Below are 133,616 nucleotides of genomic sequence, written 5' to 3'. Positions count from 1 at the left end.
GTTTTTCGTGGCTTCAACATGTTGGACTCGTACTGAAAAACCCATTATGTGAAATTTGTGAGAAAGAGACAACTGTAACTTTGAGAGGAGCAAATATAGTCGTCTTCAGTTTTCTTAATTTTGGTTATAATAATTTGTTTGATCACTGTAAATATTAAATTCATATTTTAATTTAAAACATATGACTGTTATTGAGGACTATAGATACTTTTATATCGATTTATAAGCTAGTCTAGGATTTGAGATGCGAATATTAGTTATCAATGACTACATCCTTCAAATATAAAAAACCGGGTCCGCTTATCGTACCCTACCCCTACCTCCATGTTCATCTACCCAGAATCCGATTCTCTTCCATTCCCCTAGTTTTTTACATTAAGCAAATATTAGGTTCAATTCAGAATATTATTAATTTTTCAGTATGTTTTCTCACTAACATTTTTGATGATGACAGTTTACATTATCAGGAATATGGTAAATATTAAGATCAGCGACTACCGCTCCGATCGCCGTAAGGTTTTTCGTACTAACACAGAGTAGTCGCTGAGCTTAAGATTTACCAGGAATATTTTAGGACTAATTTAGGATAGTTTTAGTGTGTACCCCTAAACTTTATATTAAACAATAAAACTCCAAAAAAATATTGTTCTAAGGTTAGGCTAAAACTAGTAAATGAACCTTATTCCACAGGCTTCAGTTAAACATGACAAGAATAGCTGTCTTGTAAGCTATGGGCTTAATAAACAACACATTTCCATACATTCACTGTACAGTACTGACATCGTGTTTTTACAATGATCTTATAAAGTAGAGAATAAATCATAGCCTATATGTAAGATAATACAGCTTAAATTGAATATGTATCAAATGAAATACCTTAAATGTTGCAAAAGCCCACACATTACATTTATAATTATTGAGATTTATACTTACAAAGTTAAAGATGTCTGATCAAAGTCACTCTGCCTAATGAGGTATCAGGTTAAATCTATAGAAAGCCCGATTACGCTCTTCAGTAACTAAGATGATGTTGATGCTGTTACTAATAATTAATCAGCCTTTTACTGTGAAGTGTGAAGCACCAAATGAGTCAATACCGTCTTGAGTTTAGAATTTTGTTAGATTGTTATATTGCTACTTTGGCGGGAAGAAAGAGAACCTTTTTTACATTCAATATGATTCAAAGAGTTACAAAATAACATTTTGTTACACTAAGTATATAAAAAAAACCTATCATTTGTTCCAATTGTTTAGATATTGCACTAATATATTTTTATAGCAAATTCTTCAAACAAATCAAGATTTGAAAAATAAACTGAATAACATGACAAAATATTTTATCTGTATTTGATTACGAATAGTTGATTAAGGCAGTCATATTTAGGCAAATAAGGATGTGTAAAATTGGTGTAAATAACATATTATACTCGTACATGAACCACACTTTAACGAAGAATACTATCTTTTTTCCGTACAGAACGAGTAAACACATTACACAAAGTAAATCTACAAAATACGCTGTTGGAAGATCATACAACCAATAATTATACGACATCTGCAGTTTGACTTGCATAAACGGTTAAAATTCTGTAATGTTAACAATTTCATTTTCCTTTTAGTTTTCAGCCAAAACTCACAACTAACTAAAGTAGATAGCTTATCCTAAGCAAATGCATGAAAAAGGTAACAAATTTTGAAAGTGACCAAACTTTTTTCAACAGGTAAGTGACGAACACAGGATAAACCCCATCTCTGCACTCTTAATTATACGCATTACCTGATGATGTAATACACTTGGCCTCCAAACGAGACCATTCAGTAATAAAAAATAAATTTGTAATTCATCGTTGCGATCGTTGGTGTAAATTAAGAACATTGGCAGAAGCCCAAATATCCCAGCTCCATTTTAATGTTTTACCTCAGAATGCATTACAATTAGTATTTCAACAGAGACCATCCGGTAAAAACCATACAGTTGTGTAATTTCTAGAATCGTTCAAGCAAATCATAAATTCTAAAATAAGCTTAGAATTCATGAAGTTACAATTAATTATTAAATGAAAGGTCATGTCTGTATTCTAAAGACAGGCCGCTTCAGGATGGAATGTACTTGGCCTGAAAACGAAGGTCATCATCGAAGAAATTGTAAGTTTTAGATCATCCTTCAAAAGTTTGAAATATTTTAGTGTCGAACAAAACAACGAATATGAAGAAAACACTTGAATAAAACATATTAGTGTTTTGAACTTCAAAATGTTGTTCTTTCTGTGTAAATTATAACGAAAATTACGCTATATATATATATATATATATATATATATATATATATATATATATATATATATATATATATAAACATTGAATCACAGAAAGTACTTGCTCCGCCGGGAGTCGAACCCGGATCTCTCATTTGCCGGTGAATGTGCTACCATTACACCACAGAGCCCCTACTTTCTACGATTCGATTATTTTGTATTTGGCCGTATCTGTCACATATGCGCTTTAATAACAAAACTAACATATGATCGGAAGAGCAAATACCTGTCAAACAACTTTTATTTACATTAATTGAATTTGTATAAATGGCAATAGCCTAATTTAATTTTACAATAAACATTGAATCTCAATCCCAAAGCTCTTGGCTTTGGGAGCTTTCAGTTTCCTGGCAGATCCTTTCTGGCAGAGAGCTTTCTGCAGCTCTCTGACAGAATCTCCGGTATATGGCAGGTATCGGCTTCTGGCATTTCCTAACCTATGAGCACTCTCTCTATCACCTCATGGCATCTTGCAAATTCAGGCCTTCGGCAGCCACTGACCTTTGGCAGCTCACAGCCTATAGCAGTTCCCAGATTCAGAGATTTACCATCTTTTGGAGCCTCCGTCCAGTTGCAAGTTTCGGCTACTATATAGTAGTTGTGTGAAAAGGTTTTGGCTGGAAACACTATCTCTTTGTCTAACCAAGCCGATTATGCTATTTTTTATTCTTGTATAATATTTAGAATGTTTATGTCAATTTAGCTAAACTCTCTCTGACCACAAGGTATTCATAAATCCTTATAAATATATATCTTCTGCGCACGTGTGTCACTGAACTCCTCTTAAACGTCTGGACCAATTTAATAAAACTTTTTGTGTGTCTTCAAGTGGATTGGAGAATGGTTTAGATTTACAATTTTGGCCCAATTTACATTGTTTATTTGATTAATTTTTATTTATTTAATTATTGTTGTTAATTTTGGAATGTTTACATTGGATCCAGCATCTGCGCTACGACACGCAATACAAAGTTAACTGATACTTAACAGCTGCTATCACTCTCAGCTGTAGTTCATAAAATAGATGGAAATATTTGTAAACATTTAAATTTTAGGAAAATATTAAATTATTGTAAAGTGATTGATCAATAGTGTAATGCAGATTGCAAAGACGAAGTTATTATTAAATTTTACATTTAGATTGCACAAATGATCAATAAACCCTCTATTGCAATGTAAATACTATTTATACGCTGTTCTAAAAGTACCTTAATGTACTGTGAATTTAACCCTTTTACTGCCAGAGATAAAATCAAATCCATGTTGAAAAGTGCCGAGTTATTTTTTGTGTGACTATGCGAAAAGTGACAGAGGGTTTTGGACGAAACGCAAGGTTTAAGAAAAAAATGGGTACTTTGGGATTATACCGACCACACCAGTATGAAGAACACAAAAATATAAATTTATAGAAACAAACATGATAGAACGAAAAAACAACTCGTTTAATTACAAAATTACAAACTTACTAGAATTTCCAGGTATTGTGATCGGTATTGTTGTCGCTGTTATCTTATCTTTCTCAAGAATCCCGATTAAGGCAGGCCGCGCGGCATCACATGATTATTTAAGTTTTTTGCACGGTACATAATTGCCTTTCCATTACAATTCAATTTATATTTCTGATCAGCCCCTCTAGAATTTGATATTTTACTGATAGGTACTATCTCGAGGGATGTTTTTCTTTCGTTGACATCAGCGCTGATGGCCGGAGGCACTCGCATTTTGGGTGGCAGAGTGTGATCAAGAATAAAAACAAGTTTTGAGTGTGGTTTTTTCAATAAAGAGTTTAGTTTTTGTTTGGTAATGTTTGTTTTTGTTGAATTTTTGTGTTTGGAGAAATGTAGGGGTAAAACACGGAAGTACAACAAAGCGACGCACCAGCTGAACGGGCGGCGAGACTCTGCAATCACGATCACGTTATCTACTAGACCGCTCGACTTTGACCTCTGTCTGAGGATGGGGAGGGGTTTGCGATAAGACAATTCCTGTTTTATATTGACGAAATATTCTTCTACGCTAATCTAGTAATCAGTAGAAGCAAAATGTCAAATAACGATTCATGTTTGGGTGTGGTCGGTATAATCCCAAAGTACCAAAAAATGTGTATAAAATTTATTTTTGATCATAAAAAGCTCCTTTTCCTTGTAAAGGCAAATTAATTAAGTATCAGAAACTATTTAAATTTAAAAAAGCACTTCAGCAACATTTCCACGAAAACAAATTAAAAATCAAATTTGAGGTACAATAACTATTATAAAAAAAATTATTTGGAAATTTCAATACTTTCATGATACAAGATAATTTAAAACAACCCACAATCATGTATTATAACCTAATATTGTACCATAAACAAAATTGTTATAAATAGTTATTTGCTAGATATTGTTTTTACTAATACGCAAGGTTTCAAGATTGGAAATATCTTAGGCAGAAGTGAATTCAAACAGACGGAATTTGATTCTTTATAACCAATTTAGTTTATCAAAACTTGTCTTTATAATGAAAATAATTCTGCATCTTATCAAAGTCTAGCAAACACCATGAAAGATAGCGTTATGAAATTTGGTACTTACCTTCATATTGCGCCCTAGAGGCTCACCAACGAATAACTTTTCTCTAAGACATCAGGACTGGTGATAAAGATGTGAAAATTTCTATAAGAACTGCATTGCAGCAAAAGATTTTATTTATTAAAAGAACCTGTCAAAATGTAATCAACTGTTCTATTTTAAAGTTATAATATTACAGCACAACCATATTTTTAATTTTAAGCACCATTTTAAATGCATTGATATTTATAGTCTAGAAAGCATACGTTTACTTAAGCATAAAAAAATCACTTATTATTTCAATATATTATGTGATGACTTTTGGAGTACAGTGGTTATCCAGACAATGAAACTGATCAGCAGTGTAATAGATAATGTTACTGTCTACCTTTTTCTATAGATTTAAAGGCTTTTATGAAACCCAACTTAGCTGTTTTAGTAAGAAGTAAACTTTCGGACCTTTACAGGCTATGTGTGTATGCGTCAGATATATCTTAGGCTATATGTATATTACAATGGCCGAAGGTAGATGATATATATATATATATATATATATATATATATATATATATATATATATATATATATATATATATATATACTGTACATGCACCTTGTGTATACATACACAGGCCTAAGAAGACTACGCGTGTGTGTGTGCGCGCGCACGTTTTTATCGGAAACTCAAATATGGCACTAGAAGTACCATAGACCGGAATAAACTAGAATGGCTATAATTATACACTTTTTGATATATTTTATCGATCCCCTCAACCATTGTATAGAAAATATAATTCTTCCATATCAGAAATGCTCATCTAGACGCAGAGCCTAAAATAAGAGCCATTAGCAATTTTGATTTTCATTTGAAGATGTTAACCATGGATACTAACATAATATATGTATATATATATATATATATATATATATATATATATATATATATATATATATATATAAGTTTACTTTCATTCCTAAATTGCACAGAACCCAACCATGCATTATATCACATTAATTGCTATTGTTTTTGTTTTAAGGATTCCTCCTCGCTGGGCTAAAATAGTTCCATTGTTACTGAAATCATTGGAGCAATCCAATAAATTATCATGGAATTTGGAGGGGAATTTGAATGTTATAAAAACTTTCACTCCACTACTTCAGTTAGAGTTATTTTACATAGTTCCTGAAACTTAAATCTAAAATTGATCAGGAGATCGGAATAGCTTTGATTGATCTATTATTTCAGAAGTGTCAAGAATGTCATAGAAAAAGAAAACGTAAATATACTTTCCTTTGTTCCACCACAATTGTGTGCAAAGCGGTGGGTAACTGCTAGTATACACACAAAAACACACACACACACATATATTGTTTTTAGTATTTCACTATTAGGCTATATATTTTTTTACAAACAAATTATTTCCATACTAGTAAAGCTACATATACCAAACTTTGGACACAGGTTATGACAAATAAAAGGAAAAGTAAAAAATCTATTTGTGTGAATTGATCCAATATTAAACAAATGGCACCTGTTGAAAAGCTTCTGGCTTGTACAAGCGTACCTTTAAAGTGGTCTTTCTTGCTTATGCTTTGGCAGATTTCGTTGAAATTGTAATAAATATTTTTAAATAATTGGGATCTTATAATTTTTTATAGTAACAATACTGATTTTTTTTGTAAGATTGCAAGATGTAAAAGGTAAGATTCAATGTCATACAAGGTCGATAGGTAGGGATTAAAAGTGCTATGGTCACAGACAGGATTTAAATCTGTGCTATCTCTAACTCAGATCTAAATTCTAATGGTTTGTACTGCTTGATAACAGCATTTATCTGAAAGGGGATAGTGAAACCATCCTTGGCCAACACTTATTATATACAACCTTCATGCTAATTTTGCTTAAAATACGTTCAACCATAAAGCATCTATACTATTCGTGTATTTAACAGTTTTGGCCTGGATGATCAGCCTCCTTGGCTCTTAATTTGGTAAGGAGCTATCTTCATTATTTGTTGTTCTTAAGAACATTTATGTCAATTTTGGCTAAAATCCAACTAACTATAAGGCATAAGTACAGGTTATATCAATGGTACATCTGCCCACTTGTCTCAAAAGTACACTGAAACCTCATTCTAGGGTTTAAAATTCATCATAATTATATAATGTACATTCTAATTTTGTGCAAAATCAATTTACTTGGTGTTTTTAGTAATTATGTTGATAAAGATTTTTGTCTCTGGGGCTCTGCCCCATTCAGTCTAATTGACAATGAACTTGACCTTGCCATTCACTTGTAGAATGTAGCTACCAAGTTTCATAAAGATTGTTAAGAACCTTGTAATATTGTTAATGGTATATTTCATACAAAAATAATCTTTCAAATTTAAACCTATTGTTTAAGAAAGGTAATAAAAATGATGCTCCTACTTTACACACCATTATTAAAAATTTTCCTACTTTCTCAAAGATATTTGAAGGTGCCATATATGCTACATACAACTATCTAAGCGAGAGATATCAGGTTGTTTCAATTTTAGGTAATCACAGTTTAACCAAAGAGGTTGAATATTGTGTTATTCAAGGTAGTACATTAGGACCACTTTTGTTTCTAATCTAAATAAACATTATTGGTAAAATTGATCTAATAGGTGGCCAGATCTTTCTATATGCAGATGATAAAGCCTTGTTGTTTGAGGGATCCAGCTGAAGGGAAGCATATGGAGCGGCAGAGTGGGGGCTGCTCACTGTCAAGCGATGGTTTGACCAAAATCAGCTCACAGTCAATTTACATAAAACCAAGTGCATGGCAATATCACTGAGAACTGACGGAGATCCTGTGAACCTTACTCTATAACTCCATACTTGTGTAGGCCAGAATGAATGTGGCTGCGAGACTGTTGAAAGAGTGTCAGATTACAAGTACCTCGGTGTACTATTCAATAGTAGACTTAAGTGGACAGCTCATGTACAGTCGTTAAAGAACAGATTGAGAAAGTTTATTTATAAAAATATTTTATGTTCTTCATAAAATATTAACATCAGTTTTAATGAAAATCACGCATATGTAAAATCATTATTACAGTATGGTATTATTGCTTGGGGTAGAACATATAAAACTGTTCTACTACCATTACATATTTCACACAGAAAGCCATTATGAAAGCGGCATTACAAAAACCAACTAGTTACCATCTAAACAATTATTTAATGAGTTCATGATTTTTAATATAACTCCGTTATATGCAAGAACAATAATCTTATATATATTTTTAAAAGTCAAGAAAATATGTTCAAAAAACCAACCACCCATACGTTAAAAAAACACGATTAACACAGGTATTATAACAACAAGAATCATTAAATCTATAAATTTTACAGATACTTTTTATACAGCTAGTATTGTTTTCTCAAAGTTACCCCACCAAGTGAAAACTCCCAGTCCATGCAGTTACTATTCATACAAGAAAATAATTAATAATTGGCTAGTAGAATTAGATAGAACAAGGATTGATAATGTCTTAAGTCCACTTACTGACCAACCAGGGTACTTACATATCTCTGTAGTTAGTGCGTAGGTGTCTGTGCCTGTGTGTGTGTGTGTGTGTGGGCGAGTGTGTATGCATGTGCCTGTGTGTGGTCTATATATGTGGCATGTGTGGGATAGGAAGGAGGATGTACCGTAAATTAGGTGGTACTAGGTAAACCTTGTGATTGTGTCTGTTCTGAAATTAACATGCGTACAATGTTTACTATTTGGAAATGAGTTACACGGGGCAAAACTATTTATGCCCTTAATGGATTATAATTTTATTACATATTGTACCTTGCTATAGTTAGAGCCACAGCCTTTATAGCCAGATATATTGCTTCTGTTAATTCCATTTTAAAAACAAAGTATATGTAAATTTGTTGTTCATCATCATCATCATCATCGTCAGACGTTTCCGTTCTCACGGGTCGTCGTACACAGCCTCCTCCACTTTAGTCTATATCGTTCCAGGTCTCCTCTTCATCCACCTGTATTTTTCTGTAGTCCCCTTCTCTCTATGTCTTTCCACACTTGGTCCTCCCATCTTCCTCTCGGTCTTCCTCTTGGTCTTCTTCCTTCCTTCCTCCTTCTCCAGTGCTATTCTAGGCATTCTATTATCTCCCATCCTCTTCACATGCCCCATCCACTGTATTCTTCTTCCTTCCATTGTCTCTTGCAGTGAAACTACCTTCAATCTTTCTCTAGTTATTTCGTTCCTTATTCTATCTCTTCTTGTAGTCTTCTCTATCCCTCTTAAAAATCTCATTTCTGCAGCTTGCAATCTGCTTAAATCATTTTTAGTCCACGTCCACGTCTCTGCTCCATATAATAAAAATTGGTTGGAAATAAGATTTATACATCAATACTTTTGATTCTTTCCCAATGTTCCAACTCACCACACAATCTTCTTTACCATATTGAAAAAACTTTCCACTCTTCCATATTCTGTTTCCTATCTCTTCTCTATTGTGCCCCTATATGTTATGATACTTCCTAAATAAACAGAATTCCTTCACCTTTTCAAGTCTTTTTCCTTCAACTAACACGTCTTTGTTATTTCCATCCCTTCTCTCTACTTTCATTACTTTACATTTTTGTATGTTCATCTCTAAACCATATTTCTTCGCCACTTTTGCCCATTTGTTTAACTCTCGTTCTAACTCTTCTTCCCTATTTTCCCATATATCATTATGTCATCCGCATATGCTATTGTCTTAAGTTCTTCTGCTCCTCTGTTTCCTTGTACTTCTAGAATAATTTTCATTCCATTATAATATTGAAAAGGAAAGGTGACAATATGCTTCCCTGCCTTACTCCTCTCTCTGTTTTAAAAAGTATCTGTATATTTTTTTTCTTCAATTCTTACCCTGTTTTTACATATGCCGTACAGGTTCTTTATTCTTTCTACTATTCCCTCACGCAATCCTCTCTTTCTCATACTCTCCCATATCCTTTCTCTCAGTACCTTATCATATGCCTTCTGTAGGTCTATAAACGCTACCATTTGTATCTTTTTCCGTATTCCCACCTCTTTTCTAACACTTGTCTCATCACAAAAATAGCATCCACCGTTGACCTACCTTTCCTAAAACCACATTGCTCCTCTCTTCCTGTTTCTTCCAGTACTGGTCTAATTTTCTGCAACAGTATTTTTTCATAAATTTTTTGTGTATGGCACAACAAAGTTATTCCCCTGTAATTCTCTCGCATTTTTTGCTTATTGCCTTTCTTAAAAATCGGCACTATTATTCCCATTTTCCAGTCTTCTGGTATCTTCTTTTTCCTTCCAAATCACTCTCATCACTCTGTACAACCATTGAATTCCCAATGGGCCCGCCGCCTTTATCATCTCAGCCGTCAGCTCGTCTATTCCCGCAGATTTCCCCTCTTTCATCTCTTTAAACCGCTTTTTCCAATTCGCACATACTAAAATCCTCTTCATCTTCTGTCTCCTCTGTCATATCTCTTCTTTCCTCTTCATTTTCTGTTCCTTCCAGTAGTTCCTTAAAATACTCTTTCCACGTCTTCAAAACCTCTTTCTCCTCCCATTTGATTTCCCCTGAAACATCCACCACCTTAGTCAACATTTCTTTAGGTTTCGTCTTGTATCCTTAATCACCCCATAAAAAATCTTCTTATTTCCTTTGAAGTTTGATTTCAGTTTTTCTTCAAAATCCTTCCATGTCCTCTCCTTTGCCTCCTTCATCATCTTTGCTGATGCCCTTGCAAGTCTCTTCCATTTATCCCTCTTTTCATTTGACCTATCCTTAAACCATTCTCGCCAAGCTCTATTTTTGTTTTTAACTGCTTCAGCAATTCTTTCATTCCACCAAGGGGTCTCTTTATCCCTTCTTTTACCTGAAGTTCGTCCACCAATTTTTCTTCTGCAGCTTTGACTATAGCATTCTTGAAATTTGTCCATTCCTCCTCTCCTGTTTTGACCTCCCCCTTGGGTATCGTTCCTCTAATGTTATTTACAAAACTCCTCTCTAACTTTCGTATCTTTTAACTTCCATGTCTTGATTCTTGTTAGTCTTTTGCATGTATCCTTTCCAAACCTCATTCTTTGAAAATCAGCTACCACCAGCCTGTGATCTCCTCCCATACTTTCACTGGGTATAACTTTTACATCTGCCATGTATGGCTGCAGGCATTTCCTCACTAATATATAATCTATTAAACTTGGCTGTTCACCATTCCAATTGTATCTTGTGTATTTGTGGCTATCCCCTTTTCTTGTTCCAGGTGTTCCCTATCACTATATCATTCCTTAAACAAAAATCCAGTAAATTTTCTCCTTCTAAATTCCTTGTTCCTACTCCATAACATCCCATTACCTCTTCATATCCTTGTCTAAACCTTACCCACTTGTGCGTTAAAAATCCCCAATTATTATTGTTCTCTCTTCTTTTACTTGTCTTTCCAGATCCTCTTCAAACTCTCTCTTCTCATCGTCCGTGCATCCTGTTTGTGGTGCGTATACCTGTATTATGTCCATTATCTCCCCCTCCATTCTGACCGTAACCTTAATAATTCTTTCACTTACCACATCCACTTTCATCACTCTGCTTGTCATCTTTTTGTCCATGACTATAGCTACTCCATTTCTTCTTCCAATTTCTCCTCCAGACCACCAAATCCTGTATCCCTGTCCCACTTCTCTACTTCCACTACCTTTCCACTTTGTTGTTAATTATTTTAAATACATCAATTAGTTGACTGAACATGGACTGATCGAACTCGATTCTCGCGCACAGGTTGTGACCCATGCTAGGATCTTTTTCTGTATTTTGTTATCGTGGATATTTAATGTGTCTTTTATGGCTGGAAATAAATGTATTTTCTTTTATCAACATTTATCTAACAATCTCTTGACTCTGAATAACATGGATCTGTTGCAGTGGCGTAACTATGGAAGGAGGGAATGAGGAATAGAATCCCCCAAAAAGTCTTAAAAATTAAAAAACTATACATATAAGTGCAATCCAACTTATTTTAAAAAAACAGTATTACTTTAAGTATTTTACTTTGAATAGACATATAATTCATTAGACAAGATTTAACAAGCCTCCCCCCAAAGTCAAGACATATTGCATTTTTGGTTGGACATACACCTCAATGATATGAAATACTACCATACCATTTAAAAACATATTTAGTTTTGATTTTGTTTTTGATAGAATATTTTTTGTAATAGTTTGTAATAATTTTTCAAAGTCGTTTTAAAATGAAATTTATGATTATACCCAGTCTTTATTGTCTGCGCTGTCAAAATATTGCATCAATATCATTTCATCCCAAAGCTTTTCCCTAAGCTATTAATTTATTAGTTAGTATATCAATATCTCTATTTATAATTCATGAACATTTCTGTGGTACCTTGTTTATGCTTAAACATTAGCATTCGACAAATTAGTTTGATTTAGGAAATAAAATGATCTTATTATATTTTACTATACAAGTTCCTCGTTATATTTTCATAATAATCTCAAAAGACAATTTTATTTTCTAATAATAACAATAATAAATTCAAAACTTAATGTAATGTACAATAAAATCTCTAAACCTCATCATCACAGACTAAATTTACTGTATTTAGAAATCTTTTGTCCCAAGCAGACTCATATTATTCAATAAACTCTCTAAATAATATAAAATAATAAATCATTAAAAATTAAATTTAGACAGTTTTTGTTATTGATATATTGTTAGGCGACTCTGTGTAAAAATTTATGGAATGTAATTTAAATAAGTAAATAACTATGGCACAGTAAAATTTCAAAAACAACAAAATTTAAATTGGTGACTCCCAGGCTCTGAATGTTAGTCCATTTCCCTAATAGTCTGGACTTTTTAAAGGTTCTACACAGTTATCTTAATGTTAATAAATTAATAAATATTATATTTCAAACCCTAAGTAAATAAAAAAAAGGTTTGCTCTACAACACTGATTAATAGTCACTTAGTCACCTTAGTTATTAAGTCTATAGTGTACACAATTAATTAAAATGGTTATAAAAACCGCTATCTTTATGATACTTATGCATGATTTTGTGATTCACTAACAGCTCTATTCTTTTGAAACTGCTTTTTACATAATATATTCTGTTGATTTGAATTGAAAATATTGTTTCCTTGTGAGCTTATTATATCAACTTTGTTGTGGCATATTCTGTGTGTATTAATAAACTTTTGAATCACAATAATGCATGAAAGTTTATTTCAAACGTTGAAAAACGTAAGAAGTATTTCTGAAAATACATTTTTAAGAACATTAAACAAATTAAAATCTTATGTGTATGTGAACAAACACAAACATCTCTATTAGCAGGAAGAGTATTTTTAAACTTTAAACATTCATTCTGTATAATCTAGCCCTTCCCTATACAAACTTTTTTTATAATTTTGTATTAAAATCCTTATTTGTGAAAGGATCCATACAAAACATTAAGTGTGAAACTATTCACGATATTAATATAGTATTCAAGAATTTAAGTTTAAAATTGATCCAATCTATTATATATCATGTGTCATATGGTTACATATTGTGATATTAATCAAATAAATGTGTATAACAAATTAGATTTATAACTTTGATTCTATACACTATTAAGTTGAATAAATAATTTCTAAATAAATCTTCTACCTGTATTTTCTTAGGTTTTATGATGATCCAAACAGTTTTTTCTTCTCTCGCAAGTGATTTTCATCAACGAGATGGTTGCTAAAATAATGAGGATTGATCACACATTCACAAAGTGAGCAGACAATATATCCATCAATAGGGCTGTCTTTGATAAATGGTTTGTCCTGTTGAAAAATCTGAGGAAGAGACTGGAAAAGCTGTTCAACTGTGTTCTGTGGATTATTTCCTCCCAAAAGATCCAAAGCTGCTTTTGCTGATTGCCGCATTTTTGTTTGTTCATTCTCTTTGTGGGAGGCTTCTAAAAGATGCATTTTGATGTTATTTTCGGTTGGACGTATTGGGCAGTTGCAAACAATACACGTAATCCTACCGTTGCTGTGTTGAATTATTGTTTCAATGTTTCCAAATTCTTGCTGTAAAGTCTTAAGCAAGTGACCGATATTGGGTTTCTTAACTCTTGAATTTGCTGTGTTAGCGTTTGATTGTGTGTTGTGATCTTTATTGAAATTCCTCACAAAAGATCCTTTCTGATTTGCTCTTGAGTCTGATGATTTATCTGATTGATGGCTTTTTACTGACTGGTTTGAGTGACCTGTAAAACTAGGGCCATGATTACTCTGTTTTGATTGATTCACTTCTTGAATATGATCTATTAACTTGCTGATGTCAGCTTCTGTTTTAATTTTGCAAGCAACACAAGTTATTGCGCCATTTGCTACAATAAACTTGTGATTTCTTTGGCCATTTATATTTAAAGATTCAAATGATTTGAGAACACTTTCAGCCTTTTCGCTTTTCTTGTGTGTTGAGCTATTCAAGTGAGTGGTAAAGTTTTTTGCTAGGATGTTTTCCTTATCACTGTACATAATATTCTTATCACACAATTTACATTTGAACTGTGGCTCCATACAGGTTTCAATCAAGTGTTTGCTACTGTTTACTAATGGGTATTTTTCTGCAAGGGATTTCAACAGTGAAGAGGCATCATCATCTGGTGCATTGGGCTCATTTTTTGACCGTTTACTAGTGTGACTTTTGTCAGAATTATGTGATATTATATGGAAAATAGTTTCATATGGATTGAAAGAGTTCAGAAAAACTTTACATCTACACAAATTGCAACTCAGATTTGAGTTGTAGAATGAAATAAACTCCATTGAATTTTGAAGATGCATGGGGAGTTTTTCTTTCAAAAACAAAATGACATTATCTTCATGAGTCTTGGTTTTTAGATGTTCAGCAACATTTGTAGGATCAAATGTTGTTGAGCAAATATTGCAAAAAAAATTGTCTCCTCTCTCAACAACATAACCTCTTTGTGATCTAATATCAGGAGGTAATATAAGAGTGTTTCTTTCAACATTATGTCTTCTTTGATTATTTTTTCTTTGATTACTGTTGGTTTCAGCAGACTTTTCTGACATGTTGGAATTTTCAATCCAGTTTTTGATTCCACTGAAAGTGTATAACTGATCGTCTGACTGAGGTTTGACATCCACTTGATTATGTGTTTCAAGATGTTCTTGAATGCCACGTTTGAAATTACTTTTCAAAATTTTAACATTGTTTTTGCAAATTGGGCAGGAAAAAGTTTCATAATCTCTTTTGTCTATATTTTCATATATTTTTCTGCCTCTTAAAACAAGGGGAGAATCATGTCTTGGTTTATTTGGTGATGAATGCATTTTCTTGCGATGTAATTCCATTGATGACTGAACATCACCATTATAAACCTCAACTACCTTATTACAGTCACGGCATAAAATACTAAAACTGTCTACCCCTCCAGAAGCCATTTTCTTGTTCAATTACTAGTTGCAATTAATATTTTATTGCATTTTTCACATTGCAGCAGTGATATACTTGTCCTAGAAAGAAAAATGAACATGTCAGTAATAAAAGTGGTAAAATTAAGAGTAAATTTCACAGCATTTATGATTTAAACATTTACATCAGAATATGAACAAATTATTTTAAGATAGAAAATACACCATCCTATTAGATTCATTTGATTTACAGGTTGTAACATAGTTAGTCTGTTATCTAAAAGAATTAAAATCTTTCCTGATTACAATTTATTCCCAATTATTTTGTAGACAAAAAGGTCAACATCCTTCTTTATCAACAAAATGTGTCTAAGTGGTAGTGGGGGGTAATCCCTGTGGTGTTTGTGGTCATGTTGTGCTCTCTGATTTTTTAAGAAATGTCACTAGATAAAAAAAGGTTGTAAACGAAATTTACATCTTAGTGTTCAGTTTGACACCAGATACTGTCACAAATAAACATCTTTAATAAGAGCAAGGTAATATCTTACATTTTTATATTTTTCACAATAAGTTTCTGAAAATATTGGTAAATTATTGAAAACAAGATTGGATGGGATGGAGATAAGGAGGGCCCTCTTATAGATAAGGGTGCTCACCTTAGACCTGGCTGTGAGCTGCTACTGATAACTACATTCAGCAGATCAGATTATCAATGTGCTTATCTATTTGTTTAGTTTATACATTTTGCAAGAGTTTCTTACTGAGCACTCAGGAGGACTCATTGTAGAAGCACATCTAAATTTAGTTTCATCCAAATGTTACTTATTTATTCACAAATTAATCTGAATATGAAGTAAAACATTGAGAAATACCCATGTGGAGATTGTTTTAAAAATGTGAAATTAAAATTTAGGGCTATACTTTGTTCAGAGCGCTTGAACTGGCATCATCATACGTGTACAAATCTTTCTCTTTATGGTTTCTGCAATATTGAGAAATCAAAAATAAAATGGGTATGTTAAATGTTTGAACACAAAGACAATCCTCCACAGTGCCAATGAGGACTTAGATATGACAAATGATAAGCTCAATGAGGTTTTAAAAGAACAATTAAAAAAATGAATGAAGTAGTAAAAACGTTAATTAAAGATTTATTTCAAGCACAACAAGAAATAAAAACTTAAAATGTGAAAGAGTTCATTTGGAGCATGTGTTATTGAAAAATAATGAAGAAATTTAAAAAATGGAAAATGTAATGACATAAATGAAGAAAACTCTGGTAGAGGAATTTATTACAGTTGGGAGAGCTAAACACCATAAGAGCAGACTTAGCTTGCCATGTGGTTCTCTACCAGAAACTTTGTGTTTCACAGAAAACTACCTCCCTTAGTTCACAAAACAAAAAAGTAAACATAAACTAAAGTAATCTGTAACAAATGGCTTTGTTGCTGAAAATCCGTTTCATGTTCTCAAAATTGATGATACACACGATAATGTGGAAAATTGTGTAGTGGTACAGAGCAGCAGTCAAAGGAACAGAATGTTGGTTTGTGCAGATAGCCATGGCAGAGACCTAGTCTGGTATTTGAACGCACTTTTGAGGCAGTAGGGTTTGTTAAACCAAATGGATGTACCAAGCAATTTGTGATAGGAAAAATATTACAAATGAGGTTTCTAAACAAATGGAAGTACAAATGACATACTCCACAATGAATCAAAAGAGTTTTTAATGGGTATCTCTGAAACTCTATGTAATGAAACTAAGAAAACCTTTTTACAAACTAAGGCTTTAATCAACAAAATTCAACTAGATAACCTTAAATATTCAATGTATAAACTCAATCAGAATGTATAACAATTACTTAATATCTTCTTTAAATTAACATATGATCTAGTTATGTTTACATGGAGTAAATTATATAACATTCTCCCCCACTGAATTTAAGAGGTAGTCATTGAAACGTTCAGGGATCCTTCTTATTCTTGATCCTCTTCGAGGAGAAACTATTTTATTTTCTTGATTGAACTGTTCAGATTCAACTTCAGTGTCTTTTGAAAAATCTTTCTTATTTCCTTGTGATGCATCTTCATGTTCATCCTCCACCTCCTGTACTTCCGACCAATTGGATAAGTCTGTCACCATTAGACTTTTATCACCTCGGGGAGCTAAGTGTTTTAGTGAAACAGTAGATTCTCTTCCATTGGGGTAACGAATTAGAGCGTATTGTGGATTTGCTTCTACTAATTCAACTTCATCAACTAGTGGTTCGTATTTGCTGCTTCTTACATTTCGCCTAGTTAGTACTGGACCAGGTTGCAGTAACCATGCTGGTAGTGAAGTACCTTTAGTTGATCGGCGTGGATGTATGAACATTCTCTCGTGTGGAGTGCAGTTTGTTGCTGTGCATAGTAAAGAGCGTATCGAATGTAGAGACTCTGGAAGTACAGACTCCCAGTATCGTTGGTCCAGTCCTTTGGATTTTAGTGACAGTGTAACGGTCTTCCATATAATTCCATTATACCTCTCAATTTGTCCATTTCCTGCAGGATTGTATGGACTGGTTAAACTTGTAGCAATCCCCTTTTGATGAAGATATGCCCTTATTTCATCAGACAAAAATGATTTGCCTCTATCAGAATGGATGTAATTTGGTATCCCATAAACAGAGAACAAGTTTTCCAAACATTCTATCACAGTACTCGAAGTCATCTCTTTGCAGGGGTAAGAGAAGGGGAAGCGAGAGTACTCGTCAATAATATTTAACATATATCGATTTCTACTTGACGATGGTAGTGGTCCTTTAAAATCAATATTGAGCCTTTCAAAAGGTGAAGTGGCCTTTATCAATGTGTTGGTTTGTTTGTGGAATCTAGGTTTGTCCTCTGAACAAATAGGACAAGATAAAGTCATTGATTTGATCTCATTCAAAGAATATGGCAAATTCTTGCTGCGTACCCAGTGATAGAAACGCGTTATTCCTGGATGACAAAGAGCCTGGTGCATTTCAAAAAGTTTGTTGTCAGTCGTAGATGCATTACAGATCCGAGAGAGTGCGTCTGCAGAAACGTTTTCTTTACCAGGTCGATATTGAATGTCGTACGAGAAAGGAGAAAGCTCTAGTCGCCAGCGCATGATTTTGTCGTTTTTAATTCTGCTAGAATGTTTTTGGTCAAAAATAAATGACAAAGCTTTTTGATCAGTTAAGAGAATAAATTGTCTCCCTAACAAAAAATGTCTCCATTTCTTAATAGATTTTACGATGGCCTGTGCTTCTCTTTCTACTGTTGAGTGTTGTTTTTCACTTCCAGACAAAGTCCTAGAAAAGAAGGCAACAGGACGTCCATTTTGGCTTAGTGTAGCAGCTATTGCAACTCCTGAAGCATCAGTTTCGACTATCAATTGATTTTCCGGTTCAACAGTCACAAGAAATGATCTTTCTATATCCTTCTTAATGTTTTGAAAATCACTAGCGGCAATGGAGGTTGGTTCAATAGGAAAATTCTTACAGCTTACCAAACTTCTAATTTTGTCAGAAAACCTTGGTATCCATTTGGAGTAGTATGATAACAATCCAAGTGTTCGTTTAAGAGAAGCAGCATCATGAGGCAGAGGCATGTCCAAAAGTGGTTGTAATCTCTCTGGGTCGGGACGTATAGTTCTATTTTTGATTTGATAACCAAGGATAGATATAGTATCTTGAGCAAATTTACATTTCTTCAGGTTCAATGTTAGATTGTATTTCTTAGCCACAGCCATAAACTTTTCTAAATTTTTATCATGATCTTGTTTACCCATTCCTCCTATTGTAACATCATCAATATATGCGAAAGTACCTTCGAGTCCTTCTTCTGAAATAATCTTATTTATAGTCCTTTGGAAAGCGGACACGCCGTTGGTTACTCCAAAAGGAATGCGTTTGAACTGATACAATTGCCCATTAGCTTCAAAAGCGGTAAGTTGTTTTTTCATGCTCTGGAATTGGTATCTGATGATAAGCACTAGACAAATCCAATGAACTGAAAGTATCAAATTTAGCAATTTTTAACACAAGTGATTCGATATCGGGCAAAGGATAAGCATCCAATAATGTAAATTTATTTACTGTCTGAGAATAATCTATTACAAGTCGTTTCTTGTGGTTTTCATTTTTGGTAATGAGCACTTGAGCTCGCCATGGAGAAACACTTTCCTCGATAACACCATCTTTCAGAAGAGACTGTATTTCACATTGTATAAATTTTTCATCTTCCCCAAAAAACCGCCTTGTCTTAGTCACAACAGGTCGACAATCTTTAGTCATGTGCTGAAATAATGATGGTGGTTCCACATTAGCACAGGCAACGTTACAAACAGAGAAAGATGATCTTGGTCCCCCAAAGTCTACAGTAACATTTGTATGTAGTTTCATGATATCATGTCCTATCAGTACATCAGTACATAACCTTTCAATTACAAGCATTTTGATTTGTTTGTAAGCATTGTCTTGTACATACAGATCTACCCTAACATACCCTTTAATTGGTGAAACGAGTGACGTAGATGCCATCGACACCTGTTTGACTTCTGGAAATGTTTTAAGGTTGTTAGCCTTTACAAAACTACTATCAATAAAACTATCAGAACTTCCAGTATCAACTAAAAACTTAGCAGAAATTCCGTTTACATTTCCGGATACAATTGCTTTAGATAATACTTTGGGTGTTACTGCTGAAGTTATTATGGGACATGTTGTTAAAGAGGCTGAATTTATCTTACCATTTTTAAGATTGTTAGATAAACAAACTCTGAGAAAATGACCAGTTTTCGAGCAACCTTTACAAATAGCATCTTTTGCAGGGCAGTCATCTCTTGAAATATGTCTTGCTCTTCCACAAAAATAACATTTCTGTCGGAGTCTGTGTGCTGATACAGCAGCAGCAGTAGAATTGTCTTCCTGAGTTTTTAGTTTGTCTGAAGGAATCTTTAAATTACTACTCGTATCAACGTAGTGACAATATGATTGAGGTACACCTGAAGTCATGGAATAAGCGTCCGCATGTTTCTGAGCTGACTCTAAGGAACGAGCTATTTCTTCAACTTTTTCCAAGGTTTAAAACGTTATGTTCCAGAATACGTTGTCTGATTCGAGAAGAATTTAAACCACTAATAAAGGCATCTCTGATAGACTCATCACTATAGGTTTTAGCATCGACATTTACGAAATCACACTCCTTACTAAGAGATTTAAGCGTTTGCAAATAGTGATTTATTGATTCTCCTTCTTGTTGTTTATGATTAGCAAGCAAGTGTCTAGCAAAAAGTACATTTTTCTTAGGTATGAATAATGTTTCTAAAGTTTGTATAGCATTGTTGTAATCTTTACACTCACTGATAAATTCATAGTTTTCATAGGTTAGAAAGTTCACTAGTACTCCAAGTTTCTTATCTTCTTTAACTTCAGCATTTTCTATGAATGTATTGAACGTTTGAAACCAATGTTTCCATTGTTTAGAAGCATTTGTTGTTTCAGGGCTGCATGCAAATTTCTCAGGTTTCAGTAGTTTTTCCATTACAGAGTATTGAAGTTAGTATAGCAAAAATGTTGATTAAATTGTAATGAAACTAAGAAAACCTTTTTACAAACTAAGGCTTTAATCAACAAAATTCAACTAGATAACCTTAAATATTCAATGTATAAACTCAATCAGAATGTATAACAATTACTTAATATCTTCTTTAAATTAACATATGATCTAGTTATGTTTACATGGAGTAAATTATATAACACTCTAAATCAAGTTAAAGAAAAAATGGTTGTTTTAGTTTAATAATGTAAGACTGGTGGAAGCAAGCATTTCTCTACCACAACTCTACACTCACCATGGCATGCACTTTAACATCAAAGGTAAAAGATGGTTGGCACAGAAAATTATCAATGTGATAAATAGGAAAATAGTTAGTAATCCTGCTGAAGTGACCTCAGACAGTGAAATTACTTTAAACTTGAGGGACGAGGAGAAGAGCTAATAAAATAGCATTGTGTGATAATAACACAGATACTATTGAGCATACTGTTGTAAAGAATTCTGCAGTGATTAAGTTGTTATTTATAAATATACAAGGAATTAAGAGCAAAATGGAAGAATAAAAAGTGGTGATTTACAAGAATGTCTGAACAGTGGCCTACATTTCCGAGTGATGGTTGCGGTCAGAAGAAGTTGGTTACTAGTCCAGAGCATTTTTTACTGGAAAAACAGTTTTTGTTGCAGCCAGCATAACCATGGTGGTGTGAGCATTTTTGTGAGAGCGATTCTATTTTAAAAACAATAGATTTAAGCATGTTGTCAAGAACTCCATTTTGAAATTACTGGTATAAAACTCGATAATGGAAATTTAATAATAATTTAACTTAATAGATCACCAAAAAGAAGGAATGATATTTTTCTGCAAACCCTGGAAGTGCTTTTAAGATACTTAATAGGCCTAAAATGTAAAATTGTTATAGGTAAATAAACGCAGAATTTGACATTTTAACTAAAAAAAATTGTGTTAATAGTTTTATATATATACTCAGACAATATAAAATGTACTGCGCAAATAACAAACCCACATGAGGTGAATCTTGTTTAGACAATATAATTACAGATATAAATTTACAGAATTACAAGTGTGAGATTCTGAGACCAGATTTATCTGACCATGATGCTCTGTATTTTGAAATATATTTAGATAGTTTATGTATGTCCACTAATGGTTTGGTAAAAAAATTAAATGCAGGTTGTGTTTAGGCCAATTACAAAAATTAAAATAGTGAAGTTTAGAAAAATAATGGCTGATGAAGACTTTATGGTAACTTTGGGACAGAATGAGTCAGCCTGTATTTGTTTTAAAAACATCAACTTTGAATTGGTATACACAACTTCTTACTCTTATGAAGAACAATATTTTATTGTGTAAATACATGTACAGTAAACAAGGGAATGATCAGCTTCTAACTCTGTTGAAGAATTTAAGGGTGCCATTACAGACCTGCTTTGAAGGAAGCCAAGAGGGTGAAAATGAGGAAATAATTGAAAGTTCTTCAAACAAATTTAAAGCTGCATGGAAGACTTTATCAACCAGCACAAAACCATACATCAAACCACATGAGTTCAACAGTTTTTGTAAAACCTCAGTGGAATAAATAATGAATGCTATAAATAATATGAATGCTTCTCCCAGTTCAGCAGTGAGGTGTCTTACAATACAACTACAATGCAGTCCAATTTAAATTTTATTTTTTGTAAAGTGTCTTTAAATTATGTGTATAATATAATTATATCTCTTAAAAGTTTAGCAACGAGAGATGTTTATGGTATGTCCAGTGATCTTTTAAGAAGTTGTTTTGGAAGTTTTGGAGCCTCTAACATATTGTATAAATCGTAGTATTTTAGAGTGGGTATTTCCTGAACTTTTAAAGTTAAGTAGAGTGGTACCCATTTTCAAAAAAGGGGATCCTATCAAACCAAGTAGTTATCGTTCGGTCTCATGTATACCAGTGTTGGATAAAATTTATGAGAAAGTGCTCAAGATTTAGATATGTCACTATTTTGAATCCCACAATCTATCTAAAAACAGTCAATTTGGCTACTACACTGGAAGATAAAGTGTACAGGCCATACTCTTGTGTAACAAATTGTATTGGCTCTAGAAGATTGTAGTTGAGCTAAGGTCACTTATGTGACCTTCGCAAAGCCTTTGACACTAAGCAGCATGATGTATTTTTGGCAAAGTTGCAATTTTACAGTTTTCAGGGTACAAACCTAGCTGTCTTGGAATCTTACCTCAACGATCGTAAACAATTAGTTGAGATAGAAGGAAAGAGATCCAAGATTGTTGAAATAAGGAGTCTCTCAAGGGTCCGTTTTGGGGCTATTACTCTTCTTAATTTTAATAAATGACTTAAGTTTTAATCTGTTAAACTTTACCACAACTTATGCCAGTGATACCTTTTTCCTCAATATACATAGAAATATAGAACAGCTTAATTTTTTGTCTGAGGGCACTTTGTTAGGGGTAACAAAGATAAAACTCAAACGTTATTTGTTTCTTTAAGATCTGTAAATATAAAAAATGATTTTAATAATCTAGTTACTTTGTTAGGAATAAATATTGATTCTAAACTTTCATGGAAATGTCACATTGATAGTGTTTGTAAAAAATTGTCTAGAGTACGGTCAAATGGGGTTACTTTGCTCTTATCAGGGAGACTTTATTCCAAAACAGTAAAAGAAACAAAGGGGGGAAAAGTCAGTTTGGTAAAAGTGTGAGTAAGAAGGCTATTTGTCCCAAGTTTTTGGCAAACCTGTTTACCAATTGATAAGTTTTCATTGGTTTGCCTCCATTTCTGATGTTTCTAGGAGTTATTCAAAATATTGGTGAATTTTTCTGTGTTGAGCTCCAAAATTTATCTGGTGTACAACTTCAGGCTCACACATTTTCAAGTAAGTAAGACTGAATATTGTTCTTAGTTTATTAATATAGCTAACTTTGTATTTACCATTATTTTAGTAAGTTACAAATATTATTCCAAAATGAGATTAGTTTGTTTCACTGTTGGGGATACTTTGCTCTAAACTTTTAGAAGCTTGGAGAAAAGTGTTGACTGATTGGAAAGAAACTGATGGGTGCAATTACTTAAACATTCAGAAGCAGCATTTTCCACTTCTACTGATTCGTCTTATGACAGCTATTGAGCCTAACTCTAAAAAGAACTTGGTTTCTAGATTCAGAACTTGTGGCATCAATTCTGTATGTACTGCACAGCTGTTAAAAAGTTGCCTAAAACTAACACTGATGAGAATGAAGTTGAAAGCGCATTTCTTGTTCAGCTAGAAGAGAAGAGAAAACAGTGGACAGAGAACAAAGCAAAAGGCCGAAAGCAGTTCATGTACCGGTTGGGAAAAGTATTGTATCAGATGATGTAAAACCTGTACACGATGTTGGCAGCTCTCCCTCCTGGGCCTTCTGGGCTGGACAAAGGTGTGAAGAAAGAGAAAGCAACTGGCAAGAGGAAGAATATTTTTAGCAAAGAAACAAGAAATCTATCAAACTCTTCAAAAAACATATGATAAAGAGGAATTCCGTTCAGACATTGATAAAGACTTTGAAGCAGACAAAAATGTGATGCAGCTCTGGTTTCCTTGGCTGAAGGGAAACAAAAGATGAACGATTTTCTTGATTTGAAGAAATGAATTAGAAGAGAAGGTGAATTTGAGAGTAGTTAATCTCACTCTGCATAGACCAACAGTGAAGGTGTTAACTATATGTATTACAGCTAGACAGTAATTGTACAGTAGTTTAACAAATTGACTGCAGCAGATGATATACCAGGCAGAATTGTAGAGAGAGTATTCGGTCTCACTCTGCATAGACCAACAGTGAAGGTGTTAACTACATGTATTACAGCTAGACAGTAATTGTACAGTAGTTTAACAAATTGACTGAAGCAGACGCTATACCAGGCAGAATTATACAGAGAGTTGTCAGTCTCACTTAGCATAGACCAACAGTCAATATGTTAACTACATGTATTATAGCTGAACAGTAATTGTACAGTAGTTTAACAAATTGACTGCAGCAGATGATATACCAGGCAGAATTGTAGAGAGAGTATTCGGTCTCACTCTGCATAGACCAACAGTGAACGTGTTAACTACATGTATTACAGCTAGACAGTAATTGTACAGTAGTTTAACAAATTGACTGAAACAGACACTATGCCAGGCAGAATTGTACAGAGTTGTCAGCCTCACTCAGCATAGACCAACAGTGAAGGTGTTAAACATGTATTACAGCTAGACAGTAATTGTACAGTAGTTTAACAAATTGACTGAAGCAGACGCTATACCAGGCAGAATTATACAGAGAGTTGTCAGTCTCACTTAGCATAGACCAACAGTCAATATGTTAACTACATGTATTATAGCTGAACAGTTGTTAAAAAAGCGGAAAAAGATTTCTGAAAATAAAGGAGAAATTCTTACATAAAAACAGTTATGGGAAGGCATAAAAGAAACAAAAAAGAAAAAGAAATGAAAAACTAATTTAGTGACTGAGAAGCAGCCTAAGCAATAACTGAGAAACCTACTTATAAAAGGAAGAAAGCGCAAAATATCTATACTTTATAAACCTAAAGAGTGATTCTCCAGACTCGGGATTCCAGTGGTAGTCTTTGCCTGGATTTTGATAAAGGGGACAGTTCTCCCATGCTGTCATCTGATGAAAGTCTCCCTGATGAAATTGAACCAACCAATATTGACCCCTGCCTACATATGTATTACACAGTGTACTACGATCTTGACTGGTATGTTGGAAGAGTGATTGACTTCCCAGACGAAGGAGTACGCAAAGTGAAATTTCTCAAAGTGTTAAACAACTTTAAGTGGCTAGTCCATGATGACATTAAAACTGTGGCAAACAAGTGTGTGTTCTATGGAGCAAGTAAATTAGATGGAAATGGGCCATTCATCATTTTGTGTGGCCAATTAAGTAAAATTAGATTGGTCTACAACAAAGTGAAGAAATCATTTAAAATTAGTTTCATTAAGCTACATTAAGCAAATTTATCTATAGGCTATAAAAAATTTAATTTTATTGTTTTTTAAGGCTAATGCATTATTTTATGCAAAATAACGTAGCGTTGCTAAGATACGGATTTAAATATTCAATAAATTCTATTTTTAAGATTAATTTAATTTATTTTAGGCCTTAAACTACTTTTTATATGTTATTTTACTTATTATAATCATTTATCATTCATAAAGTGCCCATTCAGTTTTAGCCCAGATTTGTTTAGCAATAGGGTATTTATCTTTGTGGTTAATTTTGACTTTTTTAGTAAGTTACACAAATTTCCCTCAACAAGTATTGTCAGTATTATTTTTTATTTTGATGTGTTTTGGTAATGTATACTATATATATATATATATATATATATATATATATATATATATATAGTAGATAGATTTAAAAAAGTTCAACCCCATAGTTCTAGTGCTTTTCATTGATTTAATATTAAGTTAAATAAATTTAAAGGCCCAACTTTTACGTTTTGTTTTTTGAACGTTATTATCTTGGGAACCAATGTATGAATTTGAGTGTGACAAAAATTACAATATTTAGAAGTACGGTATTTGAATTTGTCTCTTGTTACCCCTTCATATTTTTTCATTAGTTGAATATGGGAAGCAAGAGCCTTGTGTCTTAATACACCAACGGGGTAATAAGAGAAAGTGGGGTAAGGCAAAAATTCAATAATATTTTTCAAATGAAAACTTGGGTTAATACTTCTAAATATATTGGCAGAATTTTTCACTTGTTACAGCAACAACTTAATTTGAAATAAATCAATCACTTAATACCTCTAATATAATATTTATGTCTCTTTTATTACCCCGGCTTCCCCTAATAGTCATCCTCTACCTGTGCGTATAAAGAATAATCGATTTAAAACATCTTTCTCTTACAATAGTCAGCATTTTTTAAGAAACTGCCTTTAGCATGAAGGGAGATTGCTATATTGAAGGCTTTAAACAAACTATTAAATTGAAATTTATACTTTTGATGATTTTTGTCCAAATTCACTAGAAAATAATTAATATGTGAAATATCATACTTCACCTAGTTTTAGCTATATTTTGCTTGTGTTTAAGTTAATTTTTTAACTGTTATTTAGTATTTTTTAATCTTTATGAGCCTAATAGCAGTGTAAGTTTCTACTGGGCTCATAAATTATTTCATTTCTGTCTTGTTAGACTACTTAGGAGTTAGGATAACTCAAGACAGAGCCGTAGTGAAGGTGTTAATGAACTCTAATATGTGTAATTGCTACCTCTGTACCAAATTTAGTTTGGATTGGCTAGACACTATCGCAATTATTGCTATAATTATTATTCAACATTATTTATGAATTGTTAAATTTTGTATGGGTACTATCATGAAACTTTTAAGATAGGCTATCAAAAAACACATTAGAACAAACATTGTTGTAAACTACTTCAAAAAATTCAAAAAACACTTCTATTTTGGAACTGAGACATAACCATTCCTTTTCCAAACTTTGAATGGCCGTTATCTTGAAACTTTAAATGATATCAAAACGTAAGAAAGAATAAGTTATTTAAAATTATTTGTATTATTTTGAAAGTTACCATTTTGTAGCGTATGTAAGGAAACAGTTGAGTTAAAAGCTTTTCTCAGATGAAAATGGCCATTTTGAAACATTATAATGGTTGAGACCAACTAAAAGCTTATAATCTAGCCAAGAGCCAATTTGCATTTTATAAACACACAACCTGGTGTCTCTAGAAATAGAAAGAGAAATTTCTCTTATAAAAGAATCAATGGATTCGATGAAGAAATGGAAGGGACCAAAAGGTTTAATATATGAAGTGATTATTGAATTAGTACATATGAAGTGAAATTTTGGATGTAACCTGATCAGCGATACACAATGTAGTTGTCTAGTGCCTACCTCGTTTAATATCAGAATTGACAGATGCACCAGTCATAAATAAGTCCGATTAATGCTGTTGCCCATTAAAAACTGTAATTATAAATACTGGTAAGCTGACTGATAATGTAGGGTTTGGTTTAGACCATAATAAACTACACCATATTTTCATTGCTTTACTATAGAGTAATTTTAATTTACTACACACTTGATTTATAAAAATAATATAATAGAAAATAATTAATGAAATTTCCATGACTATTCATTTAGTTTACAAAATTATTTAAGACTGTTTTTGAAGATATTTATAGCTATTTCCACACACAGATGTCTATGAATTAGACTCATATATTGAAGTGTTCAAGTTTACTGAAATTACATGCTATTTGTGTACAATAATCACATAAACCTATAAATCTAAATTTGACTTACCTTAAGATGTAAGTGGTAAAAAATCCATACTTTTAGAACTGTGCAAGTAGTAAAAAGTGTTTGCCACACCTATGCTAACGTGGCAGTCCCAGTAAGTACAGTATAGGAATGATGACTGGTTGTTTGTTGAGTGTTGTTATCTAATCCCAGCCTCAAGGTCACTGATGCACTGAGAATGATTAGTCATATGAAAATGAACTCTTGCAATAGAATAATACTGAGTGGTATCTCCTATAACCATTAAAAATCTCTGAAATTGTATCTATAAACTGTAAAACAATATTATCATATTGTTATATTTTAGGCAGAAATTATAGTATCTAATACAAGATGTTGACTCAACACATCAGTAATATAAACTACCAGATGCTGTAACTGGTGTACTAGTATGAAATATTGAATTGGTATTAAACTATTTAAAGTGTAATAAGGAAGGTGAATGATAAAAATAAAAAACTAACACTAAAATAAAAAAGGGCTCTTCTTATAATTATTAGCTGAAAGTTCCTCAGTGACATGAATTAAAATTATTGTCCCTTAAGATACATTTACAGTATTGTACTAGTAATCAAACAAGTTTTAAAATGTCACCTATATGCTAGTCCATCTGTAAGTAGACCAACAAAGTGTTACAAATTAAAACTATTTTACAGCCTTATTTGTACACATATATATATACAAATTAAAACTATTTTACAGCCTTATTTGTACACATATATATATATGTGTACAAGATATATATATGTGTGTACAAATAAGGCTGTAAAATAGTTTTAATTTGTAACACTTTGTTGGTCTACTTACAGATGGACTAGCATATAGGTGACATTTTAAAACTTGTTTGATTACTAGTACAATACTGTAAATGTATCTTAAGGGACAATAATTTTAATTCATGTCACTGAGGAACTTTCAGCTAATAATTATAAGAAGAGCCCTTTTTTATTTTAGTGTTAGTTTTTTATTTTTATCATTCACCTTCCTTATTACACTTTAAATAGTTTAATACCAATTCAATATTTCATACTAGTACACCAGTTACAGCATCTGGTAGTTTATATTACTGATGTGTTGAGTGGATATATATATATATATATATATATATATATATATATATATATATATATATATCCACTCAATATTGAATTGGTATTAAACTATTTAAAGTGTAATAAGGAAGGTGAATGATAAAAATAAAAAACTAACACTAAAATAAAAAAGGGCTCTTCTTATAATTATTAGCTGAAAGTTCCTCAGTGACATGAATTAAAATTATTGTCCCTTAAGATACATTTACAGTATTGTACTAGTAATCAAACAAGTTTTAAAAATGTCACCTATATGCTAGTCCATCTGTAAGTAGACCAACAAAGTGTTACAAATTAAAACTATTTTACAGCCTTATTTGTACACACATATATATATCTTGTACACATATATATATGTGTACAAATAAGGCTGTAAAATAGTTTTAATTATCCAAAAACCTTTCAATTTTTTCAAAAATTATAGTTATTCTACTAATAATTCTCATAATAAAATCAAAACACTCATAAAATCTATAATGTACATAAATGACTACAAAAACATCAGGATTTATAAAAGGCGTTTAAAATAATACGTCTTGCAAAGTTCTGAGGTCAAATTAGGAAAACAATTATGTTAAACTTTATATTCAAGCTACTCTGGGGTATTGTGAATCACACATGACGTACTCGTATAAGGTAGTCAATGCAAAGTATGTGTGTATTGAACTCAACAAATTTATTTTAATTTAGATAATTTTAAAAGTTATAAAAGGGAGTAACCCGGCAACCTTCTTAGGTGGATTCCTCTCATCAAAATAACGAAAAAGATTCATATAAACACTTGTCCGGAAACGCATAGTTAGCGAGCTGTGGCTAGCGAAAGATTTCACCCGATTTTCTAGGAAAGGACGGAAATAAAGCGACACTGTGTTTTATGGATTAAAGATAGTTGTTCAATTTATGAAAATAAATAAAATGAACTGAAAAATTGAATAAATTATGTCCCATTTCTGATATATCAAAGTATGAAAAATTCTGTCTTGTGAAACATGCTTTTAGATTTGATATTAACTGCATTAAATGGGTAATAAATACGCAAACTTTATAACCAAAACTTATAGATAATGTAATTCTGAAGAGAATGGTGTAAAATAGGCTAATAATAAATAAACAAAAAGTTAAAACAATCAATGTTTAATTAAATCAACGCATACGAAAAATAAGACAGAAAATGCAATATCTGTTTGGCCCCAGCACAAACATTTTACATATTTGTAAATGTTGTAAATACAAGTCAATCAAGTTATATTTTAATTTCAATTGGCAAAATATATATTTTATTTAATATATATCACATAAATCCATCTAAAGTACTTGCTTTTTACTTTATACTGTGTAAGTTGACTATTAACTAAATGAACTTCAATAACGTCGTGATGGTTCAAAAAGTAACTTGATTTTTTAAATATAAATATTGTTCAAAAAACACCTTAAAATATTTGTAACCAATAAAGTTTTATAATCATTTGAAGAATTTATGGAAATATAAAAATATTTTAAATAAAATTTGACTGATTTGTATAATTTTAAATGTAATTGTACAAATTATATGAATAAAATTGTTTTGAATTTGTTTTGGGATCACAGGAATATAAATACAATTTTAAATTGATTGATGACTTATCTCATGCCAGTTAGTCTCTTGAAGGTCATCATTGAGAGTCTATTGAAGTTCTACTATTGCTACTATTGCTGTTGTTACACTGTGTTGTCAAATCCCTTGGTCTTCTTAGAATTGTTTTTGAGGTGCATTTTATTTTGTACTAATTTGTTGGATTTCTTCTCTCTAAAATAATTGCTAAATAAACTATTATTTTTGGTTCATTGAATTTAAACCTTACAGATTCAATGTTGGTGATGGTTCAAATAACAAAATTAATTCACTTTTAATCAGTTGTTCCATTACTCTAAAATGTTTATATGGTTAAATTATAAATTGTATGAGTACAGGATGTTTGTGTATTAGGAATATTGAGGAAAGTATTTCAATATTTTAGGTAATAACATTCAACGTTTGTCGGTGGTTTTATTCAAATTGTTATAATCTTAGGGATTCTTTGACATACAATAACATGCCTTTACATATAATTTTTTTTAATGTTATTATTATATAGGGTGTCCCAGAACTCTCTACCAACATTTTCAGGCATTATTCCTGGACTAAGTACTAATCAAAATATATTAAAACTTTCAACAACTCAATAAATATCCAAATAGCTGCCATTTTGTTTTTTCACTTATTTATTTTTATTTTAGAATGGCTTGCTATTAGTTGAAATGTTGTGTATAACTGATAACCCAAAGACATAAAACAGAAAACAATTCATCTCTAACAAGCTTTATTTTTAAAATGGCAGCTTTTTTAGAGTGTAAATATCTTAAAAACGACATATGATGAAAAAGTTATAGTCATTACATTGTATTTAGACAATTTAATTACAAATCTAATGATACCAAGTTTAAGAACATCAGTTTATAAATAAGGGAAATAATTTGATTTTAGAAAGCCAAATACTAAAAAATCACAAATCATAAAAAACCTAAATGCTACAATTGGTATAGATATGGTCACAATAAACATTTTTTATAATAAGCTAATTAAGCAGATAAAATTAAAACAGCTTGATGTGGCTCACAAGCATTGCTGTCATATAATGACAGTTATCACTATTTAGTACTCAGCTGTTTAAAAGTGAACTATCCCTCTTATTTATTTATTCATTGGATATTTACACCTGAAGTTTTTAAAAAGCAGTAACTTTAAAAATAAAACGTATCCAAATTTATATTTTTTCTATAATTATGTATTATGGTTATAAAGCTAAACTTAAAAATAGTTAACTGAAGAAAAAAGACAAAAGGGTTGCTGTTCTCGTAATTAATGAGAAAGTTAATTAAAATCAAAATGAAGGTTTCAATATGATATTTTGGTTTGTATTTGGTCCAGGAATAATTTCTAAAAAGGTTGGTAGAGTTCTTGGACATATATATAGGATGTCCACATATACAGGGTGTACATAAAGTCCTGCACGGGTACAATATTTTCTGAACGATAACAGATAAATCAACAAGATTTGGTACATCAATACTACACCTAAAAATCTACTTTTTGAAGGAACTATCAGTTTTCTGTAATATCATGGGGACGTCCCACAAGGAATCGGAAGGAAATCTTAAATAGGAGCATATGTCAATATGCACATCATTTTAAAGGGCTTATCTAGCAGAGTTTAATGCCGCAAACCGCACTCAAAAAGATTGATTCAGTACGAAATGCTTCCTCGTGTGATCATCTGTTATTTCCCCAACCAACCATCATAAGAAGTGTTATACGTTCACGTTCGTCAAGCGACATAGTGTAGTTGAAGAACTATAAGCAATACGACAAACTCTTTTGTACTAAAGCGCACTGATAGAAAGGATGGACAGCACTACTAAAACAAGAAAACTAGAATAGCCTACTATGAATAGACTGGCTAATAGGAAAGTCCTAACTGCGACCCAAATATAAGAGATTTCTAATTGTTACTGTTATCAGGTTTTCCCCGTTATCAATATATTAGGACCAAATTTGTAACCCTTGAGGATAACTAACGTCATAATTCACTTCTGTACAACTGACAAGCATAATGTAGTAGTTAGCTGCAGTATTCGTTTGGTTGCAGTTTTGCTTTACTGGGATTATGGCTACTAATGTAACCAAGTAAAACCTTTGAACAGCCGCCATTTTGTACTGGATCAATCTTTTTGAGTCCGGTTTGCGGCATTAAACTCTGCTAGATAAGCCCTTTAAAATGATATGCATATTGACCTATGCTCCTATTTAAGATTTCCTTCCGACTCCTTGCGGGACGTCCCCATGATATTACAGAAAACTGATAGTTCCTTCAAAAAGTAGATTTTTAGGTGTAGTATTGATGTACCAAATCTTGTTGATTTATCTGTTATCGTTCAGAAAATATTGTACCCGTGCAGGACTTTATGTACACCCTGTATATTCATTAAATTTGTATAAATGGCAATGGCCTAATTTAATTTCAATAAACATTGAATCACAAAAAGTACTTGCTCCGTCGGGACTCGAACCCGGATCTCTCACTTGCCGGGTGAATGTGCTATATAAATATATAAAGCAATATATATAGAAATAATATAAATATATAATTTATATTTCTCAATATTATGTAAACATTTCTTAATTATAATTTGGTTACAGTTGAAATGGGTAAGTAGTATGAATGTGTACGTGTTCTCTTTAACGTTCTGTAATTTGTTAATGTTTGAATGTCAAATCTGTCTCGTTAAATATGTTTATTTCTAAAAATTTAAACAAATAATAAGAGTGTAGCATAAGGATCCATATCGTTAAAAGAATTTATTGATATTTCTACAATTATTTTAAGTATCCAAAACTATTATTTTATAGGGACATTGTCAATTGAAAACGAAATATTTTTGAAACAGAGGTGGACATGTCAAGTCCTATTCCAGAGTATCCATGGTTGAGAGATTCAAAGGTGAAACAAAATATGACAGGGTCTATTTTAGGTTTTCCTGTATAAAAAACTGTACATATAGGTCTCAGAAAACTAATTTTCTAAAAAAGTGTCAAAATCCATCTTTTTAGATTTTATTTATATCTAAGGTATTTCTTGTGTCATAGAAGAGTTTGCCTTGTGCCCCGATTAAGAAAATATTTACCAATAAAAACCAACTTCGGTCAAACATCGTCTACTATCGGCTAGTTTCATATAATTTTTGTCTAAGATATTTAAAGTGCCGTAGATATAGTTTGCCTTTTTACCTTGATAACGAAAATATATCATTTACGTAGTAGTTATAAGATACTGTGGTCAAGAAATGTTAATTCCGACCGCTTAATTTCACTTCCAGGCTAATTTATAAGTGGTTGTACCGTTTCCTTGTAGCCCTGATCAAGAAAATATACTCAAGACCTACTTGGTTCAAAAAAGATCTACTATCAGCCATCCGATTGAGCCGATGAAGAATATATAAACTTATGTACAACTGAAAAGTTATTGCGATCATAAAGTGTCACTTCATGCCGTTTAAATTCACTCACGTTCTAATTTATTTATGGATTCACAGTTGAGTTTATGTTGTTCTGACCAAGAAAATAAATAAATATGTGGGTTTTAGAATCCAACTCAAATTAAAAAGAGTCTATTTCCGGTCAACGAAATTTCTGAAGCTGTAATTGATTTCTTACATCGATCTAGAAAATATGTGCATTAGTCAGCTTAAAAAGAGTAATTTGGCAAAAAAACATCTAGTTTCGTTCCTTGTGATCTGCTTCCGTTATAACTGAAATATGTTTTGTGTTTTGTTTTTGATTAAGCTACAGCAGAAATGCCATACAAAATGTGAAAAAAAGTCGATCAGTTTTGATTATCTTATGTGCAAACATTCACAACTTTGCTCTTGTGGTGGGTTTTGTAACACTGTTTAAATGCTATTTCCAATGCATTAGAAGGCTTATTCGTCACTGGTACAATGTAAAGTAAAAAGTATATAGTAACTTCGTCTTTGTTATCTGCATTACACTACTAATCAAGCACTGTATGATTATTTAATATTTTAATACAAATGTAAGAAAATTCTATCGTTTTGATGAACTTTTGTTTAGAGTGTCAACAGCTGATAAATGTCAGTTGACTTTGTATTACATTTCCTAAATATTAGAATTATTTTCTTTAATTATATAATATTAAGGGAAACTATTTATACTTCCATTTATGTGAACGTTCCTCAGATTTTAACGGACATATTAAACAAAGAAATAGCCGAATAAGTCCCGTCGTTCTTGAGATTAGGGCTTAGCAACACACTTAGCGATTCTTTTTTATTTAGAGGAGATAAAGTAGTTATTTGGCGAATACTTTTTTTAAAACAAGATAAAACTAACTTAGAACTCTACTGAACCTCTAATTTTTTTGGGTTACCCGTTATTGAAATTATTGGCACTACTGGCTTTCACATTGACTTACCCTCATGTTTGGTGCGTGTGGATTAAAAAAACCAGATTTGAAATTCAATGTATATTTTAGAAACTTTTGAGGGTTTTATAAAACGTAAATTGTGTGCCAAGCTGATTAGATAAATGTGCAATTATTATCTCTGTACAGACAATCTAATACTTTTAATTACTATATATGGTATTGACGTTTGTATTTAGATGTTATAAACGTTTTCTGGTTATTTTATATTATAAGATTAATGTAAACACTTACAAGTTAAACAACTCGTATAGCAAAACAATTTGTTGTCTATTAAACGTTCACGGTTATTAGCCACTAAGCAATAAACTATACAATATATTGTCCATTAATTTATACTCACATTTACATCCCAAGAAACCATAATTTTATGTGTTAAAAAGCCTACAGATCATTAAAGAAATTAACTATTTTTACAAATTTATTCTTTCGTCAAATTGTGCTCATGTTAAGGAGGGAGTTTTTCTCGAGTGCCAGGCGTGCGGTAGACATTGACAGATGATGTTAGGTTGGTGTTATACGTTACATCATGATGTTGTAAAAGACAATGTGACAGATAAGCTAGAGCTAATCACCAACGTTTTACATACCATTTGTCTTAACAGAAAAAATAGGTCTCAGTTTACAGAAGAGATAAAAATCTTAACAAGTCAATAATTATGAATGAAATAAACAAATCCTTTTAATTTATTCGTCTCTCGTATATTTCAACGCATCTAGAAGCTTAAGATTCTCATTACATTATTTTAATTTATTTCAGAAAATTCAGCTACAACTTTATTATAAGTGATCACAAGTTGAACGCCTTGTTCAAGAATTGAAATTCACTTTAAACTTGAGTGCCTATAAAAGCTGAAATATTGTTGCAATACGTATTAGAACTATATTTAGTTTTCTAACTTTCCGCTGTCGTTGAAATGTGAAATTTGACATACTATGCTCTGAACCTGAAATGCCTCATAGGGGAAGTAAATTAGAATGGGCAGAGGAAGTCGCTTTTCAAACCGAAATAGAATTTCCAGACCATCATACTCGTATATATTTTCTTCACCGGAACAACAAAGCAATTACTTCTATGCCAGCCGAAATACGGAATGTAGATTACAAAAGATAGGGAATATACTTTTTTTGATTGAAGTAAACATATACAATTGCAGTATAATAAGTGGACATCACGACAATAGAATCACCGAAATAATTATTTGAAAAATATAAACAATCGAATAAGAAACCATTCAACTTATAAATATTCATAATAAAAGATTGTCATCGGTTTTATTTTACTAAATAACAAAGAAACATTTCGACAAAGAAAATAATTGGAATAGTAAGTAATGACTGCAAGTACAATGGTGATGAACAAGTTCTTTTTTTAATCGCTGAACAAGTTCTTTTTGTAATCGCTGAACAAGGTAATAACTTCTGGGAAGTTAAGGTAGATATTATCAACCTGATCTCATTGTTCAATTGAAGAACTGCTACAACGATAGCAATTGAACGAACTGTATGATGATTTGCTGGTATGGGTAGATAGACGATGAGACATTATCGTATAAAGAAAAATTACTTGTCGTCGTTTTTAATATATTTACTTATAGAGCCTACTTTTCAGTTCGGGTGAGAATTATATATTGGCGTTGTCCCGTAGTGTTTCAGGTGGGAGGGCATTGCCCTATAAATTAAACACGGAGGCAACAAATTCGGATATACTTTTGGTAACGACTTCAAAAGTACCCTCAGTAATACAGGCTGAGTATAGGTTGCAGGTTCTTGACAGCAGAATGGACAGTGTCCGAATGATATCAGGGGGACTTTTATCATTTGATTGAACAAAATACGTTCACAATTTCAGTGTTCATCTCGTAACTACTATTAATTTGAATATTGATATGCAAAACAAAATTAGAATTCACATCAGTTAGAACTTCATCAGCAGTAATAACGCATGGCGTGATTTGGAACCGCTAAAAGATTTTATTCAAACTGTTTGTTTACTTAGCATATGCAAATAAGATGTATCGATTTTATTTCAAATTTCTCTTAATACCGGGTGTATCAAAAAGAATGACCTGATTTTGTACGGTTATAATTACGAAACATAAGGCGTGCGGGCAAGGAAAGCTGTGTATTTGGAATGGGCGTGGCCTAAAGTTTCATAAAATCGCCGCTAAATGTCGGTCAGTTCGTCTTCTTCGTTTCCAGACATTTCCAGTCAGTCTGAAGTAAAATGGCGTCCGTGTAACAAAAGGCGTTTTGTGTGTTGCAGTTTGCCAAGGATGAGTCAGTTGTTTCGGTCCAGCATGCTTTTCGTCGTCGTTTTGGCATTGATCCGCCTTCACCTAAAAACATTCGTCGATGGTATCGCCAATTTGAAGAGAAAGGGTGCTTGTGCAAAGGTAAAAGTTCAGGCCGACCTCACACTTCTGACGAAATGGTGGAAACAGTCCCTTCTTTTTTTAGGGAGACACTGTGAATGGAATGAGCTATCTTCAAATGCTACAAAATTGGCTTTTCCCACAACTTTAGGCAGACTCTGGTGACTTCATTTTCCAACAGGATGGATCTCCGCCTCACTGGCACAACAATGTTCGGCAGCTTCTCAACAACACTCTGCCCCACCGCTGGATAGGGCGCACGGGACCTCGAGACAATGCCCTTTATTCTTGGCCTCCAAGATCACCAGACTTGACCCCATACGACTTTTTCTTGTGGGGATATGTGAAGGAAAAAGTGTTTGTTCCCCTCTAACTCATGACATCGAAGAACTAAAGAACAGAATAACTGTCGCAATAAGGTTTGTGAACGCAGATACGTCGTGTGAGGTTTATGAGGAATTTAGCTATCGTCTGGATGTTGTTCGTCCTGCTGCTGGTGGAAATATAGAAAATTTGTAATAACATACCTAAAACTTTAAGATTTTGTGAGTATTTTGCAATAAATATTATTTTTGTAGTACATTTTTAGCAATAGATATTGAGTTTTTAAATCAGGTAATTCATTTTGATACACACTGTATTTCTAGATTACTATATATTGTAAAGCGGTGCACTTCACATATTTACTATCTCTATTCTCAGGTCGGATAAGAAAACATTGATATGAGTATCTCAAGACCTTTTTTCTGAGACTCAGTTCTTTCATTGCAAACAAGCCTATCATGTAACAAAATAACGTTATAGGAATTCTTATGACAAAAGTTTGGGAAGAAATGAAATATTAGAATCCATTGAATCCTAAGGGGAAGTTTGAATTGTTTGGTATGGGCTAACAAAAAGACCCTATAATAAATAGTCATCTGTACTTCAATACCGCTTAAATTGAATATGAGCAAAACGCTTTAAAGTAATTAAGATGGCTGAAAAGTATTTAGGGTTACTGAAACATGTACTGCATTCAATAGTTATATTATATCTCTTGATAAACGGCGAGTTGATAAAAATGCACTGTGGTATCTGGAGAGAAATTATATTATAATAAAACATAAACATTAAATTAATGTTTATCACTATTTTTAAACTAAATGATTGTTTAAACACTAAATTTTAAGACGTCATACGTTGGATTTGAGTTAGGTATAGCGCAGGTACACATGCTGTCAGTGACCGCTGCACTTTTTATCAGTACTATCGACATTTACTGTATAGACTCTCCTCATTCCGTTTGATATGATCATCGGACACGCCAGTAAACTGCGAGGACGGGCAGAGTAAAACTGAAAACGGGTTCGATCCCTCTTTTATATATATTGTGACTTAGCTCACGCTACTAGATGGTTCATTAATTTAACTGAATAGAATGTGTTACATCATACTTAGAAATTTTCATTAGTGACTAACAATACTTTTTAGAAGTGTTCAGTGAATAACTAGTAAACACTCATCGCTTACTATTATTCAGCAAAGAAGAATATTTTACTTATTTTTATTTTTATTATTTAATACACCAATTTATAAAAGAGTTTGCATATTTTTATTTTCATATGCACATCAATAAGAATATCTTACTGCAAAAGCTTTTATTAAGTTCGTACGCAATATTCCAAAGAACATTTAAACCGCAAGCCCCATCCCCAAGATATTATTTTAGTTAATTATTACTTTATTTTGCTGCAACGTAAAAAGGTAAATTTTATTTGCACCTAGCATTTTTATTTTAACATCTAAAATTGGTGCTATTAGGTTTTATTTGCCACAATTAAACTTATTTAAGTCAACTTTGTGATACCGAGTATATATTACTACGGCCTCACAGATCTCAAACCCCACGTGTTTCTTCCATGTAAATGATTATGTCATCCCGATACCTAAGGTCTTAAGATTTAACTTTAGTTTTTCATTTTTTGGAAAATAATTAAATTATAAACATTCTGCATGTCCCCCAAGTTATTGAAGAATAAATTTATTCGTAATGAATTTGATAAGGCGTCAGTTGTTCCTAGATTTAAGTCAGCTGATGCCAAAGAAGTTTTTCTTAGCAAGAATGTCAACATAAATATTAAATTAAATTGACGGTCGTTAAATCCATGTCAGTTTATTCATTTAATCACTTTCCTTTATTGTAATGAAATTCAGAAGTTAACAAAATTCCTTAACAAAAACTATTATTATTCCTACTTGGTCAGAGTAATGTGATCTTGTCAGTAAGTCATTATAAGGGAGGAGTGTTGTAAAGACGATACGAATTTAAACATACTGGTCCGTGGATCGTCTCCTCCACTTCTTCCATAGAGTTATTCTCAATCCACTAGGCATTAATATCAGCTGATCAGTTGCATATTTACTTAAACGCATATTTTTCATTGGCATCACATTCTTTTTAAATACTAAAATGGTTAATTAAAATAGCCAAATATTTTGTTCTCTAATAAAACAATAATAGTGTCAAAACAAATGAAAAGGTGTATTGATGTTCATTAATATTTTATTTATAATAAGACATTAATAGATCTCCGGACAAACATAAGGTTCTACCTTTTTTATTTTAAATAAAAATACATAAATAAAATGTCTAATTCAAATCAAATTGTAACACTACATAATGTATGAACTAGTCAAAATCACATTATATTAACCAGCAGTGAGAATTTTAAAAGACCCTTGCTATTTTGTTTACTTTTTATAGCCCACTGAATGGTTTAAAACTGCATTCACTGTATTACACAGATATCACCTTATAAATATTTAATTATGAGTTTATGTTAATTTACATTGAAACTAGGAGATCTTTCAGATCTTAATGGTAGTATTAATTTAGGTTTATAAACAACAATGTTTAGCATTTAAAGAGAGAGAGTTTGTGGCATATCTTTGCCATTTTGTGATTCAATTGGGTAGTAATCTCTTGGCCTTCACCATAGCCCAGAGATAAGGCTGCACCTCTCTAATCGAAAGGTCATGAGATTTCCAGTGAGAGCCATAATATCACTTACGAATAGTTTGATCCCCTTTCCCTTTAAAATGTTTAACAACTTCAATTAAAATGCAACTGACATAAAAATATGCCTTGAATTATACCCACACCTGTCTTGGAAACTGCTTCACCTACTGACTGACCTACTACCTCAATTTTTGCACTGGCTGAAAATATTCAATTATTACACTGTTTGTGTGTGTGTGTATATATATATATATATATATATATATATATATATATATATATATATATATACTAAATTAACAGTGGAAATACGTGAAATAAAACGCTCACTGTACAATTTAAAATATAAATGTTTTAATTTACAATACACATTTTTAACCAATATAACAAGTTACTGTAAGACTTTACTTTCTACAACAAAGTGAATAAATTGAACTTTCTATCATCATATTATTTTGTAAAAATCTTAAATGTTAAAATATAACTCTTTCCCATAAGTTAAAAGAAACAGTCAAAATTTGGAAAATGTGCAACTGAGTATCAAAATAAAGTGTTTTACTGTATGTACAATGAAACCATTTAATGACATCATACTTGTCACCATACCTTATCAACTGGCCTCTCGTAAAGTTATCATATTTTAAAATTATTTGTAATTTACATATATAAGACAAGACTGTTATTTTAAAAGAATAACCATAATAAATTAAATATATTGTTCCGTTATTAAAGTCCATAGAATTATTTTTCTAAGATTAACAATATATTCCACAATATATCACAATAATCATATATAAGTCTCCTTTGATAATTTATAGACTTATTAATATTAGGATATATTAATATAAATGCAAATTATGATTAATGATATACATTAGTAACACTAAAACTATATTATCTTTTATATTATTAAACACATGGTATTAACAACTGCTAAGGTAAATGTTAAAATGCAACACAATAGAATAGAAACTTCAAATAAATCTCATTAACAATGATAAGAAAGCATTCAAGCTTGCACTTAATGTTTACAAATGAAAAATTCAATAAGTATAAAATACATAAATACAAGCAGAAATACTCAATAAGAATATAAGTATACAAAATAAGAAAAACAACCGTTAAAAATGCAAAAAACATTGGTATAAGCATTAGTAGAATTAATTATATTTCACCAAACAATGATTAAAATAAAACTATGTTTGATACACACAGTCTTTTTAAAAGAATGACTTGCATGATGTGTAATTTCCCATTAACTTCTTTTATCTATGATTGTCTGTCTGTCTATCTCTCTGGAAAACATCTCAAGAATGAAATGAGCTATAGATTTTAAATATTGCATTCAACCTCAGCGACACCAGCTGTTACAACATTGCTGTGGAGTACTCTTACTTTGTTATAAGCAGGGAAAGAATACTTTTTGTGATACAATATTACTACAGTATATATTATAATTGGTTGTTTTATTTATTTTAAATTGAAACAGTACTACTCAAACTAAACAGCTTGTATGGATTTGCATTAAATTAAATACTTTATTTGGACAACTTTTATATTTAAACATTTTCTGCACTTGTAATTTATTCAAAACACTAGCCATAACAGGTAAAAACACGTATCACTGAATAGTAAGAATTAGCATATGATGGAATCATTCTCGTAAGGGAGCCATCAAAAATTTTGAGAATTGTGTGGTACCTCACATGATGTTTTCTGCTGGTTTGGTTAGATCATCTCATCCATTTTACGTGACCTAGGACTACCGACCATCAAGGGTTGTTTTATAGTTGTACATTTTTGTGGCCAGAGTCATCATTGCTCCTTGATGTAGGGTATAAATCACCATCAAAATTAACTGCTAGCTAAAAATATTGATTGACATAACACTCACAAAGCACAATTGATTCAGCTATACTTCTTTCATATTTCCAGCACTTTTAACATATTTTACAATTAGATTACTCAAGGCTGAAGCAACAATTTGTTGTGTGCGCAAGGAATATGCCAAAGTAGGATTTTCTGTTTTTTGTCACAATAGTTTATTTACACTGTTCATTTTATTTTATTTAGACCTGGAAAGTAATGGTTTTAGTTTCATTTAACACTTTTAAGTATGACTTATTTGAAATAAATGTCATTCAATTCAATTTTTAAAATGTATGGAACCCTTTTTTCTTCAAAGTTCTTTTTTTTTTTAAATAATGTTTATGTTTAATAAATGTGCAAACCAATATTATTTGTGGTAACAGTTTGAACTTCCATTTCAAAATGTAACAACTTGAAGTAAAAGATCTGTACAAATTGATGAAATTCTTCAATGAACATTTTAGAACACTATAGTGGAAAATATCATAACACATTACAATGGAATGTTTCAGTTCTTGGTAGATAAATAAGTTTTATAAATTAAAGTACTGTTGTGCTCCTATGGATAAGCTTTATTAATTCCATCTTTTAAAAGGAGACAAATATCTTAAAATGTAGTATTAACTTTTTGGCAATTAAATACCCTTATATATGCATAATTCTTATTCCGATTAGTAAAAACCATAATCTGACAAGAAACTAAATGTGACTAATGATATTTCCTGGTTAAATTTCAATGATCCTTTAAGCTCTTCACTGCATACTGAACATCGTACTGTCTCATAATTTTTATTTCTTTTTTTTAATTTACGTTTTAAAATTGTTATAGTATCTTGCAAACAATTTCCTGTATAAATACATATTTTCTTAACTAGTGCTAAAGTAAAGTGAAGTAAAACATAATTGAAAATTACTCATAATGTATTCTTGTATTTTTTTAACATTTTCTCCTCACAACTAAAAAACTTTTGTAGAATAATAACTCCCCTGGGTTTCTTTTTTTACTTGAGTTGCTACAATAAAATACAATGAGCAAATGGCATCATAAAAAAAATAAAATACTATAAAAATGGTAACACAAAGTTAAAACAATAACAAAAGACTACCTTACTTTGTCTTGTACATTAGCAACTGTATAAGTGAACTATGATGGTATCTCATATTGTAATCACACATTTGTGAGATGGAAGATGGAAATTACACAAGAGCACACCCTTGAAACTTTCCACCATAGTTGTTACCACAGTATTTCAGTTTAGCACAATTAAAAAAACCGTCATTAAACATAATTTAGAGCAATGGGTAACCTTATTTCCATTGCCATCACCGATAATAATTCACTTGTGATCTGAAAGTAACAAATTGAAGCACCTTGTGAACAGTACATGTAATATGTGTGAGTTCATTTAATTAATTATTGCTTATTTTAAATTTTGTTAATTTGATACTTAGGGTAAACATTATTAGATCTATGGTAATATTGGCATTGTTTATCCACTAACTTGTTTGCTGACAATGTCCACTGAAAGTGGTCTCTTCTTCTGGTCATAGATGACTATCTACTCTCTAATGTCTGCATTTCCAGTTCCTCTAGGATTTTATTATTTTATCTAATTGCTCATGCTTTGTGATTGCTGATTTTTTCAATTTCTCTACTGTATAACACTTTTTATATTGTAGTAGAAAAGTGAGAGCAGACCAATGACTACTGGAGTCACTCACAAAAGACAAAAGTGAGAAGATTATTGCAAACATAATCTGCAATCGTTGCATGCACAATGTTTACCTCAGGTTGATGAATATTTCAAGACAACAAAGCGATGAAAACAAATCTTGTAAAATCAGACAAGAAACAAGTCTATGAAACATAACAATTATGTTCTTCTTTGTGAAACATGTCCATAAACATCTCCACCCAGAGCATGTAGAAACTAACAGAAACCTCTTTAACCACATCCATATGCAATAGATTGTATGAGTGAAATACTCGTAATTCTCATAAAACTTGTGGGGTGTTAGCACCATTCTGCCAATTATAGCTGTGGAATTGACACAAAAGTTGTATGATTAATTCCCAAGCTGTTTATTGTCACAGTGCTCTATTATAATATTTCAAATTTATAGTCTTTTTAATATTTGCTATTTCTCAACCAATCAAGAAAGAGAAATCGAATGACCGATCTTATAATGCGGTGTTTCTATTTTTGTTATAGTGTTAGTTCTACAATAATCCTAATTATTGAAGTCCTCCACTGGTTTATAATGAAAAGCCATTTAATTATATCACTTATGTAGAGTATTTAATTACATTCAACAAGAAAACTTCTCTATTACTCATTTACTCCTCTTTTTTATACAAACTTTAGAAGGCATTATTCAGATTTACGTATTCTTCTGCATTTACTGGACAGTCATGGTCCAATAATTGAAATCTCTTCATAGATGATAAATGGAAGGCTCCACGCAAATGACTTCCTAAACTGGAGACATTGCTTACTCCAATGGAAATACAACAAATATAACAGAAGACATCTCCATAAATTGATGGGCCTCTGATATACTTAATGTTATGTTGCAGACCTGAAGATAATTTCTCAAACAGTCTAGTTAATTTTGCACTACGGTCCGGAACAAGTGGCATGTTAGACCATTCAGTCCAACGTTTTAACTTTGCTTCATGCTCAATACTCTCAATGTGGTGATGAAAGTTATTTCTAAATACATTGATTTTGTCACATCCTTCAATTAAAGCACCACACCATAAGCAAACATAAAACTGTTCAGAGTATTTGATGAACAACTTTTTGTTCGCAGCAATCGTAGGATCAGTTAGCACTAGTCTCTTATATATTTCATCAAAGCAAAGACCAGAACGAGGTTCTTGAGATCCTTTGTTTTGTCTCTGTATACCTCTGTTTTTCTTGTGATTGATTCCTACTAGGTGACATTTGAGACTGTAAACTGTTGCAGGTATAACACAGTTACAAAGCAAACACCTGACTTGGCCTCGTCCACCCTCAACAATGTAATCAATATCCTCAAATGGTTTGCCCAGTGAATCAATCAATGACTTTAAATCAATTACATCCATTAGTAAAACAGGTTTTGGTTCTTCTTTTACAGTTTGAGTGCTCAAACTTTTATTCCAATTAACATTAACAGAAATTTTGCACTCTGAACAGATCACTTTGCCATCGACCAAACTCAAATTATGGCAGCATTCTTCATAGATTGAGAGTGCTTTAAATTTCTTTATAATAGACACAGTTTGCAGGCATTTTTTCAAACGATTTACATGTTCAGGAACATTTAGATGGGCTGCAAAATTACTCATCATTTCATCTCTATTTTCATTGTACCCAACGATTACATTGCATAATTTGCACTTTAACTGGGGTACCATCTTACATTCAATGAAATCTTGATTTTCATTGTATTTTTCACTGCTACAACTGATGTCAAATAACAATTTTTCAGCTTCACTACGATTACAGTCATTAGAAGCCATATTACTGGAAAACTCCTACCTGGATATTGATAGAACTGGTTTATTATTTATTTCAATAATAATAGGTTTATTTCCCTAACTTGTTTAATATTCACTGCTTAATATATATGAAACTGAGAGATTTCTTTAAATTTTATGGTTCCGGTATAGGGTTTTTCAAAAATTAATGGTGCACATCACAATGTTCAGCTTTGGTTTCCAAACTATTTTCAAGGCATCAATCATATCTGTAAAAAATAAATAAAATTATAAGTTTGAAAAAGTTATCATGCATGAATAAAAGCAGTATTGATAGATGCAGCAATCAGTCTACATAGAATGAATGAGATTACTGGTTGGAAAATTTAACTAATTGACAAGTTTTTATTTTAGTATAAAACAATTTTTCATTGTTAAATGTAATAATGCAAATTGGCAATATTTGAAAAAATTGAGAAAATGTGGCAATAATTTTGAAATGGCAATTGTTTGAAATTTGAGATCTTAGCTGACTTTAGTTGCATCATGTCATGTTACCTACTCAAACGACAAAATCATAAGCAACAAAAATAAACCATATTTAAAAAAGCTTATTACCAACACTTATTTATTGACTTGTACTATGTATGTTTTACTTTATCCTCCATGTACAGTACAGAAGAGACTATAGTGATACAAAAGTTCAAATTTTAATTCAAATTTTTGAGAAAATATATTTTTTTTTAAACTATGTAGTTTAATTTGTTTTTCAAAAATGTCTACCGTATATTTGATGTATTTATCATATGTAGATTTATGTATCAGTCATAACCTAAGAAATGGATGAATTTTACAGTGAAATTTTAGTTGGTAAATAACTTGTACATAAAAAATTAATAATAATTTACTCTAAAAGTAACATTTTCTATAAACTCCATTTATTCTATTTATTTTGTAAAAACGTGTACTATTTCCAGGCCATTAGGTAGTAAAATTACATAATCTGCATCTCTCTAAACTCTTCTTGTTGAAAAGTTATTTTGTGCTTTAGGTAAAATTCATTTATTGAGACATGATAGAAGTAAAACTAGATTGTTTCAGTAATGAACTTCTATTTAATATCTCAAAAGGTGTATTACAAATTTTTTTTTAATATATTAGATCTAATAAATGGTGATGTCTATAAAAAACTTATCATGTTTCAACTTATCGTATCATCTCATAAAATGTTGTTTTTACGGGGCAATAGTAATTTTGACGTGATAACGTCTTAAATTAGGTTGCGGCTCGGAGTCACTCATGAAAAAGTGTAACGCCTGGTAACGTTACGATGCCCGTCCAGTGGGTCCGCCGCACGGGATAAAGCAGATAACTATGTTTATTCGTGAAAATGTGGAGTGCTTAGATTCGTCATTTACAACAACTACAACAATAAAGGTAAATAATAGTACACTGATATTTCATTATCGTAAACTATGATTGATTGATTAATTGTTAGATTGACACAAAAGTTGAGAAACTGAGTTTATAGGTTATGTCATACTATTGACAAATGTTGATAGTGTTAAGTAAATTATTAGTTTAAATCACTCTGCAATCAATCGTAATTCAGTCGATTGAGAAGAAACAGCGCGTATTGCTAGTCAAACATTTAAAATAACAAATTATAACCTCTAACCTGTCATAACAGTGCGACCAAACAAACGAACTAAACCGACCAATCACCACGCGCGGAGTTAGAATTTAACTGTGTTTAGCAAGAATTTCAAATTCCAATTTTAGTAAATGTTTTATTCAACTTTACCATTTACAATAACAAATTTTAATTAATTTCAAATTATGTACAATGTTTTAGTAAAGAAAATATATTTCTATAGTTAAAATTTGTGCAATTCTTATTTTCATTCAATTCCTTGTTCCTATTGTGCAATTTAATAATATTCATATCAATAAATATTCTACCGAGAAAAAGACGTTGTCACGTAAAATCTTCGCCCGTAAAACCGACTTTACAGGCAACCATAATTTTTTTTTTTAGTTTTAAAGTTTACACAATATGAAAATTATATCCATAATAATTGATTTTCCCAATTGACACTTAATATGAAAACTCCACTAACTTCACACAGAGTTAAATGACCATTCCACTAAGGGAAAATCTATTATAATCGTGCTTTAGAAATTGGGGAGCAGCTACACATAAGATGAGGAACTAAAATCTCGATTCCTTCTAGAAACCCACTTTCCGGTAAGTGAAGCTTTTGAAAGACTCTAAAGAGAGACCCATCAAGACATTGGTGTTGGAATACTCCAACCATTTAATTTTGTGTGTTGATGGCATCTCTCCAGCCCTGCTGTTCATAGAAAATTTATATTCAAAATAAAGTTTCTTATGGAAAAACCTGCACTAAATATAACTGATTAACAATTAGTATCAACAGATAATTGTATGTTTAACAATTCATTAGCATTGAGACAGTTATATCTAGATTTTCGAAGTGAAACCTTTATAAATTTGAGACAGGTTCCTATTTATAATGCAGTTTTAACTTTAGCCCATGTTAAAAGCAGTCTCATATGCACGACGAGCAGCTGACTAGCATTCCTTCTTAACTGATACTGTTAAAAAGACTATGGAAGTTACAGTTTCCACTTTGTGCATTTGTTTCCCACATTTTATTTATTTGTTAACTCACCAAAACAACAACTACACCATTGTGATAGGTGGGCTACAATATTCCAAATGCTTTGCCATCACTTTTAAAAGACACATTTTTATCCTATGATCAAATCACTTTACGAAACTGAAAATGTTACAGTGTATAGTCTTTACATTTTAGAATGTGTTATGCATGTTAGTACTTATAAATCAAGTTTCAAAAGCCATTGTGAAACCCATTCTTATAACACTAGGAATAAGAATGAATTAGTTTTACCTAAACATAATTTAGAATATTTTACACAAAAATCTTGTGCTGGAATACAATTTCTTAAATCTGTTCCAAAAATAATAACAAATATTGAAGATGTCAATAAGTTTAAACTGAAGTTAAAAGAATATTTAATAAAAAATTCATTTTATTCATACCAAGAATTGTATACAATGATATTTTTATGAAAACTTCATTACTTCAATTATTCAAAGTAACTCAGTTGTAATTTACACTGTTTATTATACTTATGTGCATAATATAAACAAAGATAATTTGACTTTGAACCATTGAGAGATCTCTTGCAGCTCTGCTACATCTTTTCGGATTGTTATTAATTCCATTGTTTCAACATTTTATTTGAGAATAAAAAGGAATAGCAACTTTATGGAGATGCTTGTCTCTCGCTAATCACATCTTCAAATGGCAGATAGGAGACCGCCCACGGGTTATGGTGAGCAAAGGTGTAATGGCACTTAATAACTAGGGGACAACAAAAGATCTTAGATCAAAGTGCTATCAATGAGCCACAAGTCATACATTCCTCATGAAAATAGGATAACGATTGGGAATTAAACAGGCTTAGATCACAGTGCTATGGTTTACATGTCATGTCATCTTCAGGGAAAAATGAAATATTGCACCCGTGGTAATTTTGAATAACCTCTAAAAAAGTGTGTCCATTTCCATGTTCCCACACTTAATTTATTAGCCTACCCATGAAATCTCAACATGGTTGACAGAACAATTCTATATAGTATCTGAATCCCTTGATGTAGAATCAAGAACTTGATCTAATTGCATTATTTTCACTATAACCTGGGAAGCTTACACTTCTTGGTGCTCCAATTTGGTCAGTGATAATGCGGTTAGCAAATCTTACATATAAGTAAGCCGTGACTTTTTCAACTGTGTCGAACAACTTTACAATTTGTTACCAGCATCCTACAGAGATAAAGCGTTCTTTTAAATAAAACAAAAATGTCACAGCATAGAGCCTCTGACACCACATATGAGTTTAGCATACGCATTGCATAAACTTCGACAAAACATTTCTGCCTTCCAAATAGTTCAATGAAACTGTAACTTTACAAAAGAGACAAAAGCTGTACTGTAGGCCTTTTTGTTAATTTGATATTGTAATTTGACAGATCAAATGTTAACTATTGGCTGAGCGTTAGCAAAGCCTATAACTCAAGGGATAGAAATATTTAATTTCTGTAAGTTTATCAGTCCGCACAATATCTCAAAAACAGTGACCTACAGACTTGAAAGCTTGCATGATGCTTTATTTACATACATACATTCATTATTATATGTATACATATATGTTTATTTATAAGCAACACAGAAATCAATGATGGTGCATGTCACTCACTCCATAGGATTTGGCTGAGCATGATTTTCAAAAAGTAAAGTGATTCTCGATAAAGATGTTAAAGCAATACAGATTAAAAACTCTGCTATTGCCACAAAACTTAATAGATTTATAACGCACTTAAATATGTTTTACATTTTAATAAAACACTAACAATAAAGATCAAGAAATAGGAAAGGAACACAAAGGAAAAGCTACTTCATTATTATTAGATTTTGGTTTATTAGATTAGAGGTTGGCGTTGTTTTAAAGCTGTGTTGTACACTTGTGAGTGGAAAACGAGGTGCAAAATCAGATGTTAGGAAATTACCACAGCTAAAAAAGTGTGGAAGTAAAGGTGTTCTATAAGTGTAAACGTAGGCCTAATAATTTTAAGACTTTTTGTTTATGTTAAGTTGCAGGTTTACATTCTCTTATTATTACTTTTTAATCTCTTTGAAAAATTGACTACAACTTTCTATTCTACTTGATTAAGCAAAGAATCGCCATAGTGTTCTATTTACTTTTCAGACTGTTTATTATTCAAATAATTAGTGTATGTGTTTAACATACCTGGTTTCTTCATCTTGTTTTGGTAAAGTTAATACTTACATTCAATAAAAGTATTTAACTCCTTAAGTGGCACGCCTGTGTTAACATAGGCGATTCCACTTTGATCAACTGCCATGCCTGTGTTATCACGTTCAAAACAACTGCTTCCCTACATGACAGCTATAAGATGGTACACATTGGCCACTCGTAGTATTTATGTGAACTACTACATATCTACAGTAGTGCTGTTTAATTGCTAGTATACTCTCACAGTAAATTAAGTAACTATCATGTAATCTGATAGTACCTGGACGGTAGAAATAGAACGTTACTGTTTTCTTATTTGTTGATAGTTAGGCATTTAGCAGTTTAACTTTTCTGAAATGATGGGGTTCAGGACGCAGACTCAATTTTTAGGTAAAATCTTGTGTGAATCAGGAGATTCTAACAGCAGTTTGGTTAATGAAGATTTGCTGAAAATGATCATAGTTGGCAAGAAATAGCTACATTTGCGCTGACTGTCGAATAGATCTTTGCACAGCAAATACACCCAGAGTAGCCTATAACAACTGTTGAAAACTCGGTACTTAAAGGATTAAGAGGTAAAAAAAATAAACATTGTCATTTGAGTAGAATACTTTATTGTTTTAAAATATTACATAAAACAAAAAACCGCTCTGACACAGGGTTAAAATGTAAAAACAGTTTTCAATAAACAAAAATAATTAAAAGATAAGTGATATTTTGATATTTATATTTAAGAAAATGTTGCAATTTATAAGACACATAAAAAACAAAAATGTTTTCTTCTACGAACATTTAGTATAGAAATGAACAAATTATTAGAAGATTTAACAATTGTAAGCATTTATTCCTGTATACGTCACTAATAGAACTTAGCTCCCTAAACATTAATAATACTAGTTAAGTCTGATTATTATTGCACAGATAACTTAATTACAATTCATTAACAAGTTCTCTACATTGTTAAATTTGGCGATCTTCCGTCATATTTAGACGTGAGCCACTTAAAGCTGCATATATCTTTGCGGTATGAGTCACCGGAGACTCATGAAGATGTTGGATTTTGGCACTTGATAGTTTAGTGTACATTCTAGGTGAAATTTGCGGTACTACCAGATTATGTGTTATTAGGGAGCGCCACCATCTACAGTGTTGATACACATTCGCTCCCTTACACAAGCTGACATTGCTCACCTCAAGACTGGCCAGTTTGCCACTTGGACCCAAAGTGTTAACTGTCATGAGTGACCTGTGATTGATGCCACGATAATGTAACAAACAATAACAGTAGCTGAAATTGGCACAAATAAAGGAAACAGCTGCAAATTTCTGAGTCACGGGCAACATATTCTGTACGTGAGAAATAACTTTGTAAGCAAAATACTCATATGCAGCATGAACAACCCATGACAGAATATATGACGTTTGGAGATTACCAGTAGGGTTCTAAACTAAAAGCATACTACAGGTCATCGGTGACTCATACCGCAATGAATATGTTAACATAATCATTAACAATAATGAACTAAATCCTTTATTACTTTTACATAACAAAGTTGTATGTTTTAATTATCAGTTCAACTGAAGAACACAATAAACTTAAATTTTCTCTAGCCTTGGGGCAGGCCTAAAGGTTCTTGAGAAGTCTTTGGTTTAACTCTCACAGGCCAATAAAGATTTGCTTGTATTTTTGCACCATTTATCCATAAATATGTTAAACTGACACTATTTTATCAATACCGTTAAAACTAATACAACTTTAGAATTAAAAGCAAAACAGGAAAAAACTTCTAACAACTTAAATTTTTTTATCCTTCGTCATTTTGTACAAAATAGTGTCCTGATACTAAAAATGTAATATGGTAGCATCATACAAAAGTTTAATCCTACCTAAATATATTTATTGAATTTTTTCTTAACTCTACGATTAACACAACCAAAGTAGGAAATATAAGTATTTAAGATAAAATGAACATATATATTTGAAACATTATTGGAATGGAAGAATCTAGACAACGGTATCAGAAAATGTACATAATGGTGGATTAACTTAAGTATGTTACACCATAAAAAAATCTCCAGTAATTATTACATAACTCAATATACCAAAGAATGTCCTGCAATTTATTGAGCAGAATTTTAAGGAATATGCTGTAAGAATAAGATAACAGAATTATACTAATGTCATGTGAATCTTAATATGTGAACTCGCTTATTCCCCAGAATAAAGTTTTTTTTTTTTATTTTTAAAATAACAATTTATATCATGCCTACACAGTTAATCAATAGCATACCCAGAGTGGGAGGATATCAATATAGCCTCCCTCACAAAAAGTGTTTTACGTCTGATACATTCCATTCCAAACTCCACCGTTCCGGAGAAAACATACCTGATATGAAATACAAATCAGTTGTTCATAAATGTTCGGTTTACATTAACATAAAAATATCTATGTATACATATGATAATAGTAAGTTATTTTTAAAACATGCAAGGTTAGAAAGTGATCAAATCTGTAGTGCTGCTTATTTTCTTTAGAATGTGGTTTTCATCATCAAGGTGCTCTCGCAAGTAACGAGGATTGATTATGCCTTCACACAACTTGCATGAAAAATAACCCTCAATTGAACTCCTTGCAATGTATTGGGCATCACCTTGATAACTGAGTGGTAGTGTTTTAAAACATTCCATGATCACATCTTTGGAACCTACTTTCTGCGACATATCAACATTAAAAGAAGCAGGAGTAGAGTCAGGTTCCAAAAGCTTTGTCTTTTTTGCAATATGTTTGTTTCCAGTTAAATGTGATATTAAAGACTTCTCTAGGGTTTCTTCTTCTGCTGACGATGGGATTGAAGATCCACACAGGCTACAGAAAAAGGTGTCATCGTTTCTTTTTAAATAAGCACTGTTGGTTAAAATAATTGCATTTGATAACATCAGCTTTTGATATATCTCATCAAGATATTTTAGCAAACTTTTTTTGTGTTTTTGTCCTGTGGCATGGCTTGTTAAGTTCCTTTTCAATATCTGTTCATCATTTGATCGTTGTATGGTGATCTTACATAGTTTACAAAAGTAATACAAATCATCTTTCTTCTCCAAAAATTTTGCAAAACTCTTGAGAATTTTATCTGATTTTATTATTTTATTGAAAATAATGTCTTCGTCTCCAGGTGATACGGTTTCTACTACTTGAATGGCTTTCCCCTCTAGGAATTTCTTTACTGATGAAACATGTTGTGAACCTCCAAAGTGTTCCTGGAAATTCAAACAGCTGACAGATATCTTACAGTTACAAACGGAGCAAAGTATTTGTTTCATATCATTGGGAACCATTTTCACAAAACCAATATTTAGTTGCATAGAGGCGGGGAAGTAAATTGAAAAGATCTTTAATGTTTTGGTTTAACTTTCCATTATCTATGTTCAATTTCTTCTGATCATTTGCAACACCTGACTTATCTTCATTATTTTTGTGTTTGTTTCCTAGAAGGTGGGTTTTGAGATTATATGTCGATGCCGGTATTGTACACTTACAAATTTGACATGTCAGTTGTCCTTTGTCATTTTCTACAATGTAACTGACATTTTTAAACTGGTTTGGCAATGTATTTAAAAGAGAACTTAAATTAAATTCTCTTTTAGTTGTTTCCAATGAAGTTAATGTTGACATATTAACAAATTTGTCCTTGTTAACTGAACTTTCCTGTGATGTAGAAGGAAATACAGGATTACAGTAAAGGTGCTGATGGAGTATTTAATGGGATTTTTGTTGGATCCAGACATATATTCTGAGGGCTTTGTTTTGAATGTAAAATCAGATTATCCAAGTTTGTCTCACCAAAAGTGCAATTGCAAGTAATGCAGAAAATACCACCTTTTTGAAACAGTAAATTTATGAGCTTTTTCTCCAGGATACAGAGCATTAAATGAATCTACAATTTCTCTGTATAAAACACACTTGCTATGGGCTGAGGAACTAAAATGGGCAACAAAGATTTTTTATTTGCTCTTTTTCATTCTCATGATGTCCAATGTTCTTATCACATACAGTACATTTAAACTGTCGAAAAACTGTATAACTGATCATGTGTTTATTTTCATTAATCAGAGGGTTCAAACGGGCAAGAGAATTAAAAACTAGATCAGCATCTATCTGACCATTCATATCAATCTTTCTTTTTGGATGGTCCGTGCTAGAATTGTGCACAATGATATTGACAATAGTTTCATATGGATTTGTAGAGCACAGATCAATTTTGCACCTACAAAGATTACAACACAAATTTGAACCATAAAAAGAAATAAATTCCAGATTTTCATGTAGATTAACAGGTAGTTTTTCTTTTAATAGACAAATAGTTTTATCTTCGTGTGCTTTGGTTTTTAAATGCTCACTTATACTTAATTTCGGTTCAACAGTTATTTTACATACTGAACATATTACCTTCCCAATTTCATTTTCAAAAAAATATCCCCTATGAGATTTTAGACCAGGTGGCATTGTGCTAAAAAGCATATCTAGAAAATTAGGATCTTCACATTTTTTACTTTTCTCCAACTTCTTGACAGATTTTCGACTTGAATCACTTGCAGTTGATCGCTGATCCTCAGAAATGCCCAAATCTGGAGATTTATGTTTTTTAGCATGAATCTTAAGAGAAAATGCCACATCGTTGTTGAGAATTTCAATGTTTTCCTTACAATCAGGACAGGCATAATTAGAAGTTTGAGGTGTCGATGCTTGAGAAATTCTCAAATTTCTATTGATATCTTGAAGAATTGTTTCTTCTGTTTTGTGGGACTGTAAATGTATTTGCATAGAAAAACGAACATCACCATTCAGTACTTCCACTCTTGCTCCACACACAGGACAATCACAATAACTTGCACTAGCCCCCTGCATTCGACTTGCCATTGTCCTGTTGCTGTTCTTGCTGCAAAACATATTGACATCAGAAAAATAGTTTGAACATTTTGTAAACACATTTTTTTAGGTAACATTCTACAATTTTTCCTTTTATGTTTTCAATATTAAATTTTAATTTCATTAGTATAACAGTATACAACTATAAGTTTTAAACTCTAATTTCAATTTAACTCATTTTCAATGTTTTATAAAATAATATGACAATAATTATTTAGTCTTGACCAATGATTCTTCAACTGAAAGCATGATCTTCAGAAGAAATGCATAGTCATTGTAAAGGGGTCAAATTTTACAAAATAATAAATAAAAAATAGACTATGTAGTTTTTTAAAGAAATACTTTTTATATTTCATGAATATAATACATTAAATGCTTTGATATGAACTATCAGGGCCTATATGTTGCTAATATCCAATATAATGGATTTGAAAAAACAGAAAATTGTTTACTTTTAGTAGAAATGAAGATAATTTTAATGATGCCTATAACTTCAAACCTTGATCTGGCAAACAACTAGTTTTTTAAGGGTAGTTATATCTATACCAATAGCAGTTATCAACCGATCACACTACACAGTTTTATTGAACAACGGTCCAAATTTACTTGCAAAAATTATATTAACCTCCCCAGGAATCGACGTAAGGCTGCGCCATGTAACTTTGTTGCCATTAAATATTTACAACTTGAGCCTCTACTCTACAGAGGGCAGTCCTTGCATTCACTTTTCCATGCCTCAATTTAGACCTAACCTCATACCATTACTGTTTAAACTAACACATAAGGCCAGTAGAGCCATGGAAACAACGCAGTACATTGTTACACCAGTGTTCTGTGTCCATCAAAACAGAACTGGTATCTTCAGCATAATTTTTTACGTTCTTTGTAAGAGGTAAAAAATTGACCTTGGTTATTCCAGTGGCTCAGATAATCATTCCTACTGTACGCACAGATAAAATTTAAACAGTCATTACATATTATTTTAACACCACTTCCAGAGTTGTAACAGGTCAAATTACGACATTTGAATATTCGCGGGGAATTGGCAGACTGTGACGTCAATGAATCGGCAGACTGTGACATCAGTGAATCACATGTTGTCGGAATTGAGATTTATTTAATAACGAAGACATTTATTGAACTTTATACGGGAAAAGATTTGATTAATTAAAATGAAGTAAACATAACCAAAATTCGTGTTTTACAAAAACATTAAATAGAATTAAGCAGAAGAGCCAATTGTGGTATGAATGACTTGTAAATTTATGATGTCATAAAGCACATGTTGCTAAAAATTTAAATAAAAAGCTTTGAAAAATTAATAAAAAGAAAATAGAAATACTTAAATTGATTAATTATAGTAAACGTGATAAATTTCGACAATTATAAGAAAGAATTAAATTAAATTTATTCGTGAAGACGCTGATTTGAACGAGAGAAGTGATGAGTGTTGTTTTGAATCAGTATCCGTCGTATTATACGGAGATTCGTTCTTCTACCATCAGACTCGAAGCAAGGAGGTTGTGTTAGTTCTCCTGGGAAAGTAATGATCTGTTGTATAGTATATTGAAATTTAATCAAGGATGGGATATTGTTTAGACTTTTAAAATTATCAAAGCACTGCAAAGTGAGTGAGTTTATAATATTTTTGAGAGTGTGACATTTAATAAACTAATCTCGTGGTCACTTGCTTTGACTTTCTTTAAATATCCCTTTTACAAAAAGTGTGGAGTGATGTTAAATTTTGTAATTATTACTTAATATATTTTGGAAACCTGACATACACACAGACTTGTCTCTGGTGATAACACCAGAGACATTCAAATCTAATAATTTTTGAGTAATACGAGGAAATACAGCTAGCATTGGGCAAGATGGCGACCGATACTATGATGAACAACATGGTATAACAACGTGCCACTGGTGACAAGGCGCGTACAACTACATGGTGAGTGAATAATTCTAAAGAACTGACTTTCAGCAAATTATCGTAACCAACGTGGGAGTGACACAGCAAATTGGTGTTATAACCTGGGACTCTCATCAAATTTACACTCGCATCAAATTTGACCTACATCAATAGGCGCAGCAACGAGGGGTCCTCATCAAAATTGACATCTCATCAAATTTGGCTTACATCAGAGTTAAGTACATAAATATAAAAGCAGTTTATCATAGAATTGTTAAATTAAATTTTACTGTTATAAACGTAAGTATTTATATTTTATTTATAAGTCATAATTAGTCATTATTTTTACATTCTGGACCAAATATATTTTAAGTGGCTTACAAAATGTAGGCACACCAAATTGAAGTGCTTAAAGCAGCATTTGAAACCCTCAGTTTTGGAAATTTCCAAGACACCTGATTAATTAACATTTGTGTTTTTCATTAACCAAATTAGTTTTAAATGCTTTAGATTGTATTTTCTAAACCAATATATTAAATCTTAAAAGATTTTTGAGAGTTAGTATTGTTTCCCAAATTAAATTTATTTTAAAGTGTTTAAGGCTTAAGTTCTCAGGCTTAAATGGCCAGTACAGTAACCATCTTAAATGTTTCCCAGTTCACAGTAAATCAAAACATTTCTAACACAACTAAAATCTTGATATGTTTGGGCATATTAGGTAGAAAATGTTGAATCGAGAACTCTTTAAATTTAAATGACTGATTTCAGTTTAACATTTAATGGATTAACCTTCTCTTGGTTAACAAATCTTCACAGTTGTGCTGAAATATCTGAAGATAATTTAATAGTTTAATTAACGGTATTGTCAATGTTTTATGTAAATTTTGTAAGATATTTTCAACAAACTAAAAGAAGCAAAATAAACACATAACTTAGCCTAAACTTAAATCATATGGATTACAAATAAAAAAACCATTCTATAAAAAATGTAATATTTATTAAAATTTAAAAGATATATACTTCAAAGGATTTATGACATATTTTCACACAAAATAATACAGACTAAATCTTAAAAATAACTTTATAAAATAAATTGTGTGAGTATCAAAACAAATATTTATTTATTGAACAAATCTTATATATATAGCCTTCCAGAACATTTTGTATTTGTACACACTACAACATGAAGTATGTTTTTTTTTATTTATAACTGTAAATTGGAGTAAAAAATGGGTGAACCCAGAATTATAAATATGAAATATTCAACTTCATAAACAAATAGAATATTGTGTAGTGTAACTAAAATTAAGTTATTTAATGCAATAATGCACATTATACACACATTTAATGACAGCACAGTGCAAACTATGTAAAGGTCTTGACAAGACAATAACAGTAATATAAAAAATAGATTTGAACGTGTAATCCTAAAAATTATCGTGGCTAATACATCTTGTTAAACCTTAAGTTTAAGGATATTCTTAATTTGGCATTATTAAACAAGTGCTAGATTCGTTGGAGAAATATTCTGAAAAGTGTAATCAATTTCATTGTTTCAGTTTGCCAATGTTTATCTAATTTTAAACAATCGTTTACAATATTAAAAAAAAAAAACTTTATATAGCCATTATTTTGTTCCGAGTTATCCATATTTAGTTTTTTTTGTTTTATATATATATATATATTTGTGCTTTTTTTCTCTCTCAAAATGGAAGCTTGTTGGCCATTCCGCAGAAACTCTTGTGAACCATTTTTGGGCACACGAGTAATTTGTACATTATTACTTCTATATTCCTTCCATACTTGTCTCAAAATCTGTCAGTTTTTAAATCTCTACCCTGATGCAATCATGAGTTAGTTCATGGAGGAAACTTTTTGCCACTCAAGATTGGTTTCATTCATAGCTTTGCTACTTTAGGAGTTCTCAACTGTATTGTTCAATACTGAATTGTTTTATAGATACTGTAGTTTCTTAAAATGTATATCTTATCCACAACACTTTAAAACCCTGGATCTCAAACAAATCTCAAATATAGGTTGATTCTTAATTTTTGAAAGGGCTTTAACTCTTGTCTCTTGGATTTTGATGTGATACATTTTTAGTTGGAAACATTTTTTAATTTTAAATTCATGGCGCTTTAAGATAATTTCCCAGAAGACAGAAAAATTCCTATCACTTCATGAGGAATAAGAGCCATTTTATAGTACATACATGATATGTATGGCTTCAGGTGTAGATATGTATTTTTAATCATAATTAAGAAATTTTTTTTATTTTTACATTACATTTTAGAAAAGGACATGTACTTTTAATAATTTTTGTCTTAGGAATATAATTAATAAAGTAAAGAAATATGCCTTTAACTCAAGCCATCTTTCATGTACATACTGTAAAAAGTTCATATCCTTATCTTAAACAATTCTTTTTAGGGCTGATCATAAAATGTCCCATAAGTCGGCTTGAAATCCCTACCACTCCTTGTGGAATATTAAAGCAATTTTTTTCTATTTTTCGTCTTCAGAAATGATACTCTAAACAGCAGTGTACAACATTTTCTTAAACCTGTTAACTGCTGTAGATGAGTATACTTCGCTAGCAGACCACCTGCCACCTGCTTTCACAATGACCGTAGAGTATTCTCTCATCGGCATTCTGGCATAAGTCACATGGGCATTCAATTGACTGATTTTTTTAAAAGTTGGTTGAAAGCCAACATAAGTTCACGAGCCAAAAAAAGACATAAATTTTAGTGTATGTGTGAAAAGTGCGACATTGTTTTACGAGTAGTGTGCTGTGTTTTGAGGAATACCATAAACTAAAAAAAGTACTATGATTCTTTTCTAAAAAGTATACTGTACTGGTACTATATACTTTATTATATCGTAAACAAAATAAGCCAATAGAATGTCAAAGACTTTTTACAGAGGACACATAAATAAAAATACACAAGGAAATTATCAACAAATGCAACAAAATAGTTTTATACAACATATGTGGTTACGTTTCATTATCAAAGGTGAATAAAACAATTGTGGCATTGGTGCCATACTATCTAAATGAATTTTTCTGAAAAAAAAACTTAGGGTAATTGGCACAACCGGCCGCAAAAATTGCAGAGGTAAAAGGGTTAAAATTTTTAAAATATTACTCTAACCACCCTTATTTTACACTGTCCATCTTAACACTAAGGAACACATTAAGCTCATAATGTCAATCTTAAAAAACAATTTTAAATATTAAAATGTCATATCTAGCACCACTTTAACTTTTTTTATTTTTCTAAATTCAATATAAAAACTTGTAATCTTTGAATGTACATGAACAAAGATATTTTAAAACTAGCTCACTTACAGAGAAATTGAAGTGTTGGTTTTCAATAAACAATTGCTAAAAAGATTTTCTCAACAACCTACACCTCCATATGACTGTCTTAAGCATGAATTCTGCACTTACTTTACCTGGATATGCTCTTTTCACTGATCATGCTGATCTTGGTCACAAAAGGCTCTGTGGCTAATCAGGTATTCAAATTCAGGAACATAAAGGTAATAAGGTAAGGTTAAAATGGGAAGCTGAGAATAAATCAGTCAAAGGATTGTCTAAGGGCAGCCTCCAGATTGAAAGAAATCTCATCATTAACAAGACCAATTGATAAACAGTTTTGGGAAACTACCTGGCAAGTCGGCACCCAAGTTCAACTGTCATCAGCCCCTCAAATGAATGAGCAGATAAGATTAGTACATATATAGGCAGGACTGGCCTGCATACAGACCGCAGGAAGTGAAACTGCTAAAAAAATACGAGAGCCTAAAACCATTGAATAACGTCACATGAGCCGCCCAAAGTAAGTATTAAGGTATACTGACCACAGGTGTCTTGGTTTTGAACAATAAGAAACTGATCAAAACTTGATATGTGCATTATCCAGCACACAAACCAGCTTGAACTTAACACCAAGTGATTTCAGGTGAAAGTCACTCTGCACTAAGTGGTTAAGGGGTTTTTCAACAAGATTCAGCACCATGCCAAACATAAAAAAATGTAACAAGTCTTTTACTCATAATAAAAGAAATGATACTCTAAACAGCAGTGTACAACATTTTCTTAAACCTGTTAACTGCTGTAGATAAGTATACTTCGCTAGCAGACCACCTGCCACCTGCTTTCACACTGACCGTAGAGTATTCTCTCATCGGCATTCTGGCATAAGTCACATGGGCATTCAATTGACTGATTTTTTAAAAGTTGGTTGAAAGCCAACATAAGTTCACAAGCCAAAAAAAGACATAAATTTTTAGTATATGTGTGAAAAGTGCGACATTGTTTTACGAGTAGTGTGCTGTGTTTTGAGGAATACCATAAACTAAAAAAAGTACTATGATTCTTTTCTAAAAAGTATACTGTACTGGTACTATATACTTTATTATATCGTAAACAAAATAAGCCAATAGAATTTCAAAGACTTTTTACAGAGGACACATAAATAAAAATACACAAGAAAATTATCAACAAATGCAACAAAATAGTTTTATACAACATATGTGGTTACGTTTCATTATCAAAGGTGAATAAAACAATTGTGGCATTGGTGCCATACTATCTAAATGAATTTTTCTGAAAAAAAACTTAGGGTAATTGGCACAACCGGCCGCAAAAATCGCAGAGGTAAAAGGGTTAAAATTTTTAAAATATTACTCTAACCACCCTTATTTTACACTGTCAATCTTAACACTAAGGAACACATTAAGCTCATAATGTCAATCTTAAAAAACAATTTTAAATATTAAAATGTCATATCTAGCACCACTTTAACTTTTTTATTTTTCTAAATTCAATATAAAACTTGTAATCTTGAATGTACATGAACAAAGATATTTTAAAACTAGCTCACTTACAGAGAAATTGAAGTGTTGGTTTTCAATAAACAATTGCTAAAAAGATTTTCTCAACAACCTACACCTCCATATGACTGTCTTAAGCATGAATTCTGCACTTACTTTACCTGGATATGCTCTTTTCACTGATCATGCTGATCTTGGTCACAAAAGGCTCTGTGGCTAATCAGGTATTCAAATTCAGGAACATAAAGGTAATAAGGTAAGGTTAAAATGGGAAGCTGAGAATAAATCAGTCAAAGGATTGTCTAAGGGCAGCCTCCAGATTGAAAGAAATCTCATCATTAACAAGACCAATTGATAAACAGTTTTGGGAAACTACCTGGCAAGTCGGCACCCAAGTTCAACTGTCATCAGCCCCTCAAATGAATGAGCAGATAAGATTAGTACATATATAGGCAGGACTGGCCTGCATACAGACCGCAGGAAGTGAAACTGCTAAAAAAATACGAGAGCCTAAAACCATTGAATAACGTCACATGAGCTGCCCAAAGTAAGTATTAAGGTATACTGACCACAGGTGTCTTGGTTTTGAACAATAAGAACTGATCAAAACTTGATATGTGCATTATCCAGCACACACACCAGCTTGAACTTAACACCAAGTGATTTCAGGTGAAAGTCACTCTGCACTAAGTGGTTAAGGGGTTTTTCAACAAGATTCAGCACCATGCCAAACATAAAAAAATGTAACAAGTCTTTTACTCATAATAAAATCAATGTTCTTGAATGGCCAGGAAACTCACCCAATTTAAACCCAATTGAGAATTTGTGGGCAATTTATAAGAAACGGAATGCAAAAGAAGACCACTTTAAAACATCCATGATTTGTGCAGTAGTCAAAGTAAGGTGACGAAGAAATTAAAAATATTTGCCAATGACTTATTAAATCAATGCCAACAGTTGTGATAAAGTGATAAAGAACAAAGGAGGATACATCAACTAAAAACTTATATTTATAACAGTTTTTATTATTAAATCGTGTGGATTGTCGATATTGTTGTTAATTTCTCAGTTTTCCAATTAATTTAAACAATATTGTATTTGTATTTAATATTGTCATTGCAGCTCTGTATTTTTGATACCAAATCAAAACTTAAACTAATAATAATTGGGATTATCTACTGAAATGGCACAAGTACTTTATTCTTCATTTTAATGGCAAGTTTTGGTACTATACTCCTAATTTTGTCCATGTCCCCAATCTATTTTAGCTGTTAGCACCATGAAACAATTCTATATCAACCATCTTTTAGTACTAGATAGCTTAGTGTGAAAAAATCTACATATGATCAATAAATGGCATGTTAAACTAAATGCATTAAATAATCAAAAGTCCTAAGGAAATATAATATAATTAAATTACAAATTTAACTTAACCAAATTCTAAAAGACTACTAAAACCTGTATAAAACAATATTATACAAAATATGTATAAACATAAAACAAGTACTTTTATAATTGTATGTTCCGAGCTACCCTACAATATTACCATTTATTAAATTAAAATATAATTTATTAGTTTATAATTCAAACTTTCTAGTAATTAAATGCAAATGTATGTATAATGTGACAATCAGTTATATTTTTAAAATCTTATCAGAGTATATTAAATTTAATATTTTTGTGCTAATAAAAACAAATGGTAGAACTTCTCTTGAATATTTAGCCTATGATTACAGCATCTTATTCATCATCTTATTCTTCTTAAAAATGCCTATTAATTTGATGATTTAGAACAAACTGCCATGGAACTATTGTCTTCATATTAGAATGTTTCATCTCTTTACAAACACATTATAACACATCTCTAATATGCAAGTTACTTAAATCAGGACAGAGAGAGTCAATCTGATTTGATTGGTGTGTATCCATTTCCACTTCCTGTGCTACTTCACATGATTTCCGGTCATTTGTTTCCATTTCCTTTAACTCTTTATTTAACTTATTCACATTTCCTTTCATTTTTTGTGAAGCTTGATTTGATTGATCCACTCGTGTTTCATCAATTTGTGATATCTTATGAGACTGCTCAACATCTGTTTTTAATACTTGTGCCACACATTTTAATTTGTTTTCTACTTGATTTGACTCAAGTACAAATGTTTCCTCTTCTTTTGTTTGGTTGGCTTTATGTTTTTTTCCATTCAAGTGGTGTACCAAAGAGTTTCTTAGAATTGGTTCAATAACTGATAATTGGATGCAAGCATCACAAAGAGAACAAACAATCTGATTGTTTTTCATTCTTAAAAAAGACCTGTTAATCCTAACAATTTCGTCAGAGTAAAAAAGGTTGCATAGGAGTGCTTTCTTATGTTTCGCCACATGCAAATTACCATTAACATGTCTCAGTACATTTCTTTCGATATCTTTGTTCGTACCTGATCTACATATACAAGTGTTACAAATACTACACAAATAATAGTCATTAAATCTTATTAAATTCTTCTTACAGTATTTAACTAAAACATCTCTCTCCGCTAGTTTTGTCAGTAAAACATCTTCAAAAACCTTTGGCTCACGATTTTGCAGTTTTTTCATGTTTGTTATGTGTCTGATGCCCAACAGATGGTCTTTAATACAGGCAAATTTTACAGGAACGTCACAGTCACAATTTAAACATTTAAGTCTTCCTTTATCATTTTCAAAAAAACAGTCCTTATTCGCCATCATTAATTGTTTTGGCAAAGAGTTTAGGTAAGATTTTATCCTACTACTTTTTATAGGAATTTCCTTATTTTGAGATGTTGCAGAATATGACTGGGGAGAAGCTGTTGATGCTATTGTGGCACATTCTACCCAGCATGGTTCAATGTCACTAGAAATCATGTTTTCCCTGTGTTCCTTGGTTTCAATATGAGAAAATATATTTTCAATAGTTTCATAAGAACTTTTGATACTCATTATTATTACACAACAACAAATAATACATTCAAGTTCAGATCTGTAGAATACTATACAGTCCATTTCTTTAGCTGTGTTGGTTGGCAATTTTTCTTTCAAAAAATGTATTATTTTATCTCGATGTGATTCAGTCTTAATGTGTTTAGGCACTTTAAATACCGAACCAAACTTCAATTTGCATGGAACACAAAAAAATTCATTTCTTTCACTTTTACAAATAAATTGTTTATGAGCTTGAAAACTTGAAGAGATCACTTCAAATAGATCACCAATCCTCATTTCCTCATATAGAGGAAGCGCTTGATTGTTTTTACTGCTTGAGGCAGATAATTCACCATTTGCACAGCTGTCTTTTAAGTGTATTTTAAGCTGATTATGAAGTTGAAAAGATAAAGGTATATCATTATTTAAAATATCCACATACTCGTTACATTTTGGGCATATTATGTTCTGTATATCTGTGTTTGTGGTTATTGGTTGAAGTTGAGCAGCTCTCATATCTTGTGCAATTGTTTCCAGTGACTTGTGAGACTGCCGATGTAATTCCAATGAAAAGTTGACATCGCCGTTGAGAATCTCCACAGGTTTCCTACACTGTGGACACATGTCACTAGTACTGCTGTTCATCCTGAGTCCCACAGCCTGGTAGCTCAGTTCTTCTACCTAGACAGAAAAGCAAGTTTTCTTGATTCAAACATATCTGTGTATGTAGTTCTGTTCTAATTCTATGTCCTTACATTAATCATAATTAAAAGATGCTGAAACATTGCCACGCAATATTCTATGACATTTTGTTGTACTCTCTTAGCCCAACTGTCATATTAATTTGATTACTTTTAGTTATACACAAAACTATTTTTTCATTTAGTACTGCAGTTTTTTGCAATAAATTACGGCCCCAAACTCTTAGGCCATTTATCAAACTATTAACACTATTGTTTAAGTTTTAACTGTTTTCAGACACATAAATTACAGTCTAAAGTGTATAATACATTAGAAAATATAATACCTATAAATAATGTACCTTTTAAATTATATAAGGTATAAGCAATTGTACTTACCATTAAAACACTAGAAATCATGAACAACATAACCTTCCAGCCTGAATTCTAAGAATCCAAATCATTCTACATTGGCAGAGAACTACACAATACACTACCACATAAACTGCCACACAAAAGAAAGAGTGAGGATTATGGACACAGCATTGAAATAATGGCTCTTGGACTGACATTTTATTTTCTTGAGAAATTATTTTAGAGACCTAACCAAAACTAACATGACTACGTGAATATTTTTAAATCTTTATGGTTATAAATAGAGATGATTCCATATAATAACCATATATGTAGATATTTAGATCCTCGCACAGGCCAGTGGCCCACGAGGACGGACAGAATAAGGCTTAAAAGGGGATCGGTCTCTCCTTAAAAAATGTTCTCAATTATATGATGTTATTAATCTCTGAAGAACTTGTGATGAATATACATTCAATGGAAGGTTCATTTACAGAAAGCAACAATTCAATTTAGTCTTAATTTTGGTTGGCAAGATTATTACTGTAAGATTTTGAGAGAGTTAAATGTCTAAAACTGCCCATAATTTGAAACCATTCTATTTTGTCTTGCAAGTGCAACTTAAATATTTTTATTTTCACAAAATCAAATAGAAAATAACAAAATGAATAGACAAAATCACAGCAGACATCAAATTTTAGAAAATTTACAAGCAAAATGATCCACTCTTAAACAAACACTCAGAAATATACAAAATGTTGAATTATTAAAAAATATATACTTTTTTATGTTCAAAGTGCATATTACTGCTGATGAGTTTTTTAATCAAATTCTCGAAACAATTATCATACAAAAAGTTTTCACCTATATCAAGAAAAGGTTAAGAGGGGGAAGAACTTCCCAAATGTTCCCTTCCGGAGTGCAGTCTATTCAATACTGCCTGGAAAGTGGAGCGGACTGGGTAAATAAGTAAATTCCGTTTTGCCTAGCTGACATTATATTGCTGTGGCAATAGATGCATCCTTCATGTGATGGCTCTAATTTTGCCAATATCTGCAAATCAAATAAAGTCTCAAATGACCCATTCAGGGTCTGACAATTTAAGTGGTCAGACAATAAAAGTCTTAAGGCTCTCTGTTTCCCTTCTTTTTCAACTTCTGCGCCGTTGCTCTATGATGATAAGTATGTCTCCTCTAAATGCTGACTGTCTCTCATTTTTCCTTTTCTGTAGAAAATATTCCTTTCTTCATCTCTGCTTTTTTTTTATTTCAGTCAATCCTAGTAAAATGTCTCATATCTGAGGAATAACTGACAACCTCCTACAGTAATTATTTTAACTGACCATGCAGGGCTCTGGTTTGGCAAACCTATAAAATTCTCTAGCTACTCATTAGAACACCAAGGACAAAAGAAGGTGATCAAAACGAACCTAATACCGAGGTCCTTGACAACTTGTGAATAATCAATTCCACCAACACAGGCAGTCCACATAGTGCAAGCTTTTTAAAACAAGAAGCATCACCAGTGATGTGATTAGATACTTTAAAGAGACAGCCAATCCGAGACTGAAGAGGCTTTATTACTCCAAAGTCCTAACAGCAAGATTTACAGCCAATCCATAATAAAGTTACTCAAATACATATCACATTCATATATCTTTAATCCTGGAACTGACTAAGTCGTAATATACAACATATTTTTTCCCGTTGTGAACTGGCAGAGTCGTAATTTACGACGCATTAAACATCTGCCAATTACGTCATCTTTCGAAATGTCTTTGTTCAAGTTGTAATAAAAGTTATATCGTTATAATCTAAAGATTCCACGCTTTCTTTTTATGTATTCACTTTTATATTAATGCTGTTTATTTTATAATGTACTGACCGCTAAAAACTACAGAAGCCCGACGGCCGATGTAACCTTACAGCTGTTGCTGCTCGAGTCATCTGTATTATGTTCGGTTTATTTTTGTGTTCTGTTCTGTTTATTTACACGTTGCTTACATTCTGTATTTATACAAAATGGATCGTGATCTACCTTCAAATGACATACGTGATTTAATACTAAATGGTAAGGACATTTCTGACAATTAAAGTGATGTTTCGGTAGAAGACTCCTGGTGACCTGTCATTAGAAGATTTTTCTAGTGGCAGTGATGATAATTACATACCTGACAGTCAGGAATTATCATCAAGTGACAGTGAAGATGATATACCTAACAATAGACCAGTTCGTGCCAAGAAAATGCTACAGCAAGAGCTGAAGTAGGCCTAGGCCAACAACCCATTTGGCTTCGTGTTTTCCTTCCTGAGCCTGAAATTTATGTAAGCACAGATTTTGCAGTAAGGAACCCTGGAATAAGAAATTGCCCTCCCACCTATCAAAATTTTTTTACTAATGCAATCTGGAATTTGCTAGTTACTCAAACCAATTTGCATGCACATAGAGAAATCCACAGGAAACTGTGCCTCAGGTCAAATGAAAGTTTGCTCTCGCTTGCAAAAATGGGCTGATGTAACGTCAAAGAAATGAAACCATTTATTTCTCTAGTAATAAATATGGGCTGTGATGACTCTAAGACGGTTTCAATCCGTAAGTTCCATGTTCCATCTAAGATCAATACTAAGTCTCAATCATGGTATGGCTGGGTACGATCCTTAGTGGAAAGTACAACATTTTTTAGACAGCATGAATGAATCATTCAAGAGACATTTTATTCCAGAACGGAACATATCAATAGACAAAAGTCTAATTGGAATGGAAAATCGCTGTACATTTATACAGTATTTGCCAAACAAAAAACAAAAGATTTGGCATCAAAAAATTTGAAACATGCGATAGCAAAACTAGCTACATACTTTATTTTGTTCTTAACAGTGGCAAGGACTTTTTAGAGGAAGGTGAAGAACCTTTACACACTAAGTAGTTATGGGCCAACTAACTCAATGTCAACTATTGGAGAAAGGTTATCATATTTTTACCGATAACTACTATACTAAACTACCACTCGCCTGTGAGTTGTTCGAAAAAAAAAAAACTTTCATTGCTGGAAAAATAAATAGAAATTCAAAGGGTTTATGTAAAAAAGTACTGAGTGAAAATCTTGGATTTGAAAAAAGCATTTACGATAGGCAAGGAAACTTACTTCTAGTAAGTAGATTATAAGCAAAAGGCAAAACGTAAACCAGTATATTTTATTTCAACGGGGTTGCATGCTACAAATAAGCTCATCCAAAATAGGAGTGGACTACAAGCCGTAAAACCTAATCTCATAAATCATTACAATTATAACATGAGTGGAGTGGATGTTAGTGACAAGTGTATGTATCATGTCACATGTAGCAGAACTACACACAAGTACTGGAAGCAGATATTTACAAACCTCACTGACATGGCTTTGTACAATTCTTATATTTTATACAAAAATAATACAGACAAACCAATGGACAGAGCTAACTACCTTGAAACATTGTAGAGTCTTTAGTTGAGGAGGAAACTTTAGAAAATATACATCAGTAAGGGCCACAAGGTGATGTATCACATGCTCTTGTACATTTACCTGGCCACAAAGAGCGCTTATGTGAAGTTTGTTTTAATGATGACAATGTAAAAAGAAAGAGGAGTTGCTATTGGTGCCCTACATTTAATTGTGGTGTTCATCCTACATGCTACCAAAGGTTACAGCACTGTTGGAGGAGAAATAGGATGGGACGGAAAAGAGCCCATGCTGATGAAGATGACGTGGAGTAGAAATATACGTTTTTATCCGTCTTGTAAATAGTTAAGTTTTTGTTTGTTTCAATTTTGTTTTTAGACATAAGTCTTATAAGTAGACATTTTCTTGATGTAATTTTTTTATTTTAACCCTGCGCAATGGGTCAAAAAGGTGTGCCAGTTAAGGCTACAATGCATGCCAGTTCTAGGGCTAATTTATCCCTCAATAATAAAGATCATCAAAATGCCAAAAGTTCACTTTAGAAATACTCCATTACAGAGGAAAAAATGGTTTTCCCTCTATGAACATTACATTAATGTGTATTATAGGAAAAATAGCGGGGGTGAACCAATGTTCTTTAAAAGTGATTTCATTATGATTGATTCTGAAGTATTCAGTAACAAAATGGTTGGGCTGGCTGTGCATTTTCAGATTCTATGTGTGATTTTATGCTAAATTAAAGAATAATTTTTAAATAATTTCCCCTTTGTTTAACAACTATATCCTAAATTTTTTTTTATTAAAACGATTTTATCTTTGTTACATACATAACAGGAAACAAATGGTATTTCCAAAGTAATATGACATGCAAATTAGTATTATATACTGACGATACTACTTTAGATTGGAATGGAAAAGATATTGGAGAATTGTATCTCCATTATTAAAAGACTTAGTAAATGGGTCCATTTCAAAAGGTATTGTTTTGAATCAGGGAAAAATTTTTAAATCAGTTTTTAGTTTTTTAAATGGTGGCCATTTAATTTTTGTTTTAAGAAATATATAATAAATCACTGTTTGTATCAAAATTGTATGCCACAAAAAGTTTTTCTTTCCAACCATACTTCATTTGTAAAAATCGGTTAAGAAATAACTATTTTATGGAAGGTTTTGTATTACACATGCTAAGTGGCCCATAATTTGACTGTATTTGAACAGCTGTGATTTAAATCAGCTGTTACTGTAATTACAAGCCAACACTGAAAGTAACTATCGAAACTTTAATACCTAATAAATAGTTATTTTCAATAACACTGCCAATTGAAAACTGATCTTACAAAATTGTTAATTTAGTTATATTTACATTTATTAGATTACATTATAAAAGTTCAATAGTAAAAAAAAATATACATACACAGGACAGCCGTACTCAGCCCAGAAAAGATATTCTGCTGGGCCTTGCCTGTCCCGCCACAGCACCCCTGTCACACTGTTCTGTACCCCTTACTCCTTGTAATCCCATTAACATCTTATTCATTGGGTAGTAATAGTTAGATTCAGTACCAAGTTACAGTTATTACACTGAGCTACCTGTCTCGTCCCTTCAAAATCAAATATATTGTGTGGCGGGCCCAGTCTGGGTAAAATTGGCAGAGAAAAAAAAATGTTCTTAGTACATGACTGAGGACAGGTAAGCCTACTTCTGTCAAAAGACAACTAAGATGAGGTTAAAACAGACTAAGTTTATAGTAAAAGTTAGATATTAACTTTGTCTTTCATATCTACATTACAAAACAGATCAAACACTAGTACTTAACATTTTCACAAATTTACAGTTAAAAGTATATTTTTATTACAATTTTGAATTTTATTATCTGGATATTTTCTTGCTCTATGCTAAACAGCGATTGCAGAAAAAGTTGATATAAAGAGTTTTGTTACTAACAAGTTTACTCTATTCTTACAAAATTATAAATGTTAAAAATTCCAAATAGTCATTAAATTAATTACAAATATGGTTTTACTGCCATAAAACTATGTTTACACAAAACAGTTTATTACATTTAACAGGCTCTCTCAATAATATTTGTTTGTTGTAATACAACTTTAGAGACCAAGATGAGATTTTTCACAACTTTATAGAGACCTGTGGAGCATATCCCAGAGGAATTTTTTAAGTAAGAATAGGCCTATATGTTAACCAGGGACCTATATAATGTCCATGTAAAACTTTAGTAAAATCGTTTGAATAGTTTACGCATGATAGTTTAAGCATACAAACAAACTCACTTTTCGCATTTACAATATTAGTTAGGATGTAGATCTCAGACACCTACTTTGGGCAAAATAGATCTGCTTCTGACTGTTGCAATCTTCTTTTAGTCTAAAATATTTCCAGTACTATTATATAGTTTACCATATTGTCTAGATAAATAAAATATACGTAAAAAAAGTAAGGCTGAAGAAGCCTAGTTCTATCAAAAGGCGTTTATTTCAGGCCGTTTAAATTCATTTCCAGTGTATGGTCTCAAATTTGAGTTTGTCTTATTGTCCTGATCAAGATAATTTATACTTATGTAGGTCTCAAAAACCTACTTTAGTCTAAAAGGTTCTACTTAAAGCTCGTGCAATCTATTTTCGGACTAAAAAATATTTCCTGTGCCATAGTGTAGTTTGGATTATTGTATCAATGAATAAAATATACATATATATTTAGGACTGAGAAGCTTATTACAGTAAAAAAAGATCTACTCCTGATATTAGGTGAAAGTCCTTGCTAAGTTTATGCAACATTTCAAAAGGATTTTATAGCACACAGGTTTAGTATTATACAGGCTCTTTGAGGAATGTTAAGAGTTCATTCCAAATTTTTGAAGTGAAAACTTCTTTAGGCGCGTTGAGCGTTTTGGTAGAGGGTAAAATCCTCGGTTCGCGTCACCGACATGCTAATGATACTAACCTGCATGAAAAAGTCAGTCTCGCTGTGTTTTTTAACCGTAGACTTGGCCGCGGACTACTAACCTGCATGAAAAAGTCAGTCTCGCTGTGTTAAAACTGTCCCGGCGGAGTATGAAAACAGACTGCGAAAATCAGTGACCTTTACGGCTTCCTCTCGCGATTTAAAAGTGAAGCCAATGTCGTACAATTCTGTAAGATGCGTCAAATTAAAGCTCTTAATATTGGCAATCTATTGGTTACATTTTTAAATATTAAAAAAATTTCGAAATAATTTTGATTATTGTTTACATTTTACATAGCGTTTACAATGACAAGAAAAAAGTAGTAAGCGTGGATTTTTTTTATTTTTTGGTCAGACAAAATTTGTCAGCGAGAAAGTTGTGTGAAAATAGATGAATATTTTTTTTGTAATTTATCATTTTTTTATTGGAAGTTTAGTTTAGCCTGTAGTAGCGTATGAAGTGATGAGTGAACGTTTCTGCCGGAACTGTAGTTGGCGCATTGGCTCACTGATACCGTATTAACTCAATAAATTAGTTTATTGTGCAATAAAAATACCTTTACGAAAGAACCAAGTTAATTTAACTAATTTATTAGTTTTAAAAATATTGTGGGTTTAATTGTTATTGCAATTATATACTTTATCCGTAAGTAAAGTTAAATTGACCACGTGGGAAGTTCAAAAGTGAGTATGAAACATATTAATATTTTTATACAGATAAATGAATAATGAAAACAACCAATATATTTTTAAACATTTTTAATATTTGTACGAATATTTGTATTTAAAATTTAGCATTATTCATTTTAATTATGTTTTTAATATTTAACCTCTTCATCATGAAATGAGTATTATTACGGTATAAGATTTATCTTACTAGCGTGGTAAAATAGATTTCTAGTTATTTGATAATATTTTTTCGTGGATTTTAAAATTGGAAAATTAAAAACGCGTCACATTTACAATTACAGATGTACTGCTACTATAACGTATTGTTAATTACTCTCAACTTAATAGTTCCGTTTTCACTTCTATCGGCAGTCCCACGACTGCTACTGTTTTTTTTTTTCTTTAAGCCACTGTAAAATGCCATATCATAATGTCAAGAAATCCAACTTCTTTTGATTAGCCAAGTGCAAAGATTCACAACTTTGTTAATTAAAGTGGATTTTATAACATCGTTTTAATAACATTAAAACAACTTTAAACTAAGTTTTTCCAATGCATTAGATGTTTTAATTCTTCATTAGTACAACCTGGAATAAAAGTTATAGGGTAACTTTGTCTATGATAGCTGCATTCCACTACTTAAGTACTTGATATTATATAAAATTAAAATGTTAAAAAATGTTTCAGCCTCTTTTCCAAACTTTAGCTGAAATACCAAAGAAAGTTTAAACAGCTGTTTAATTTAAGTTAAAATCGTATTGTAAAATATAAATATTATCATTATTTTTCCAAATTCTAAAGTGTTCTGAGAAAATGTTCCAGTCTTTCTTAAATTCGCAATTCTCAGAATCGAATGGTGTAGTCTTCTTAGTGAAAGCATTTATGATGTAATATGATGAATCCATATGATATTTTTCATACAGAAGTAAACATATACATATTATTTCAGTATCAAGGTTAAGAAAATCTAAAGTAAAATAAAATTTTGATTGGTTCTTTTTACATTTTGCTGTATGTTAAAAACATATACATATAAATCTTGAAAAACTAATTTGATCAACAAATGTCAACCACCAGCACTTGTTATCTACCTCCAGTTTAAGATATTTCAAGTGCCATACTTTGAATTTGTTTTTTTTGTCCCAATGAAGAAAATATATCGTAGCACTAAAAAGTTACTGTGGTCAAAAAGAGTTGGTTCCGGCCGGTTAAAATTAAATTTTGATCTAATTTATTTGTGAATCCACAGCTGAGTTATGTTTTCATTCATATATATATATATATATATATATATATATATATATACATATAATTATAAAATACTAACTTGGAGAGAAGATTCAAAATCTTCATCCAACAAAAACTATTACTTAAGAACCCATCAAGTCAAGGCTATAAAGTGTCATTTCAAGCAAACTAAGGCCGAAATCACTTAAAAACATTCACTTTGCAATACTCAAGAATATAACTAAAGCCTAACAATACCAAATAGCTTCATAATCTTTATCTGAATAATAATTCAAAGTTTCTAAAAATTTGCTACATCACAGCCACCTCATAGCTCCCAGATACACGTCATAAGCTTCCAAACAGCACAGAGCATGTAACAGATGGGAGCAGTAACCCAGCCGACAGTGCAGCCTCAGCACCTGACTAAGTACGGCATATCCAGTTGAAACGGTTCTTGGTTACTATTTGAACCAAGACTTCATTTATTTACATCAAGATCTTAAGAGATATATAAGTTTTAAACTCTGTAACAGGAGCAACCAGGAGCAACAGGATCATCTTATCAGGAGCAACCAGTCCAGCCAAAGCTTACCTAAAAAACTGTTATTTTTAAACTCTTTATTTAATATTATGTACATTTCTACACTCATTAAAACTGATTTTATTTAACAATATGAAGTCCAGTGAAAATAGGAAACATGGTGAATTACTCAAACACTGCATAAAAACTGTCCTTTTTTCAACCAAAAACAATTCACAGTACACAGTCACCTCCTTACAACCACTCCATGCCTTTCCTAGTGGAACTAGCTCAGCTGAAGACCCGCCAAGAACAAATGGAGACCTGTATAAAAGCACTACAAGAACAACTCGAAGGGAAAGACAATAAAACAAAGGTAGCACTTCTACTAGAGCTTACACATGACACACAGTCTACTCAAAGACTGTCCCATCTGACTCCTCAAAAGGTAAAAAGGTGGGAGTAAACTAAAACAACCTACAAAGAATATCTTCAGTGTTCTCTCCATAGGACTAAAAACAGAGCACGGTTGGGAAAAGAACTAAAGAAGTTTAACTCAAGAGAAGAGCAAACAAAGTTAACAGAGAACTCCTTAAAGCAGATACCTCAAAACGCATCCATCAACCAACCTGCACAGAACCTGGTAGTCAAAGAAGAAAAATCCATGGTCTACCCCAAATTGAAGGTATTGTAACTGCCTTTTTTTTTAAATAGGTCACAAAAAACTAAAGAAAACAACTCACCACACAAGAATCCATCCACAAAGCCAGACAACAGATATAAGCAGTATAATAATATCCACCAGAATATTCAGGGAATTACCAATAAAACAAATAGACTTTTACACTTACTGGAAATACTAGATCCTAAACCTAACGTAATAATCATAACTGAACATGCACTAAAACCAGACAAAATTGAGGATGTACAATTGATTCCGGAATACAACCTGAAAGCACACTTCAGTAGGGAACATCATAGAGAGGTAGAGATTTATGTGGAAGAAAGGCTGGATCAATATTCATAGTCTACCGACATAAACCAATACTGTGAAAAGCTTTCCTGTGTAATGGGGCTCATAAAATAACTACCAACCAGATCAGACTCAATATTATGGGAATTTACAACAAATACAAACCTTGAAGAGACTCTTGATAAACTTTCACAAACAATTGAAAGAAACAAAATTAAAAATTTACCATTTATTCTTATGGGATACATCAATCTAGACACCTTAAATCCCAGTAGAAATACAACAAAACTCAACGAAGTTTTAGCATCCCACAATGTGCTTAAGACTTGACTTGCCACCCACAAGAATAACCCACAACACACGATCATCAGTTGACTCTGCCTGCACAATTAGTGAGGAAAAATTAATCACATGCAGAATCACTAATGCACAACTGTCAGACCACACAGTCCAACCATGCACAGCCCAAGCTCAAATAGAAGATCCAAGGTCAAACAACATGAATCAAAGTCTAAAATCAGAAAATCTCAGAGACTTAAAACTGTTGCTCTCAAATGAGTCATTGGAAGAACTGTTAAAAGCTCCAACTACAAACAAAGCGCACAGTCTAATTAACAACACCCTCCAGCTAGCTTTGAATTCAGCTTGTCCATGGAAGAACAGACGACCCCGAGCTAAAACAAAGCCAAGGCATTTAGCAGATGAGGAAGTCTATAGACTTAGAACATCTTATCTAACAGCACAAGAACAATATGAACTGACTGGCAACCACATTAACAAAGTGGAAGTAGCCCAAAATAAAAAGGCCTATGACCAATGGCAAAAAATGATTAGGCAGCAAACATCTCACAATATAAATGAAGATGAAAACAAGTCCAAAGCTGCATGGGAGATAATAAACAATGCAAGAAATAAAATGGCTAAATCCAAAGAACTCACACTGAACATAAATGACAATGTAACAAGCAACTTGCAAGAAGTAGCCAATCACCTTAACACATTTTGTGGACATAGCCGAAGATACACTACAGCAAATTCCTAACAGTGAATGTAAGAAACTCAGCATAACAAATTTGCACCCACAAACAAACCAAAGCACTACCCCTGACACCGACATAAATGAAGTGAGGGCTACAATTTCCAGTTTAAAACCCAAAACCTCAGCCGGTACTGTGGAAATATCATCCAAAACAATAAGGTTCTGGGCAGATAAACTGACCACATCTCTTAAAGCCATATTCAATAATTCATTTAGGGAAGGAATCATTCGCTGAAGGTGTCCATAGTCTATCCAAAATTCAAGAAAGAAGACATCACTAAAGTTGGCAATTACAGGCCTATTTCGCTTATCTCAATCATTTTAAGTGTGTGAAAATATAGTGCTAAAAAGGCTTTTAAATCATTGTACCCAAAACAACCTGTTTACAGAAAACCAGTATAGCTTCACAAAGGGTAAATCAACCACTACAGCGATGATTGCATTGATGGAAACTATAACGGACAGCTTAGAAAAGGGCAATCTGACTACAGCCATCTTACTCGACCCAAACAAGGCATTTGACTGCCTTAGCCACGAACAAATAGTTAAAAAACTACAATTTTTTTTTTTTTTTTTTACAATATTCTTTATTCATAAACGTTGAGTTTAGAATTTTTGTCAATACAATAAAGGACATACAGAACATAAAATTTAAAATATTAGTTCATGATGCAATTGATTTCCAGTTTATGAACTCTTGAATAGTGTAGAAGGGTTGCTGGAGAAACCAACTTTTGAGTGAGTTCTTCAGGTGTTTTCTTCAGTGAGTCTGGTAGAATGTTGAAATAGATTGCTCCTTTGTATGATGGTTTCCTCTCATATAAACTTAGGTGGTGTGTTTCAAGAGCAAAGTGGTGTCTATTTCTTGTGTTGTAGTTGTGATGGTCTCCAGTTCTAGTCTGTCCAGTTGTTACAGAGTGCAAAACAGTGATTAGGTGTGAATGATACAGCAATGAAATGGTTCCGAAGCTATCTGGAGGGCAGGAAACAACTGGTGGAACTCAAAACACACCACTAAAGGAATTGCAATAGTTTAGAACTTCAGTACCACCTTCACACAGAACAGCGAGGCATACCACAGGGATCAGTTCTGGGTCCAGTTCTGTTTACCCTGTTTATAAATTACATGCCCTGGTGCCTTAGAGACCTGTGCACAACTCTCATATATGCAGATGATACCACTCTCATGCTGCAAGAAAGGTTAGCGAATAGATTGGCAGTAACATCTTGCGTTGCTCTCAACACAGCTTATGAATATTGTAATGGAAATAACCTTGTCATAAACATGTCGAAAAGTAGCCAGCGAGCAGGTGATGTACCAATGACCCATGACCTGGAAATGGAAATGCAAGCTGTGTTCCTAGGTATAATAATGGATAAAAAAATTATCTGAACCCCATACCTTGACTATCTTTCAAAATAACTCAACACAGATTTGTACATCATCAAGCAAATCAAATCACTGAACAGCACTAAAACAGCCAAAACCACATACTTCTCTCTGTTTCAAGTTCACCTGAGGTACGGACTTGTGTGGAATGGAACATTGGCAACAAAACTTCAAAAGATACTACAAAAGAAAACCATCGTACAAGGGAAGGAAAATTCACAACCACCTCCCACCAGAGATGCGACTCAAGACTGGAAAACCTCTGAAAACTGTACTGCAAAAGTGGCCTTGGAATCATCCTTTCTACTCGCTAGAAGAATAACTGCAGAGGACCATTTAAACACTATCTCTTTCTCCTTTAGACTACTTCAAATTATAGAGCCACTTACTAATTCTAAATCTGACACTATTTGTAATGTCAAAGATTATGAATAAAGAGCTATCTCATTCTCATATACTGATGTTCAGATTTTAAATTGCATAGTCAACTTACTCCTATTTGTTTTTATGATTATGCTATCTATATAGGTTTTTAAGTCGCTAGATACATGTTACATAACTTTTTATGTAGCCATCCTATGGTATGATGAACAATTTAAAAAAACCTGTATACACATTTTCTTCCAACATTTTAAAATACAAATTATTATTATTTCACAGTTGCCAACCTAGTATTTTAATGAATTAAACTATGTACATAATAATCATTTATTCATACTGCAACGCTCTCACAAAATAATTGAGTCAGTAAAAAACTACTTTAAGAATTTTAGGTAGGTAATTTCACATTAGTTTCTTAACAATTAGCTCCTTAATAATATTTGTGTAACAAACATTATGTACTTCATAACTGAATACATTTCATCCTTCTGTAAAACATATTGTATCAGTCTTAGAGTTAATAGTGAACAACAAACTGTTGTGTAACTAACACTACTTCATAATCAAATACATTTAATTCTTCTGTTAAAGCATATTGTAACTGTCTGTAGGGAGTTAATAATTAAGAACTAACTATTGTATAACAATCATGACTTTTAAGTCTGTTTCATCTCTCTGTAGAGCACACTGTTAGGTTCTAACCTAAAACAAATTAACATGCCTTCAAAACAGGTTTTTCATCTATCTGTGAAATAAATGTACACCATCTCATTTCCTTATATCAGGTAGTAATATAACTAGTCATTTTGTTCTTGAGCTAAGCTGGAATTCTTGAATTTATTAATTTGAATTGTAAAATTTAGACAATTGACATTTATTTTACTTAGATAATCTTAGAGATTGTTACATTAGTAGTTAATAGTAAAAAATAGTATCTTCTTTCAGTGTCACTTTCAAAAATTCATCCACTGAGCAATAAGGTCTATTCATAAGTAATTCACTTCTTCAAATGTTGTAATAGGACTAAGTTTGAGACATGTCTTGTATTATGATGGTGAATGTCTTGGTATCTTGAATGTAAAGTAGAGACTGTGTGAAGGATAACTTCTTGTATATAAAGAACACAGTCATACCACAACAGTCAGAATTTAAGTTCAATGAATCTTCATCTATCTTGGTAACCAAGACACCTAAAACCTCTTTTTTGTTGAATGACGACTCTTTCTAAATTTGTGAAAGTTGCTTCTCCCCAAGAAGCTATGCCATATCTTACATGAGACTCAAGAAAAGAAAAATAGGCAGTTCTTGTTGCCTTTGGAGTACAAACTTGTTTGAATCTACACATGAGAAAGATTTCTGAACAGAGTTTTTTTTCATAGCTGGTCCATATGTGGTTTCCAAGATTGACTGGAGCCAATTACTATGCCAAGGTAATTAGTTAGTTTTATAGTCATTCCTCCATTAATGTCAGTCATTCTTACATCTGTGTTCTTGTTTTTGGTTTTGTATACTACCTGGACTGTCTCCCTTATGGACATGTACTTTCTTATTTTTGTGTTCACACCCTGTTAAGTGTGATATTATAGATGTTTTAAGAGTGTCTTCATTAGTTGAGCTTGTTATAACATAATCACATAAGGTGCAAACAATCCGTGTATTATTTATTTTCAGAACAGATCTATTTACTCCAACAATCTCATCTGAGTAAAAAAGTTTGTATACAAGTTCTTGCTGGTATTTTTCCAAATGCTTCTTTCCTGAAATATGTCTCAATATATTCATTCTAAGTGAATTTTCATCACTTGTTTGATCAATAATGCCATCACAAATATTACACTTATACTTGTCGTTAAACTTAAAAAAGTACTTAAATGAATGTTTGATCAATGAAGCATTGTCCTTTAGTGTTTTTGAAACACCCCCATCTAAATTTAAGTTGTAGTTTTGGGTTTGAGAACTTTCATTTTTTTTCGATCTTTTCATGTGATTTTTGCTCAAGAGATGACTTTCGATATTGTCTAAGTTTGATGGTATTGCACAGCTACAATCTAAACACATTATCTCACCTTGATCATTTTCAATCAAACAATCTATATTGATCCTTTTTAAATAATCAGGTAAAGGTGTAAGTAAAGTTTTAATAATCCTATTATTTGTAGCAACTCCTGGTTGAATTTCAACTGGATGTGATGGACAGAAGTCGATACAGGTTTTTGCAGAGTTTCCTGTTAAGTCAGTGCATCTCATATGAGAGTTATTTAGAGCTACTTCCATGACTGAACTCATCTTGGACAGACTTTCAATAGAATTTTTCAATGCATTCTTTGCCTTTTCTTTTGTGTGTAAAAATAATTTTTGAATGTTTACATCAACAGAACAGTTACAAATTATACAAAGAATGCTCCCTTTTGAAGCAATAAATTTGTGTCGAGTTTCATCAACTATATGCAACTTACCAAATAACTCAACTGCAGAAATGGCCTCAAGTTTTTTGTGCCCAACAGATTCAAAGTGGCAAATAAAACTTTCCATAAATTTAGATACATTTTTATTATAATTTATATTTTTGTTACATAAGTTACACTTAAACTTATGTACTGCTGTATATTCAATTAAATCTTTATTCTTATGTATTAATGGATTCATTAGTGCATATGTGTTTACAGTTACTAGAGCTTCAGATGAACACGTTCCACTAGCAGCTATTTGTCTTTGGTGTTTCTCTGTTGCATTATGAGATACAATATTCACTATTGTTTCATGAGGATTGCAAGGATTCATAGTTATTTCACATCTACAGAAATTGCAGCTAAGTTTGGATCGGTGAAATGTCACGAACTCCATAACTTGACATGAGTTTTCTGGTAATTTTTCTTTCAAAGAATTGATAATCTGATCTTCATGCAATCTGGTTTTCAAGTGTTTAGTTACTTTAACTATTGATCCGATTCTTACTTTGCACACAATACAAAACACTTCATTTATATCACTGTTACTAATAAATCCTTTATGATCTTGCAAATCTGAAGGCATTACTTCAAAAAGAGCATCCAAAACACTTATTCGCTCAGACTGAGGAACCTGATTTTTCTCTGATGATCCAATCTTGATTTTAATCTTTTTGGATAATCTATTCTCACTATCAGAAACTTTGTTACTACCTGAAGCAAAATGCATTCCTTTTACATTTTTTAAATAGTTTCCAGCAACATGTGTTTTATGCTTCTGGGCATGAAGTTGATAGGATAACGTCAAATCATTATTCAAAATATCAAAATGTTCATTACATTCAGAACATATGTTTTCTTTATATTTTTTTCTGGTTTTTGGTTTCAGTTGGGCAGCTGCCATATCTTGTGAGATAGTTTCTAATGACTTGTGTGATTGTCGGTGTAGTTCCACAGAAAATTTGACATCACCATTGAAAATTTCAACAGGTTTGCCACATTCTGGGCACATGCTACTGGGACTGGTATTCATTATGTACCTTCCAGTCCTGTCTCAATTGCTCAGTAGTTGCGCAACCTACAAAAAACCAGTTTTCTAGATTTTGGACATTCCTGTATACATATATAAACACAATTTTTTTCAACTCTAACTTAATCACAATAATTTATAAACATCTGTTATAAGGCAGACAATCCTAGAGGTTGTTCATAAAATAATAGAAACAGATGTGAAGGCAATCGTAATATTGTTACTATCTTAAAGAGTACTGTCGGTACAATTGCAATGAATATCTAGTTGTGTTAAATAATTTATTTATCTGGGTAGCTTTGTTCCCATGACAACCAGCTTAATATAGGTTAAAATCTTGCAAAACTTTATATTTATCATTTTTTAAATTACATACCTAAACAGACATGTTTGCAAACAACCCTTAGGGTGAGTACTGTAGAAGCGTGAGCAGCTTCTTCCTTTATATTCAAAACTTTGCAGTGTTGCCAATCCATAACGTGAAATATTTCTGTCATATATCAATCAATTGGGAAACATTTCAACTTTCAATGCTTTTTCTAATGTGATTGCATTATAAATAACATTAAATAAAAATATCTCATCGACATTTTAGGTTGACAATGGTTGCTACAAGTTTTTTGTGAGATAATTTTTAGTCTACTATAATTCTGCTTGCATAAACAGAGAGAAGAATTCATTTTTAATTTTCAGTGTTAGTGTTGGTCTGTTATTGAAAGATTAACAGCTCGACACAACAAGTAATTAAATTATTGTAAACACTTTACTGTGTGGCAACAAAATTTGACTGTGTAAAAACTTCTACATTGGTCATCACACCGATCAGGGATGATGTAACCAGGGGTGTCTGCTTACCCGTTTTGAATTTTCAGGAAAAGGTCAGGGGTGTCAAACATTCAAATTAGTTAAGTGTGAAATAACATTTCTTGATTCGGTCCACAGCCACAGGATTATAATTTGTTCAAGTTAAATTGTTGTATATTTAATTTTATTATATCATACTAAATTACCAATAAAGCAGTCAGAAACTTTAGTCACTTACATTGTTACTCTTCCATAATTGCTATTGTGAGATATTTATTTTCTTCAGTTTGATATGTGTTAAACTGTTTTATAAATTATAAAGGGACAAAGTATTTATTACAAATTATCTTAGTATGGAAACTAAGAGTGACTCCATAAGTGAAGGTGTGTACTGTTCAAGTTCTAATGATATTGTGCAAAGAAATGAATTTAGGCCTATTGACCCAGTTCCAGCTTTGACATCAATTGAAAGAATGGAAGGTAACTAGCCATTTCAGCCTTTATATTTTAAACACCCGATAAAGGAGTAAATACAGAAGTAAATCGATCATTTAAACCAGAATGATACAAAGGCTAGTCATTGATAACCTAGCATGCTCAATATAAAACAATTCAATGCTATATTTGCCTAAAATAAAATAAATATATCATTTTAAAATAAAATCTGATTATAACACAACCTCAAAAAATCTCCAGTACTTACTAGTTACAGACGCCAAGACAACGTTTAAAAATGTACAATGTTCATATACGTGTCAGCCACGGCGATCATCACCGCTGTCATTGCAACAAGCGTGGCCGTTCGTTGAAAACTGATTCTCGCATCAAAAAGTATAGATAACCTACTTTGAACATTAACCACAAACTAACTAGTTGAGTGAACGTTACAAGAACTAATAAACTTGGACAAACTAGATATTTAGCTTGTTTTTTTCTGGGCCTAGACATATAAGAAAATTGTTTACAAACATTAAGTTTAAGTTTATTCTTTCGTTTAAACTGCAATTTTAAACATTTATAACCAGGAAAACTTGTAATCCTTAAGACCAAAATTTTATACAATGTATGTACAAGAGTAATTACTTAGGGTATCAAATTTTTTAATGAAACAGTTAAAAGTTGTTAAATAAACATTTTAACTTTTATTCTTAACCGGGTCAGATTAAGAACTCTGCATTGGCCATGTCATTATTTTTTTTCTTTTTAAAGGTCATTTATTTGTTTAAAAACAATTTAAAACTACAGTTTTTAACATCACTTTAATTAAACAGATTTTGTTAATTTACCGCAGCTGGTGCCTGTCATTGGAACGTGCAAACCATCAGACTGTCAAGGGCGGTTTTGCGACAATCGTGCGTGGTCCATGTGCGCCCTTAACTGCAAGAGGAGACCGTAATAAATTAAATATTGCTTTAATATATTAGACCATTTCCCATCAGCTTTTTTCATATGGGCTTAGGGCTTCCGATGGCAGGTTTAACAATGAATAATTAATTTTCTAAATTGCACTTTAATAATAAAGCAGGTACCTTTTTTCATTCATACAGACACAACACTAGGTTATTATTTGTAAATAATTTGCTTTATACATCTGAACACAGAATTAAACAAGCTAAATTTTAATGTAATTCCTGTAAATTTAGCTGTATTAGTTGCTTTGTGGTTATCATTCAAACTCGGGTATCTACATTTTTTTATCCGAGAGTAGGCAGGTGTTTTCCAACCAGAAAATTCGTCCTTCAGCGGTGTGGTACGGTGACTAATATTTTACATATATGAAATTAAATTTGATGACAAAGTATATAATCTTATGGTATCATTGAAAAAATTTTTTATTGCTGTAAACTTTTCAAAATGCGATGTACTTTTTGCTGATAGCTATTCTCACTATCGTCGCAATTTTGCGAAATCTTTTAACAACAACGTCACATTTTCTCAGCTCATTTCGCAAAATGTGATAACATCTTAAACCCTGGTTATCCTAACTTTTACCTCAAAACTTATTTGTTATATAGCTTTATAGTATGACGTGAGCATTTAAAATAATATCTTTCATGGGTCAACATAATCTTATGACTGCATTTATGATAGATATAAGTATGATAGTTAAAAAAAAAATAAAATAAAATACTAAATTTGAATCCTACCTTATTTACATATGTAAAATATATAAACTATAAAGTTTCATCTTTCACTAAGAGTCACTTAATTCAACCCTGCATTTGCGGCCTCCCTGTGAAAGAGGTCTGGCATAGTGTTCGAGCAAATGGTAGGACCTGGGATAAACTCCACGATTACATCCCGGGCAAAAAAATTGGTTTTCATTTTCAAGATCTTACTCACATACAGCACATAAGTATCAGATCGAGTTGGGGAGTTTCACGAGATCATGAGCAGGGCCACAAAGACATCACCAGGTGGAAGAACAACTTCTCTGTCCGACTCACACAATTGTGAGAGAACACTTAATATGATATCACGTCTGCTACATAGTCTTTCAGGTTTACCTTAATGTCAGAATAAACTTCATCATCACTAGAAATAGGATGATCCAAAACGAGCTCTCTAAAATCACATGATCGGTCTCAAAAGCTTTCACCCATAATAAACAACTAAAATTATAACCTAAGAAAGCTAAGCCACAGTAATAACAACACTGAAAAAAACATTTTCCCACAAATACTGTTGGATTTGTAATTCTAAACACAAAACCCAGCACTTCTTTACAGTTTCACAACATGGATGGCGCAACAACGTGTATTACATTCACATCAGCTGACCGTTGAGAACGATGTCCGTTGTTGTACGATAATCATAATAAGAATAATAAATTGTTACTATAGTTAATGCTTTTTCAGAATATATCAAATTAAAATAACAAGCAGTATAAGGGCCCAACGCTTGAGTGATCGATAATATCGAATCAACAATATTCATGATTAAAGATTCCTTACTACAACTACTTATACCAAATTATGTTGTACTTCAAATTACAGTATAAAAAGTAGTACTGTTATGGTAAATAAAAACCAATCTAAAATATGTATTTATAAAATAAAACAAACAAAACAGTAATACATTTACTTACTTTTTACTATTTTGAAGGATACAAATTTTTGTCTGACACAAATAAACAAGTACATAATTACTCCACTTACTGTCATTACAGATGTGCAGTATTACTGTCAGTAACAGGTTCGGTGGTAGCCTATTTCCGGGATACTGTTGTTTCAGTAATCAATGATTTGTTTTCATAACGATTTTTTGGTTTTGGGTCAGTCGGTAGCCAGTAACAGGCCAGACGATTTCATGTAAGCAATGAGGCATTACCAATGGAAATATTACTATACTATGCAATGTTATTATGAGACGATAAAAGTAGGTATAGATTATATTATCGTAAATATGTTACTAGTAGTACCAAATTTAAACATAATCTTTACAAGCGCTTACGTAATCTGAGCTTGGATTTCGGGGAGGGGGAGACTTCAATAAGCGGCCAACAATCCTTATTTGTTTGCTATTATTGAACAATTCTATATATTATCCAACTTCGATATGTAAAAATCATACACAATAGTTATAATAAATTACCGTAGCAAGAAGAATCTCGTACACTACAATTTTAATAACGTAAATTTAACATTAACATTACAAAACAACAAAACCAACTACGGCCTAGACAGATATGAAATGAAACCTTACAATATTTATAACTTGCCCAGCTTGATATCAATGAATAACCGATTTTGTGAAATGGAGGAAAGAATTCTCCCAGGAAATGTGTTACCAGGAGCCAAACCCACATGTTAAAGCCACTTAAACAAATCTCGTCACTTGTGAGAAATAACCCACATATTTTGTGCATACTCATCGCCATTTTCAAAGTCTCAAAATATTAGTTACCTCTTGTTGTTTATTGTTTACATTAAAATTACTATAATTAATAAGTTTAAATCATATGCTAAGTTAAATAAACTGTAATATCGAATTCTTTCTCAGATAAAAACAATCAAACCATTCGATAAAAGCAATCAAATAACGAGTGCAGGCCACTTATTAAATTCTACCCTTTGGGTACTATCTTGAGGGATGTTTTTCTATTCTTTTGCCAGCACTGCACCGAAGCTCACACTGAAGGCCAGAAGCATTTCCAATCAGTACTTTCACGGTCTTAGATCACAAATCTTACAACATGATCTGATGTTGGAGAAGTTGGATGATCTGGGACGTGATCTGAAGTCGCGAAAATACCGATCAGGAATGCCCCCGGCCATCAGTGTGGGCTTTGGTGGCGCTACCCCGCACTGATAGCAAAACAAGAAAAACATCCCTCGAGATAAAAGCCAAATTCTAGCCTAGATCACTTGAGTGCTTGTTAAGGTTATTTTTAACGGTACTTTGGGATTATACTGACCACACCAGTATAAAGAACACAAAAATATAAATTTATAGAAACAAACATGATAGAACGAAAAACAAATCTTTAATTACAAAATTACAAACTTACAAGCATTTCCAGGTATTGTGATCGGTATTGTTGTCGCTGTTATCTTATCTTTCTCGAGAATCCCGATTACGGCAGGCCGCACGGGATCTAATCTAGTAATCAGTAGAAGCAAAATGTCAAATAACGATTCATGTCTGGGTGTGGTCGCTATAATCCCAAAGTACCTTTTTAACTTTTATATTGATAATATACTTTATGTGTTGCCTAATAACAAATAGTAGATAAAGACTTCTTAGTACCCAATAATTGTGTTGTATAGTTAAATTTAATACGTTTATCCCTTTATACGTCTGTTACGTAAGTTAGTTAAAAATTGTATACTAACGTGCTACCATGGTAACAGGTCAAAGGAATGTAATAACTGAACACGTTATTTTGTATTAGGTAATGACAAACACAGGAATATCCTGTCTCTAGCAGCCATTAATGGTTTAACTTTGTTTCAATTACTGGAACAATTATTGGGAACAATAATGCCGAACTGAATTACGTTAAGACTGTAGTAGACTGTTCAGATTGTATTATAGTTAAGGTATGGTTTTATTTGTCAAAGGAATACATGCATTTTAGATTATTTAAAATAATACAACTTTCTTTATACTAGTTTGAGCACTTACAATTATTTAACAGTAAGTTAAACAAACATATCTGACAGCATTTAAATCATTCCAAATGATGATTTGATATTATTGATCACTCGAGTGTTAGACACTTACTATAATGTGACGTATATGTCTACTTTGGCGACAAATATTTTTCTTTTCCCACAAAAATCTCTTTATGCCATCTGTAACAAGCACCTCGTGGGCCACTCACATGGGCTGATCAGTAACCTCGGAGAGAGAGTGGGGATGGAGGGGCTCCTCCTGCCAACTACAGATAGATAGCCCATGTATTTAGTGGATTGAGCTGTTTCACGAGTTCTTGCTCCATAATCTTATGGATTTAATTTAGTTCAGTACCTGGCAAACTTAGTAAAATGCACCACTGTTTTTTCAGCTTATACTCTGAGTTGAACACCTTTCAGTATATTTGGTACAGCATACATATTTAAATTACATTTTAAAGCTGGATGTTGCAGGATGCAGCACACTTAAGCACGGCACCCAATGCGACCGGCCCGGCCTTTTTTTTAAAGTCAAAATAATACAATCAAATGGACACCAGCCCACTGCAACCAGCCCAGCCCAGCCCGGCCTTTTTGTGAAGTCGAAATACACGCAATCAAATGGATACCCACCAACTGCGATCGGCCTGGCCCAGCCCAGCCGGGACCATTTTTTATACTCTGTCAAAATGTATACGATCAAATGGACACCCACCCACCACTATGAGCAGCCCGGCCCGGGCGGACTCGGCCCACACAAGACCCCAAGAGCCGACCGAGGCCGGATAGGCCAGGTCGGTCGCAGTGGGCGCTGTGCTTTACATTGATTTCATTAAACCTTGATTTTACAACGCAATTAATAACAGAAAATTAATCTTATATAAAAAGTATCGGAGTATCGAAAGATCCAACAAGACGTAAGGAAGTCTAATGTAAAAAAGTAAATGTTACATGCTGTGGCGAAGCCAGAAAAAATTCAAGGGTGGATTAAATATCCGAGAGGTTCAAAAGAGCCCTACTTGCAATATTTTGAAATTTGTTTAAAATTGTATGCTAATTGTACTTTCTTTAATTTTCTTACTCACTCATATTTGCTTGATTGCATGTGAAAGTATTTTGTTAGGTAGTGTGATTTTGTCATATTCCTATATTTATGTTTTTGTTGAACATTTGCTCACAAGTTTCTGGTTTAATCCACTTAGTTTCTAGTTCTCAATACATCTACTGTGATAACTCTTTATTACAGCTTTTGTAGCTTACTTAATTATTTCTGAGGCTACATTATAATAAGCGGCCACCAACACAATCGGATTATGATTATCGATTTTAAATTCAATACTTTCGAATACGACATTTGACCTATAGATATTCATAAATAATCATTGCCAGCTTTCTTTATTTAGACTAGTGACGTCATTACCAGCTGTTGTTATTTCGTTTATGTAGGAAAAGGCTAGTGACGACAGGCATTATGGCAATGAATATGCAGATATTGCCTTAAAATGTTTTTATAAACACTGAGCAATGTTTTAAATGGTTACAAGATAATGATCTTGCTACTTTAAATCCATACTACTGTCCAGTTTGTATTGACGAGACAAAAACAAGAATTAAAAGGCGAAAATCACAAGAAAAGTAATAACAAACATGACGTGTCTAAAAATGATCTTGAGAAGACTTTTTGAACATTCTAAATTTGGTATTATGAATATAATGAAAAATCGTGTAGTTGAAATCAAACAAACTACGAATTTTAATTATTAATTAATGTACTTTTGACGGCATCAGTACCTGCAGAAATGCCATTTCAAATTGGCTAAAAGTAATCATAAGTACTACGCTGCTCAAACGTCGTTTAAGTATAGTTTAGTTATTTTATGCAATTTGAAACAAATACATTTATTTTACATATAAAAGTATAGCTTCACCATAATACAATTTTAAAAGCATAAAACTTAATCCAGTTCGCTCAAAATTAATTCAAAGTGTTAGGAAATATGTTTAAAATTAAAATCATATGTTTCGTTATTGACTAATGGCGGCAAGAACAGTGACGTACGTGTCCTCTTTGTTTCACAAGCAGTCTCGTTTATCCTTGATAATACATAAGGTAATTGAATTCAATTGTTTTGTTGTAATTATATACTATATTTTAATTTGTAAGTTTTATTAATATTCATACGTTAATTTCTAAGATTGAAAACAAGCAAAACCATATTGTTTTTCAAATATCTGTTACGTTATATGGTCCGACATTTTATTTTTAGTCTTTGATAGTTTGCTTTCAGTCGTTTGGATAGTCATGAATATTGATGATTCGAATCATTTGATAATCATAATCCGATTGTATTGGTGGTAACTTATTATACTGGAGCCACTTCTGTACTTCCAATTAAGACTCTATATTAAAATATGTTGCAGTTTATGCATAGGAATGTGTTGCTTTATCCTGTAAAAAATAGGATAGAAAATACAATAAAAAATACAGGGTGATTCATGAAGTTCTCCCCCCACTTCTACAGCACATTGTACTAGTAAAAATAATGAAAAAATGTTATATAAACATAGGTCCGAAAACGCTTCGTTAGCGAATTACAGCTAACGAAAGATTTCGCCTGAATTCCTGGGTAAAGAGTAAAATAAAGCCATACTGAACTTTTGGAAAGGTTAATTAAGTAAGAAATATTGTGGATTCTTATGTATTTTTACCTGATAAAGCTAATAAAATAGGTTTCAGAACTGTACCTGTAGTAGTTTTTGACTTTGATTATATCAATTTTCTCAGAATTAAATTCTCTACGATTAATGTTTGTTGATTTTATGTATTTATTACCAATTTAACAAAGTTATTGTACATTAAGCTTAAAAAAACATTGTTTCGTGCCCCAATTTTTTACATTTAACCCTGAATCCCTCAAAAACTACTACAGGTACAGTTCTGAAACCTATTTTATTAGCTTTAAACAGGTAAAAATACATAAGAATCCACAATATTTTCTTACTTAATTAACCTTTCCAAAAGTTCAGTATGGCTTTATTTTACTCTTTACCCAGGAATTCAGGCGAAAATCTTTCGCTAGCTGTAACTCGCTAACGAAGCGTTTTCGGACCTATGTTTATATAACATTTTTTCATTATTTTTACTAGTACAATGTGCTGTAGAAGTGGGGGGAGAACTTCATGAATCACCCTGTATATGTACCGTTGTTTTTAACCCTCTAAGTGGCGGTAATATGTTGCTGGAATGGCGGGCTATTTTTCAGAGTCAAGCAGGACTATCTTATAATTTAAAAATAAAATGCAAATTCTAATATGAGCAATGCTTGTTGTATATTCGTTGTTTTCGTAATAAACTACAGAATAACATAGTATAGTTATTTTTTACATACCTTAACCTTTTTTTATGATATCCACACAAATGTTCAAAAAAAAAAAACGTTTTTTTCTTCCACCAAACTTTTCATTTTTACGTTCTGTAACTTTAAAAATGTCATTCCTAGGAGATTATGTTAAATGCAACCTTTATTCACAATTTAATTCTAAACAAAAAACCTTCAATAATATTTTTTCTATTTACAACACTGTAAAAGTTATATGCGAAAAACTGAATCTAGAAAAAACACTTTTTCTAGTCAGAATCGCTAGAAGTTGCTTGCCTTTTCCTCCCTTTCCCTCAGTAAAAAAACAGACCGCGGGAGAAAACTTAGGATTATTAGTACTTTGGCATTATACCGACCACACCAACCAGTATGAAGAACACAAAAATATAAATTTATAGAAACAAACATGATAGAACGAAAAAACAACTCTTTAATTACAAAATTAAAAACTTACAAGCATTCCTAGGTATTGTAATCGGTATTGTTGTCTCTGTTATCTTATTTTTTCTCGAGAATCCCGATTACGGCAGGCAACGCGGCATCACTTGATCACGGTACATAATTGCCTTTCCATTACAATTCACTTTATATTTCTGATCAGCCCCTCTAAGAATTTGATATTTTTACTGATAGGTACTATCTCGAGGGATGTTTTTCTTTCGTTGACATCAGCGCGGGGCTTTGGTAGCACCTTCTGCAGGAGGCACTCGCATATTGGGTGGTGGAGTGTGATCAAGAATAAAAACAAGTTTGGAGTGTTTTTTTAATAAAGAGTTTAGTTTTAGTTTGGTAATGTTTGTTTTTGTTGAATTTTAGTGTTTGGAGCAATGTAGAGGTAAAACACGGAAGTAAAACAAAGCGACGCGACTCTGCAATCACGTTATCTACTAGACCACTCGACTTTGACCTCTGTCTGAGGATGGGGAGGGGTTTGCGATAAGACAATTCCTGTTTTATATTGACGAAATATTGTTCTACGCTAATCTAGTAATCAGTAGAAGCAAAATGTCAAATAACGATTCATGTCTGGGTGTGGTCGGTATAATCCCAAAGTAACCGGATTATTTCAGTTAGTACCCATTGATTATTTCATCGTGATGTTGATAAAATGTATTTGAAATTTAGTGGTGAACGCAACTGTGGCAAACTAGGCGTAAAAATAATTATCGGTTGCCTAGCAATAAGCGGCAATGTGAAGCGACTTCTAAGACGTCGCTTGCCCACGTCACGGCGGCGTAAATAGAACGTCTCAGACATCGCTTGCCACTGAGAGGGTTAAGCCTATATGATAATTTTGATGAAATTATGACACTTTATTGCAATATTCGTTGTGTACTATCTCACATTTTGTAAAGTGTCTTTGGAGGTATAAAGAAAGTTCAATAATAATATAATTAATTGAACAAACATTAATGTAGTATAAGTTCTATATAATAACTGCGTTTCAGATCTGTTCGGATATAAACATAATAAAATTAAATTGAATAAACATTATGGCAGAATACGTTTTATATATTTTCAATGTTTTTTCTGATATGTTTAAATATAAAAACAACTCATTAAACCCTTTGAGTGCCAAGGGCCGATTTAATCGGCCTAGCAACATTTCCGCATAGTGCCAAGGGCCGATGTAATCGGCCCAATGGTATTGACGAAAATTTCCAAGGGCCGACTAGATCGGCCTTTCCAATATTGGTCATCCTGTTGATAAATATTGACGTATAATATCGTAAAACGTATCAAATTAAAGCCCAAGAAATGTACGACATAATTCATGTAGTGATAGCTTGTATATATAGTATAACAATATTTTTATGTAGCTGATATCTAAAAGCCTGTGGCGCGAACTGCCTGTTGTCACGCTGCAGTCGTTTTGTTTACGTTCAGTTGATTTTGCTAGCTGTGATTTTGCTAGCTGTCTATTATGGCTGTGTTGACATTTTGATTAATGTTTTAAAAGTTCCCTACTTTTATTACTTCAGTTCAATTTCATTATTGAATAAGGTATAGTTTGTCGAAATGAGTAAAAGGAACAGATCGCCCCTTAAGCGAAAATAGGTCAGGTTCTGTTATATGCCCCCAACGCTTAAACTTTTTTCAATGAACTTAGAACGTTATAACACGATGTAGTTGAGTAACAAAACTAAAATTATGCCCCCAACGCTAATTTAACTAAACTAACCTAAACTTAAATAGTCATGTGATGCCGTGCGGCCTGCCGTAATCGGGATTCTCGAGAAAGATAAGATAACAGCGACAACAATACCGATCGCAATACCTGGAAATGCTTGTTGATTGATGGAATGTTAGTTCTGTTATTCAACTACATCGTTTTATAACGTTATAAGTTCATTGAAAAAAGTTTAAGCGTTGGGGGCATATAACGGAATCTGACCGCGAAAATACATAAATTTATTCTTATGATAAAAACACTCATTCAGTTATTTCATCTGAAGGATTTAGGGTACTTTGGGATTATACCGACCACACCCAGACATGAATCGTTATTTGATATTTTGCTTCTACTGATTACTAGATTAGCGTAGAACAATATTTCGTCAATATAAAACAGGAATTGTCTTATCGCAAACCCCTCCCCATCCTCAGACAGAGGTCAAAGTTGAGCGATCTAGTAAATGATTGCAGAGTCTCGCCGCCTGTTCAGCTGGTATGTCGCTTTGTTGTACTTCTGTGTTTTACCCCTACATTTCTCCAAACACAAAAATTCAACAAAAACAAACATTACCAAACAAAAACTAAATTCTTTATTGAAAAAAAGAACACTCAAAACTTGTTTTTATTCTTGATCACACTCCGCCACCCAAAATGCGAGTGCTTCCGGCCATCAGCGTGGGCTTCGGCACTGGTGCTGCCCCGCGCTGATGTCAACGAAAGAAAAACATCCCTCGAGATAGTACCTATCAGTAAAATATCAAATTCTAGAGGGGCTGATCAGAAATATAAAGTGAATTGTAATGGAAAGGCAATTATGTACCGTGCAAAAAAACTTAGATAAACATGTGATGCCGCGCGGCCTGCCGTAATCGGGATTCTCGAGAAAGATAAGATAACAGCGACAACAATACCGATCACAATACCTGGAAATGCTTGTAAGTTTGTAATTTTGTAATTAAAGAGTTGTTTTTTCGTTCTATAATGTTTGTTTATATAAATTTATATTTTTTTGTTCTTCATACTGGTGTGGTTTGTATAATCCCAAAGTACCGGATTTAGTATAATAGGCCTAATGAAATAAGCCCAAAGTAATTAATTTAAGTCTGTCCATAATAAATAAATAACAGTTGTATTATCTACCTTGATTTAATTTCTTAAAACTAGTAAAATATATTTTACATAAACAAGAGTAAGCTGCATGTTGGGGCAGGTTTCCAGCATTTTTCAGCAATATATAAAAAAAATTAAAAACTCAGTTATATATATAAATGTATTTTTATGAAACTTTGTACATGTATTCCAACTAACATGGGGAACATAAAATTGGCACATCAAACTCATAAAACAAAAATAAATAAATACTTTTTGTATCTTAAACATAAAAATGTGTTTTTTGTTTTTTTTTATTTTTGCTTACACATAATAAATTTTTTTTTATTTATGGTCAAAATGTATATATACCAATTTATAGGCTGTATCTTGCCCTAAATAATAAAGCAAAAAGTGTCCCATTATGTTAATATTTAAGGAAGGTGCTAATTTTTTAGTAAAATACTGCAGTAAAATAAAAATAGTGCTTGGCACTGAGGGGAATGGCCCGTCACAAATTACTGGCATTGGCTGCATGACCTCCACCACTTCACGGCACTCAAAGGGTTAATTTGTAATAGATAATAGAAATCAGAACCCTTTGAACTGAGGTCCATGATCAGCCACTAGTTCGGGATGTGTTGATACTGACTACTGCTCACCTCTGCCCCCACTCTTTTTCTCCAAGGTTTCTTATCAACCCATGTGGGTGGCCCAGAGGAGCTCATCCAACTATAGAGTTAATACAAGAGGGAAGTCAGTCCTCAAGACACCTAGCAGACTCAGAATTTATTTCCAAACACAAAAAGAAATGGATTGTAAAGTAGCTTTTTAACAAATAGGCTAGGACCTAACCTGCATTGACAACAAAAATTAGTATCTTGTGACGTGGCTACATAGATTAAATAATAATAAACATCATAATTTTAATACTCACTTGTTAATTACTAAGGAGACAAAACTACAAATGCCATGTGGAAGCCGTAACAAATAATATTCCAGAAACTATTTGACGAACTAAATCGTCCATTCTAAATAAACTTAATGTCAGCTGAGAGAGTAGTATGCAGTATTCTATTTTAACTCTACTCTTCTTACAAGGACAAACAACCCAAACACTTTTTAAGACACTGGAAGTAACACAAGAACTAACTAACCCACCAACCAACTAACTCTCAGCTGGTGGTACTGTGTTCTTGTCGACTTGATGACCATGACTGTTGAATGTTGATCAGGATGTAGTGACGTAAATGTGATTCACACAATGCTGACCTGGCCGGTTGTAACTTTGGTTTTGGTTGGGCTTTGGGAAAATAGCCATAAACATTTTTTAAAGATGTATATGCTTCTGAAGTAGTAGTGTTCTGCCTTGGATAAGGGAACTATTATTAAATTATCACTATTAAAATTATTATGTATTATTAATTAATTCTTTCTTATTTTGCCTATTAGATGTCACCTTTAATTAATTGTATCAAATTGTCACTACCATGTGCTAAATGAAGAGGAGAAGCCGTTGAAACGTAAATGAATGATGATTTAATTCCTGGGTCTAGGTTTAAGTATAAATAATGGAGTGAACTTTGTTTTATGCACATAAGGATCAGAAAGGGATTCTTTGTCACATTTTGCATGAAGGATTAAGAGGGCATGAAAAGTGATCTGGGAGTTGTCTGGATCAGGTTCGTGTACCTGAAGGCAGAATTTCCCCTTTAATACTACAGCTCTCCTCCACTTCATCATAAAATCCTCGACTATTCTTTAAAATTATATTTAAAATAGTCTCCATTAATATAGTGTCCTGGTTGATGGTTGGTTTTTTTGTTCTAGGCTATAACAGTGATCAGTGTCATTCATTCTTGGCTCTGTTTTTATTCCAGTACACTACACCAATGGCATAATGTCAAATGTGCTAGTTCCCATTATTACGAACTACGATAAGGTCCTACATAAGTCTTAGTGTTATGCAGTGGCCAGCAGAAAGGTTAGACTCCTCTTGAGATTTACATCCGTTATTTAAGTTCTTCTGGCTTGGAATGCCATCATAGTCCAACCTATTTATTACTAAGGTTTATGCCGCCAGATTTCTTATAATTGAATACTCATGTTTTGTCTCCTTCATTTTTTTTTATTTCTGGTGACACTTTTATTCCAGCGATTATTTCGTCTAAGTAATAGTATACCCTCGAAGAGATAACATTTTCAGCCAACGTGGTCACTATGTTTAGGCAGAAGTGTTCTACTCATAAAATATTTAAATGGTCTGCAGATATACAACTACGCAGTGTATTCAGGCAGAGTTTTGCTTAAAGCTGCATCATTGCAGAAAGTATTATTACAGAAAATGTTGAAAGCGACTTAATGACAAATTTATTGACTAAGGTTTAGATATCTGTTAACCAGTTTAGGGAGTATTCTCCTTCAATTTTAACTACCAACATTCTCGACAATGTTGTAACTACCTATATTGTCCTGTGTTCTAAATTTGGGGAATACTTCGCTTACATCATTGTCGTAATGATGAGCAGTTGTAAGATGAACTTAACATAGCGAACACGTCTAAAACAAGCTTATACATTCCTCACATACTGGTTACCTCTGCTTATTGTAAAAACTAAAACCTCAGTCTGTGGAACTGATGTCATTCCTACGTTCATTATCAAAGAAAAGTCCGATCCACTGCTTATGTGTTTGCATCAGTATTTATATTGAGTTTATTGATAGCACATATCCTTCAGTTCGAAAGACCTTGGTAATCGTACTATTTCCGATTTAAATTTATCATTGATTTATTTTTAGGTATCATAATAAATCATTTGAAGTTGTACACAGTTTTCTTTGCAAGCCAGTTTGCCACGATATCTATCCACAAATTCATGAAAGGTCGTTCGACTGCTATAATCTTTTCGTCATTTTAACAGAAACTGGTCCTGCAGTTCAATGACTATTTCATGTTGGCGCTATCCATCTCGGCTTTCAAAAGGCAATTGAAAAGCTTCGAAATCACGTCTTTTTGAGGAAGTGAAGAGATTATCCTACATCTTCCAAACTGAAGATATGGAAACAGAGAAAGCTGTCCAATATATTTTAGAACATACTTATGTCGCAAATTCTGAAATAAATTATTTTAACCTCACACGTAAACATAGTGAGGTAGGAAATGAAAATGCTGAACAAACTACACCCATATCACCAGGAAGTAAAAAGGTCGCAAAGCAAACAAAAGACCAAAATAAATCCCCTTCAAGTAGCAACATTTTTAAAACTACACCTTGACGGTATAGTCATATTAACCGTAATGGGAAAATCTATCAGCGGCTTGCAATGATTATTTATCTTCAAATAACCTTATAAATTCATCTAATCTTTTCAGTTTCGATGTTTTTGTCCCTTTAATCAGGGTACATTCAATAGGCGTAGTATATGTAGAAAGGGAAGTAACAGAATATTAAATTTTGACTGACTGTTAGAAATCATCCAATTAGTAATGCTCAAAAAATAAAAAAACGTGTAAATGGTGTTATGAGTTATACAAAATTTGTCAAATTTACATTTGATTCTGACAGCCTTCCTGAGTCAATTTCGGTCAACTATTTCAAAATGAGAGTTGACCCATATGTGGTACCTGTAAAGCAATGATTTCGGTATTTACTTATGGGCACATTGCCAATTCTTCATGCAACAAGGTTCGAACCTGTAGATATAGCAGTGAAATCTTCCATTCAGGTGGTTGTCAAGTTCCCAAGAAGTGTAGTCATTGTGACACACTGTAACAATTCCAAACAATGTCCCAAGTATATAAAGCAGAAAATATTAAAGAGAGAATGAGTAATTCAAAGAAGACTATCACACTGCTTGCAGGTTGTTTCCTATAACTTATAACACTTCTCAGCTAGGAAAACAACATATGCTGAAGTTGCATTGTTCACTTCTCTTCTCACTCCAGCTCAAAACAGGCCCAGACACAGTGGCCAAGTTGTTACACAAAATAGATTTTCACCACTGCAAGGTTGCAATGTTTGAATTTAGGCCCATATAACATAGTAAAGGGCCATTCCTGTCTCCCTTCCTTTTTACTTCCACCATCTTGTTTCTTTCAACCGTGCCAATTTCTATTTGCTATTGGCCTCTGCTCAGTCTTAGGTGGTTGGTAGACGAATGCAGACGCATTGTGACCTGTATTCTGTATTTCAGTTTTAATTACTAGTGTTGTGTATAGTTTTTTTTTTATTTAGTGCATGTTTTAGAGTTAGTAAAGTTTACACACAACATGGTGGTTGTGATTCCTGACTTGGCGTACCACAACGCTTTGGTATGATTTGTTTGTTTTAACCTAGTTTGTAATATTAAGTATTATGTTAGTTATTTACCTGTAGAAGAGATCAGATTGCATATCTCGAAACGTAGTGTTACCGATTTTTTGTTTCACTGAACGACGGCAAATGTCCGGAAAAATCCCGTTTCCTTCACAATCCTTCCATCGTCAAAATAAACTTAAAACAAAGAACTTAGGGGTAACATTTGATAAGAAACTAACTATTACTGAACACATTTTAAGCTTGTGCAACTAGTGTCAAAAGGACATAAGCTTACGTAAAACGTTATCATGTGGCAGACTAGGAACTAAATCATTCTGACTTGATATCAAAAATATACAAAGGCTTGATGCTCGCAACGCTAGACTATAACAGTAAATGTTTTATGTTTGGTCATGTTTCTCAGACTATGCTAAATAAATTAGTTGTTATACAAAACCAAGCTATGAAATTGGCTATGAATAAACTGCTTATTTACATAAACCTCCATTTTACCATTAAATATAGGAACAATTATTGCAGGAAGAGTAATGAACAAGTTAAAAACACGCAGCATTCCATAAAATAACATATCTTAATCTACAAACTAATATGTGAGACTATTGACAGAAAAAGAAATCCCATTGTACATTCAAGCTTTAAGTTAAATTGCTGATTTCAACCCTCATTACATGTTACAAACCCAAAATGAACCAAACCATTGGGATTTCAATCAACCAATCTTAATAAAGCTTTTAATAGTATAATCAATGAAGAGAAGATAAGTATTGTAGTAATATTTAATTCAGTAACTTAAAAAAGGTACTTGGAAAAGAACTACCAAGACTATCTGATGATTCAAAATATCAAGAAAGTACTGGAACAGCCTTCTACATTCCATCACTAGTGGCAACTGCTCTACCGAGTACAACACCCCGCTCGGTACCAAAGTCGTCTACAGATGATTCCGAGTCCCGACATCGAACTCCCCGAAGGGTCGACCCGAGTTAAGCCGCGTACCGGTACGGACACGGTCACAATCGACCGAGCCGCGACCCTCCTACTCGTCAAGGCGTAACGGCCCGGACCCCGCGAGGGGACCGCCCACTTTGCCGTTGACGGCAGAGTATAGGCACGACGCTACAGTGCCATCCATTTTCAGGGCTAGTTGCTTCGGCAGGTGAGTTGTTAAATATACAATTAAATTTATGCTAAATAAAAATATATCAAATTACTCGGCAGAAGTGTATACAATTTATTTTGCGATTGAGTATGTACTTACATTAAACAGCATCAACGTACCATTAACAGCTCTGATTCTCAGCCAACCATTAAAGCTCTAGAAAACTGCAGCAAGGCGTTTAAAGAAGATGGTATTGTCTTGATGGTGTATCAACGTTTGGTAGAAGTAGATAACAACATTATTTTCCAATGGATTCCACAACATCTGGGAATGAAACATAATGAAACTATGAACCAGCTAGCCAAAGAGGCCTCATGTAATGGAAACCTTACACTTTTACCAGCCCCATTTGAGTACTACAAAGCTTATTAGCAAAAATTATATGGAAAACAACTTACAAATCTTATTCAGCAATTGTCTAAAGCTGGATATAGTTTAAACATACAAAACCACTTTACTGCATACCAATGGTTTAAAACATGCAACCTTGGCAGAAGGTTAATTATCAATATTTGCAGACCAAGACTAACTAGGACAGGCAAATGTAAATTCTTGTTTGTATAAAATAAAGGGATATTTTACTCCACTCTGTTTGAACTGCATAATGGCAAAGGTTGTAACAACGGAACGTGTTCTATTAGAATGTCTTAAGTACAATTATCCAAGAATACAACGTTTTAAAATAATAATACTTTATTTTCCACCATTGAAAAAAAAATTTCCATTCTTTAGAAATACACTGACCAAAAACCAGTAGCTGGTCAGCGTAACGAAAACAAAACAATTTACAAAAATAAAATAAAAAGAGTCCTTTCCTATTAAAAACAATATTCCAGCCAACAAGCTGCTCTCCATGACGTCTGCATCTGACTAAAACGTCCAAATAATAAAAAAAAACCTGTCCAATAAATTGCAATTCGCAAAAGATATACTCATCAACCTGTTGAAACCTTCAAAGATTGTGGAAATCTTTAAGGAAATTAATAAATTGTTGTCAATGATTCAAAGAACAATCTAAAAACTAAGCACACAGAACGGCAGGAATACTTAGTATACATTAATGTTATCTTGTGCTAAGGTTCTTCCAGTCGTCCACCTTTTCGGGATAATACCTGAAGAACATCAGGCAGAAAAGATCGCATTGATTTATCCGTTCCTCAACATCTTTCTACATTAGAGATCGGTGTTTTTTTGTGTGTATATTATGACTAATCCTTAACATGGGTTATGCTCGAGAAACAAAACACAAATAAATGTAGTCGAAGGTTAAAAGAATTAACGTAAGCGATTCTACCATAAAGGAACTTTATACCATAGAGGAATTTGTAATACCTTGGTATTGGGGATAATAGAATGGCGATGCGCAAACCAAATACAAACCATGAGTCACTCTGTGTATAAATGTACAGGTGGGGCAGAATGGACTCCCTAGTTTCAATTAGTCACCTAAGAGCGCGCCGGTCAGTTAGCGGAGTGGGAGTAGTGGCGTTTGGTGACGAGCCCCTCACGCAGCAACAAAATGGGGTGATCGCAACTGGCGGAGAGAAAGAGTGGGGGCAGAGCCGAGCAGTACCGATAAATCCAGAAAATTCGTCGACTGGTCAGAATCAAGCAGTTCCGACAAACCCTGAACATGCAGCTGATAGCGACCTCAGTTCCGAACGGTTCTGATTATTACGAATTAATGAGTCGTTTTATATCCGAACATATCTGCAAAACATCGAATTAATTATATTAATATTTAACTTTCTTTATAACTCCAAAGACACTTTACAAAATGTGAGTTGGAGCACAACGAATAAAGTGTCATAATTTCATCATATTTTGCATATAGGCTTAAAACGACGGTAAATATATTTTTTTGTGCTATTGGAAAGCTATTCAAATTTAATAGGGCAAAAGCAACATATTATAATGTGGAGTCCTTAATTGGTAGTAAATAAATTAATAATTACGCAACAAAAGCTGTAATAAACTAAGAGGATTAAAAAAGAAACTTGTGAGTAAATATTCAACCAGAAACATAATTATAGAAATATGACAAAATCAATGACAACTATCTGACTTAAATACCTAACATAGCACGTGACATCATTAATAAATACAAAATTTTCCGAATTATACTTTATTAATGTAACTGACAAATTTAGTTTAAGATCATTTTTATGAGTATATGTTTGGTTTACAATTTTAAACACTTATATTTATGTAAGAAATATTACACTTATATTACAGAAATATTTATGTAATACATAAATATGATGAAAATAATTTAGTCCTACTGATCTCTAATGCTACGAATATACAGATTTATGATACAATTACACTAATTTATTGAAGTCTGCCATTGTCACTCAGAAGGCTGAAGTCTAGATACATTTCTAACTTTTTCTCCTCTGTGAGGCCTCTCTGCGAGGGTTTTTTTGTTCTTTTTGGTGGAAAGAAAACTTTTCTGTTTAGTAACATTGGTATTACCTGGTCGCCTTATGTTACACTCTTCTTCCTAAAACATACAGTCGATAAATTTGACAGAATTTTCCGTGGCATAGTTTTGAGCTGCTATTACTTGTTTTACATTTAATTCAATTTAAGTTTTACTACTAAACAATAAATAGTGGTTTAGTTAAAACTGCTCATTAAGTTATTGGACTTACCTTAACTGGTATGAGCGCAATAGTAGCCATTGCATCTAATGTAGTTAACATTTGTGTGAAATGTTTATTAATATAATCTTTTTGGTCCGAAGTAGTTCCTTTTCTTTTCATGTATTCTATCAGGATGCCATTTATTTTCGTTAATTCTCTTTGTGCGAGCCTCGTCATTAGGAGTATTGTTTTTGTCACATGAAATTTCTTTTAGTATTTGCTCTTTTAAGTACGTATCATCAGTCAATCATCAATGTCAATTTTAAAAACCCCAGTCTCATACATTTCCAAAGGTGATTCATCAGTTTTGCTACAGAGTGAGCGAGCCACCAAATGGATATGCTTGAACATGTTGTTTTTTATTGTATTGACAATACATGTACTGTCCATACACGAACATATGTATTCATGAAAACAGGAATGTAGGCACAAAAGTACACCACTGTTTCTTTAACTTATTCATTCTTTAACTTTTTTACTGAATAAAATTCTTATGCTTTAGAAGATAACACTTGCCATTCATTTTGCAATGTAATGATGTTATAGTCGGCAATCTCATAGCTTTCTTTATGACGTCTACGTAGAAGTTTTAGTTTTGTAACTACTTTACCTTTTTCCAATTTTATTAAGCTGTCAAAAAGCTTGTCCCTAGTCAGGTTTAGTAAAGCACATGCGGTTTTATCCAGTCTTTGCACTTTTGTCCTTCCAAATAAAAATATTTCAACACTTTACACATATTAGTGTTTATGCCAGCATTCATGCGTTAGCAATAGCCTACGCCCAAAGCTTAAAACGGTGGTTTTTTTACGTAATAATCTTTGAAATAGTTGCCGAAGACAGAAGTATCTTGTTCACTATCAAACTTTTTAAGGCTCCTTCCAGTAGGGTATGAAAAGTATTTATGTCCCTTTCTTGTAGCAAAGTTTGCAAAATTTTAAAAGTACCATCTTTTTTTCTTTTCACTGTATTTTGCTTAAATTCTTTTTCCACGCTCTCAGTACATGCCATGTACAAAATAATCTTACTTGCGCTGGACCCATGACGTTTACCCAGGAATTGTAAAAGGTTTCTTCCATGTCAGACATAAAAATATTTGTCTGAACAACACCTACAACATCTTTTATTTTTTGAAAAAATAAAGACATTATGTTGTCATCTCCCCTATTACTAAACATAAAAGCAGTTGGGAACCCTTCTCGACTAACATCTAACGTTAAAATAGTATAGAGCTGAAAATTCAGCTTATTGATGCCGTGTGTACCGTCTATACATAATATGGTCTCTTTCCCATATTTATTAAGCACCACCTTTCGAACTTCTGACATATAAATCAGAACAAAATCGTCTTTTGTTAATTCGGGATAGTCATTCAATGTTTCTCCTTGTGGTTTATAAAACACACAAGCTGTATCTTTTGAGTCCTTCAGTTGACGATGTTACAAAACAATTTTATTGGTTTACATTTTAATACAAGATTCAATTAAAAAACTCAACTTAATTGTTGATTTTGTATTTTGGAGACCCTGAAGATCATTATTTAACTACTATGCTAAGAACACAAGTCTCGAATCTTTTGAAAAGTTTAAATGTTTGCAAGCATGGATGTTTACAATCACATTTGAGTGACTAAGAAAATTAAAAAGGTACAATTAAATTGAGAATTCACTTGTAAACAAACAAATTTTTAAATTTTGCGAGTAGGGCTCTTTTTAATCCTCCTGGATGTTTAATCCACCCTCGAATGTTTTCTAGCTACGCCACTGTATGTAACGAGGTTACTTTGTTACATTAGAGATCCTTACGTCTTTTTGGGTCTTTCGATACTCCGTTGTATTGGTTTATTTGTATGTAGACAAGATTAATTGCCTGTCATTAATTACGTTGTAAAATCAAGGTTTAATGAAATAAACTTAGTTGTGCTGCATCCTGCAAATAATTTTAATAAAAATAGAATGTTTGAATTGTAATGTTGTATATTTTGACTAAATTTTTGGGTACTTTGGGATTATACCGACCACACCCAGACATGAATCGTTATTTGACATTTTGCTTCTACTGATTACTAGATTAGCGTAGAACAATATTTCGTCAATATAAAGCAAGAATTGTCTTATCGCAAACCCCCTCCCATCCTCAAACAAAGGTCAAAGTCGAGCGGTCTAGTAGATAACGTGACTGCAGAGTCTCGCCGCCGTTCAGCTGGTGCCATCGATACAATTTTGTCGACCCGGAAACTGGTGCTAATACTCAACAGGTTGAGCGAATGTGGGGTTCAGCTAAATGGCGTAATAAAAAACAACGACGAACAGCACGACACCATCTTGACTCAGTCCTAGCTGAATACATGTGGCGGTCGGCAGTTGCGGAAATCCACTACACTCACTCATCCCTGATATTGCTGCATTCTGGGCGTCACAGGAAACCCAGAACTGATAATCGTTGTAATTTTGTAATTAAAGAGTTGATTTTTCGTTCTATAATGTCTGTTTCTATAAATTTATATTTTTGTGTTCCTCATACTGGTGTGGTCGGTATTATCCCAAAGTACCAGTTTTTGTTAAAATATATCATCAATATTATTTTATACACAGTATAAATTTAAGAGTGCAACTTTGTTTTTTTTAAGTGATTTGTTGTTAGTTTTAGAATACATAGCAAATATTCATTTTATTTTTGGAACGCTGTTGATTTGATTTTTATTTGGAAGATTATACATGGCTTGTACTTACATATTATACTAATAATCAGGTTAAGTGTAAGAAAGGACTATGTAGTCCTAACTTCGCCTGAAAAAATAAAGAGAATTTTCATTTTTTTTCATTTCCAGCTTTGAAAATGTAATATATATATATATATATATATATATATATATATATATATATATATATATATATATATATGTATGTTGTACCAAATTACTGAAAGGTGTTTAACTCAGAGTATAAGCTAAAACACAGTGGTACGTTTTAAGAGGTTTGTCAGATTAATTGCCCGTTATTTATTACGTTGTAAAATCAAGGTTTAATGAAAAAATATAATTGTGCTGCATACTGCAACATCAAGCTTTGAAAATGTAATTTAAATATATGTATGCTGTACTAAAAAAGGGATTTAAAATACAGTGATACATTTTAATAGGTTTGCCAGGTACTGAACTAAATTAAATTCAGAGGAGTACGGAGTGAGAACGCGCGAACTGCTCATTCCACTATTCCAATACACGGGCTATCTGTACTTGTCAGGAGGGGCCCCTCCATCCCCACTCTCTCTCTCTCCGCCAGTTGCGCTCACCACATTTTGTTGCTGCGTGAGGAGCTCGTGCGTTTGGTGGGGGGAAACACCATTTTAGTTGTCACCATAAAGTGGACTATAGTGTAGTGACAACGAAGAGGGCATTTCGTAGGAGGTTTGGTTTGACTCGTCATGACAGTATACCTGATACTAAAAACCTTAAGGAATTGGATTACAAATGTACAGGCAACAGGATCTACACTTCCAAGAAAACTAGGCGGGCGACCAAAACGTGTGAGGACACTGGAAAACATTGTGGCAGTGAGAGTCTTTTGAAAATTCCCCATGCTAGAGAGAGCTTTAAACTATAGCTGTGCGAAAATGAAATTTGGTAAAGTTCATTCGTTAAGTCTACGGACCCTTATAAAAGTTATATAATGAATTAATAGTTGTTAATTTATAATTAATAAAGATTTGAATATACCAATAAAAATAATTAGTTACAGGTTGCCACATGGAAATATTGTGGTTGCAATGAATCCACATAGCGTAACTGGAACATTTACAAGCCTAGTCGTTTCGCTTTACAGATCCCGAACATCTGAACATTTTGGCACGTCTAGTAAACCGTTCTAACAAAACTTGGAGTTATGAAGAAGTGAACTGTTCCAGTTCTTTCGGCACATCTCTACTTTAGATTTAAGCTGTAATTAATTCGAATATTCTATTAATTATCTAATTTTGATTGAATAAAATTAGAATGTTATGTATTATTTGTTACCGGTATTATCAGTCATTATGATGTATTTAATAATTGTCTTTAATATATTCATAGCTAACGTTTTCTTTTGCTGTTAGGTAAAGCACAACTAGGGTTGTTGCGATATCACAAAAGTAATGATACCAGCCAATACTTGTATCGGTATCGGTAAGGTAATTGTGACATTAACTGCTGGAGCGGCAAAATACGAGTTTCGCGATATTAACTTATTGGAATCGTCCTACAGAACAAAACAATATGAGGTTTGACGGGGTGGAAATGAGAAATAGCCTAACTAAGTTCTAGAACATAAAAAATGGAACAACTGTTCACACGCAATATTTTTATGTTGTACGGCACATCGGGCGTAACGTAACCTTTTGTGACCATGATTCAACCTCATGATGACGTCGTCGGATGCGGCACCATCTTTGCAAACGTAAAAGAAAAGTATAACTAAAATTAGCAGAATTTTGAACCAAATGAACGTTTCTCTTAATTTCAAGCTACAAATTAATTAGTTGTTATCGAGGTGAGACGAGTGCCTCCGGCCATCAGCGCGCGGTAGCATCCGGTGCTGTCCCACGCTGATGTCAATGAAAGAAAAACAACCCTCGAGATAGTACCTATCAGTAAAATATCAAATTCTAGAGAGGTTGATCAGAAATATAAATTGAATTGTAATGCACAGGCAATTATGGACAGTGTAAATAACTTAATAAATCATGAAAAACCCTAATATAAATATATAAATGGACATTAATATAGAACACTTAGGTACAATTAGTGTGTTTCACAGAATGTGCAGAAACGCCACAACAAAATCAAAATATGTCTCTATGTCTAAGCGTGTTCTTTAAAAAAGAAACCTGCCCGGACCGATTAAAAAAATTACATTTCAATTTTTTTACAACTTTTACGAATTTTTCTGTCGCAACTAAACACAAAGTCACCTGGTTTAAAAACAATACGCGATCGCACGACGAACAAATACACTCATTAAAAAATCCATGTTCTATTAAAAAGTAGGCCTAAATAATCTCGTTTCGGTCGAAACGTAAACTCTTAACATGCCCGACAAAACACTCCGACACACCAATTCACTACGATTGGTCGAACTAGTGGATGGTTGATCCATGATTGGCACGCACTCACTCGATCCAACCTACAGTACACGATATCTTGTGAAGCACTGACTTCTGCCCCGGAGCGTTCAGATAACAGATACGTTTGGGAGTGTCGATGGCCGAGCGGTCTGTCGTTGGACTTTGGGTCTGAGTTAGAGATAGCGCAGGTTCAAATCCTGTCTGTGACCGTTGCACTTTTTATCAGTACTACCAACCTCGTACTGTATCGACTCTCCCCCTTATTCTGTTTGATAAGATCCTCGCACAGGCCAGTGGGCCATTAGGACGGACAGAATAAGGTTTAAAAGGGGATCGGTCTCTCCTTATATAAAAAAAATTATCAGTCCTAGCCGTGGATAATATTTACAGATATCCAGACACAGCATACAAACAGCACATTAAGAACTTAACTATTTATGTATATCCCCTCTAAAATCATGTTTTGTCATTTGCACTCCCTAAAACCATATATATTTTTTGTTCAGGAGGATGAGCAGAATACGTTGATAACGTCAAATTCGTGATTTGCCAGGTCGTCCTTTAATCTTATGATTTCCATAATTTAAACACATTAAATTTAACTATAAATTACTTGAACAATTCATCGGCTGGAAACCCTCGAAGAAACGAGAGCATATCTAAGTGCTTGCTTGAAAGCCTGTTCCTTTTTTCAGTTACTGAACCACCAGCTTTGGAGAATAACCTTTTACAAGGTCCAGAGAACGCAGTAATCAACAGAAATGTTCTGGGTTCTTTGTACCTCGGGAAAACTTACTCATCTCCTCCCATTATAAAATAGTCATTGGAGGAGATGTGAACGCCCAGTTTGACGTCACCAAGGACAAAAATCAGTAGTAGATTTTCTCAATGTTCTTCGGCAGTTTAATTTCTACCACCACAACTACCAACCTACTAGAGGAGAAGCCTGCCTGGATAATGTGTTTTCAAACATAAACAAAAATGACATTTTTTGCCATACTGTGCCCTGTTATTTCTCAGACCATGATGAATTAGTGTTTCGGTTTTTGTCTGAACAGTCTATTGAACCTGATAAGACTGATGATATTTCTGTTCTACGCAGATTATTTTCAAAACAGAAACTAGACCTCTTCAAGGTAAAAATCAGTAAAATCAATTGGCATAATCAACTTTTTCTGTACAATTGGATTACACATGGAAATGCAGTTAATAATCCTTTTACACTGTTTTTTGAAAGTATACAGTCCGCTTTTGAACAATGTTTCCCTCTCTGTAAGTATAAAACTAAACCCAAATATGTTAATAAGTCAAATCAATCATGGTATACATCAGATCTTGTCAGGCTCAAGGGCCAAGTTAAACTTGCATAATATGATAATTTTAAAATAAATCAGAACAACCTCAACAAACTAGCCTATAAGGATTTAGTACATAAATACAAGAAAACAATAAAAGAAGCTAAGCTTAATCACAATGCTAACCTAATTGAAAAATCTAACAGTAAATGCATGACAGCTTGGAACCTAATTAGGCCTAATCTACAATCTAAGTCCAACCATAGCTGTATTCCTTTACACTCCAGTGTTCTTAATAACTTTTTTATTGAATCTGTCAGTTCCATCAGAAATAACATTGTAAAACCTGAGACTACTTTTGAGCAATTTCTTAATTTAAAACAAATAGATCAGCCTAATCTTAACTTTAAACTTGTGATGATATCCTTATGGTCATCAAAAAGATGAAAAACTCCAAATCTCAAGATAACTATGGTTTCTCAAATTGGTTGATCAAAGAAATAGTACATTATATTGTAACACCTCTTACTTACTGTATTAACGTTTGCCTTCAAGGAGGTATTTTTCCTGAATGCCTAAAAATTTCCAAAATTCAAAAAGGGGGATAAATACAACCCAGGCAACTATCGGCCTATCTGTCTGGTACCTATCATGTCCAAGGTACTTGAACACATTGTACACAATCAGGTAAACCACTATTTTGAGTCTTGGTCACTCTTTAATAAACAACAATTTGGTTTCAGAAGTGGACAGTCTTGCATGGATGCAATTGGGGCCATGGAACAGGATATTAGAAATGCCTTTGAAAATAAAAACTTTGCCTGGGCCTCTTTTATTGACCTTAGCAAGGCATTTGACTGCGTGGACCATGGCACTTTGCTTCATAAACTTAGTTTCTATGGGATAAAAAGTGAAACTCTTGAATTTTTCAACAGTTATCAGAAATCAGAAATTTATTGTCATTTATTATCTCCATAATCGAAGGCAAGCGGTATATACAGGGGGTGTATGGTCCTCTATCGCTACTAGCAACTGTGGTGTTCCACAAGGCTTGGTCCTTGGACCCCTTCTGTTCATTATAGCCACTATTGACTTACCATATTGTCTAAGAAGTAATGTATACCTATATGCAGATGACACTACATTACTTACATGCAATAGAGACCTAAATCAACTTGAAAACATGGCTAATCACTCACTTAAAACTGTTTCTGAGTGGTTCTCTGCAAACTCGCTCTTATTAAACGAGGAGAAAACCCAAACTATTATTTTTGGACTGAGATCAGTACCTCCAATAAATAATTTTAACACTAGCAAAGAGGTTAAGTTCCTTGGAGTTTGGATTGACCAAAGTTTAAGCTGGAAAAAACAAATAGAGCATCTGTGTACTAGGCTAAGCAGATTAACATTTCTTTTTCGTAGGCTAAGTGACATTTTACCTGATGACTATGTTAAGACAGTGTACTTCTCACTCTTTTAATCTGTTCTCAGCTATGGAATTGTTTTTTGGGGGAATAGCCCACACCTAAATAATGTTCTAGTCATACAAAAAAAGGTTTTAAGAGTTATAGCTAAGGTTAACCATAGAGAACACTGCAGGCCTATTTTTATTAAGCTTAAGATTTTAACTGTTGTTAATTTATACATATGAAGGGCTAACGGAAAGAACAGGCTAAGTCCATTTTTCTCAATTTTGATTTTTTTTTTTTATGGCTTATATGTTGGTACTCCTGTTGCGGCATATATGTTAGCTTGTGCTAGTTTGGGAAATATCAAGCTCACATGTCCACGAGAAAAAACAACAATTAAAAAAAACACCAAAGGGAAAGAATAAGCTCAGTCCATCCAGTATTGGAAAGAACAGGCTCAGTCCATAGTGCTTGTGTCTGCCACTACGCGCACCACCTGACTTCTTTACACTTGAATACTGAATTAATGTGAAATAATGGGTGTTATAGAGTGGTGGTTTTCAATGCTTAGTGAGTTTAGTATCTAATTATCATTAATATTACGTGCTATTTTTTAATAACTATGGAAGGTGACATTCCCTCTGATGGTTCTCCAATGAAGCTTGGAAACTTCGAAGAAAAGGAAAAGGTATGGTAGGATGTCAGAGGTAAGAAAGAAACTTAACCTATCTTCACATACTATGGGTGAAGATTGCCAATGTACCTTGAAAGTGCTTTGAGAAAGTCCCAGAGGCGACTAGAAATAGTATTTTAAAGGAATTTATTTACTAAACTCTGTTGACATGCAAATAGTTACTTGTGTGGCCTAATTTCAGTCTTGCCCATTCAACGTAGACGGCCTAGAAATGCAGAAAATGCCCGACAAAACAATGCCTCCTACAAATATAGAGTAAGGGTGAATATTAATGGAAACTTGTTGAGGATACTGTAATTTGTCGCAAAGCTTTCATTGCTTTTCATGGCATAACTAAGGCAAAGTTGAGTATTTAGTGTCTAGTTTGAGGTCAAGTGGTCAATCCCCTTTAGATAAAAAGGGGTAAACATAATAGGCCTTGGAGGCTTTCAGACGTAACTAGAATTCCATCAAGGCCCACATTGCATCTTTTCCCAGACGAGGCAGTCACTATGGATTAAAAGACTCAAAGAAAACTTATCTTTCTGAAGAGCTGAATACAACAAAGATGTATAATTTATTTAAAGAAGCATACCCATCAGTTAAAGTTTCTTACCAGTGTTACAGAGAAATCTTTTCAAGTGAATTCAACATATCTGTCGGAATATCCCTCGCACAGACACGTGCAGTACTTGTGATGAATTTTCAGCCAAAGTTAAGGTATTAGAAAATGAAAAAAAAAACACATAATAACTGACAAAAAATTGTTTGACAAAAATTAATAAAGAAATCGAACGTTTACATGTGTTGAAAACCAAGTCCATAAAAGAAAAGCAAGCGCATTCTATAACAAGAAAAAAAGATGCTAAAGAGTTTAGTAAGACTCATGCAGATTATGAAGCTATTGCTTTTGATTTTGGCAAAAAACTGTCTTTGCCCAATCATCCCTACTAACGATGTGTACTATAAAAGGCAATTGTCTGTTTACAACTTCAACGTTCATATATTAGCAAGTAGAAAAAAGCGTCTTTTTTCATCTACCCAGAATGTTCAGGAAAAAAAGGAAGCGATGAAATCGTATGTTCATGCTTCACAAATTTGTTTACGATGAATTGGACGAAAGAGTAAGGAAACTGGAAGTGTTCTGTGATGGATGTTCAGGACAGAACAAAAATTATACATTGGTAAACGTTTTTTTTCACCAATTTAGTTCATACTGAGCGACGCTTTGACTTAATAACAGCAAGTTTTCCAGTGAGAGGACATAGTTACCTTGAGACTGACAAAAACTTAGGGTTAATCAACCAAAAAACCCGTACTGAGCTTCCACATGACTGGATCGAGGTATTTGAAACAGCTCGGACAAGATCCGTCACCCTTTATCGTGCACGAAGCCACTGATTGATACATTTCGTCAATGGACTGCACACTTAGCACGTTTTACAAGAAAAAGTGTCCCTTTGCTACCCGCCCTGTCAGAGAAAATTGTATTTGAAATAAATCTCAAGAAGGAAGTTAAGTTCAGAACAAGTTTTAAAAAACCCTTTGAGTGCCACGGGTACTTTCCGAGGCATATGCATAAAGTTGCCACGCTGTTTTTTATTCGCATATTTGTAAGCTTTTGGGAAAAAAAAAAGCTGTTGTGTAAAATAACTACCAAACAGATTTCCATCATTTTGTTGTTGTTTTTTTTCTTATTAAATGCAGAATATGATACATATCGTTACAAATAAAATTTGATTTAAAAAAATAAAAAAATGTCAGTATTTATAAAAAAAAGTTTCTTACTTTTGTATAAAAAGTTAAGTTTTGACCTAAATTTGTGTGTATACGGTATTTTTTAAGATTTTTTTTCTTTATGCCATGATAAAGGCCATATGATTATAAATAAACCCATGTGTAATATCTTATTATAGAATTTTAAAAACATGGCATTATATGTATTAACGAAATGCTGCCCGGTACCGACATTTTATAAACTGTACTTTATTTGTCAGAGTTTAGAAATTGCTTAGTAATGATGTAGTTTTCTCAATAAATCTAATAAAACATTAATACAACACAAATAATTATGATTAGTAAATTTAGAAACTAATACTTGCTAACATATTTACATAAAAGTTTACATTACTAAATAATAAACCCTAATAATATTTACACTGAAAATTCACGTTTTTCGCTTGAACACAACTTCAAATCATACATTACTTTTGTAAAGAAAATACAGTAAAATACTATATAAGTTACTATTTTATTTTGTATTAACTCAAATTGCTTGGTTTATCGGCACATAAACAACAAGAAAGGCCGTTTACGCAACACGGTACTCGTCCACTACGTCGCGTGACTGTAAGACAGAATCATCGTAACAGGTACTTATCACAGCCCACTATTTTTGGACGAGTTTTCCTTATCAGAGATCAAAATAAACTTCATTATACGTTCCTTCTTCCATAATGAATAGAAAAATACTCGATGAGTCAATACTTCTTATCTCCAAATCGTCTCCAAATAGACACACGAATGACCTGACATTTCCGAATAATGAAATGTTGTTCTTATAGTTTTTGATTTAATTGATTGTCGTAATAAATTTGTACATTCCAAAATAGGTTAAATAAAGTCAGTTGTTTTAACAATGTAATTTATTTTTGTCCCGATAAGGAAAACTCGTCCAAAAATAAGTGGCTTCTTGATAAGTTACCCAAACAAACATAAGTTTCACAGATAAAAATAGTAGAGAAACAACATAAAACTCGTATTTATTGATAGTTTGGAACTATTGAATACAGCCGTCTGATTATTTGGCCCAAATAATCTTGTACTATATAAAATACTATCGAAATACGAAACGTCAAAATTGGCGACGCTGGCACTTTAATGCACTTTTCGTAGCGTCAAAATTAGCGACGCTGTGGCACTCAAAGGGTTGGTGCTTTTGAACTTGCATCCATTACCCACAATGGATCTGCCACCACATGAAAAAATGAGGGAGAATTCAACCTACCAAAACTTTTCATATGAAGGTAAGCAATATTATTTCCACTAGACACAATTTTAACTATTATATAAGGTTTGTATAAACTTAGTTTATTATACTTTCAATACATTTGAATGTCAATTAAAGTAATACTCATTTAGCACTGGTGGTGTAGCTACCTAATCTACACTGACGTAACCTCCTTATTCAGTTATAACTTATAGTTTTAGGTTAATGACATAAAATACATGTTTTTTTGTTTGTTCTAGGTCTTCTACCGATTCCATTGGCCAAAGTACCAAGATTTGCAAGCCTTGAAAAAATTCTGTGGTCCACAAGCTCAAGAATACTATGGAAGTTTGCCTCTCATGAGCAATCTGGGACATCAAACTAAGATTGCCTAAGTAGAGTTTACCTTGTATCTTTATTTCATTTGAATAAAAACATAAATTTCTATTTATATGTGGCTTTTATTTTACCAGGTTTGGTAAAAAATACTGGGTAAGCCCATGGACTGAACTTGTTTTTTTGCCGTTCTGTTTTGTACTTATGACTTTTAAGTACGAGTTTTGGGAATAAACAATACAATAATGACGCTTTTTGTTAATTTAAAGCAATGTAAAACAACTACATTTACTAGGCATAATTATTATATTCTTGTAGTTATTACCCATTGGTAAGGTTTTATTTAACATTTAAACATTAAAAACGCTCTCCTGTAAAATTACTCAAAATGGACTTAGCCTGTTCTTTCCGTTAGCCCTTCATATATAATATCCTGTTAACTAGTTTTAAGAACCCCTGCTTGCATGTAAAAAGGGCTGAGGTACACAACTTCAACATCCGAAATAAAAACAATTTTGATGTACCTTTTGTTAGACTTGGAAAAAATCAATCTAGTCATAGGATAGTGGGTATAAAAATATTAAATAAGCTGCCTAAAGAAGTGCTTAATCTTACTTTTAAACAATTTAAAATAAAACTCCATAATTGGCTAATAAGTAATCCTTTTTATCATGTAAAAGAATTTTTTTACTTTCCTGCTGCTGAAATCTGTAAGTAATTAACCTAAGGTTTTCACTTCTCTCACTGCCTGTGTTTCAACCACAAACGTTTCATATTTTGTGTACTTTCAATCTCAATTTTATAGTTCCTTTGACAATTGTGAACAACATGCTTCCTGTTTTTTGACTATACCTTATGCATGTAAATCTGTGCCTTATGGGTAATAAAGACTGATTCTTGATTCATTGTACAAAGGGGTTTGTTAAGAGATTTCTTTGGAGCCATTGTAAACATTTATTCTTAGGAAACAACTCAAATATGGCAATGTACAATAAAAATTCAAGTTGCAGGTACAAAAGTGTTTTAACATATTAAACAACACTAACAACAAGCAAAAGTACTCACATGATTCGATACCAAGTAAGTATTGAAACTAAAGTATCGATACTATACTTGATCGGAACAACCCTACACACAACCACAGCGGCACAACATTGTTATGTGGTAGTTCTTATTTAATTTCAATAACATTCACAATACAATTACACTCAGTAACACTTATGAGTCTTAATAGGTGATCTAGTTAAACATTTTGATTTAGCACTAAACTTCAAATTTTACTTAAAAATATGTGCTTCTTTAATTAATATACGGCAAACACACATGTATACGTACCATTGCCTTTCATTCCTCACTATTTTAATTAAAACCTTTAATTTCTTGTAAGTCCTCATTATTATTTTTTATATTTTTATTTAGGCTTTTCATCGTTTCGACATTCTCATAAATTTGACAAGAGCTTCATTCTTATTTCTTTTATTACTATGTGGACCATTTGACATATTAGTCTAATTTCTATTCAACTATTTCATCATTCCTGTTTAACAACCCTATCTTATCTACCAAACACAGTTCCTGCTCCTAATTCTGTTTTACTAGTAGTTGTGGAGGACAACCACCCTTGGAACTAATATAAAAAACTATGGTTGTTATATTATTTTAGCCTGCTGTTTGGATAAGACCTCTTCTTTCTGTTTGTTGAGTGAAAAAAGGTTTGATTTTGATGTTAGAAGAAAACTAGCAAACGATTTTGAACTTTGAGTGAGGTCTGATGTTGTTTGAAATACTCATTAGCCTTGTTTCAACTTTTAAATCCCGTTGTAACAAAAGCTTGATCTGTGTGACCCTTTTTGCCTGAATTGTTGGTAAAAAAAAGAACTGTAGTGAAAACTATAAACTTAATATACCGTGGGACTGTACTCAATCCATTTGCACCATCCAGTTTGCATACTAACTTGGTAGAAAACTCTTAATTTTTTGTCCAAATTTACTAGTAGGGTACACATAGCCTTTAGGTTGATATGGGCCACCATCATATCTCTCAATCTTATTCAAAGGAATTCTTCGAATAGGGTCGTCGGTGTGAGGAGATTTTTTGTCAAGGGCTTGACGTCGATGACGATGGTTCGTCCTGAATTGCAGTTACAACGCCATGTTATTATAAAACTTAAAACTTTTCACTTGTGAAACGACAGAACAATTACCACTATCAAACGATTTGTCTGTGTCTGGCACTTTTCTTATTGTAATCTGTCCTTAAAAATATTTTTCTCTATATTGGTATCTTGTAATAAGTTAATTGTAATAAGTAATAGCACACTGTCATTTGTATTACTATAACAATAATACAACAATCACACAATGCACAATCACAATTACACTCACTGCACAGTTGCAAACAAGCACTGAAGTGAGAGTGAAAGGAACTAGGAAAGGAAGAGTGAAGATCAGCTGTGCAGGCGAGCAAGCAGTCGCTCTACCGCAGGAAGTGGGAAACTAGCTCACGTGATTTTAATCACGTATGCCATTCATTCAACTGGAGGCAAGGAGGAGCAACAATATATAGGACAGAGAGGAACAACACATTACAAACATAATACATATAAATAATATGTAAACCCTGCCATCGGCGAGCTGAATGACATAACTCTTGTACTTCAGTAGCAGTATAATTCTCGCACCTAAGTTACATAACAAAAAATCAGCTTATTAGCAGTTACTTGGGCACCTGTGGCACCCCTGTGTGCACACCAGTGAAAATAAACAATACAGGATTAATAATGGTTAAAAAGTGTGTTCAGGAATGAAATTGATCTATGGGGAATAGCCATTGTCTCAATTGTGTATCTGATGAGACAATAAGACTACCACTTCATCTATTTGTAGGTGTCTCTGATGTTGAAACAATGTATAAATGTTTTGTTTTGAGCTTTTTTGTCGTTGACTTTCTTTGGATCTCTTCAGACAAACATGACTCTAGATTCCAAGAGTCAAGTCTGAGACAGTGTCAGATACCCGACGCTGCAATAAAACGAAAGGTGAATTGGAGCTAAACTCAAAATTCAATGTACATTGGTGTTTACTATTAATAATAAAATAAAAAGTGCTCCTGGTTGTTATACATGGTACAAATATGGAGGAAAAAATATCCTTCAATTAACATGTGGTTTTAAATTTTATCAACTGCTCAGTCCAAAAACCTAGTCCAGTTAAGCTGATTTTGTTGTTTTCAACTCATCATTACCAATGCAAATTATAAGAGCACTTGATAAGTTTTTATTCTGTCTCTGGATGATTTATATAACCATATATTTGGATGTTTGAAAAATAGTGAGAGAAGAATTGGGAATATTGGATTTTGCTGAATACTGAACCTCTACAATTTAAGGCTGAATTTTTTAATGTGAAAGACAAAATTTTTGCATAAGAACGGCTAAGTCAACACAGTCAAAATATGGATGGATCAGCATAGCAGCTATGTACAAGCTTCACCATCAACCACATTGACACAATTATTAATTAAATCCGTGAGCCACCATGAAATTACATTTTTCAAGATAACCAGTCCGCTGGTCACAAACTTCCTTTTTGATAAATTTGGAAAATAGTTGGGAGTGATGTCGAACAATAGTTGTACACCTCAGACTCATTCCAATTTTTTAAATAATGGTTTGATTTTCACAAACTTACAACAATCTGGAAAATGCCACTATGAATTGAGGCATTAATCAGGTCAGATCTTTTTGATTATCTTATACTACTTAATAGGTTTCATGCAAATTCCATTCAAACCCGTCATAGTTTTCTGGGAAAATATTTTTAAAATTTATTCAATTTTTTATATTTTTATATTAGTTTAAAATATTACAGTAGCTATAATGGGTGATTCAATGTGAATGTTGAGTTTAGCTCCAGTTAATCTTAAGAGATCCAAAAAATATCAGTGACGAAAAAACTAAAAATGAACGTTAACATCGTTTTGACTTCAACTATGTTATGTGTATAAAACTCAGTTGTTGCTCCACTGTGCTTAGAGAGACTGCGTTTCAAACATTGTAGTGCACTCAATTGTGCATCTGATGAGACAATGAGAATACCTGTTTACCTAGATAACACTATGTTTTTCTATTTTGTAGTATAAGTCTCTGATGTCAAAAAGATGTAGAGTTCACTTTGAGCTTCCTCATCACCAACATTTTTGTATCTCTTCTAATGAACATGGCTCCAGATTCCAGGAGTCAAGTCTGTTACAGCGTCAGATTACAAGTGCTGCATTGAGAGAAAGGTGAACTGGAGTTAAACTCAACATTAACATTTATACATGTCATGATTTTGAAAATATAAAACCAAACTAAATTTCAGGTGTCAAAATACTCACAAAATAACCTGGGCCCAAATAAAATATTACAACCTAAAAGTACATATTATTTTGAATATATAAAAATGCCACTATACGATGAAAACACAATTATCACTATGAAAAGAAGTAAATAATTAATAAAATTCTTAGCTGCTATCAGTTTGACCTTTTATAAAAATATTGCATATTTAGGATAAAAAATGTATAAACAAATCTAAGATCACTCAAGTTGACTGAGAATATTTCTTTGGTGACACATTTTGGCCAATACATAAAACTGTCCAAATAAATCAAACTAAACACTCACTCACTCACTCCCGAAACAAACATCTATTTCCAGAGCAGTATAAAGTGAAACTGTTAGACTCAAATCCTAAATATTCAGGTGTTAAACATTTTGTCTAAATCTGTCTTTTGTTATTAGAAGTATACATTCTGTTGAAACTCTAGGCTAAATAGTACTGTACAAAACAATTCAATACAAACATTTATTTTGAAGAATTCTGTTTTGCAAACTAAGGTTAATTATTGTGCCAAATTTCAGAATATTATTTTAATCAATACATTGTAAAGGAAATAAAAATATAAAAAGTCTTAACAAGGCAAAAATATTTTGTAAACATGGATTTATTTAAACCTAAAGTGACAGTAAAGTTATATTTTCTAAGGACTGCTGCAGCTCATACTTCAACATTGTATCCAACAAGGTTTCTTTTTCCAATGCATTCACCAACATAAAACCAGCAAAGAACTTCTGTACCTACTAAAACATTCAACCATGCTTCCTGAAACAAAAGTAAATTTGAATGTTAGAAAAGTAATTATACTAATACGGTACTGTAGAAAAGTAAAAAAAAACCATGTAAGAGCCATTTAAATTCTTTATTAAGCAACCTGTATGCATATGGTAATTAATAATAAAACAAAAAATTTGTGAATTTTACAATCAGGAGAAATAAGTTGTTCCAGTATGTCTTGGTTTCAAAACTAGTACATATAATTAGACATAATAACAATCAATAACTGTAATGATTGAAGCCAGATTTTATTTGGCTAAATATTTATTTGCATACATTTATGATGACCTTCATTGTATTATAACTAGTTAAAACAAAAAAATATTTTGCCACCCTCTTTTATAATGGTAATGTGTAAAAAGAAATATATTATCACAAAATCACTAATATGGATTCTTTTACTATTCAAAGAAATAACGTGTGTGTGTGTGTATATATATAAATAAAAATAAATAAATATATATATATATAAATAAATATATATATATATATAAATAAATAATATATATATATATATATATATATATATATAATATATAATACAGTTTTATTGATTTCTATTCCAGAAAAGTCCTCAAAGCAATATTTTGATTTCAAGTGAATGCAGTACTACTACATATACTAACTGTTTAACCTGTTGATTAATGAGTTTTTTTTAGTGCGCATGGCTCAAAAAGTGATTTTAACTTTTTAAATTTTTTGGATTTTTGAGTATTTTATTTTGGTTATTCAAATAAAAAAAAAATTTTTATTTATCACTATAAATAAAATAAATCACTATCCAATTCTTCGTCTTCACTACCCGAATCCAAAAAGAACTCGCGTATTTCATCATCATTTAGATGGCTACGGCCAGCCATTGGCAACAAACTAATTAAGTTTGTAATAAATCAGACTAATCACATGAGAAAAACAAAAACATAACCTCTAACACGGGTTTCAATGTCACGGCAAGAGGTAAAGTACTGGTTCCCGCGAAGCCACTTGTAGGACTTTGTTACAGAACGAAACAAAACTGAACGCTCCTACTATCTAGCGGATACTCTGAGAACTACTTGGGTCAGTGGTGTTCCGTAGTACTTACCACAGCTGCTAGATGTCTAGAAAACAATACCTTACGAGTCGCAAGTATTGCAGTGAAACTAACCAGTAAAACTATTCAAACCGCAAAAGTTGCATCGTTACTAATCTATACCTTGGCACATCTGCAGATGCTGCGGCGCTACCAATCAACAGGTTAATGCACTTAGGATTGACGATTGTTTTTACTTTAAGAGTATAGAAGAAGGACTAGTCAAATTTTAAATAGTTATTTTTTATTTTCTATAATGAAACAAGTGGAAGTGTTATTTTATTGGTGTTACAAGTAACAATAAAACTAGCAAATAGTAATGACCAAATAGTTGAAAATAGCAGTAGGCTGTCTAACTCCTATTGCAGTCAGTAGACTGCCTCCAAAAAATACCAGTGTTGAAAGGATAGTTGTGTATGTAAAGAGTCTTTTCGTTGTAAAGTATTAAAAAATCAATATTATTGAGTTTTGAAGGCTACAATAGAGAGGTTTTGATAAATCACTTTGTCAAGCGATTAAAGGTTTTAAAAAATAATCTAAATTTTCATGTATGATCGCTAATTCTAAAATGTGTAATTTACTTTAGGAACATGCAAACTGTCAACTCCACAAAATAACAACGCATTATATTTGATAATGTAGTTTATATTGGATTAAATAAATTACAATCACCACATCTCAATATGAGGTGGTAGTGACACAAAAACAATCTGTTGTATTAAATACAATCTACGCCGCAAACACCAGGCTGTCTGTTAGACTTCCACGTTATATCCTACAAGATTCCTCTTGCCAATAACTTCACCAACCCAAAACCAGCATGATACTTCTGTTAACACCAAAATATTCAGCCAAGCATCCTAAAAACAAAACCAACACCAACCTTTTATTCCTATATACATGATATAATGAGTACATTACTAAAAAATTATGCAACAGGATTAAAATTTAACAGTAGTGGTTATTTGAACCTTTGTTGATGTTAAGTTTTTTTGTTTCACATCTGACGTTTAAAACTTCACATTGGAAAGCCATCTTCAGCCAAAAGATGTTAAACTGAAACTGGCAGAGCCAGCAGTGATGCAAATGTGCACTTGCCTGCTTTCAAAAGTGGCACGACCCTAAACATATTCAGACGGTGGTAGGAGTTATGTTGTTAATAGTGTAAATGAAAATGATACGATGATTTAATGTAGCAAAATGAAAAATTATAAAATTGTTTTATATTTGTGTCCAATAAATATCTACTTATGTGTGCTGTCGTCTCCAATCGGAGACACAACCAATTATATCACATTTCCAAGGAATTTGGTGTCTGATCCTGTTCCGGAAATTACCTCATGGTAAGGTATGTTTATAAGTAAAAATCAATTGTTTAGCATGTCTAATGAGTTTAAATATTTTGTTAACATGTGGTAACATTTAAAATATTTCAAGAACAGCAGACAGATATTGAGAAGAGATATGCATTCTTCACTTTGCATTAAAAATACATCCATTATCATTACATTCTAAATTTTCATAAGTAACAAACATTTTGATATATGGATCATAAGATTGAAGTGAAAGAGGAAACTGCACCTTAAATGCAGTGTTAATAAGGAATGAATAATTAATTGTTGTTACTGCTTATAGATAAGGCATGCAAGTTACAAATAACAGTATTCAACAATGAAAACAGGCAGCTGTTTCAATCAATTGATGTTCATTTTCATTTTCATTTTCTTTATTGTACATATTCTTAGAGAACAGAACAAAGGTCAAGAAGAAGTGTTAATGTTATAAATTGAGTGTAATAGTCAGTGTTTGTAAATTCATTTATGTGGTCTTCATTTAGTCAAGGGCTCTCTCCAGGAATTCTTTCACTGAGTAGAAGGGTCTGTCTTCCAGCCACGCTGTTAGTTTGTCTACTCAGTCGTTGTCCAGATACTTTCTTGAGGTGTCCAGGCATATTGTTGTAGAACAAGGCTCCTCTGTAGCTTGGCTTCTTTCATAAAGACTCAAGTGGTGAGTTGGGAGTGAGAAATCTATTGCGTTTCTGGTGTTATGTTGATGTAGGTCTCTGTGTCTGTCTTGGTTGGTTTTTACTGCATACAGGATGATTTCTCTTATGTACAGGGCTATTACAGTTCATATTTTAAGTTCTTTGAAAGATTCTCAACAGCTATCTTGGTAGTTTAACCCTGCAAGGCTCCTAATCGCTCGTTTCTGTTGTATAAGCACTCATTCCAGATTTGAGCTTGTTGTTCCACCCCATATTGCCAGGCCATACCTTAGATGTGATTCAAAAAGTGCAAAATATGCAATTTTTGATGTTTTTATCCACTTGTTTGTTTGGTTCGTCTGATTACATATGTTCCTGAGCTGAGTTTTTTTACAGAGTTGGTCTATATGAGTTCGCCAGGTCAGATTCTCATCTATCACTATTCCGAGATACTTTGTGTTTTTCTTCTCTCTTCAGTTCAGGTAGTCCAGCCTCGATTTCCTTTTTCCGAATGTTATAGATCATCTGCAGAGTCTTTTTCTCGTTCAAAACACAAGGTCATTTGAGTAGCAATATTGTTTTGTCATATTAAAGGCTATGTAGGCGTTGATGTCAAGTTGTTCATTTGATTTTTCTGCTACTGTAATGACAGTGTCGTCTGCAAAACATAACAGTCCGGCAAGCATCTTTAAGTTGGTCTGGTAGGTCATTTGTTTAGTAGCAGGAATAGGACCGGGCCCAACACTGATCCCTGAGGCACACCTCTCTGCATTGGAGTTAGAGTTGATTGAGCTTTCTTCAGAGTATTATTAGAGAGGCATTCAACTTCCACCATTTGTTGTCTGCTCCTTAAATAGCTGTCAAACCAGCTAGTGCTGTTCCGTGACTCCAAGAGTATTTAACTTATCAAGTAAGCAGTTATGATTTAAGCAGTCAAAAGGCCTTGCTGAAGTCCAAATATAGACTTGTCACCTTAGAGCCCTCTTCCAGTTTGTCAATTATATTTTCAATCAGCTGTATTAGCGCTGTAGTAGTTGATCTGCCTTTCAAATAGCCATGTTGGTAATTAGTTAGTAGATTGTTTTGTTCCAGGTGTAGTAGTAATCTGGTTAAGGCGATTTTTTCAATAATTTTTGAGAAAGTCGGTAGTAGAGAAATGGGGGCGGTAGCTGTTAATCTCTGTAGTTGGCCCATTTTTGAATTTCGGGTAGACATTTGCAATTTTTAATTTTGATGGAAAGATGCCTTGTTGAAATGATTTGTTTATTATGGTTGTCAATGGAATGGCTATCTTTTCTTTACAGCTCTTGGCCAGTTTGGCTGAAAATTTCATCAATTCCAGTTTGATGTTTTTTGGTTTGAGGGAATCTATAGTTTTCTTGACTTCTCAGGAGTAGCAGGATACAATAAGAGTGTTTCAAGGATGTTTGGTTGTAAAATTTGAAAATTTGAGGCAGGTTGTTTTTTTGGTTATTTTCATTCAATGTTCTTTCTGCAGTGTTTTTGAAAAAAAACTGATTGAAGTTATTTGCAATATCTTTTGGTTCTCTCACATCCCTACCATTCACCTGTAGTACCATTTCGGTTAGTTTTTCCATTTTTTTTTCCTTTCTTTCTTGGTTTATGACCTGCCATAATGCTTTTGATTTGTTGTCCGCTTGGTCAATGAAAGCTGCATTTTGGTCTTTACGAAGTTTTTTGAGCTTTAGGTCATAGTCCTTTTTCCTTCTTGCTACTTCTGCTTTGTCTTCTGGTAGCCCAGAGCGCAGGTACTGTTCATTTGCTTCTATATATATTTTCCTTAACAGCTTGCTTTCCTCATCCCCAGACGTACTTTGTTGGTTTACGTTTTTTGTTTGAAGTGACATGTGGACAGGCAATATCTAGAGAATATTGAAGTATATTGCAAAAAGAGTCATAGGCTGCGTCAACATTGTGTATTGTTTGAATTTCTGTCCAGTCTTCATTGCTTAAGAGTAACTTGAGTTGATGTACAGATTGTTCACTAAAAACTCTTTTTTTTTTCTTTGGGTGTTGGCTTAGAGATGTTTTGGGAAATTAGGTTATTATTTGAGCGGTATGGTCTGAGAGGCCTGTTTGAACTACTTTAGTAATAATTTCATTTTGCTGCAGATTAGTACTACCCAGTCAATTGATGTTGATGAGGGTTGGTGTTGTTCTTGTTGCCGGAAGTTTATGTCTGGTAATGTTATAGCATGCTAACAGCTCTGTGATCTTTTTACTATCATTATTTTCTTTCAGGATGTCTACATTTATGTCTCCCACTATCACTATTGGTTTCTCTGAGGTTAGGCCATCATTTATCATACTTTGAGAGTTGGTTCAGTGCTGCATCAAGATTTGAACTAGGTGGTCGGTAAACTCCTAATACTAAAAATGGCCCTTTCTTTTCCTTCTAATTTCATATAATGCTGACTCACATATGAGTTCAGAATCTGGGCTGCTTGTTTTTAAATAGCCTGACATGATTTTCAATACCACTCTTAGCAAATGCAGCTACACCTCCCTTTGTATGAAGTTGTCTACAGAAACCGCCAACTAAGGAGTAGTTTTGTTATCCTGGTTTTTTTGCAGGTTTTCCTGGTTGAGACCATGTTCTGTGACAATAAATAAGTCTGGGTTTTCTTCATTTAAATAGTGTGTTACTCTATCCAGTTTGTTGGTTAGCCAGTTAACATTTTGGTGACCAATAATTATGTTTCGCTTTGGGCCTAATGAGCGCACATTCTTGAGTTATGAGAGAGTTTTTATCTTGCTGTTTATCAGGTTTATGTGGTCTAAAAAAGAATCAGAGTGGTGAATGTCGGCCTGTGTTAAGACCTGTTTCCCTGATTCTTGTACGAGGTGTGGGGATACAGTCTGGTGTGAGTTAGAAGTATCTCCTGCCCATGGGGTCTCTTGCTGTGGAGTTTTCAAAAGGGATGGGATCCGCGGTGATAGTGGCTGATGCATAGCTGCATGGTCCTGTTTTTTGGTTATAATTTTGAGGTAATATTCAATGTTTTCAGTAAAAAATTCTTCTACACTTTGATTTTGTGGCTTTTTCTTTTGCATACATGGGTGGTTTTTTTAGTTTTATTCCCTTGAGTATCTGGTTTACATCTGATTTGGCAGACAAAGTGTGTTCTCTCAATTGGATTTTGCTGTTTTTTTTATGAGACTTGGAGGGGATACACTGAAAAAATTTGTTCTCTCACTCCTCTTTGAGGAGAAGTTTTTGTAAAATTTTTCTGTATTTACTGTTGGTCAGGTTATGATTCAGTTTTTTTTGTCGGAGTTTGGCTGATTCTCACCAGTTGATTCAAGGCTCAGTTTTTGTGTTGGAGTTTGGCTGGCTCTCCCTGTTGATTCAAGACTCAGTTTTTTTTTGTTGGAGTTTGGCTGTTTCTCCCAGTTGATTCAAGGCTCAGTTTTTGTGTTGGAGTTTGGCTGGTTCTCTACCTGTTGACTCAAGATTCAGTTTTTTTGTGTCGGAGTTTTGGCTGTTTCTCCCGGTCAAGACAAAACGTCAGTGTGTCTGACTGAACGGTATTGTTTGTAAAGCCATTTTCTGCTGCCTTGTATGAGCTCACAGCATTAAGGATTGGCTTAGAGGCTTTAAAGAGAGCCTCAAGGTGTTCTCTTGCCGTTCTTGCTTGCTCACTCAGTTTATCAGACAGTTTTTTCACAATTTGAAGTCATTTGGTTTACCAGATCGTTTTTTATTTTTACTTCTTCCTCAAGGGTTTTCATGCTACCTAACATCATATCATTTTGTTTATTTAGGAGAGTCTCAAACTTTTGTGTTTTCAATTTTATTTGCCCTTCAATTTGTTTAATTTTTTCCCTAAGAGTTGAATTGCATGATAAGAGATCATTCACCTGCTTTGAGAATTGGGATTTTTTCAGATTCAGCTTGCTCAATCAAATCATTTTTTGAGCTTGTGTTCGGTGTCCAATTTATTCTTCAAATGCCTGAGTTCAACTTGAAGTTTATTATTTTCAACTGTAAGGACCTTGATAAGTTCTTCTTTAGCTACTATTTTGTCTTCTAGTTTCTAGATGGTACTCAGATTTTTTAAACTTTTTCCATGTGGAGTTTCTCTTTGAGTTGTAAATTCTCACTAAGCAGTGCATTTCCAACTTCTGCTGCTAGGATTAGGGATGTGTCATGGTCCAAGCTATCAGACAGTGAGAGGTTTTGGTATTTTGGTTTCAAGATTTGCCAATATCTGTTTTAGTGGTTTCCAGGCCTTCTTTACACTTATCACATACCCATGATGAAATTTCTTCCGAAGTAAGTTTTTTAAATTTTTTGTCAGACCAGGTTAAGCACCTGGAATGATACCACATATTGCAGGGTCCAGTGCAGCATATTAGCCTGGTATTTTACTCCCATGCTAAGACAACTACCATAGAACAAAACAACCAAAACTTTTAGTTTTTAGAATAAATAAAAATTAGTCATATATTAATATGTTTTGGCGAACTAAATGCTATCAGAAATTAAGTAATTATTTTATGTTAAAAACAAATTGAACAAACTACTTAATATATAATTAAAAGATTTGGAACAATTAATTTGAACAATTTTTAATCAACTAAAATTATTTTCCAGATGTTTTACAGAGTCTAAAAAGTCCAGGAACAGCATTTAATTTTTTTTGAACTATTAAAGATAAAGGAACAAAACGTTATACACAAGTACTGTACCTAAAAAATCTACTTTCTTAGGCAAATATTAATGTTTTCCATCATACTGGGGACATTACATAAGGAGTCAGAAGAAAATCTTAAATGAGAGCCTAGGTTGAGTACTACTTTTGAGTATAGGTTGAGGGGACCAATCCCTCCAACCTAAACGACAACACAAAGAATAATACATGTCTGCTGAGATGTTATAAAATGTTATGGTTGGCTATTACAACTCCCTTTTTCATTGTTAAACTGCAGAGAGTAAAACATTTGAGCATATAATGTAACTAAGATAAGCTATAATAATATCCTCATCTGGCACTATTGAGTTTTATTATTTAGTAACATGCAGAAAATTTTCAAAGGCTTACTCCAGACTGTTTCCAAATGTGGTGCAGTCATTCACAATTTGGAGAAATTATTTTTTTGTATGTTGTGAGGTTTTAGGGTTATATTATTTTATGTAACACAAGGAATGACAATTAAGCTTTATACAACAAGTTCAAGCTTATAACTTTACATCACTTTGGTTAAGATGAATGGGTCTGTGGCATTGTTTTCTCCTAATAGAGACATTTAATGTATAACTTGACCTATGCTCTCATTTAAGATTTTTTTTCTGATTCCTTGTGGACCTTCCCCAGTATGATGGAAAACATTTATATTTGCTTGAAAATATAGATTTTTAGGTTTAGTACTTATGTGTAGAGAGAGTTTCATTACTTTATATGCAATAGTTCAAAAAATAAAATGCTCACAGGCTTTTTTTGTAGACCCTGTATATAGTGGTTGGTATTTAGGTACATTTTTGTGACTGATGGTACAACATTATAAAGAGTGTAAATAAATTCCTGATACGCCTTGATATATTCCAAACGGATTGAGACATCAATGTAAAATCTTCATCATACGTATTAGAATACTTTTATGAACCTTTTTGGGGGTTAAAAATATTTCACTCCCCTTTTTCAAATAAAGGTAGAGGGGGTCACTTTGAATTTTCCAATTGAAATCCTTATATTGTGACATGTCATTTGAAAGGTAAATTCAAAAGAAACATGATGACATACACAAAACATCTCTATGACGATCCTAGCAAAAGTTATGAGCAAACAACCACTTATATCTAAGGGTGTAAATTAAGTTATGATACACCTCGATATATTCAAAACGGATTGAGATATCAATGTACAAACTTCAACATACTTAATAAATTAATTTTTTGGATTTTTAGGGTAAGAAATTTCACTCCCTTTTCAATGGGGGTTAGAAGGAGGTTACTTTAAATTTTAAAACTGCAACCCCTATTTTGTAACATGTCATATTAAAGGTCTATTCAATAAAAACACAATGGCACTAAGAAATCACCTCTAATCCGTTTCTAGCAAAATTTATGGGCAAATAACACAAAAATATAATCTGGGGTGTTTATAATCTGTAGGCACAAAGCCAATGTCTTGCGCATATCAATTCATGCGTGACATCTTTTAGTATGACCTTGAGACCTTTAATAAGACATTTCACAAGATAGAATTTGAAAAGTCTTATTGGAGGAGAGTCAATTTGAAAAGTCAAAGTGACTCTCCTCTACCCTCCTTTGAAAAATGTGGGGGAAATAGTTTTATTCTTAAAAAAGTGAAAAAAAAGTATTTTAATAGGTATGGTGAAGATTTTACTCGATATCCTAATCCGTATGGTATTTATCCAGGTGTATACACCCTGCATATTAAAATTAAATGCACAGAGAAAATTGAAATTTTGTTTGATAATTCTCCAATTCTTCCTAGTTATCTTAACACCTTTTTGTAATTCACATCACCTTCTCATGGAGAGTAACTCTCACTTCTTCCCCTCTTGAGTTTAGGGTTCACCAAAATTCCAAGCACTCACAGAAAGTTACAGCCTCAAAACGATTACAACCACTGTATCTCTTTCAGTCTGTATGTCTTTTATATCCCAAGCAACTTATATTACAAAACATTATACGAATATATGATAATATTTCACTTTGGAAATTAAAAGATTTAATTACTTGATTTAAAATAGGATTGAACATAAAAATTTGTAACCCACATTATTATCAGATTTCCATTTGAAATTAGATAGAAACTAATTCCAATTGTTTAGTATATAATAAAGCAGTGATGAGTTAAAAAACCTATCAAACCAAAAATCACTGTGTCTTGCGCTGCAAAGCAAAAAGACTAAGCAAACTCCAAACATGCTATCCCTCACCGGTTAAGGTGGCACCCAAAGAAACTAGAATCTTTTTTCTATTTATCTATTTTTTACAAAAGGACCTTATCCCATCCAAAATATTCTCCATTACACTTGATAGGCTACATTTATCCTATTGCTCATTCCACGCTTAACAATCTTTTTAAATTCATCTCCTGTAATGCCTGGCAGTTCCTCTCTCATCATTTTGTCACAATCAATGGCGTCAAATCCCATGTTCTTCCATACCCTCTTCATAAATGGAAACGAGATTTTTTTGTCAAAAACTGACCACCAGAGACTTTATGTGGCAGGTGCGTTATGAACAAATCAGTCTGCTGAAATTCACTCTTTTGGCAAAAGTTGCTGAGTAAACTTTTTAGAACTTCAATATCAAAAGCTTAAAGATCTGTGAGACAAATTATTGAATTTTCACAATGTTTTCATTTATTTGAACAGTTTATGGTAATCTAGAATGAGGTTTGTTATAAATTTCGTGTCACAATTTTTAAAATAGAAATAAAATTACATTTTTAAGCTGTTTTCAATATTAATAGTGTTTAGCAGCATTTCTATCAAGCAAATAAGCAACTACTTAATAACATAACATAAAACGTAGGAAAAAAACAGTAATAAAAGCCAACTCAACGATGCAGGCACCACTGAATCTCCAATAAGCCGTGCTCCAATACATGCCTAATAGTTCTACAAAAGCCTCGTTCCCAGCAGCACTATTTTGGTTTATTTTGCCTCATAATCCTCATAAATCCATAAATCCATGCCTCATAAATCCATTTTGGTTTATAATCCTCATCCCACCAAGCATGTGGCAGATGCTGGGAACTAAACCTTTCTCTGTAAGCTAACAGACACTGACATGCCATAATATAAAGATTTTGTAAAACCGTTCTTAAAAAAACCTCACACTGTTACATCCATTGCTCACCAGTGTAAGTACAAATTACATTGTTAATTGTGTTGTGTATTGAGGTGTCAATCATGTTTGGATTTTTAGCTAACCTTATTGTTTACTTTAAGGGGTATTCATTAATGTGATTATTGGTATGTTAATATTTTCTATATAAAAAATAAACTTTATGAATGTTTTAATTTTTTATCTTATGAATAATGCATATACATGTGTTTTATTGTACTTAAGATACACATTTTTCAACACAAGACAAGATCTTGTAATTTTCTAAAGTGTGTTGTTGAAACATTCATATTGTTCCTCCAAAAAAAGAAAATTAGTTGACTGTAAAATATGGATATCACTGATCTATTCCAAATGTATTACATGTAAAAGAGCAAGATATTAGCTATCCTACCTCCTTAACAAGCTTTCCATTTGCCTTACTAAACTTCATGCACTTTCCTCATGCAGGGTTTAGGTTATCCTTGTCTGTATCTACGTTGACATGGAAGCTATAGAAAGATTTCTCAAAAATTTTAACAAGCTTACTAATAAATATTAAAAATACGGAATGGGGGGGGGGGTGGGGGGGGGGGGGGGTGGGGGGGGGGGGGGGTGGGGGGGGGGGGGGGTGGGGGGGGGGGGGGGTGGGGGGGGGGGGGGGTGGGGGGGGTAACAATTACACGCACTTACGAGACAAAATTCGAAGTTAATTGGAAACAGTGTTAGGATGTTGACTTGTTGCATAAAGGGTCATTCAGGTCGAACCTTCGAACAGTACTTACAAGTGTATGAGTCTTGCATACAGCTGTTCTTGGAACTGTGTTCCAACGCATACTCCTAACAAATCTAGCAAGTTCGGTACGCAGTCGTTGGCTACGCATTCTGAAGAGAGGCAAGGTAATTCGTTCGTTTACATTCCAAGGCTTGGTGTTAACAAGCTAAAGTGGACTGATGACGAATCACAGATCAAAGGTTGCAATTTTCGTGAATGGATTCAGGAGATTGGTGATACGTTGAACCGGGTTATTTATGGGGTAGCATCATTTGGTCGGATGAAGCCCAATTTCAAACTTAATGGGAAACTTGTCAATAGGGCACAAATTGTTTTTTACTGGGCTGAAAACAATCCTCACATTATAATTGAAAACACAGCCTGTAAATTTGCCTGAGTGCCTGGTCAGTGATGTGTGCTGGTGCGGTTTGTTTCAAAGGGGGACTCATTGGGACCTTTTCGATGTTGATAGGTTTACTGTTGTAAACTGGTATTTCAATTACCTAAAAATGCTCTTGCTGATTCCATTATTTCCTGCATTTCGTGCATTATTTTACGGTAATTAATAATTTTTATTTTCAACAAAAATGGTGCCCCGCCGCACTATCACAGGGACTATGTAACGTAGCTTACCTGGATTCAAAAATTTGCAGGATAGGATAGGACGCAGGGCGGCCAATCGATGTTTCCCAGCACGCTCTCCAGGACCTTACACCACTGGATTTCTTCTTATGTGGGCACAGTAAAAGATGAGGTGTATACAAACGTTAAAACTTACGTAATCTAGGGACATTCTTTGGAATGAGATATCAAGCTGTGATGTAGAGAAATCTCATTGGACGTTTTGATACGATGTACAGAAATCAGTGGTTGGGGACTCGTACTCGGAAATTTGTAGTTGTGATTGCTTGCAGGGTCACCAATCTTGAACAGGTATTAACATTTGTTATTTACGTTTTCATTTAAATTGGAGTCTTTAAGCTTTCTAATTTACTGAAATTTTACTTTGGTAGAACGGTTAAATAAATTTTCTATGGGAAGTTCAAAGTGTGTATAACATTTTTTTGCAAGCGACCCAAGTATATATAGCTTAAAGGAAAATTAGTTCCAAACATTTAATAATATATCGGAGGATATTTTCAGCCAAAGTGAAAAGAGATTGCAGCCCTTTGCCGCAAGTGCATTAAATTGCTCCAAGATGATTTATGGATTCGAAAAGGAGGAAAAAGTATTGTTTAAATAAAAACATTATTGATAAAGACACTTCATATATATTATAATGTTTGAACTAATTTTCCTCAAAAAGATTTCACGTACTTGTTGTCCTGGAACCCCTTCTCACGTAATGGGTCTTTAGGGCACCAAACAAATGGACATAACCAGGTTGCTAAAATCTGATCTGTAAGGGAAGCTGCGGTGGTATTTCCCAGACTATGTTTTCGATAGTTTAATGTGTTAGTTAAGCAATTCAAGGTTGTTCGTTGACTTGATGGAGAATCACGCCTCTCCTCGGAGATGCACAACGTTTCTCTCTCATGGCTGGCTTCAGCTTGAAAAGCAGATCTGAGTAGTATTGGATGTTCAATGTACGCTGCTCTTTAAGGTATTTACAAAAACACTGGACCTTCATTGTTCCAAAACACCATTAACATGACTTTCCTACTTATGCTTGGGTTTTCAATTATTTATTGACA

General features: G+C 32.7%; 4 protein-coding genes across 6 annotated transcripts in view; all 4 read right to left on the bottom strand.

Annotated features, from left to right (window-relative positions):
• Positions 1 to 1,180, bottom strand: part of LOC124357057 (alpha-crystallin A chain-like) — a 17,444-nt gene extending 16,264 nt beyond the window's left edge. The window contains exon 1 of the mRNA XM_046808458.1: positions 934 to 1,180. The gene's annotated coding sequence lies outside the window, so the exon portion shown is untranslated. The remainder of the gene's footprint in view (positions 1 to 933) is intronic.
• An 11,164-nt stretch (positions 1,181 to 12,344) lies between these two features.
• On the bottom strand, positions 12,345 to 28,367 carry LOC124357055. Its single transcript, XM_046808455.1, has 2 exons — positions 28,214 to 28,367; positions 12,345 to 15,410 (listed from the first exon to the last, which is right to left on the bottom strand). Exon 2 carries the CDS (start codon positions 15,336 to 15,338, stop codon positions 13,560 to 13,562), a length of 1,779 nt encoding a protein of 592 aa, XP_046664411.1. The 5' UTR covers positions 15,339 to 15,410; positions 28,214 to 28,367; the 3' UTR covers positions 12,345 to 13,559.
• Positions 28,368 to 41,026: 12,659 nt separating this feature from the next.
• Positions 41,027 to 96,411, bottom strand: LOC124357054. 3 transcript variants are annotated; one of them, XM_046808454.1, is made up of 2 exons: positions 96,125 to 96,411; positions 41,027 to 46,298 (listed from the first exon to the last, which is right to left on the bottom strand). In XM_046808454.1, the coding sequence occupies exon 2, from the start codon at positions 46,069 to 46,071 to the stop codon at positions 44,926 to 44,928; it is 1,146 nt and encodes a 381-aa protein (XP_046664410.1). In that variant the 5' UTR covers positions 46,072 to 46,298; positions 96,125 to 96,411; the 3' UTR covers positions 41,027 to 44,925. The 3 variants fall into 3 exon arrangements, with proteins under 3 accessions (XP_046664410.1, XP_046664409.1, XP_046664408.1); XM_046808453.1 differs by lacking the exon at positions 41,027 to 46,298 and adding an exon at positions 63,775 to 66,195; XM_046808452.1 differs by lacking the exon at positions 41,027 to 46,298 and adding an exon at positions 80,528 to 82,670.
• LOC124357056 lies at positions 52,190 to 56,835 on the bottom strand. The gene is made up of 2 exons (XM_046808457.1): positions 56,449 to 56,835; positions 52,190 to 55,833 (listed from the first exon to the last, which is right to left on the bottom strand). Exons 1-2 carry the CDS (start codon positions 56,493 to 56,495, stop codon positions 54,876 to 54,878), a joined length of 1,005 nt encoding a protein of 334 aa, XP_046664413.1. The 5' UTR covers positions 56,496 to 56,835; the 3' UTR covers positions 52,190 to 54,875.
• Positions 96,412 to 133,616: the final 37,205 nt, after the last annotated feature.

Source organism: Homalodisca vitripennis, chromosome 3 (genome assembly GCF_021130785.1).
Source record: "Homalodisca vitripennis isolate AUS2020 chromosome 3, UT_GWSS_2.1, whole genome shotgun sequence".
NCBI classification, from domain to species: Eukaryota; Metazoa; Arthropoda; class Insecta; order Hemiptera; family Cicadellidae; genus Homalodisca; species Homalodisca vitripennis.
This window is presented reverse-complemented; position numbering and strand designations above follow the sequence as displayed.

Coding starts and splice junctions, on each gene's coding strand:
- LOC124357055 (XM_046808455.1), bottom strand. CDS start 15,338: ATGGCTTCTGGAGGGGTAGACAGTTTTAGTATTTTATGCCGTGACTGT.
- LOC124357054 (XM_046808452.1), bottom strand. CDS start 82,625: ATGAATACCAGTCCCAGTAGCATGTGCCCAGAATGTGGCAAACCTGTT.
- LOC124357056 (XM_046808457.1), bottom strand. CDS start 56,495: ATGGCAACAAAGTTACATGGCGCAGCCTTACGTCGATTCCTGGGGAG. Junction 55,834..56,448: donor TTACGTCGATTCCTGGGGAG/GTTAATATAATT, acceptor TATGTTTTGCAG/CAAGAACAGCAACAGGACAA.